At 38.5% G+C, this 144,179-nt stretch overlaps 1 protein-coding gene across 1 annotated transcript; it reads right to left on the minus strand.

Annotated features, from left to right (window-relative positions):
* Nucleotides 1–20,001: 20,001 nt before the first annotated feature.
* Nucleotides 20,002–118,853, minus strand: ATXN10 (ataxin 10). Its single transcript, XM_005147988.3, has 11 exons — nucleotides 118,739–118,853; nucleotides 113,009–113,200; nucleotides 110,890–110,972; nucleotides 91,443–91,539; nucleotides 89,869–90,033; nucleotides 78,388–78,468; nucleotides 72,397–72,562; nucleotides 67,246–67,354; nucleotides 63,833–64,002; nucleotides 37,185–37,248; nucleotides 20,002–20,733 (listed from the first exon to the last, which is right to left on the minus strand). Exons 1-11 carry the CDS (start codon nucleotides 118,843–118,845, stop codon nucleotides 20,546–20,548), a joined length of 1,422 nt encoding a protein of 473 aa, XP_005148045.3. The 5' UTR covers nucleotides 118,846–118,853; the 3' UTR covers nucleotides 20,002–20,545.
* Nucleotides 118,854–144,179: the final 25,326 nt, after the last annotated feature.

The raw sequence follows: 144,179 nt of genomic DNA on the forward strand, positions 1-144,179 counted from the left end.
TTACAATGGACCAAAAATGAAAAACTGGATCCTGTCAATAAATGCCAGACAAGTTGTAACTATAAAAGATTTTTGGGATGAAGTTTCCTAAGCAGCCATGGAAAAACCACACATTGATCATTTTAGTTCAGTGTTTTCCCTTTCCCAAAGGAAAGAACATGAAAGCATGCATTTGTTTACATCAGTTCAAAAGGAAGTGGTAGAAAGAATGACTGTAATACTGCCCTGTCCAACATTATTTCCCGGCTCTCTCAGTATCTTCTGATGTTTGAGGTGAATCTGCACAAACTGTAACTTTGTTAAACTTCTTCTCAAAGTATCTGAACAACAAAATCAAAATTAGCTAATAATGGATATGCAGAACCAATGCCACCTTCTCTCTCTCTTAGTCCACCAGCAGGACCTAGCAAATCCTATCCCCACCAGCACCAGTGGGAATGTGTTATTCGGAAATCTCAGAACAATGGATTTTATTCAACATTACCACTAATTTCTGGTCCCTGTCTCCAGTTGACCAGTTGCCATAGCAAAGTGAGGAAGCTGTGGAATGGCAATGGTAGCATGACAGCAGATAAAGAAGAGGATTATCATCAGACTTACCTTACAGTGATCATTTATCAATATTTGAGTTATGCCTTCCATTATAGCGTTTGCCACTATCACAGACTTAGAAATATCAAGGAAATATTAATTTCAAACTATTAAGTTATTCCAAGGGTGATCATTTGAAAAAAAATAGAAAACCTTACTCATTAATTTAGTTGCACAACATGGAACCCCAAGTACCAGTACAGGTTGAGGGCTGACCTACTAGAGAGCAGTTCAGCTGAGAAGGACCTGAGAGTATTGGTGGATGATGATAAATTGATGATAAGCCAGCAGTGTGCCCATGCAGCCAGGAGAGACAATAGTATTCTGGGGTGCACTGGGAGGAGTGTGGCTGCAGGTTGAGGGAGCTGGTTCTTCTCCTCTCCTCGACCCTAGTGATGCCACACCTGGAGTGCTGTGTCCAGTGCTGGGCTCCTCAGTATGTGAAAGACAAGGAGCTACTGAAGAGGGTCCAGTGGAGGACCACAAGGATGATCAGGGGTCTGGAGCATTTCTTATGAGGAGAGACTGTGGACACTGGGCCTGTTTAGTCTAGAGAAGAGCAGACTGAGAGGGGATCTCATTAGTGCAGATCAATATCTCAAAGGTGCCAGGAGGATGGTGCCAGACTCTTTTCAGTGATGCCCAGGGACAGGACAAGGAGCAATGGTCTTAAACTAAAATACAAGAAGTTTTACCTCAACATGAGGAAGAACTTTATGCTGAGGGTAGCAGAGCACTGGAATAGGTGCCCAGGGGGGCTGTGGAGTCTCCCTCTCTGGAGACATTCAAAACCTGCCTCAATGTGTTTGTGTGCAACCTGCTCTAGGTGACCCTGCCTTGGCAGGGGGTTGGACAGGATGATCTTCCAATCCTAGTGATTCTGTGAAAGCAAGACTGTGATCTTCCTAACAAGCATAAAGTGGAAACAAATAGGTCTCATGTGGATACCCATGCTGTTAATTTGACTGGTAATCCCTTGAAGACACTCCATCTGGCATATTATCCTCCTGGTCCACAACACATCTGACAAGTTATTGACACAGTATTTCTCTGACAATATGCTATTACTCCTGGGAGCACTGGGCAGCCTCCAGTGTGTAGCAGGCTCCAAAAGAGCATGCTACTAAACTTGAAGGGCCTCACAGGATTTAGTAACAATTAAAATAAGAGACAAGATGCTGAGCATTTTGTGTGAGGGTTCTCCTACTTAACAAGCCACAAAATTGGCTTTGTAATCCCATTAACTTTGTTACCTCAACAATTACAGGATTTTTCTGGGGGGTAGTGTTGGGGTTTTTTTAGGAAGTAATAGGAGATAACAGTATGGCAGTGAATGAAATAGAGGTTATCTGTTTGGCACTCAAGTGCCTGATAGCTGCTAATGTTGTGGGTTGAAACAGTTTAATCTAGAATTTGCCTTAAGAAAGAAAAAAAAGGGTGATAAATAACAGGAGATATGTGATTGTGGTGGAGGAGCCTTTGGGGTCCAGCATTTGAGAACAATCAGTGGACTGGGCACTCAACGAGAAGCAGCATTACTCTTCCCTCCATACCAGCTTCCACACAATCCTCCCCCCATCTCCAAAACATCCTTTGCAGTAGCAAGTTGCCCTTGGCATGACCCATGTTTCCAGCTAGTAAAGTCCTCCTCTGTTCCCCCCATTCCCTCAGAAGGCATCAGTTTTCTATTTTAAAAATATCAAGTCACCCTATCTCAGCTGCATTATAAACAAAGACAAACAAAACAATCCAAAACAGTTTTGTGTGTGTGGAACGAGAAAAAAACACTTCAAACCCAAAGAAGTTTCCAATAAGTCACTCATTGAAATTCAGGAAGAAAAAACCCCAAAGCGTAAAAATACCCCCATGTATCCAAGTTCTCTGAGGCCATTTCTTTCCCTCATCTGTGTTCCATCATCTTCTTCCTTATCCAAAAAAGTTGCGGTGTCCGTGGGAGTATGAAAAAACATTGGTGTGACCACCGAAAGGAACTCTCTGTCTGGCAGCAGAAAGCCACGCGTTATCCCGTCTCCAGGAACTCAGCCTTGCTTCGATGGTCATAAATATTCTCTGATGACAAAGCAAAGGGTAGTCATTCATCCAGACTGAATAATACTTTAAAACCTTGAAAAGCACACTGGGATCTGTCCTCTGTCCCCAGACAGAACATTAGGACCCATTGGAAACAACCCCTGATTTGCTTTGTGTGTAGAACACCCCAGCACTGCCCACCTTCACTGTCAGGGTGCTCCAGGCAGAAAAGAGTGTTCGACTTCTCCCTTTCACAGGTCCCAACCCATCACATTATCTGAGGACAGTATGAAGCTTTAAACCCTTCTCAATTCTCTGCCTTGCAAAAATACTTCCTGTGTTTTTTGCTTCCTAGCCTCATCCTGTCTCGAATGTGTATAGGAAGCCAGTCTTTACATTATGTAGGCATCAGTGGATGCTGCTTCACAGGGCAGCAAATTAAAATACCATATTAAAATACCATATCTCTGAGTGATCAGCCTCAACTACATCACTGAATGACACACTAACACAGAAAGGCTGAAAAAAGCATCCAAGCACAGGCTATATGAGTAATGATAGCTGGTGTATGCTATTAAAGGCTACCCAGAAATTTAGGTCACCTTTTTAGATACACTCTGCCCTTGGAAGCTTTCAAAGCTATACAAAACATTTAGATAAGTGTCATTAAAAGGAGGAAAGGGGAAGACCCATTACAATATTAATTGTACTAATGTAACTTTACATCTTGTTGCATAAATATGCTACTGGTGCAAGTAGATCCACAATCAGTAATGTACGTCATAGCCTTGCAAAAGTGATTGATGAGAAAATTATGAGTAGCTTTAATTTAGTCAGTGGAGAAAAAAAGATTGAAACGTGAGTTACTTTCCTCTTTCAGACTCCCTTTCTACCCCCAACCCAAAAAGTTATAATACATTTACAACAAATAAATAATAATTTTATGCTTACCTCTATGCCTTCTACTTTAATGTGAGTCTTTTGAGTTAAATGTAATGTTGGCATTCAAGGCTGAAACAAGTAATAAAACTAACCTGTTTATTAGTCAGTGTAGTTTTAGAATTATATTCACATTTCTTCCTTTGAGAATGTAACTGATTGTTGACACAATGGAGGCCAAGCATGCATTTATGGTGCATGATATCATTGTGTGGCTAATAGAGGGAGTTTACTTATTCCACAGATGACTGCCACAAGAGAATGTAATTGCTCAATAATGTGTCGATGTACCCATGGGAAGGATTTAAGTCATCTGAGACCCGTGTTGGGAACTTGCCAGGGACCCCAGCACTACCTCTAATTTGCACGAAATGGTGGAGCTGTGGCCATCTTCCGCAGTGAGGATAAACATAAGGAGGGAGAAAGTCAGGAAGAGCCAGAAAGGCACCCCAAATACAAAAATCTGTTAGGCCTTCAGCTGACATGAATGAATTGAAGGCTTAGTGATTTAAAAAAAATCAAGTTTTTACATTTCTAAGTTCAGAGAAAGAAAAAAACACTAGATTAAAAAAAACTTAAAAATTCTAATTTTTATTTGTTAAGAGGTCTGATGTGGAGGGTATTGCCCTGGAGCTGTAAGATCCCAACAAATGTAAATGGTAAATGTATCCTCATAAAAATTATGATATGCCAAAAAAAAAGGAAAAGTATTTCTCAAATAATTGAAAGAAACTAGAAGGGGAAAAACTGCTACCCAGAGGCAGAAAATGAAAATTGTAAGAGCAGCAAACTTCCAAGGACACAAGTCAAAGAAAGCGCAGCATACTCTCGTATAGAAGGTGACAAGGAGAAATTATCTCATCAAAAATTAAAGGCTCAAAAAAACCCACAGATACAACAGCTGGCTGAAAACTATTTACAGACAACAAAATCTTGGTACAATCTATACTTTAGCTTTAGCTTTTTAATTGTGTATCAAGTTAAAGTGGAACACCTGATTGAATACTACTAAAGCAGAGTTAAAAGTTCACTGACTACTGCAAATCAAGTAACAATACAAGATCAAGCTAATAAATCAGAATATTTCCTATGGATCTCAAGGACACAATGAGTCATAGGATGACATGCAGCTTTGTGGATGCCTATTTTTAAGTACATAATACCTTTGATTTTGAGAAGACTACCAAAATGCTTCAGTTCAGGTACATGCATTAAGAAAAGTATTGGGATGAGTGAAGGGCCAACTCCCAAGGGTTGGGAGCTCATCACTGGATGTGTTGAGCAGCTTTTCAAACCAACAGAAATTGTAACTCTCTCCATCAACACCCATAACCATGTAAAAAGACCCTGCAGATAAAGTGAGAACGACCAGACAACCCCACTGGCTACAGCAAAACTGGAATTTAAAGCCTCTCCCAGTATCCCATTGGAGAATTTTTCCTGAATTTTCAAAATGGTTTATGGGATGTTTTCTGTCCATCTTTCCTGGGGATGCAGCTCAGAACCACCTGCATACCCTTAGCACAAAAAGGTTCAATCCTGAACCCCACAGTGAGTCAAATGATCTGATTCAATGAGAAGCACTGTGTCATGATGTGATGCTCAGGGCCCATATGTAACCTACTCCCCAAAAAACCCCGTACTAGTTCTGCTTATTTCAGGTTTGTTTTTCAAACCAGTCCTTTCCCCAGCTCCCTCTCTATATCCCCCTTCCAACCCAATCTGATTTTTCCCATTTTCAAATAAGATTTAGAAATCTGCCCAATGGCAGGTGGGTGGAGGCACTCCAGATACTATGTTTGTTGGTAGCCCAGCAGTTATTTGTGGTTGACTTTTTTGGTTGCCCACAGGAATTTCCAGGGTGGTGTAAACAGACAGATGTGGGTTCTTTTCTGCTATATAGATCACACCATAGAGAGATATCAAAGGCAAAAAACAAATCCATGAATAATGCACTAGTGGCAGCGTTTGAAGATCAGAACTTTTAAAGACTGGCCTCTAAATTTATTGGTTTAATTGCTGGGTTTGGACACGTTGGCCACCAGATAGCTTTTGAAATCAAAGCATCACTGGAAGGTTTCCTGAATATTTAAAAGTTCACACAAAGTGAAAGCAGGCTCAAGTACTGGCAAACTCAAAGCTGCTCTCACCCTGTCACCACTGCCCTAACCTTAAATGCTAAAATTGCTCTTTCTTTCTTTCCATCAGTACCATGTTGGTTTGCTTTTACTTCAGTGATGCATCTCAACAACTATTCCATGGCTCTTTGCTGCTCTAGCATTGGCAAGCTAAAGGGGAGGACTTCAAGGGTCTGGGTGACAAGATAGACCTTTTGCTGGCTTAGATTAGTAAAGCTCCACTGATCTCTGGCTAACCCATATTGGCCAGGAATATTGTTCTCTTTTTTATCTGATTTTACTGATACCATTATGCAAAAATTACTTTGCCATGTGATTCTTGTGTTCCTTCTGCTCACACAAGACACATTGTGGCATTTTTCTCCTTGAGATTAACAAGCAGCACATGATTAAAATCATGTTAACTCAACAGTGCAACTTGCTAATCATTCTTACTCTGGAATTGCCAGCTAAAGCTCTTTTCACCATTTATTTTTTCAGGAGGATTTGTATATGTTTCTGTCAGTCTATTTTAGAGCATGGCAGGTTAATGAGGAGCTTTGATTCATGGCTGGACATAGATTATTTTAAGTAGAAGGAAAAAGGAGTCTTGGTTTTAACAGCATTGCACTGTCATCTTGCGGTTGCAGCGCTCAGTTCCTAACCCTTATTTGGAAATGCCTTGAACAAGAATTTTATGTGAGCAGGAAGAAACGGTGATTGCCTCACTCCTGGGGCTTGGGTTTGTTTGGAAGCCTCCTTCCTGCCACTCTTGTGACAACAAGACAGACTGACCTTGCCAACTGTTTCCACAACAGTTCTTTCCATCTCCTTCCTCCGTGAGAGGAGAGCGTGACCTCCTCCATAAAACCATCATTATTTAGAAGACTCCATCTCCTTCAGACTTCCAGTACTTCCACTATGAAGACTTATTCGAAGACACATTTTCAGGACAGTGTTGTGTACAATCCTCCTTCCTGCCTGAGCTTTACAGAGGGAATGCTCTAGCACTGTCAGCTCCTGAGTATACATCTCTTTCACTACTAAGGCAAACCTATTCAAACACCTTCTTGGCTTAATTTGCTTTTTCCAACTTGTAAACAGGAACCATTTTTGCCTCTTTTTCTGGACTGCTCAAGATACCAGCCAGCATGGGGTGCTCCTTGTAGACACCTCCAATCAGCATAAAAGAGTTTATTTCCTGAACTTGGCCAAGATGTAGGAGAAAGCCCCAAGCTAGGCTGAGCTAGGCTTCCCTTTGCCTCCAGTTGTGCCATTCCCTGACTCCTTATATCCTCCTGCTGGCTAAAAACAAACCATATATCAGAAATATATACAAAATGCACTCAGTCCCAGTGAAGTCTGAGGTAATAATCTATCAGGGCATGACTAGAAATGCTGAAATGGTAGTCAGCCTAACTAGTGTGCAGCATGAGGTGACCCAAACCACAGACTCCAAAAGCTGTAACCGTATCTTCCTCCTCTGAAAGCAACAGGTAAACCTGCTATTATAGATTCTTGCTCACCTTTTACCAATATCAGGAACCAAAACCTTAAAAATCTATGTAGCTTCTATTTGTGCTCTTGACTTCAGTAATTTTTCTTAAGTTAGAAGAAAAAAACCCCAAACTCAGAAGGTCACTATTGTTATCTTCAAGCTTTGGCTTTTGTGTTTGGGCTGCCAATACTTTGAGGGAACATTTAGTTTTGCAGAAACCATTGTTAATATTAAAAGTTGGAAGGGGGGGGATCAGAAATAAGTTTCTGTGGGGCTCAATGTAGTACTTGGGAGGAAAACCACTGTATTTTGGTTAGAATTGTTTACTATTGTTCCTCTGAATGGAATCTGGAGTATGCATACTGAATTCCCCATTTTCAGACAGAAATGCCTACAGCTTAAAATGTTGTAAACCATGTTTACTTCAACTTGTTTTATACGTGAAAATGTTCATGATCTTGCAAATGGATTATCACAGATACACTTATGCATCGATTCAAAACCTTACTACCAGCAGAGGGATCCTCTGTGGGTTTTGGAAACCATCAGCACACCATTCAGAGTACACAAGGGTTGTATTCTAAAACTTCCCAAATAAAGATATCTATTGCAAGGTTCTTCAGCTCTAAGGTATTTTAAAAGCTCAGAATTACCTATCTTATGCTCACAATTTCAAAATGACTAAATTTTGTGTTATCTTCAGAAAATAACAGCATTTCTTGCAGAGATAAAATGTAAAACACTTTGCAAAGATGACTGCCTGTAGTATGATAGGGTTACCACTGGTGTGACTGATGAAACAAATGGACTGAAAGGTGAAGAATCTTAATTGCGGTAGATTTAGCAGAAATGTTAGGGGACTAATCTGACTGATACAGGGTGTGTGGGAAAGTCCAATAGCCAGGTATCAAAATGCCCCTGAACTCAGGAATTGATAAGCTGCAGAGGGCAAAGCAAAACCGAACCAGAATGGGGACATGGCTCACAGCCTGATCCTGTGGAAGCAGGAAAAGCTGCCATCTCCCCAGAGGGAGAAAATCCGCACGCACACACAACCCAGACAGTGTTAAAACCCAGCTGCCGTTGCAAGGCTTGAAGAGCAGGGTGCTTGGCTCTGTTTCAGAGAGACCACCTCTAACAGCAGAAGACAACTTGATGGCTAATTCAGTCCTTCGCCTCACTTACCGATACTGCCAACAAGGCTGCTAATTAGTACTAACTGTGACGGTGGTTTCTGTGATGTGGACAGCTGTTTGCGAAAAGCTGGACTGAGACCACCAACTCACTTCAGACAGGCCACTAAACAGCCATCTGAGGGTAACCACTAGGTCGCTAGCAACTTGGGTTAGATTCAAACTAGTGACTTCGAGGTGAAAAGGCTCCATATTCAATTACCAGTCCCCTGAGTCATCCCATCTACCCTCTATAGTTATTTCAAAGTGCTTTGGTAAGCAATATCTGAGGACATTACATGTGTTCAAAATGCTAAAAATACATGTCTAAGAGGGCAGGGAAAAGATCAGATCACCCCCAAGTAAATTTTCCCTTCTATTTAAAAGAAAATAAAGGAAAAATATAAAAACATATGATTCTAAAACTTTAAGCTTGTTTTTTTCTTTTTAAAAATATATATAAGTCCTTCCTCCCCTTTGCCATTCCAATCAATTTCTTGCAAATATCATTAGAATACTAAAGAAAGACACTGTTTTTGGGAAAGGGGAAAATACTCTTTTTACCTTTGTATTTTCTAAATAGCCATATCAACAGTAGAAAGAAGGGGAAAGTATTAGAGGGTGGGGGTGTAAGAAGGGTTGGAGGAACAAAACAAAATGCTAAAAGATGGATTAAGAAAAGCCCCATGCTGAAAATGACAACTCCCAGGGATTCCACACAGGGCTTCTCAAACTTGCAGATTTGTTTTAAGAGTGACACTGCCCTTTGCTACCCCAGGATATGGTATTTTCAATGCAGCTCCAGAGGGTCACTAATCTATTTTTGTCACCTATCCTGAGATCTGACAACTCCCACCAGGGGCTCAGTTAAACAAGCCTTCAGTTTTTAAACAAAGTGGATTTTAATTGAGAAGCACCTGTGGTGAGAGAGTCCACTGGTATTATTAAAAAGCAAATTTATCACAGTGAATCATAGAGGCAGGGGGTAGGGAGCGAGTGGGGAGGGGGGCTCCACGCATACGTCATACCTGCAACACAGTACCATGCCTTTCATAAAACTCCCTTGAAGAAATGCGTAGGATTTGACTGCACCCCATGAAGAGTGTTTTTTCCAACAAGCTGTTCCCAGGGTGTTGAAAAGCTATCATTCATAAAAAATTATTGAGGGGGAAGGAGGTAGCAAAGGGGAGTTCAGAAGGCCAGGGATGCCAGTGGAAACCACAGAATGAGACCCTCTGTAAAGCACACACCTGTTTATGGCCACCATAATAGCTTAACTAAAAAGCTTAAAGTTCCAAATTGTGGGGAAGAGGGGGAAAGGGGAGAAAAGAGAGAAAACATAATGAGAGCTTGTTCTAATATCAAAATACACATTAACCCATGGAGTGCAGGCTCACCATGGATGGCTGTAATTTAGAATAAAGCACTAACAATGCAAAATACACAGAATTGAGGAGGACACTCTTCAGACATCTCGTGGCATCATTAAATAGATGTGGGCTTTGGCCAGAGACTGGAAATATTTATTTCAGCACTTTATAAAATACATGGCTAAAAAATCTTGTTTATTAAACAATATGTAATTATTTTAATAATTTGTTTGTTAAATAATGTTTAATATTGGCCCAGAAAGCAGTTGGGAATAGAGAGTAGGTGCCAAGGTCTGTCTAAATGCAGTAACAAACAACTCCTGTAACAAAGTGATTACAAGGCAAGGAAAAGAGAGTGAAGCCACCCTGCAAAGACTTGGATGACACACAAACGGTTAGAGTGACAAAGAATGTGCTGCAATTTCAATTACTCTATTAGTAAAATCCCTTGGTGATCTGTATCAGTGTTATGCATGCACTTTGTGCTCAGTGAGTGGTAAAAGTGACACACTCACACCTGTTGGTTCAGTTGAGAAGACTTGACATTAAGGATGAGACTCCTAACAGGTATTAAGTCAGTAAAGATGTTTTTACTTTTTCCCCTAGAAGGAGCTAGGCATTTCTATTCATTATTCCCTTACGAAGTCATTTCATTGACATTTTTGCCAAGACTTCTGAAATCATTCTGAGAAAACAAATCTTAAATTGAATTGAGGGAAACCACAGGCAGGAGGAATACAGACATTCACAAAGAAGACGGGTTTAAGTCTTTTATCTTAAGTACCCTGAGCATGGCTGGGAGGCTGCCTTTGATGCAGAGCCTCAGTCTTGTTACAAACACTTAACACTTCTGGCAGAGTCTGTCATATGGGCCTATAAGAAGCAGAACAGGAGGGCTGCCACAGGAGTTTGAAGGGGAACATGGGGTAATACAAGACAGCTCTATGTTTCTTTTAATCAATATTATTAGCACAATACTCTCCCATTCAAGTAATACTGCATATATATTTTTTTTACTTGTTCATATAATCATCCAACTGATCCTCATCTTCAATCAAATGAAGGATCTGTCTATAATGTGCAGAAGAAACACGAGGTGCACAGTAAAAAGGGGGTTAAGGAACAGAAGTATCACCTGCTCTACATGCTCTGCCTGGGACAACATGATTATTTTGAAGTTTTATCACCAAAGGGCTTTGATCTGCCTTCAAGTAATAATAACAATAAAAAAGCTAACACAACTTGACAACTTAGACTGTTTAGATCTGTATTTCTAGTCCTAGTTATGTAGCAAATGTAGGCAACTACATCCACACTCAATTAATAGGCAACCTGAAGCAATCGGATTCTTCTCCTGCCACCCACCAGAAAAATAAACCCATAACCCCACAAAAATAGAAAACATTGCAAAACCCACTTAAAGACACTGATCTTGCAACATGAGACCACAGCTCATGTAATCATGAGGTGGTTGAATTCGAGGTCCTCAGGACAGTGAGAAGAGTGTGCAGCAAGCTCACTGCCCTGGACTTCAAGAGAGCAGACTTTGACTTCTTCAGGAACCTGCTTAGTAAGGTTCCATGGGATATAGCCCTAGAGGGCAGGGGGGCCCAAGACTGTTGGTTGATATTCAAGGATCACCTACTGCAAGCTCAGGAGTGTTGCATCCCAACTATAAGTGTCCAGTTAGAATTAAACTTGGCTAAGGATACTAAAGACAACAGGAAGGGATTCTCTAGGTACATAGCAAATAAAAGACAGACTAGGGACAATGTGGGCCCTCTCCAGAAGCTATCAGGAGAACTGGCTACCCTGGATTTCAAGAAGGTTGAGGTTCTTAATAACTTCTTTGCCTCAGTTTTCTGACCACATCACCCAAGTCTTGGAAGGCAGACGTAGGGACTGTGAGAATGAAGACCTTGGGCCCAATGTAGGAGAGGATCTGGTTCAAGACCAGCCTAAGAACCTGAATGTGCAGAAGTCCATGGGCCCTGATGAAATCCATCCGCGGGTCCTGAAGGAGCTGGCGAATGAAGTTGTAAAGCCACTGGCCATCATATTTGAAAACTCATGTCAGTCAGGTGAAGTTCCTGACAACTGGAAAAAGGGAAATATAACCCCCATTTTCAAGAAGGGGAAAATGGATGACCCAGGGAATTACAGACCAGTCAGTCTCACCTCTGTGCCTGGCAAAATCTTGGAGCAGATTCTCCTGGAAGGCATGCTTGGGCACATGAAAAACAGCAAGGTGCTTGGTGACAGCCAGCATGGCTTCACTAAGGGGAAATCCTGCCTGACCAATTTGGTGGCCTTCTATGATGGGGCTACAAAAGTGATGGACAGGGGTAGAGCAGTTAACGTCATCTGTCTGCACTTGTGCAAAGCGTTCGACACTGTCCCACACGACATCTTTGTCTCTAAGTTGGAGAGACATCAGTTTGATAGGTGGACCACTCGGTGGATAAAGAACTGGCTGGATGGCAGCACACAAAGAGTTGTGGTCAACGGTTCAATGTCCGGCTGGAGACCAGTAATGACTGGTGTCCCTCAGGGATCGGTGTTAGGACCAGTCTTGTTCAACATCTTTGTTGATGACATGGACAGTGGGATTGAGTGCACCCTCAGCAAGTTTGCCGATGACACCAAGCTGTGTGGTTTGGTTGATACACTGGAGGGAAGGAATGCCATTCAGAGGGACCTTGACATGCTTGTGAGGTGGGCTGATGCCAACCTCATGAAGTTTAACCATGACAAGTGCAAGGTCCTACACCTGGGTTGGGGCAATCCCAGGCACAGCTACAGGTTGGGCACAAAGGAAATTCAGAGCAGCCCTGTGGAGAAGGACTTGGGAGTGTTGGTCAATGAGAAAATGAACATGAGCCAGCTTCAGTGTGCGCTTACAGCCCAGAAAGCCAACTGTAACCTGGGCTGAATCAAAAGGAGCGTGACCAGCAGGCCGAAGGAGGTGATCCTGCCCCTCTACTCTGCTCTCATGAGACTTCACTTGGAGTATTGTGTGCAGTTCTGGTGCCCTCAGCATAAAAAAGACACGGAACTGTTGTCCAGAGGAGGCCACGAGGATGATCAGGGGACTGGAGCACCTCCTGTATGAAGACAGGCTGAGAAAGTTGGGGCTGTTCAGCCTGGAGAAGAGAAGGCTGCATGGAGACCTCATAGCAGCCTTCCAGTATCTGAAGAGGGGGTATATGTATGCTGAGAAGGGACTATTCATTAGGGACTGTAGCGATAGGAAAAGGAGCAATGGGTTAAAACTTACACAGGGGAAGTTTAGATTGGATATAAGGAAGAAATGCTTTACTGTTAGGGTGGTGAGGCACTGGAATGGGTTGCCCAGGGAGGTTGTGAATGCTCCATCCCTGGCAATGTTCAAGGCCAGGTTGGATGAAGCCTTGGGTGGCATGGTTTAGTGTGAGGTGTCCCTGCCCATGGCAGGGGGGTTGGAACTAGATGATCTTAAGGTCCTTTCCAACCCTCACTATTCTATGATTCTAACTCCAGGCATTCCACGCAGAACATGATAGCTTCTTACCACTCTTCCCACTGTTCTTCCTAGGTATTCCTCTGCCCAAACTCAGTATCACTTCCTGGCATTCCCAGTAAGAAAATATTTTCGGAAATTACTGAGAAGAGATCATCACATAACCACTTAAATAGACAAGCTGTGGATTTTATAACTAACTAGCCACAAGAAAGTCCTTTGCATGAACACTCACTTCCTCATTATTCTCCAATTTGCCCGAAAGCAGTTTATCTTACAAAACCCCCCACACTGGTTTTATCATCTGTTCTGTATGAAATGTGTCAAACAACACATCACATGCTAATGCTTAATATCAAATCGATTTCTCATTAAAGTTGTGGGTTTTTTTGGTTTTTTTTTTTTTTTTTAATGCTGTATATACCGGATTTATCATGAGAATCCAAGAAAATGCTTTTTTAAGCATTCATTAAATAGCTCACAAAGAAGACTTTAGGAGTGATCATCCCCCTGTACTGGACACCGGTGAAGCTGCTTCTTGAATCCTGTGTTCAGTTATGGGCCCCTCACTATGAGAGATATCGAGGTGCTGGAGCAGCTCCAGAGAATGGCAGCAAAGCTGGTGAAGGGTCTGGAGCACAAATGTGTTGAGGAACAGCTGAGAGAACTGGGGCTGTTTAAGAGAAGGCTCAGGGGGGACTTTATCGCTCTCTACAACTGCCTGAAAGGAGGTTGCAGTGAAGTGGGTGTCAGTTTCTTCTCTCAAGTAACAAGTGACAATGACAAGAGGCAATGGCCTCAAGCTGTGGCAGGGGAGGTTTGGACTGGATATTAGGAAGTATTTCTTCACTGAAAGGGTAGTTAAGCATTGGAACAGGCTGCTCAGGGTAGTGGTGGAGTCGCCATCCCTGGGAACAGTTAAACATTTGTAGATGTGAGACTTAGGGATATGGTTTAGTGGGGGACTTGGCAGTGCTGGTTTAACGGTTGGACTCAATGATTTTAAAGAAAAATTCCAACCTAAACAATTCATGATTCTATGATTATAGCAACTTTCAGTAACCACAAGCTTGAACCCCAAACAGCTGAATCCTCTCTATACCCAGAGTTAAGACTTGATAAATTGTTAGGACTTGATAAATTGGGATAAAGTATTTAATCCGTATTGTTCTCTGTATTGTTTTCCTTATTGTTGTGCTGTGAATACAACATAAGTATGTATTCCTGAAAAACAGGTCAACAGCAAAATAGGTATCATTACCAACATTTACTATGCTTGATTTTAGAGTTAACAACACTGTTGAAAGGCTTGTTCAGTTCACACATTTCAGATCTACTTTTGAGACTTTTTCCTTGAGGCAATATAGCTTTTAGTGCCTGCTTTGATCATATTTTCAAAACACCAAGAGAAGAAAATCTCTTAAGAACACCAGTCCAAAAAAAAAAAAACCAAAGTAGAGATGGGGCTATTCATCTTACGACAAATACTGACTATGAACATAATCAACAGTGTTCAACAAAAAGTGCTAAGATACTCAGAACTCTTGAATTATTATAGAACACCCACTAAAACTAAAGGCATTGCATACAAACTCTACAAGTGGACAGACGGGTTGAAATACTTTTTGAATGACAAAGTGAAAATTCAAACATAAATTCCATTTTGGGTTTGTTTTTTTTTGTTTTTGTGTCTCTAAACTTATGTTTGCTTGTACTCAAAACTGATAGGAAACTTTCAAGTTTAGCATAAATGTTTTATGGAAGTCACCTGAAGTACCAAAGAGACAAAGTACAAGTTCATCTTATTTATCATAGAATCACAGAATAGTTTGGATTGGAAAGGAATGTAAGATCATCCAGTTCCAACCCCCCTGCCATAGGCAGGGACACCTCACACTATATCATGTCACCCAAAGCTCTGTCCAACCCAGCCTTGAAAACCACCAGGGACGGAGCATTTACCACTTCTTTGGAAAACCTGTTTCAGTGCCTCAGCACCCTCAAAACAAATAACTTCTCCCTTATATCTACCTGGATCTTCCCCTGCTTTAGTTTGAACCCATTATCCCTTGTCTTACTGATGATGAAGAGTCCCTCCCCAGCATCTTTGTAGGTCCCTTTCAGATACTGGAAGGCTGTTACAAGGCCTCCAAGCAGTTTCTCTTTTCCAGGCTGAACTGCCCCAACTTTCTCAGCCTGTCTTCACAGGGGAGGTGCTCCAGTGATGCCTCTACATCACTACTGGTGAGGCATTAGCTGTGCTTCTGTGTGACATCTCACTGAGATAATGCAGAAAAAAGAGGATGAGGTCAATTTTAAATGCTCTGGACTCTCTCTTTACCTACAACTGATTTTGCCTATGAGAACACTAAAAATTAGAATTCTGATTTATTTACATATTTTCTATTTTTCATTTAAATATTCTAATTATTTAGTATTTTCTGACAGAATTGGCCTTGCTATTTTTAATTGCCTTATCAAACTCAAGGATACTTTACTTTCTGGCTCTTCCTAAAGGATACCTTTTGGACAGTGAAGTTCTACAACTGCCAGAGTCCATGAGGAATGCTGCAAAATAATCATGCTCCCTCATTTGTTTTACTAACAGACTGATAATGCATTCCCTATCTTCCAGTAGTCCTCTCATGGACTTAAGCCATTCCCTCTCCCTTGCTCTGAGATCCATTTTTATTTATTGCTGTCTTCTCCAGTACATGCAGCTCCTAACTCCATGTTAGATGAACACCATTAGCAGCTAGTGAGATGTGCAGAGAATCTCTCAGTTCTTGATTTCTTTCGCCAGCACCACGTTAGTGAGGTGCAGTAGCTGCTGAAAATGCCATGTACAGGCACTGGATTCATGAGTGGAACAAACACAGTGCTAAAGCAAATTCAGCAAATTTAGCAGCTCAGCTCTCACAAGCCTCTACTTACAATATGTAAACTAAGGATTTCCAGAGCTTACAATGTGGCCAAATTTGGACTGAGTTATGACAGAGGAAAATGCATAACCCTCATTTATATTTTGAATAGTATTTAAAACAATTATTTTAGGGATAGCATATACAAAACCAATGTCAGCTTCTCATCCTCATAAATAACTGGATCTTACCAGAAATCACTGAGAGGGAAAGTTCCTGTGAAGAAACCAATTAAACCTAAAGCAGCATGGAAAACTTCTTCACTTGAATGGTTATAATTTGGCCAAGCTATAAGTAAGTGGAATCAGATCTTAACATGGAAATCATCATTTAACCCTAAACAGAGACACTGCTAACAGGTCTGGCTGCAAACAACAAAGACCTAAATATCTTCCACATGTAACACAGCAAGAAGTATTTGTCTTCAAGTACATGTCATCAGCAGCACGCATGCTAATACCCAGCTGTGGCCTCAACACACTGTAGAGAAACTCTAAAGGAAATTAGGATGGTGATAAAGCCTTGGGGCTGCTTTCCTCGGGAAGGACACAAGCAGTTTGCAGAGTCTGCAGGGCAATGGGCAGTCTGGTCAGAACCTTGGACAGCAGTGGAGGAACTCCATCGCTGCCTAGCTCAGCCCTGCACAGCCCCCTCCTTTGGACACCAAAGAGGCATGTATCTCATAAGGAAGCCCCAGAATCATAGAATCCCAGGTTGGAAGGTACCCCAAGGATCATCTAGTCCAACCTTTCTAGACTAAGCATGACCTAGACTAGATGTCCCACCACCCTGTCCAGCTCAATCTTGAAAGTGTCCAACACTAGGGACTCCACCACTTCCCTGGTAATATCATTCTCATAAAGAATTTTTCTCATTGGGAAAAATTTTCCTCTTGTGTCCAGTTGGAATCTCCCCAGAACGAACTTGCGACCATTACCCCTTGCCTTTTCCATATGACCCCTTGCAAAAAGGGAGCCTCCCTCTTCTTTTTGGTCACACAGAATCATAGAAATTGCATATAATCATAGACGTCTACTTAAAGAGAACCATAAGACAACAGTGAATTCTCTGTGAACATAATCCAATTATATATATAAGGCTAGATAGCAAAATTTCAAATAATTTTTGGTGCAGCCACACATTTATAGTGCTTTTTTATTTGCAAAAAAATTAGTGTTTTTTGGGATTCTCGCTATGTAAACAAACTAACCTCAAAATACAAAGCCAACTGCTATATAAAGGTTGCGACAAAGGCATTAACTGCCTCTGATTTTATTTTTCACTGGTTGTGCTTAAAAACATATTCTACAAGTGCTTTAGGCAAAACAAACTTAAATTATTAGAAGCAGTGAAAGTTCAGAGCTTTGCAAGCAATTAAGCTTATTTCTCACAACTTGCAAGAAAGCTCTTTAAAAATCTAACCACTTATGATGCAAAACCAACTCACTATTCCCTTTTTTTATAAAAAACAGATCTTAAAAAAAAAAAAGAAAAAAGATTTGATCACTATTGTTTGAAAGCACTCGAAAGCAATAAGATGGTCACAAGGCTTGATCTGACTGTTCTGCCCCTTTACAAACTCAATAAAGCTTGCTTTTTATGACTGATTGCTGTGCTGTATTAATCCCCCAGCATATAAAACAAGCCTATTGGAGACTGGGACTCCACTGGGGGAGGACAGGGAAGCTGTTGTGTTACGAGAATTAATCCATCTAGGAAAATCAAAAGCCAGCCACTCACAATACAGTAATCAGCATGTTCTCCACTGTGAAAGCCCTACATTTCCCATTTAGAAAACACAACTATTACTCCATTATGTAGTGAAACACACAAAACCCTTTTATTTATATGTGTTTGTTATCATTTGGCTTATATTTATGGATTTGTGTGTATTTCATTGGTGGGTATACAACCATCAAGTAAAAAAAAGCCAAACTCTGTCTTTTCCCAACTGCTTAAAAGGAAAAAAGGACTCCTACTGTTTTTTCCACAACCAAAGTTCCTTCGGGATTTGCTTTGTGACCAGGATTTTAACTCTTTATTACCCTAAATAAAAGGAAATTCTTTGCATTTTTTCCTTACACAGAAAGTTAATTTTCAGAATAATTATGGGGTTTTACTCCTCATGTTGTTAAATTGTGTAACATGAATTTGCTAAGTAGTGGTGCTAAAATAAAAAATACTGAAGTTTTGTAATTACTCACCTGAATATTACTCCACTTTATTTCCAGGTGCTATTATATTTGATGCTCCATCAGCAAAAAGTTTAATTCTTTCCTTTTAAAGTTGAATGATGAAGCACTCTGAATATTTTTTTCTAAAGAGCAAAGCTGGGTTGGTTTTTTTTGCCATCTGGGTGCTATAAGTATGATTTTTCCACTATGTTATGGAGAAAAAGATTAAATAACCCAAACAAAACCAGCTGTAACTCTAATGTGACATAGTAATTAAACTGCTAAATGAATCCTGGCTTAAACACAAAAATTAAGGCTTATGGAAATCACTGAGAAACCACAAAGTGATAGACCATGTGCTCAAGAAGAACCAAACCCATACACACTTTTCCATTCAGCTAGCAAAAAGCACTTATCTGTATGAGAAATTACTTTTTAAACCAGCACTTGAAACACAAGATTTTAACATCCACTGAAATGTCCTGTCAATTTATTTTTCAAAAAGCAAATAAAGCACTTTGTTTTAGCAAAGAATAACAAGAATATAAGCAACTAACGCTCTTCTCCCATTTGTTTTTGAAGTAAAAAGTCACTAAAAGCAACAAGTCAGTAAAAGCAACAAAAGTTAAGTTTCCGTTCCTTTTGCCAATATCCCTTTATATAAATCTTTTATTTAATAAAGGTTTAAAGACAGCAGTTTCATATCACTGCCTTTAAAAAACCATCAGGTTACTACAGTCCCACTAGGTCAATTCCATAGTCCCACCTGGTCAGCTCAGTAGACACTTATGGTTAACTTGAAAAGATCTTAGTAGTCCAGCTACACTAACTATCCATTTTAAGTATGACTATATATTTCTCATAGTTAAAAGCACCACATGTTTTTTGTTGTTTTTTTTTTGCCATTTTTAGATCAAAAAAATGAATTGGAGGAGTAAAGGCTGATGCACATGGCTGAATGTCTGTTACATCTACATGGAGTTTTAGGACATAAACTTGCCATTCCATTTAAAAATAGGGTTGAAAGATGACAACAACATGAACAATTTAGTTTTTCTGGGACCTTCCTGTCAGACACAACTGAAGACAAACAAATGGCACACTGATACACAAGTGCTAGTGATATTAAGCTGTAATTCTTGTTTTGCTTATGCATGCAGGATTACACTTCTTGGCTACCAGGGCAAAGCTATGGCACACAGAGAGTTAACTGTACCCCCCCCCCCCCCCCCTTCTTCACCCCCCTTCTCCCCCCATCTCATTCATGCCACATTCCACAGTGGCAGGGTCCTGCAACAATATAGGAGGGTACCCAAAATGAAGAGGCAGGGCCTTCCATTCTTCTGCCTCTCTTGAATTAATTAACTGGAAATGAGTTTTGTCAATGTTTTGGAAAGGCAGAGGGGTGAAAAGAAACTGCTAGAATTAATCACAGTGAGAAACTACCTCTTCAGCAGTCTGCCAGAGTTCAGAAAACCCATGAGAAATGCAAAATAAAAGGAAAGTGGGCTGACTTACCATCCAAAGGAACAAATAAAATTCAAACAAACACCCAAGTCTCCAAAACAGAGACATGCCCCAGTGCAAAGGAATGTAGCATCTGTTGCCACAACAGCTTCAGCTTTGTTTTTAATATACTTGTCATGAAGACTGAAAGGTAACAAGGTAGAAAAGACAATTTACTAATAATTTAAATACACAGAAGACAGGTTATCTTTAATTCGCTAAATATTTATGTACATCCAATGTTCCACCAAACCTTATGTAAGAAGAGATACTTAAGCACCATGACTGAAAACAAGTAACTTCCATTGTTTAGCCCTGACTCAGCACAGACCTTTTACATGGAGAAGGCAGACTGCAAAGCACTTATTTATTTCCTGAGTTTTTAATGATAGTTATCTCCAGATTCAGCAATGGAAATTTTAACAACTCACTAGTGCACACATGTGATCTTTCTACTAATGGAACAAGAAAGTAATGAAATTTCAACCATCTGAAAAGAAAGGTCTTTTTCCACACGTTAATTTATCTAGGTATTCAGAAAACGTGTAGGTGTCCTTTTGTTTACAACAGTGAGGCAGAAGTACCATTTGGCGGCTTTCCTGAGTATGAATGTAACAGTTCCAGCAGACTGGAACTAAAACTGAAGAAATCTTGATTGCCTGAGCAGGGAAAAGTATTTTTAAACAGAAATCTGCTTTTAATGATTTGACTGTTCTTAATTTTTTGTTCATGAAGGTTTCTTCCTGACAGATCTCAGAATTAACTTGTCATCTCGTTTCTCTATCTCTAAGCCCATACTCTCAAGGGCAGAATTGTCTGCCAGCCCCTTCTGCTCCATCTGCGCAATAAGCTCTTGGTTTCTCTCATTCTGTTCAGTGAGATTTCGGATAGCGTATACTGCCCATGGGTTCACAACTGTTGGACAAAGTTAAGGATCATTTACTTAAAAATGAAACAACGCTTATTTTATTACTGCATTCTCCCACCCTCCCCCATCCCTCAAACCCAGAAAACCAGCAGAAAACAAGGGTTTGAAAAAGGCATTTAGAGGCAGTGATGCTGGACCTGCAAATACTTGCATATGAGGTAATTTAAGTCTAAATGAGGTATGTCCATTAACTTCAGGCTATTTTACTAAGTTTTATCTTGAATTAAAATAGAAACAAAACACAAATGAAGGAATTAAAAGGACATATTATTTTAAGCCAAAATTACAGTTAATTGAAATGTTCCAATGATCTTCCTAGTGAGATAAAAAAAAGTCACTGTTTTTAGGATCTGAACACTTCAACACTACACTTCCAAGGACTGGCAAACAAAAATGAGCTGTAAATCAGGTACAAGAAAGACAACTATTATTTTCTCTGTAAAAGCTGGAGAAATGTAGCAAAAGAGAAACACCTCTTGCACAGAGTAACAAGTGAAAATAGCAAAAATAACGTGGGAGACAAAAATATTGAACTTCTAATGATATCAAAACTAATTTCTTTGTGCCTGGGTGCCTTTACAGATTCACCAACAGAGGAGACACTAAGAGCAGGTAGCTCCTGCTCATGTTTAAATGGGCACAAGCTGCAACTCATTCACCTTCTACGGTGGTCCCTTGAGGCCAGGATTGAAGCACATGTCAGGGCCATAGACAAAGGATTTAAATTCCCAGGATTATCAGTCAGGCATCTTCCAAGTGAACTACAGTGTTCATTTTATGAAGTGTCAGGGATGTTAGTCCCAATTCTGCAGCTGAAAAGCTATGTTACGATATAATCTTTCCCAAGTTACCCATATGGGAGGCAAGCCATTCTGAATCACACAAAAGTGATTTGCCTGCAGGGCACCAATTATTTACTACATGTAGCTTCACATCCAGTAGAAGAATATGCATAATTTACTCATCTCCTTGACGTCTTTTGGGTTGGACAGTGTCTAAGCACAGAGATAAGATTGTCTTCTTACTGGCATTTGCCAGGGGGTGACTGGAGGGGAAAAATCCTCAGTTGTGGAAGACGGGAACTTCAGCCAAAACAATAAAATACAGGAACTGGACTTTCTTAACGCAATCTATCATGACAGCGTTTGGACAATTTAGTACCACTGCATGCATATTCTTACAGTAGCAGTTTTGCCATTTTCTCTGTGCACCCTGCACTGACAGCTCTGTCTATCTTACTGCTACCTCCAACTACCCCTTAGGTTTATACACTCTAAGCAGAGACAGTCTTCCATGATGGGTTGTGGGATGCACGAGGCAATGCAGGTGAGCAACAGAAATCAGAAGAAGCAGCTTTCTTAATGTAAGACTAGATCCTGCCTTCACAAGCTTATATCTTAAGAGAGGGGAATCAGTAAACTGAGTGCACAGGAGACATAAAAAAAATTGAAAAGCATACCTAAGCACAGCACTGCTTAGGTGCTGAAAGAGAATAGAGAAGAGACTGAAACAAAAAGCACACAAGGAATCCTCAACAGAGAGTGTAGTTTAGATGAAGAGTAGCTTGGACAAACTTCACAGGAAACATACATGGTTAAGGAGCACCCCTGCGTTGGCATGAATCAGTGAAAAAGGCTTCTAACAGCAGTTTATATTTATTTTCACATTCAAGCAACCTAGAATGGAAAATAAAAAATTGGCAAAGCAGTAACAACTATAGGGCTTTTTTTTGACAGTTCTTCAGATTTTGATAGGAAATGTGCTGCACACCTCCTTCATTGAAGTTACATAAGCCAAGTATTTCCACTGAAGATTATATTTGAGTACATAAACCAGCAATAAAATACCAAAGAAATAAGACTGCTTATGAGCAGGATCTCACTCAGCACCTCCAATGGTGAGAATAGACGTCAGAATAGTGAAATACGCAAGCTGATGAATGCAGAGGAACAAAGCTGATACCTAAACAGGTCTTTCTGAGGTCTGATTTAAGGTATTTCACAAGTGCCAAAAAGTAACACGAAGTTCACCCAGTGGACTGTGAGAAACATGCTACCACCCTCCCGGATCTGCTCTTGCAATGAGGCGCGACTTCTCTTGTTCTGTTCTTGAAATACAGCTCTGTATAAAATACAGCACCTGCATAAAAGAAAACCTCCTAAAAAATAAAAGGAATTTTCAAAGAGTGACAGTTCTCAATCAGCAAAGTGCCACACAGGAAAAAAAAAAAGTACTCAAAGTATTTTTTGTGTGTATTAGCCTTGGGAATAATCCTGTTACCATCATCTTTATGTCCTTCAATACAAAACCACTGCTAAACCTCACAGCAAATGATGTTTTCTTATTATCATATCCATTCATGCTTACATAATATCTAAGAGATCCCCATTATCTTATGAACTCTATCATCATTATGGCATTTATCATTACTGACTACTGTAGCTGAAGCTGCAAAATGGTTTCAATAACATTTTCACTCATTCAAAAACTCTTTTCTGTATGTAGGTTTTCCATTGTAAATTCAGTCATGAATATGCATGATTTCCCTTGTTCGCATGCTGTGTGAGGCTAAGACCTTTGGATGGCTGTGTGCAGACCTAGACAGACTTAAGTGTCAGCAGAGATTAAAGCTAGTCCCCAGCTAATATTCACATTACCCTCTTGCTCCTCTCCAAAGACAGAGACACAGAGAGAAAATTAAAAATATTCTACAGTCTCTAATCCTACCAACACTTTAAGCACTTTATTGTATGCTCAGCTTTAGAAAGAGAGCTTCTAAAGTTTCCATAGTTACTACAAATAAGAGCATGAGCCTGTTTGTTGTGAAACTGCATAAAAGAAATGCAGCAAGCACAGTAGATCTGATTGCACAGACTTGTCTAGATGTTTCCAACAGGACGTATTACACTCTCAAATTAATTAGTATTATAGACAAGTAAAGATTACAATCTTCCTGTCACAGTGCAGAGGGCATATAAAAGAAAGAAGAAAACTCATTTTATTTTGCAGGAGCTTCATTACCAGATTACCTGTGTTTAGGGAATGAAAGCAAACACTTGCACATGTTTATAGCAACTCTTTCAAAATGCTCCAGTACTGTATGCTATGGGATTCCTATGTTATTTTGACTTATACAAACAATAACAAAACTGAATCAACTTGCCCTGTGTTCCAGACTGATGTAAGATCTACATACAGTGATTTAAAATTTATCATGTAAATTCTTGTGGGTTGTAACTTTAATTGTTGGGGGGCGGGAGGCAGGAAGAGGAATACAGGGAAAGAAGAAGAGAGGCAGAGAGAATGTGCTACCAATCTGCCCTAAAGGATGAAATATTTTACTGGCACCTACATAAGCCATGAAAATATGCCACTAAATCCTGTGGAAGTTCTGCCACTAACTGCAAAGGGAAGGTTTAACAATTCTCTCATTTTTCTTCATATGGGTTCTGCTACAGGAGGTTCCTAGAGTTAGTGCTTGCAACAGCAGAGTGACTGTTTTATATGTTTAATGGTGTGTGAACATACAACCACATACTGTCAGGAATCGCTAACCAATATCCTATGGTGATGCATTACTGGAGAGGAGGACTCACAAACTATTTCCCAAAGAGAGCATTCCAGCTTTTTACTCTCATACTGGGAGGTCCAATTTGGACTAAATGTTATTGGCCATTGACTACTGCAGCCACCAGGTCCCTTATGAATTGTTCTATAAACCAATTTTGATTCTATGGATGAAAGGTAGAAATGCAGCAACGCATAAGTAACCTGGAAAGTATTTTGCTTAAAAAAAAGGCAAGTAGTTAAGTTTCAAATGTTAAGTATTACTATTAATATAGGATACTGAAGAGTGGTGACAAGGAGAATGAAATACATCTGTTTTCTTAAGTCCCCTTAATGGTTATTAATACTAAAGAATTTCTAAATATAACATCTTTGGTGGAGAGTTTGATTCCTTACATAATGTAGATAATAATTTTCTTTTCAGTTAGACCATTTCCTGCATTACAGTTAATTTTAAATAATTAAATGATTACTTAAGAATCATTTGGACTAATGAGAAAAAGAGGATATTCCTTCCCAATTCCATTACCTCATTTAAATCAGATTTTTGACTATTTAAATATTAAGTACATTTTAAACAAATACAGGAAGAAGTACAAAATCTTATAAAGATGGACAACCCACAAGAATTAGAACCCCAGTTAAATGGGCTGTTTATGCAACAGTGAAAGCCACCAAACTTCTCCCCACGCTTTTCTGGAACAGGTCTACAGGGCTAAAAACCAGAGATGATGAAAATACTATTCTAGTTAATTATATTTCTTCCTGGTCTTCAACAAGTAACCTAATTATCACTGAAACTTCTGTAGACACGAATGAAATACTGAAGTGACACGTTAGAAGAATCACTTCCACTTACAGACCTGACTGGACCACACTGAAAAGACATAAAGCATTTCCCCATCAATTCTTTCAGTCTTTTCAAGTACTTTTGTTTCACAGCAACTTGAAGATAATTCTTCTCACCATTAAAAGAGGTCTTTAGACAGCTACCAAAACTGTTAATCACAGTTTGGGTCAATGTGCTCTGACTGACCACACGTATTAGACAGTCAGGAGCTTTGTCCCTCCGAGTCAGCCAAATTGCTAACAAAGTTACAAGTTTCTTAGTGTTGGAGCTTTTAGTAGTTTTATGAAGTCCAAGAAGCTGTATAAGATGATACAAATTCCTTACAACTTCTTTACATATTTTTAAATAACACTTACATGTGCCTAAGACATTACTCCAAAAGAGTAATCACGGAAAATGTAAAGAATTAAAGATTTTATCTTAATTGATTTACTTAAAGAATTTAATTAGTATTTTTACGATTAATACTTTGGACTCTATTTATACCTGATATTAAATTATGAGCATGAGAAAACCTCAGGAATTCAGAGTATAGAAACTTAAAAGACTCTGCCTGGAAGGTAGAATAAAAACGTCTAAAGTATTTCAGTTGCCTTTATTTATTCCATAGCAGTTAATATCACTTACTATTGGAGTCACCCTATTCTGGATTTTAAAGATAGAAACAGGCAGTGCTGTATCACCCAGAAATATCTTCACTTTTCTAGACTGACCTGGCTCTTGCAGAGTATGCAGAGCACAACTCATCTAACCTAAGAAGCCTCCCAGGTGGAGAGGCACCACTGAATGCTGGAGGAGGCATTTATTACTGATCACACTTTCTAAAGGTAAGATTTCTAACACTGGGGAACCCAAAGCAGAGGTTCATGTCTACTACAGGTCACTCTCACCTGGTCCTAGGGATCAGAAAGAGGGTTGGACCATCCACCGCCAAACAAGCTTCTATCCTTACCACTACGTGGCAGCAAAGATTCACTGGACATGCATGAAATCAGATGCCTGCAGCCAGTCCTACTCCTTATCTAGGACAGGAAGGCCAGGGTGTGCTGTTGATGCTTACTGCAAGCACTCTCCATTAATCTGCTTCAGGAAAATATTTTGGTAAAGAGAGAAAGCCTATCCCCCAAAACCTGAACAGGGGTTTGCAGCTCCAATTTCACTCTGTAGAAGAACATTGATTTGCTAGAGAAAGATCTCAAAAGATACCATCTAAGAACAGACAAATGTGCAAAACTACTCAATTTAAAATAATTAAATTAGTTTCAGTACTAAGGCAACATTCTCCTTATTCACAGCCAACACAAATTAGGAAACATTCATAGCAGAAAACTGCACATTAATGTTTTTGGGTCTTTTTTCCCCCCAAGCTTTCACCAACCTCCCATACCAGTAGCTATCTCTCCCGCTAGCAGACAGACACCATCTTTCTGACTACCTGTACTTGTATCAGTCTTAGAACATCCTACCCATCACCTGTCATGATGAATCCATTTCTTAAAGAGTACCACTTGGAATACAGGTTTTCTTAAAATGGGAGTGGTATCTTCTCTATAATCACCTGACAGGCATGTTATATTGCATGTGTGACTCAGTGAAGATTCACTCATTTAAGGATCAATGGCCCACAAATACACTTCAAAAGGTAGATGATTAAACCTTTTGTGCAACACTTCTGCACAGAACACAGTTGACACTGGTCAGTCACTCTTGAAATCAAGCCTGTCAGTTCTGTTTCCTGTACAAGATATTTCCATGCCTTTTTCAGAAAGATGTACTATGGTGACTGGGAGATTATACTGTGCTCCTAAATAAATTGTTCAACTGGGCAAATATCTCATTTATTACAGCCTGTGATCTCTTTCTGGTTTATATTTGTTTAGAATTGTTTCCAAACACTAATTTTCATTATAGAAAAAAACGCAACCCAAAACCAAACAAAACCCCAACATTCACAAATCACAATCAAGGCACTCAGAAAGCATCTTTTGCATGAACTAAAGAGAAACTGAGGCAGATACTCCAAGTTTGAATAATTCTTGTACCTATTCCCTCCATTTGTATTTTTCAGCATCCCTTTTGAAGCACAGGCATCAGAGCTATGCAACAAGTTCTGCCAAAATTTGCTCTATGGCTGATTACAGGTGTAACACAGTTGTGAGCACCTTCTGGCTATTAGGAATTCAGAAAAACATTAAGAAAATAAAAAAACCCACCTCACAATATTCAGTTGCCCTATCACCCTAGCTATATTTCCACAAGTAGAATCCAAACTCTCCATGTTATTCAGAACACATTTTCAGCACTGTCCAATTGTGACACCCAGAATTGAATTACGAGGCTCATTCATTCATGAGGCATGACTGCTTTTAACTACATACTTCAGTGCTATCCAGCTAAGTGGTACACAATGTTCATTAAAGTGCTGTATACCACTTCAGATTTTGGGTTGTAAGATGCTTCTTACCTAGAGCAAAGTGGGTTTTTTTCTCCTCAGATCACTTGTATTTCCAGGTTAACAGATCACACAAAACAACACAGAACAGTATTTAACACCCAGACTGCTATTACTCTTTAATGTCTACCAACTGAACAACATTTAAGCCATATTCTATCTGCCTCCTTTCATGGTCTGTGGGACTTAAAAGCACAACACTAAGGTGCCAACACATCTTAGTATTAAACACAACATTTTGGTCAAAGATTCTGAAGCTGCAAAAGCCATAGTACATGTTTAGTCATGCCAGGCTATTTCTAATAGGTCTCTTATGCCAAAACTTACAGAATTTAACAACAACAAAAAAATAAAACCATAAGCTCTAGTTTTACTTTTTCCTATACTCAGACTTGCAATACTCGCTTAAAACCATGAATATGACACATTTATTTTTTGCTGCTTAGGCTGCCAATTTGCTTCTTAAATTATGACTTTTTAAATAGAAACCCATAATTTATGAGTAACTATAAATCATCTGGTATTACAAAAGAAAGGATCACACTCTTGATCAATCTTAAGCTAATGCTCCACAGTTATTATATTCTGTTCTTACAGTTCCTTCTATTACACTAATTCCACTTTAACAATTCATAACAACTAAATCTGTTAGTTATCTAGTAGAGGTACCAGTGAGTTAGCAGGTTGTTACACCAAAAAAGAAAAAGCTTCAACTATCTTCTTATCCCATTTACAGAAAAAAAATGCAAAATTCCATTAAGCTGAAACTCGTGTATCAAATTACTATTAAAACCTATCACAAACATTGAGATATAATGCACTAAAGCACACGGGGATGGAAATGTGTTCACAAACTGATTAAATATCAGGCAGACAGTAGTAATTTTAAATGTACTTGGACATGTAAATAAAAAATCTCCACCTACATGCAGGAATATATTAATGTGCATTTATATGGACACATATAGAAATCAAGAGGTTTTCTAAAATGCATTAAAACAGAAATTACAGAAGTAGAAAAAAACACTTTCAAAAATTTGACACTGAACTAAAAAAACCAGCCTAGTTAATACCTGAGATGTGGTCAAGCTAATTCTAATTTATCATACTAAGGTAGATGACAAAATAAGCTTACTTACAATTTGGACAGAAGCTCTTTTACTATGTGTAATCTCTAGAGATTCGTCTATTATACAGATTCAACAAGGATCTCTATATCAGCTTATCTTTCAACATTGTTTTGAACATTTTATTGATTCATGGTCTCTGATTAACTTATGTATTACCTCCCACTCCTGCTGCTTTTGGTAATTTCAAATGTCACATTATGACAAATTATCAAAACTATGAAGGTAAACAAAACTCCAGTTCCAGTGTCATAGACACCAGATGATGTCCAGTGCATCCAAAAATAACAGGGGTTAAACAAATGAGTGTTTTGAAAGATGCCACTAAATCATAACTAATTAAAGTTTTTCTCCCATGTTTTGCAAAAAGCTATTAAGCCAAATTTCCTGCTAAAATTTCAGGAAATGGTTGCATCTCCTTGGAGAAATCTCAGAAGACCAAGAGGCAAGAACAAATAAGGAAGTTCAATGGAATGGACAGCAAATATATCCTTTGTAAGGAAGGAAAGGTTAGACTTTGTAAACAATTTCAGAAAGAGAAAGAAGGAAGTCTAAACTGGAGAAGTGAGGGAAAACGATTTAAGGATCAGGAAGGAGCTGCAGAGGACAATGCATTCACCAGCTGATGTTACAAACTGTTTTCGTAACAGTGACCAAAATATGGCTACAGAATAATGCCAGAATAAAGGTATCATGTTGGCCATATGACATCTGAATATTCTGCAAGAAACAATGTCAAGCAGACAGACAGAAATATGATAAGGCAGTCATAGAAGGCATTCCATTCGCAACAATATTTTTGAACCACTCCTAGCTTTATTTAAAAAAAAAAAAATAAAATCTTTGGGTCTCAAATTTCTGGTTCTGTCTCAGCCCAGAGGGGAATTTTTCAAAAGAAAGTCTACAGAAAAATCAGGCAAGCTGTTTGAGCCACAAAAGCAGTGAAAGATTATCTATATATTTTGTTGTTGTTGTTGTTGCTGCTCCTGGTAACTAAAGATCCACTTTCTTTCAAGAATTCAAGCCTGTCCTGGATTTAAATCCACCAAGAGGATCAGGGCAGAGGACGAATACGACAATATTTGGTTTAGAAACAGAGTTATTAACTTTAATTCCTCACTTTTACATGCATGAGTTGGTAACTACAGAGATTACTCTTCTCAAGGGATTAGAAACATTATAATGTAACATTTGAAAAAACCTTCTTGCATTCTGTATAGCTCTGCTGAACTTCCTCCAGCTCGAAGAGGAACCCTGCACATTACATATGTTTCTTAATGATGGTAGCTGTCAATTACTGGAGCTGCACAGAAGGGAGGTACTAAAGGAACAAACTTCATATTTACATCTCTGCAAATCTGCTTTAGTATTTCATATACTCTCAAGAAAATTAATACTTCCCCTTGTGCTGAACTTTGAATTTCAGAGTTTTAATCATCTTTCAGATGCAGAAAATAAATTGCATCCTGAACCTATGGAATCAGCAACCTGAAATATAACATTAGGAATTATAAACTTGTTAAATGTCCAAACACAAAATTTAATCTGTGGTCATTTCTGGAAAAAAATGGGCAGCACTTTCATTTCTCGGAGCATTGTTTCCTGTCCTACATACTACGTTCTTTCTGTGATCTTTAGTCTTTTCATATTAGGAGAATGTTGTGTTTGACAAGAGAAAATCTGACCTTGGGGAACAATGTGGATTAGTTATACAGCTAGTGACGTAGAACATCTCACAAGAAAACTTCACATTTTTGTTTTGATTCTAAAGTAAACACTTTCTTGCAGTAAACATTTCAGAAGTGCAGTCTTTGAGTCAGAATTTAGACCTACCAAATATTGTGCTTAAGGTGGTTGGGTTTTTTGCTTCGTTCTTCACCATTAACCAAGTTCTGTTCCAAAGAGTGCAATGCACAGAAAAGATAAACAATGGGTTAAGACATAGAAGTTGTATTACCCCAACTCTTTAGACATGAAGCCAGTGTCAAGAGGGATTTAAAGTAAGATTAGGTTACACAAACACCTCCTGTACCCTTTTCAACAGGTTGCATGCACCTAGATCCTCCCCCTTCAAACGACCTCATTCAGGACACTTTATTCAATACTGTTCGGAAAAATTCCACTTAGAACAGAATCCAGACCATAACACTACCGTAACAACAATACTGGTGACTTGCAGTGCTTATTTCAAGACTGTAAAAATGCCCTGATACATAGTGACAAAAATAAGCACTCACAGGCAGATGACCTTCCCAACTAAAACCGAAAGTAGGGTTTGAGAATAGGGTCTTTCCCCTTTCACCACGAAATATAATAAAAACGTTGAAGACTCTAAGTAATAACTTAGGAAACTGGTCCACTACTGCAGCCAAAAGAAAACCAAACAACCACCCTCATCATACAACACTGAGGGATTCCCCTGAGAACTACAAAGACCCCTAGATTCCATTAGTATCTAGCAAAATACAGCTATGAAGAATTCACAGTAACTTGCCACAACAGGGTAGGATTTGGTCCACTGAATAAGGTGAAAGAAATAAGCCCCTCTCAGCCTGTTCTTGCTCAATGAATGAACACTTGTACCAGTTCCAGCTTCTACTCTGACCAGTTCATCTGAGTATTGTTGTAAGACATAGAGAAGGAGCTAAGGTTTGTGCTTATTCCACAAAGCAGAACTCCTCCACTCTGTATTTAAAGAAGAATTTGCAGCACACAGGAGTTGAATTAGTCTGAACTAGAGAACAGCAGTACAGAGATTCCTTCTTGCTTGACCTTTTTTTTTTGTTTTCATCCTAGTTCCATCTATGGTAGTTGGCTTCCACTCAGCTGATATTTTGTGTTGTCTTCAGCACAATGAACCTAAAGGTTCAGGTCAAGAAATTTCTGCTCTTTATCAGGGTTAAGTCCCATTCTTTCACTTCTGACCACCACTGCAGGGTCACTAAAACCTTACCATCTACCTTTTTTTGTTAAAGTCATAGTGACACAATCAATATTGGTTACAGAAAATAAGATTCTAATAGTGCTTTGTCTAAGGATAAGGGTTGCAGCAGCAGTAACCTGCAATAATGCAAAATTGAAGCCCTCTAGCAAAGAATACACTTCAATTTAGCCCACTTCAAACTTAATTGTGCAACAGAGCAATTGTCAATGGGATGAGGAAAAGAATAATTTCTTCCAAGTGGGCAGAACTTGACTTGGCATGAGGAAGTCATGATTGTTTTCATCAGTAGACTAGGTCCTTTGCACTGACCATATCCATGGAAATAACATGATTTTATGTATGCTTATGAAAATACAGAATCAAATGGGTCACCTCCAACTGCTAAATCCATTGGCAATGTCTAAAGCAAGCTTTTCAAAGAAAGGCAACCATTACTGATGTAACATTATGCTGTATTTTCTTGCCAACATACATGAGATAACCACATTTATGTGAAAAAGCTCAATTGTATGATGGTTTACTCTCAAAAGTCATCTTACACTCCTATTTTTTGCTTTCTACTGGCTTCTATTCAGCTGTGAGGCTTTTTTACAGCATGTGGCCTGTTTTAGGTTGCACTCTGTAACTTGGAAATAGAATGTGTGTCAGCTCCCCTGAAAGTCTTCGCTGGCATCACACAAAAACAAACTGCCACTCTTGTAGACCGTAGCAACTTGATTTCTTCTAGCTTTACCCAAAAGTTTCATGAACCACAATTATACTTGCTGCTGCCATGCAGTCAAAAGTATTTTTGATCTACCTCTCAGATGACCTTCAGACTGAATATAAGAAGAAGCTTAGGGAAGGAGTATCTGAAAACGCACTTATGTTTTCTACATTTTGTATGGATATCCACAGCAACCACATGTTTTTCTTTCATAAATACTTCAAATTCTTCCTCCTAAAACATAGCCAGCTGGGTATTTACTCATGTATGTAAGAACATATATATGTGTGTGTACACACACACATAACACACCCTACAGCAGGATATTTTTTCTTCATGTATGACTGCACTTTCGGCTAACAGAAAGACGTGCCTGATTAGGGGTTAATAAAACATGGACACTTACATAAGATCATTTCAATTAAATTCAGTCATTCACAAAAATCAACTTGTCAATAGACCTACTGTAAGAATCTCAAAAGGGTAAGATTAGCAAGCATCCTGAAAAAAACAAGAATATTTCTCCTTCAAAACTACATTTTACTTATGATTTTCAAGTTTTACCACTAATTAACAGCTGTTTCCTCTCAGGACTTCAGAGACAATGTTTTTTCTTAAAAGAGGAATAAATATTTTTAAGGCCAACCATAAAATTAAAAAAAAAAAAGGCACACCTTTGTATTACCCATGAGCGTAAATGTTAACAAGTAGTGAACACCCAGACAAATTAAGGTAAACTGAAAAGTCTTCTATAATAAACAGGTTAGTTTATTTAAGGTCTTTCATAAGCACCTTTTTTAGTTTGACTGGGGTCAATAATCTTTTTATTAGAATGGGCTGGTCTTCCTTATGCTTTCCTTAGACATGTGGAATCTGTTCAAGATCACAAATGAAGCTGGAATGAGCAGTAAGAGCTCAGGATGAGGTAAAAGACAAGAACAAAAAGGGCTCTTGTCTGACGCTAGAGCCTGTAAGAGATGAAGATGACAGTGGCTTATAGAGCAAAATAGAACATATTTTAATTTAGAACACCTTTTCAGCCCAAACAACCTGAAAAGCGGATCTGGAGTAAACATTTTACTGGTGTTACCCAGATAGGCATCTCCAATCCACTCTCCTAATATGAGGCAGGTTATTTCTTTTTAAAAGCAAGTTACGTAAGTAAATCACAACATCCAGTCTTTTCAGAAGCATAAGAAACTGAATTTTCAAAACCAAAAATTTATCTTATGAAAGAACCTCTCCTTAATCTAATGGCAAACAAGTCCACTTGTGTTTTGAAATGCCCTTTTTTCTTTTGAACACAGAAGCACAGTTATGATTAGGATACAGCCAATACAAGATGGAAAGATTTAAAGGCCATAGAAAAATTTAAAGTGACATTCAAACTTCCCTGAAGTTTAACTCTTCATACCCCAAGGTCTGTAATGAACTGCATCTCCCTAGTCTCACTCTGCTTACCTCTTCCCCTGTGCTGAAAGACTAATAGCTAACAGTTAAAAATCAGGTATCTTTCAGCATTTCTCCATTGAATTTACTTGGAACTATGCAAAATTATAGTAGCTGACAATATAAAATACAAATTCAAGTAATTTCAAGAGACACAGCAAATTTGTTCTTAAGTGTCCATAATCACCTTCACATCTGTTACTAATGAGGGTGGGTCTTTTTGTTGCTTTTACTCATGAAATATCCTGAAGGAAAAAAAACTATTTGTTACCATGAATGTAAAAGATACAAGTCTGTCTGAGATGCAATTAGACAAGGTAACAGTTCTCCTAAATTGGGCACTGAAAGATGAATTCAAACTGAGAAAGTTAAAGCAATGCAAACATGGCAGTTGAACTTCAGCTAGCTATCTCATAAGCTATAAACCTTGTAATATTTCCATGCACATTACAGAACTGTTCAGGATCTCACAGGATGCAATTTTAAGGTAATGACAGGTTTACAAAGGAATTTATTTTAGGATAAGAGCATACCTATTTCCTCTTTCAGTATGCTTCCATATGCTACAAATAAAAAGATTTATCAAAGGATTTCTCCTTTCAAAGGTAATAAAGAGCTCTTTTAACATTTAACATGGCAACCCAGCTTCAGCTGACAAATTGCATACTTTAGGGAAATGGTTTGGGGTTTTTTTTTACTGTCCAGAAAAAAAAAATCCTATCATTTTTCCACATAGTTAGATATTTCTTTGGAAAATTCCGTATTTGTAATTTGGAAGCAAAAATTAATTATTAAAATGAAGAAAATAAGAATATTGTTTCTAGTAGAAAACATAATGACAGCTGTGGAGCTTGAGTGTCTCCAAAACAGATGAAGACTGAACAAAAATGTGCATCCACAAAGACTTTACTAAGAAATCTACAAAGTTCTTATATAAAAAGAATCCAGATTAACTTTTTCCAGACAGCTTTATCCAAGGAGAAATATGAGTAACACAGCCTGAAACCACAAAAACAGGCACTAGAAACACTAGAAACAGAAGTTTCTGGACATGACTTCCCTGAAGGAGCTGTGGTTGAAGAGCTACACCAAGCTTTCCCTCGCAGCTTTCTATATCACCTTGGTAAGATGCAGCACCACTTAGTGACCATGTCTGAATTTCAGCAACTCTCTCAACACCCAGCTCAAGAGCTGCCTAAATATTTCATTGAAAACAGAAAGAGATGAAATAATTTCACTCTGGATCACAAAGTTACAATGTAGGCAATTTTAGGAGGTTGCAATTTTAAGCAAGTAGGCTTTCAAATCATAGTAAGAGAACTGTTCTGGTTTACAAGCATCACAAAATGGATTTGTTGCAGACAGGACCCTGTGCATAATGGGAAGGAGAGAAACAGTTTAACCCCTTCAAAGGAATGTTATGCAATGGTGCCAGGTACCTACGTGCTATTACAGACTTGGATTGTGGTGTCTAGAAGTAGCAGAATACGCTGCAAAGCAGGTGAAAGTAGACAGATACAAACTGCAAACTCCTATTTTTCTTTTTGCATAAGACATGCTGACAGTGCAGCAGATGAGCAACATCAGAGGCAGGAGAGAAGCAGGGGAGCACTAACTTCATGTAGCACAGGAGCACCTGGAATAGCTCAAGGTCAAACCAAAAAGCATACTAGCCAGAAGCTGTGCTCCAAAAGCTGACAGCAAACTTCATCACACCAGGCTTGTCTCCCCTCTGCCCAAGTTCGACTTGACTTTTTCACATATCTGAATACTGTGTGCTACTGATCACTGGTGAAAGCTCATAGTAAGAGGTCTAATTATATCTTTAAAAACCAAATAAACAATGTCTTATGCTCTGGCAAGAAGTTTATAGCATAACCATAAAATGTCAGCCTGTATCAAAAGGTGTAAGAAGAACCCTAATGTTGCTCAAAATGCAGTGAAGTCTCCCATGGTATTTTATTTTCATTTGATTCAAGACCATAAATTACAACTCTACCCTTCGAAGGCTTCAAACTTAATCCTCTTTTACTAGCAGCTAAAATGGATGACTGATCCTAGAAAGAAATTTTAGAAGTTGTTTCACAGCCATGTTTTCCAGCAGAGTAACTTGGAACCAAAACTCCCTACAGTTTCCTCAGGGATGCTGTTCTGCTCAGGAAAACCTTCCCTCCCCTTCCCACTGTATCCAGCAGTACTCCTTACAAGAATGAGATAACAGAAGTACAACTCTGGTACTTGGTGCCCTGTCAAGACACACACTGTCAGGTCTCCAACTACAGGAATAGTGATGAATTTAAAAACCTTGCATATAAACCAGTAAAGTGAATGACTCAGAGGACATTTAACACCCACTGCTCCTCCACCCAGTTTGTAACATTTTGCTGTCATTTGTCTCTACAGTGTTTCATTTGAGATATATATTTATAATGTAGATAATGTTCTACAGCACACAATTTTGAGGATACTCTTTCACAACTTTGTTTTTTATGCTATTTGTTAAAAAGTGAGCTTTTCCTGATAAATTAATTTAAAAACATGCTCCATGTGTTTAGTACAAGAAAGTTGACATTACTCTGGACAGGAAAGGCATTTGATTTCCAGATGCACTTAACAGAAACTTACAAGAAGCTAATGATTAGATGCCAGAAAATAATGGCTTACCCCGTAGAATATTAGGATTACTATGCAGTAATCAGGATTACTATGCAGTTAATGAAGAGACGGATAAGTCTGCTTAACAACTGTTTATCTTCAATAATATTATTTCCCTTTAATAGCAATCTATCTTGGAAACTCTCTGCTTTCCCAAATATGAAGCACGATGACATTTATATTAAAATCTCCCCAACATTTCAGTCATCTGCATTACTAATTCTCTCAATTATACATGTTATCATTCCAGCTTACTAGGATTGTCTCTGTTCTAAGTTCTCCAATCAGATGTAGTAAGTGTATAGAATTGATGGGGCACTTATTTCAGCCTACTGAACAGATTTCGGTTGAAGCAAAAGCTCTAAAGTTTGTTACAATGACAAAACCATAGTCTTCATTCAGATTTCTATTACAGTTAGCTCTCTGAATTGACATCTGTAAACTAGTAATATTCATCACTTTAGGAAAAAGAATGGAACAACAGTTCAAATTACTTTAGAATCCAGTTTATGAAAGCATATTTATGAGTTTGCTCACTTCTTAACCAAGCCTTCAAATACAACAGGAACTCATGAGGCCAGTTAGACTTAGGTACCAAGTGACAGCAATGCTGGCATAAATACATTAAACCTCCACACCTTTTCTTACGAGTCATATTAAAGACTTAGAATTCTTTTGTAAAGGATACAAGGATTGTTGTCATCAATGCTGCAGTTGTCCAGGATCAAGGAGATGCCATCTAACTCATAAACCTAAATGAAAACAGAAGTATAATTTAACAGATGTCTCAACAATACTAATGATGTTTCATGCAAGAAATAGGTAAAACATAACAGATGTTTGTTTCACCCAAAATATTAAACATGTTGACATCAATTCCACTGTAAATCTGATGTTTTCAGCAGTAAGTATCACCAAATAGCAACAACAGAAGCAGACATTAATTTCACATTCTTTCTTCATTTAGCATGCGTTTGACTGATGGATTTTCAATGTCATGCTTCTCACACTGAGCCAGAAAAAGTGATGCTTATTGACAGCTCGTATTTGCTTCCAGAAGAAAAAAAAAAAGAAAAAGAGTGAATAGAAAAAAAAGTTGAAAAACACATATACACATCCATACAAGTTAGTATGGGGCCATGTGTCTTCTGTATCTATGCAGCCTTCAAAAGTGGGTTACCTCTATGTACCTAAGCACTTCAATGAAGTAAGAGCCACTGACTTTTTCCTTTGATAAGGTGATCATTATGTTGTTACTAAACCAGCAAAGCCAAATTCTGTCATTTTTCATTTTCTATGTATGCATACATATGTGAACCCAAAAATTACACTAATAAATGTGTGTGTGGATGTGATAATAATATATGATCTTAATAGACTCATACATACACACCCACACTACCAAGAACTTAGGACAAGTTGCTGTTAGTAATAAATATGTACCATAATTTTCTTAATTTAAAAAAAAATCTTATTTTTTTCCTTTTTTGTAGCATAATTTTCTTAATAATATTCCACAAGAAATTTATCCAGACTTATAAGTACACCACACATACATATATTTATAGATTTAGAAAATGTTACTTACTTAAAAGAAAACCTGTTCTAAATTATGTGCAAAATTTCAACCTTGGAAATACGTTCTTATGACATATAAGCATTTTTTTTTAATACAAAAACAGTTTTAAAAATACTTGAGAGCATGAGGATTAACTGTTTATATTCTTATACGTGTATATTATTTATAGTCTTTAAGCCACCTGGACATGGTCCTGGGCAACCTGATCTGCATGTGGGTTGGACAAGAGAGTCCCACAGAAGTCCCTTCCAATATCAAAGATTCTGTGATTCTGCAACAGACAAATCATATTTGTCCAAATACTGAATTCTTTAATTCCTTAAAATTTAATTTCAAACCAAGAACTGATTCTCTCATCCATCCTTTTTGGGTTGGTTTTTCTTTCAAAATAAGATGTGGTTTTTTTTATACCATGTTAAACAACAAATCACAAGGGTTATATTGCAGGATGGATCAGCTTTCTGAAACTCAAGTTCTATGTTAAGAGAGGAAAGTTGGGTAGGATGACATTTAGATGTGAAATCCAAAACAGTTTATTGATCATTAAAACTGAATTCAGAGACAAATCTCAGCATGTGCCTCTTACAAGTTCCTTTGACAATCTTACTGCAGAGTCTTAAGCTATAAGCTAAGAAAGTAACAGTAACAGAAGACAGATCTGCAAACAGAAAGGCTTATATGTAAGAAAAGCAAACAGTATTCCTAGCTTTTAAGACCTAACTGGCACATCAGTGCCAACACGCCTAACTATACCTACCTACAGCAATGCAAGTTTTAAAATATTCATTCTTTCCACAAACTTTTTTTGTTTTCTCCAAAGATCACACATCACCTATCATGTCTTACTTTAAAGCCTGACCAAACGTGAAAGTGACCTTTCAGTAGCACAATACTTGTGCATGCTTGGGAAATGTTGTTTCTTTGATTTTCACGCTGTAGCCAAACTTTGATACGCCTACAATGTTACCTTTCACTTTCCATCAGTGAAATGCTGAACAGTACAAATTAATCTAGATTAAGTGCTGTCAACTGAAATAAACCATGCAATCTGTCCAGTCCAATTCAAATGAGTTGTTTGGTTAACAGAATAAGTAAGTATTCTGGGAAAGCAGAATTTTAATTAAAATCCACACATGCTTCAAAAGAAGTTAATACTGGAATATAATGATATTCCTTCAAAGTTAAGTGGGAACAGAAGCAGTAAACCACAGCCTTAGTGATATCTTAACGTAAAAAACAGTTGGTAACTACTACTGCCTCACACACCTACCGAGAGTCTCTTGAACATCCTACAATTAAACTGTACATATACGTTGACTTGAGTTAGGCATAGCATTTGTCACCATGATGCCAGCTTTAACAGTCACCTGTGATTTACTACACAGTGAAGCAAAGCAAAGGAAAGAAGCTTTACAATGTACCCACCCAAGACAAATCTATATACTTCTCAGTCCAAATATGAGGCAAAGAGCTCAGATTCCTGAACAACCACTATTAGATAAGTTCCAGTCCATGCCAGCTGTTCCTGAGCCACCACTGATCCACTAAAAGAGTGTTTCATGGTAACCTAAAATTCATGCCAGTGTATTGTAATGATCTGGGCTGTAATATGAGCCAGTTTAGCAATTGCTTTGGATTTAGTGGAGCCATTTGTGCAATGAGTGTCCCAGATAGCACAAGGAATGTCCCCCCCGCACCAGGCTGTCCCACTTGCATTCTAAGAGTCTCTCAAATCTCACTCTCATCTGCCTGTAATCTCCCACACCAGCAGATTTTGTGAATATCCAGAAACCATCATCCCAGGTCCCAGTCACTTACACAGACTCATTGGAACTATGCTGTACAATACAAAGAGGCTACTGAATTTTTCCAAATAATTATTGGTGTCAAAGTTTTTCCTTTAAAGAGAAATGCCTGTAAAATGCACAGTGCAGAGTAAGGCAGTGGAACTTTTGCAGGGATCATCTGCAGGGCTTGCAAAGGGAGTCAATAGTGCACAAGCTTCAAATCTCACTTTAAATAAGGTGCAAAATTATCCCGGGAAAAAAACCATGTAGCAGCTGGTGTGAAACTGGTTTTAATCCATTTAGATTTTGAAAGAAATTATAGACAGAAATTATAGAACAGAACAGTAGTTCTGGTGTCTGTCTGGTAAACTAACTGCCCTGTGGTACAAGAGATCACTAAAACTATTCTCCATTTACATTACTGACAACACAGCTGGCCAATAATGTGGAAGTGCACTGGACTGTAACAAAACCACCAGGTTATTTTATTATGATGAACTATATTATTTTATTCTGAACTATACTGAAACAGTAAATGAAGCTGCAATCTATGTGTAGGCTGAAATCTCAACCACATTTAAGTTAGTTACAAAGGTTACTTAAGACGAAAAATTACAGCTTTGTGCTAATGTTCTTTAGTACCTTAGTCAAGTTATTACTAAAATTTTTGCCCTAATAGCAGGTTTTGCAATTGTTTTCTAAAAAGCAGAAAAATAGAACATCCAGCATTTAAAGCAGGTTATCTATCTCTGGCAGTTAAAAAAGATATCTTTCACAACACAGCTTTATATTGATGTCCCACTTGTTTTCTATACTTGCGTTTGAAACATAATGAAGATTGGTTTCATGCCAGTGAGAAATTTCAAGGCATTATGCTTAAAACAAAGTGCATTCCTCAGGGACAGAGTGACTGCTAGGTTTTTTCCTCTTTCTGTGTACATGGAATTTTATAATCTATTTCAATTACTCAAACTAGACACTGAACAGAAGCCCATGTAGGTAAAGGTACTAAATAAATATTAAATGAGAACTTATGAAAATGACCAGCCTAGCTCATGACTACTGCTCTTGTGGCCAAGGAACAATATAGTGTTTTATTCAGATAGTTTGGAACATGTCAGTCATGTGGGAAAAGCTGCACTTTTTTCTTTTAATAATCAATGAAAATATTCAGGCTAAAATTAAAGCTTTCATGATATCTTACAGAATTCACATTTATTTATCTTACATATAAATAAGGCCACAAACATAATTAAGGACATCTGCCCATACAGAAGTATTTCTGATAAGCTCCTAGTATTTTCTTTTGAAACTCATAGAAGTAATCATTAACACAATAATTCACAGCAGAGCCCAGAAAAACTATAAATTACCCATAGACTGTTTCCTGAATCTTTCCCTCTAGCAGCAATGGAGCCGAGCTCAGGGGTAAGAATGCAAATTCTCCAAGCATGACAGTGCTTGTTGATGATTCTGTGTGCATCTATCTAGTGAAATGAAAATACAGTCTCCAGGTCCAGCGACTATACGGACAGTAACAGAAAACCTCTAGCAAAAATAAGCTCTTCAAAGAATCATTAACACTTCAGGCATTAGAAACATTACCTGGTCAACTAAAAGAGTACTGTCATGCAAAAAGAACATTTATGCCTTCAGGTAACAACAGCTTGAACATAAATTATTCTTGCACCAGGACATGACCAATTCTCAGTCTTCCACTGATGCAGAAGGCAGACTGAAAAATGTGTTTGTTTCAGCCAAAGAATACTTCTATTTCTTAAAATTTTTATATGGTCTAACTATAGATAGGCAAAAGGAAATGCATTCTTACAAATAGAAGCGCACTACCAACAGTGTGAGTAACCCATGCTAGCACCCACTCTTCTTTCTACATGTTACGGATTGGTACGTTGACAAATAGATGAATTTCTAGCTTAAAAAGCAGCTGGGTGCAGGAAACACATACTCTAGAAGCAAGTCAAAAAGCAGGAACAAGCAGGAGCCATTTATATGGGGAAACTCCAGATATGGCATTCATTATAGATCACCAGTTTCCTACCAGAAAGAAAGCCTGTCTCCAACAACATTTAGCTCCGAGTATTACATTTACATTCACATTAGTGAACTTAGAAGAAAAAAGGCTTCTGGGAGCAACTTAACTGGTAAACTTCGCATTTTAATGGACTTGGCTCTTTCTTTCTTTGCAATGCTCCTAGTTCTTTCACATAGCTACAAGTGTCAAAAACACGCAAGTAGCATCACACGGTTCATAGGTACAGATGAGCTGACAGGTTGCCAAACGCCAGCCTTAGTTTGCATTGGGTCAGGGATTAAGCTGCGACTAGCCAGCTTCCCCCCTCAGCAGTATTACTTTGGGTTCCTCATTTACCTACTTTCTGATTCTCATGAGGATAAAAACAGGAGTATAACACTATTTCTGATACCCATATTTCTCTGACAAATTTTATTTAAACTGGCTAATGGATATAAATGCTGGAGGAAGTAGAGTAAGGGAGAAGGGGAGTAACAACACAGCTGGGATAGCATGACCACAGAAAACATGAAAGATGTATTAAGCTCACAGAAAACAAAGCTATTGACTGTATTTTCTGTTTTCTCTTAGTACCCGAGATCAATGAAGCGATTACATTTCAACATACTTCTGAAGAGCTGAATTATCAACATACTAACAACCGTCTGTCTTACTCCTTCTGAATGTACAGATGTGGACTATATAATAACTGTGTGATAAGAAATACATACTTAAGGCCCTGCCACCAAACAGGCTGACCAAAAAGTCAATTTTCCTGCAAGAGCTGCTCAACAAGGTAATGTGATTATTGATTAAACATCTGGGCAGAATCCAAGCATTCACAAGAGTAGGAATAGATCAACTGGTCAGGTTCACAAATAGGCTCCTCTGCAGCTACAATGATACTGAAAAACGTTAATTCATATTTTTCATTTCTGCATCTCAGTTTGGGGCTTGGTTTCGTTGAGTTTTTTCAGTTTTTCCAAGCAGCAGAAGTGATAGGAGATACACAGTAGGTTCTACTTCAAAAGACAAAAGTACACTTTAGTCCCTTCGTGCTAGTGGATTCCTAGGTCCACTGCAGACTACAGGCACTTTGGCTTAGAACAGAGGCAGCTGTGGCTTGTGGCAATCAAGTCTGTTATTGGAGTTCACCACATCCTGCAGATCTACTGAAATACTTGTGGACAGAGGCTCCTTTCCCCAGGACATCACAGCAGACTTGCTTAGCTAGTTTGAGACCTCCTTGCAACAGCGTGAACAACTTCGAGAGCTAAGAGAAATCTCTGTGTCCATTTCAGTCAAGGCAATGTCTCCAGAATACTCTTCCACCTACTACACAGCTTAGGTAAGCATGTATTTAACATTTTAATGTTTAAAATGAAGAAATCATGGCAACAAAACTAGTTGCTCTGCTACATTGATTTCAAATATATTGTCCCTCTTTCAGCATTATTTCCTGGAGAGATATGAGGTTTATTTCAACTCTCCCACAAAAGCCTCTTTCTAAGACATTAAAAAGGTAATTAAAAAAAAATTCTTAGCATCTAATAGTGGGATTCTTTTGCAATGTCCTAAAACTCTCTGAAAAGAATTGGTTTAGAAGATGTCTGTTGGTCTTACTGAGAGGGGAGGGAACAGAACAGAAGGGAATGTGAAGGTACCAAGCACACAGTTAGGACTAAGTCAAAACAAGCAGAAGCTAGAATGTCCAGCTACTGGGAGAGTGCTACAAGCCATCTCAGTTTTTGAGTAATATTTTCCATTAGTCTTTCCAAGAACAAAACACAGGAGTTTCCAGCCACTGAGATGATAAACACTTCAAAATTCAAGAGACAGTAATACAATTGGCTCATTTGTTTTTTAAACAATTCAGCTTTCATCATTCATTACTTACAGTTCTTGAAACAGAGGCTACTTTTAACAAATAGATGCTGCTATGAGGAGCAGGCTCTTAGGTCTTTTTAAGTATAGATCTGCTACTTAACATGGATAAAATACGGTCCAACACAAGATGGATTTTTCTTGAAACACATTTGCTAGTATAGTCTTTGCCTATCCTGGCAGCAGCAGTAAGAGAAAAGCACCATTCAGTATTAAACTCTTGCTTTATACAAATTTGTGTCAGAGTATGTTTGTCTACTTCTAGTCACTCTTTATCTTATCTGCTAAACCTAGTAACTGGATAGTCTTACTTGCTGATTTCAAATCATTGCTATAAAGAGGTTCTTTTAACTTTTTCTTTCATCAAAACAGGAAATAAAATTAAAGGAAACTAAGTATAAGAATTAGTTACGTGACTAGAACAGGGCCGAGGAAACAACTTATACTAGATCATCAGAATTTCAGAACTGTACTTTGTTCCAAAGCATAGTGAAAAATGAAGACTTGAAATTACTCCAAAGTTCTGAAAAAATACAGAGATATGGTTGGGTAAGTCAGACAATTAATTTCAGCTGTTTTAATCACTATGGCAATAGGAAGTTCCATGTTATTCTGGCAAGCTGCCACTGTTTTGGTGGCTACAGTATTTTTGTCATCTATGCTAAGCTTAACACAGCATTTTAAGCATCTCTCAATTAAAATAAGGGCCTTTGTTTTGTGGGTTGTGTCTATCAGGGGTTTGGTTTTTGTTTGGGTTTTTTTTGATGGGGGAGAGTGTTTTGTTGTTTTGGTTTTGTTTGGTTTGTTTTTCTTTTCAGTTTTAACATTTTATATTATGTTGGTATAGCTTTTCTTCTGGAATAAAACTCCAGGCATTCCATAAAATATACTAATTTTCAACATCATTCACATTGACAGAAAAATAATTACCACAGATTTTTCTGTTGAAGATTTCCTCATTACTGTTCTACACATGATCACACACTCTTCTAGCCACAAATCAACACAACAGCCTTGTGACCCTCTAGTAACCTTCTCATTCTACTGCTCATGCCAACTTTGGTACTTCCTTCATTTCTCTCCCTGTTTCAACAGCCTACACACCTGATTTGCTGTTACCTTCCTTCAACATTCCAATTGTTTCTTGAAACCCAGCTCAACCAAAATGTCCCTGAAAACCACCAGCAGCTTACAACAGAGTGAATGGGAATAGAAAAGGAGAAAAAGCAATATGAATTCATACCCTCTTTTGATGAATACACATGATCACCAAGGCCACATGTCATCACTCTCCCACATTACTACTGTATTTCAAAACTGTTTCCATTCCCAGCATTAAGGATTTCAAATCTTCCTTGGAAAATTCTGAATTCAGCAAGCAAGAATAAATTCTAGTGAGATGCTCTGTCCTCTAATGATGATTTTTGTCGCGTCCAGCATTACTTTGCATGCTCCTTGTACCTCACTTTGAACCAAGGGTTTAAAAAAGAACCTAATTCAATGCCAGACATGTAAATTCATCTGTGGCAAGGATATAAACACACAATACTCAAATGAAAAAATGTGTGAGAAAAGACATAGTATGATTTTGAAACAAAGTGATTTATGCTAGTGATTGCTGCACTTCATGGTAAAATTCTGCAGTTAAATACAACAGAATTAACACAGTGAACTGCAGCACTGGAGTGCACTGTCAGATCCTAGGACTAAAAACAAAGTACCACAACCACCCAAGTGGTGGCAGTTTCCCATAGTTCCCCAGAGTTTCCTACTTCAATTATGTGGCTTCAATAGTGATAATGATTTTTAAGGAACTGCAAAGAATAAGTTTATATATTATGTATATATTCATATTACTCAAAATTCACAGCCAAGGAATTGGTGGGAAGAAAGTAAAAAAGAAAGCTAGCAGGCTAGAAGATTTGAAACAGCACACTGATATTATTAATGGCATTCGCTATTTTATGTTTCCACATTCTCTTGTATGCAGAGCTTCCAAGATTTTAGTAACGGGTCAAAGAACAAACCATTAATTTTTTGTATGTGTGTAAAAGACATGCACTATATTACATGTTAAGTATAAAAATATCTTTAATGATAATTAGATTTTTCATTAGGTTAGAGCACAGTAAAATAAAGCAAGTGTTTCAGCAAAGGAATGTAAAATGCCTTCCTAGAACTCTAAAGAACTTTAAATGGCAGGCTGCAGGACCTGGCTGACTACTAAAGCCAGAAGCCAGTTTAATGCTGTTTGCTGCTTGGGTTTTAAATTAGACCAGTCAGGGGCCTTCAGAAGTCTGCACCCAGCCATACAACTCCATTGCTTAATACCACCATACATAATACTCCTCACTGAGCAATGCCAATTTCACACTCCATTATATATAAAATGCTACATTTTCCAAGAAACATATAAATAATAGACCTATGGTCCTTTTCAAACTAAAAACAAACAAACAAACAAACAAACAAACCAGATCTTGCAATTACAATAACTGATTTGTTTCAGGAGTAACAGATGTGGTCTCAGTTTACTGCAGGGCAATATGTACAGCCTACTGGGGTAGGTTTCAAAGGAGGCTAATGCAGGTGTAAATCTAGTCTTGCACTGGGAAAGAAGCTTTAGACATACAGTATTCTGCTGAGACTGATTCCTATCTCCTTCCCAATAACTTTTCTCCTTTATGATACTTTTGAGTCATGGAGTATTCTTCAACCAAAACAGAACAGCTAGCACATCATTTCAAATAGAAAGTAAAGCAAGTACATTTCTTTCATTTTTCAGAAGTAATTCATTGGCTCCCTTTTTATTTTATAATCCTGTACAAACTATTGATCCTGGTCTGAGCACTTTCTTGTACAGACCTTTCATTTCTTCCTCCAAGTCATTCTATAACCAAATTCAGTGCAATTTTTAATTACTCAGTGCTCAGTACAAAAACACATCCTGGCAACTTTCGTTAGAACAGTCAGGAAAGGCAAGAGAAAGTTGAAGTGTTCAACTCAACTTTATAGTGAGGACTAGGTCCTTTGTAAACATTGACCAAACACCAAGCTCCTTTCAATCTACTTTCACAAGCTCTATATACTTGGCTATCAGTTTCTGCCCATATTACCCGAAAGAACAGTGATTAAAACCTATCACATTTACGTCATATGCAGCAATAACAGATGGACAGGTGCTGGAGTTCACATATTTAAGTTTCTTATACTTTTTCAGTATTATGCATCTGTAGAAAGCACCTATTGTAAAGTAAAACAAATTGTAAGCAGTGTTAAAAATAAGAATATCATAGATGAACAGAGTAACTTCCGGTTCAGTTTAATCTCGTTTACAAGTCAGACTGAATTTCTTTCTTCATGACTGAACTAATGCCGCAGACAACTACAGCAACATTTCTACTGAGAATAACTAGTCACATACTTTATGAATAAAAAACTCTCATAGTTAAGAATGTTGCCTGAAGAAGGTACTCTCTTCAAGACAGAGTATCCCAGGCAGACTGAATGATTTCTCCCATGCTGAAAACAAGCATTAAAAGAAAACAGACTTTCAGTGCTGTACTTAAAAGATTTCATAGTATCAGTGCGGGAAGTTGTGGCATGAGAGAAACACTCTTCAATGGAAAGGTATTCAAATACATTAAGAGAAGTTTTATTCAAGTTAATGATCAGTAACATGATGTGTCTGTTCTTCTCACTTTATGGGATTGTGCAAAACAATGACTATTTCAACAAATGTAATTTATAAATTTGTTTGTAACTCAAATTTGATTTCTCAGTAGCTGTGTCATATAAAGTAGTAATTTAATGAAAGCTGTAGATGTACTAATGAAGGTGTTTTGAACTGCCAACCTCTTATGGAGCAGCTAATGGCACTCTATACTAATATATAACTTGGAAAATATCAGTGATAGGGAAGATTACAAACTAGCCTTTTCCAGAATTTAAAGAAAAAAAGTATTAACTTAAGGTCTGTAAACCAGCATAGTTGCATTAAAGTATTATTCTTTATCAGCTTAAGTAAATAAATGGGGAAATCCCTGTGCATGCATACTATTTAAGTATTTAATGTTCCTCACACTGTACAACAGAAAGGGGTTTACTTTGGTCTGGGGTCTTTTTTACAGCTCTTACATAAACAGAACCAAATCCTAAACAACTCTGGGATTTTGCTAGTAATGGTGTTTAATTTTTAACTGAAAAAGAAATCTGAACCTTTTAATGACTGTTCATCATTCTTGGTACTTGCAACCCTTTTGCTAATGTAACTGCAGTTAAAAATAACTGCTAGAGTGTTTTCCCACTGACAACTGTTACAAAGTCTGATTCTAGTAGCATAAAATTTTCATAACTTTTCCATTATAGTTTTGGAAAATCCCAAATTGCCAAACCACAAAAGGACAGAGAAAACAAGCCAAATTATACTTTAGATTACAGTAGTGTAATAGTTCAGTACTTGGCCCCCTCCAGCAGTTATCTACAAACATACCAATATAAAAGAACAGAATAAATCCTTGCACCTTACACTACATCCCCATGACAGCTGAGCAAATCAGTTATCAAATTACATGGTCCACTTGCTTCATAACCCAGCTCACCTACATTCTGAAATGCTACTGCCGACTCTGAACCCCTAACCCCTGGAGCACCCTTTGACAAACAGATAAATGTAATACTTAACAAATCCCTCCTGCAGGTTGAGAGCTATCTGTATTTTGAAAACTATTTTTAATGAAAACAAACTCCTGAAAAGGTTAGGAATTAGAGAATGACATAAGGTTAATAGAGGAGCAGGGCACAGCAGCTTCAAAATCACATGCTGTAACTCAAGAAGTCTGCAAATGAACTAGCAATGAGTTGTCAAAGGTTTACCTACACAAAACATCTCGAGGTGAAGGGTCTCCATGGCTAAGCCAATGGGACCCAAGGTCTGCTTCCACTTACTGTAATCAAAACAAGCACAAAAATCATTGCAAGAGATGCAGAACATAGGGAGGAAATAAGGAGAAGAATCATCCACATCATCCTACCCTATACCTGGCAGTGTTCAAGGCCAGGCTGAACGGGGCTTTCAGCAGCCTGGTCTAGTGGAAGGTGTCCCTGCCTGTGGCAGGGGGTTGGAATTCGATGAGCTTTAATGTCCCTTCCAACCCAAATCATTCTATGATTCTATATACATACATACATACATACATATGCACACATACACAGACTGATCAGTTGCCATAATATATTATTGTGGGGAGCTTTTTTTTGAAAAATACAGAATAGAGGTGTTACTTTTGGTGAAACTAACTGCATTGTACATCTTTAATTTCCTAACCTCCCCATAAGCAGTGTTCAGATTGTATTAGTCATATATAACGTGAAAGATACTTTCAAATCACCCCTTTCAAATATATCTCTTAAGAATCATAACTTTCATTCCATTCCTGGCGGAAAAAAAAAAGAAAAAAAAAGTTGTATTGTTAAATTAGAACTTTTTGTATTATTATTTGTTTTACATGCGCTGTTAGATCTTCTTCATTGATGGCAAGATGCAGCTCATTGAGAGAAGACAAAAGACAACATTAAAAAAATAAGCTATGGGGCAGTATTGATGATGTGCAAAGGAAAAAGAAAACACTGATACTTGAAAACATGACAAATTTTGTATAAACATAACTTATATGAATTTAGAGGCTGAAAAATTAACTTTGTGAGCCAGTAGTACTTTGAAAACTAGGAGTGCCAAAAATGTGAGTCTTGAAAAATGTACATAACTCACTGTGCAATGTAGATATGGTACAAACCATGAAAATTAAGTTCCCTTGATGACAGTTTCCTGAGGAACAGAAGACCCAGTGCAAGTGATCTATTTGCAATATGAATGGGTATAATCAAGGCTATTTTGCAGTATTTTAATTTGAGATTCATTCTGCTTGTGTAACTGCAGAAATATAATTTTGTTCCTTTTAAGCATTACAAAAATAATTTAGATAGTTGCCTGTAAAGTAAAAACATTCAGTGTGCTTCATTTCAGCCTAGTCATTTTTGAGGTGACATACAGTACTTCAGATTGCTTTATTTTTTTCAAGTTGTTACAATCTAACTCATATTTCAAGTAAAATATTGAAACTGGACTTAATATGAGGAATAGCTCCATCTTGAGAAATAAAACTAGATCATATAATAAACTAAATATTAGTTGCCTTCCTATTTGTGTGTGTGTGTGTGTGTTAGTCTTATGGTCTGCTTTGGTTTGACATGAATTTTACCCATGACAAAACAAAATGGATTTAGATTTTGGTCTAGACATTAGTTACTGTTCTAGAGCACAGTTAGAGAGCTCTGTGAATTCATATTGAAGTTGGCCACATTTCTGTTGAGTTTTAGTTAAGGTAAACATTAACATTTACCTCCAAATAATTTTTCCCCCATCTTTTCTAAGAATCATAGAATCACAGAATCACAGAACAGTTGGGATTGGAAAGGACCTTAAGACCATCAAGTTCCAACCCCCCTGCCAAGAGCAGGGACACTTCACACTAAACCATGTCACCCAAGGCTCTGTCCAACCTGGCCTTGAACACTGCCAGGGATGGAGCATTCACAACTTCCCTGGGCAACCCATTCCAGTACCTCACCACCCTTACAGTAAAGCACTTCCTCCTTATATCCAATGTAAACTTCCCCTGTTTAAGTTTTAACTCATTATCCCCTGTCCTATCACTACAGTCCCTAATGAATAGTCCCTTCCCAGCATCCTTAGTCCCCCTTCAGATACTAGAAGGCTGCTATGAGGTCTCCACACAGCCTTCTCTTCTCCAGGCTGAACAGCTCTAACTTTCTCTTCCTTTCCTCAGAAAGGAAGTACACTGGGGGAGAAAGAAAGCTTAAAAACACTTCCTTAATTTTAAGAGTAAAAATGACATTTTAAATGCTCCTACAATAGATCAATCTGGCGGCAGCTGACTGAGATTCTGATTCAATGCTTTTTCTCCTCTCACTTTCTGACCCACCATTACTGTCAACCTGCTCCTGCAGGCTTTTCTATAAAAGTGTCAACCTGTCCCTTTGAAAATCATCTTCAAAGAAAACAGTGTTTATTAATAAACTCCTATAGAAGTTTCCTTTGTTCTTAAAAAAAAAGAAGAAAAAAATAGTGACTTATAGGTCTTGAGAATTTAAAAAAAACCTAATTTTATGGTTGCATTTATTTTGATACAAATTTCATCTACTGAAATGTACCCTCCAGCTCTGTTCATATGAGATTTTTTTTTAATATAATGGACTTGCTAGGAAGAGTCCTTGTGCATGTGTAGGTTTCCTTTAATGAAGTTTTAATAACATGGTATATACATCTACTTTGTGAAGAGTAATGAAGCTGTACCTCTAAACAAGAACTCTCTCTAGTTTTCAGTTACAACCTGCAGGTTTGACTTCATAAGCACAGACCTGTAATCAAATCAGTGATCTGTTATAAGAAAGGCAAAAACTAATATAAGTAAAGCTAAACAGAACATGTAAAATTTTATAAACAATTGGCTTAGTGCTTGAGGATATATATGCATATCTTGTTTTGCATAATAAAATTTTAATGTAAATGGACCATATAAAAGGATACATTTATTATGGAATTTTTAAAACAATATGTATGACACTTTACGAATTTAAAAACTTAGAATTATGTTCATCATATATGGGTTCACCTAGAAGCTGGGAATTTTACTTCCATAGTACCTGCAGTTGTTATCCCCAGACTGCAAGACATTTAGAAACACAAATACTCAAAAAACCCCTCTGGTAGTTGTAATTTAGAGGTAAATTAAGAAACGAGTATGCAGCCTCCTTATGTATAGCTTCATGTATCATCTCGCTCAATAGCCCGAGGCACTAGCAAGCTTTCAGCATGAAATTTAGTGCTAGAGCATGCATACCTGAGTTATTGTATATCATGCATACTAAATATATGGCTTTTATAGACATATAAATCACAACATCAGGATTCTTGTGTTTTCTAAATGTAAAGTTGATCTTAATCTCACCAAGGTGGCTAAATTTATCTTAATAAGAGAATGTGATCCTGTGCAAAGGTTATGCTTGGTGAATCATTAAAAGAAAATACATATTCTTCAGGTAATAGGAGTTTAGGTAAATGTAGAGAATAATTGCTCAACTTTTCTTAAATATGGATCATCAGCAAAGAAACACAGTCAGTGCCACATGAGGACTGGGCCAGTCACTAGTGGGGACAGCAAGTAAAAAGCGTTAGGAACCATTTTGAGCCCTGAGGGCAGGTTGCAGAGTTTGGCATGGCTCACATCAGCATGACAGCATTCTCTTTTATAGATTTTTCTTCCTCCATCTTAATCTTACCCCACAAAATAAAATCACAGAACCACCTTCCCCATGTCTCTCTTTGCGAAGAGCCTATAGCCTACACCCTATACCCAGCCATTCCCAAAAGAGTGTGAGTTGTTATGAGCCAACAGCCCCTTGGGACCATTCAAAAAGTACAGCAAAAAACATCAACCACAAGCCCAGCATCCCTGCTCTGCATCTCTTACTAATGCAATTGAAAGTTCTCCTGAAATGATTTGGAAGGACCTAAGTTTGTTGCAGCATTCAGACCTAACTAGTGTATTGTTCACCTAAGATCATAGAATCATAGAATGGTTTGAGTTGGAAGGGACCTTAAGGCTCATCCAGTTACAAACTCCCAGCCACAGGCAGGGACACCTTCCACTAGACCAGGCTGCTCAAAGCCCCATCCAACCTGGCCTTGAACACTGCCAGGGATGGGGCAGCCACAGCTTCTCTGGGCCTCACCACCCTCATTATAAAAAACATTTTTTTATGTCCAATCTAAAGCTCCCCTCTTTCAGTTTAAAACTCATTTCTTGTCTTTTCACTGGATTACAGACAGCAAACCAGAAAATAGGTAATTTCTACTGGTTATCAACTTCCCTATCCCTACATTTACGGAAAATATTAAATTCCATAAATTACAACAATGAACAATAAGAAAAGAACACCGTCTTGACAGGAAGACTGCATCTGCAGTTTCAGTACAAGTGTGTAGGTTGGTGCTCAGAGTACATACAAAACAAAGTAGAGCTCTCTTCTGTACGTCCTCAAATCACTAAACATTTACACCTACAGGACATTTATGATAACCCACCAGAGTGATTATATATTAGTTATTACATTGAACTTACTTTATCTTGTGAAGAATAACTTTGGTCAAAACTATCCATTAGTTGTGCATCACAACTGCCAGTAGTTTTTATGCCTATTTTAGTAATTTAGAACCTGCACAAAGACATTTGTTTTCCCCCAAACCTAAATCAATGGCAAGAAGAGTGCACTTTAGAATTTTGTACTGTGAAGATGCATCCATCTGTAGCAGTATCTGGAAGGTGGATAAAAATATGTGCAGTGCTGTTGTCTATTCAGTTACTCTCTCTCATACCAAATCCATACACAGTGATTATTTGCAAGCACTTAATCTTACCCTAACACGTGATAACCTTATGAGCAAGAAGAAAAATCACACTGGAGGCACAGGTTTCTTCTTATAGAGGTGCTTAGCATCATGATATGTGATGGAAGCAATCTTGCTAGCAGTCTCTAATCAACTAAAGCTTTAACACACAATCAAGCCATCAACTTGGCTTTTGAAAATTTAGCCAATTCTGCATTTCACAACAGCAGAAGATAAATCTTCTTGGTACTCTGACTTTCAGTGCTTCAGATCGTTTGACATAGTACGTTTGATGTTGCTCCAACTGCTACAGTATCTAAATACAGGCAGTGCTCCATTCAAGGAACCTTAACTAAAACCCAGTTGTTTTCCCAGTGTCTTTACTAGATCTATGGTCAATATCCTTTCAAAATCCCTCCCATAAACCACTTCTGCCATAACAATCTGAATAAGTCTGCCTGACTGCAATTATGGTGTGTGAACTTGGGAGAGATGCAGTTTTAAACATTTAAATGCTAATGAAACTATTTGTTACCTTTGCTACTTCTTCATAGAAACACTGAGCTTTTTTGATTAAAGCATAAAACAATTTCAAAAAGCACAGTTAATGTGAATTAACAAAACAAAGGTAGACTGTAAAAGAAATATTGTCTGTTCTCCCTCAAAACACAGACAGAAGATCCTCCCTATTTATAAAGTCCTTAAACAATGCGATAACAGATATTTTTCTACAATCTCCTTGAAGAATACAAGAAGTTCTCCCCACCTGTTCTACTACTGTGTAGGTAAAAGAACGCATGAAAAGCTACGTAGGTTTCTTTCAATCACTGGCCTTTGACATTGATGAGATAATCCATATTTAATAAAGCAGTGCAAAAGTGATCACTAATTATTTTCCTATTATTGTAGCCCTCTCATAACATTTGGGCTCTTCAAAGAGCTCTGCATTTCAAGCAAAAAAGATAACTGAATGGAATCCTGCAAATAAAAGCTGAACAGGCTGAACCTTTGCCTACATGGACATGTACACCCTCATTTATTCTCTTCCCCTCATTTCTGCAGCCTTTCAAAATGAGACAATTCAAATACTTTGATCCCCTTTGGTCACTGGCATCACCAAACTTCGCTCAAGCATTGCTATGCTGAAGAGCAAGAAGCAGAGCTCTGCAGGTCTAACAGTTTAGAACAAACAGCATCACCCAATGGCAGAAATTCAAAACTGCAGATGATAGTCTGCGCTTTCTCTTTCCTAAGATACAAAGAAAAAGCAGGAGAAAGTAAAAGAAAATCCCAACAGTTCACAACTTGGGAAACCAGTGGTCTCTATCCCTATATCTGTGCTCTGATACAGCCTCATGTGCTTAAACAGGAAATTTAGCAAACATTTTTTCAGGGTTGGTGACAGAACTTACACTGGCTCGAAAGCACACAGGTGAACAGAACTGAAGGCTTTTGGTAAGGCAAAGCCAGGCTGAAGTGTGCAAGACAATTCACCTCTACTGAACCTAACGACGGGCTGCCACATGAGTGCAGGAAGTTAAGTAACTGAACTCCACTTGATGAAACAAACCAAACACCAGACTTGTGTAAGCACATTTGTAAGCTTCTATCTAGCTTGATGTTTCTCTGATTTTGGTGGGAAAATTAATACCAGGGTTCAGTTGCATGTGTTCAGCATCCTGCTTCCTGACCACTGGTAAGGTATCTTCCATCACCCCCTTCCACAAGCCTTCACATAAAGTCTCTTTTATGTCCTCCTCACCCTGAATGTAGCACAGAGTACCACTAAACCCAGGGGTTAGCACAGTAAACTCACCACAAAATGTAGAATATCACATATGTCATGCTCCATTATTTCTTCAACAAAAACCCCAAATAACTGCATGTAGGATGGCAGTTAAGGTAAGACAGGGAAACTCCAAGTTCATGCCGAGGTTAGAACAATGAAAAATGACACAGAAAGCTAATGAAATTCCTTGTAATCATAATGGAAAATATGTGTCACTTGTATCTGACACCAGTAAAAGCAGAAACAATTTGGATTAATAGCTCAGACCCAAGCTGGAGAAAAAGTATTCAGAAAGGAAGACATTTTTCTACATATGGTGGTCTTGCTTCCAACAATCAGCAACACTGACAATAAGTAGGAAACACAAATTTCCTGCCTGCAATACAGAGCACAGTATGTTTTCCAAGACCCTTTAAAAAAATATATATTAGCCACATCACAAGGTGGTTATTTTAGTAATGGTTTTCATAACAGTGAGTACCCCCAAAAAATTAGTTCTTCACCAGCTAGTAAACTAGTGAGAAACATTTTTGGTTGATACAGTCCACTTAATTGAGAACGATACATGGAATACCTCAGAATACTTTGCAAGGCACTGGAACTTTAACATCCTTTGTCTTACTGAAGCATTTAAATCCAAGCTGGAGAAAGGAAAAACAAAGCTGTCAGGACTCCCAGACTCCTTTTTCTAGATGGTAGGCCACATCATCTCCGATCGTTATAGCCCTCAAAATATATACCTGGGCTAAGAAATTACAAAACTGACTGAGACTGCTGAGGAAAGCAAAGACTTTTTCAGATTTCAGTGGACTTTAAACAAGGTATTTGCCCAAAAGATGCTGGGGCTATTCTTGAAGAGAGAAAACACCTGCAAAGGCCAGAAGAACACTCCTCTGTTTTACAAGGAAGTTAACACACCAAGAACCCACCTTTGATATTCACAGCACAGCTGTAACCCCTCATTATATGATTTACCCTGTGTTAACAGAAATTACTCCAAGGAGCGATGACTACCACACAATACACATTTCAAGCAAGTACTGTCTCAGGTCATTCTGCAAATGGGTAAGTCTAAAAAGCACAAAACACTCTCTGCTGAACACTAAGCTTATACACATGGTAGACATGAACTGGTAACTACTATTCAGTCCACTGGGCCAGGAAAAGAGTTTCAGGAATCTCTGAGAATTCTTCCATATAAAGGCCCAAACCTTACCTTTTTTCAATTTCAGTCTGGCTTAAAATGAGTATTTTTGTATGAGCTGCTCCTCCTTAGGCAACTTAATATAAATGCTATAGATGCAGTTTCAATACTTAGAATAAGTTTATTGAGAGTTTGGAAAAGGTCTGGAAATGGCTGTTTGACGACAGCGTGCTGAGCTTCGCTTTAAAAAGGGCTAGAGTCTTGTGTTGTGCTGCAATGGTAATAGGGTTCAACACCAAACAGGGTTCAAAAACCATCCAGAGTCAAGAAGAGGCCAACAAGCCTGTAAGTTGGTACTGACTATGGAAAGATATACAGAACCAGCTTGTTCTAGTTCTGAATGTTAGAAGACATCTAGTCATCTCACTCTTTTCTATCTTCCCTTTTCACTATAAATCAAAGCAATCAATTTCTAGAGCTATCCAACATCTTAATTTAAAAGACTGAACTTCACAAGATAATCTTCCTCTGACAGCCTTCCTTTTACTCAAAAATACACAAGTCCTGTTCTTGCTTTTGGCATATGTATGCTGCATAGAATCATTCTACAGACATCTTCACATTGGCAGAAGCCAATGTAGTTTACACTTATGTATATTCAAGGTTTGGTCAGAATCTCAGCCTATGATTCATGAGAACATTATAATAAACAGATGGATCTTTATACCCCTTTATCTGTTAGATGGCAATTATAGTAATCCTCCACATGAAGCAGGCCAATAACATACAAGAAACGAAGTATAGTACTGTGCATATGTCAGCCTTCACCTAATCACTGAGGGTATCCAGACAATCAATATGTGAAGATATCTCTTATGTAGTATGCAATTTAAATAGCAAATGGAAGCTGTTTAAAATAAAAGCTTTAGAAAAACAAAAAATAGCTTATGCATTACTAAAATTACCCTTAATATGAAACTTTGACTGTACCTAAGTGCATTTAAGTTCCTTGCAAGAGCAAATTTCAAGTGAAACTGGTCAAACTGGACAAGTCACAAGGAATGACTTGATCAGCATTAGCAATTGCCAAAAATTGGTAACTGGAATAGGAGCAGGACAAGAGTGAGCATTAACTTGTTGCCTATAAAGGGGTAGCACAACATAATAGTTTTGGATTATTCTCTAACAACAAATCAATCACACTGTTATAAAAATAATTCAGCACTTCATAAACAATACTGCATTGGGCATGTATCTCTGACCTAAGGTCACACAAAAAAATCCACATTAACCCTTTAATACTCATAGTGTCCCACCACTTGGAGATCTTGTGATTCTTTTCTATTTAACAGTCTGCAGCACTTTGAAGAAAATCTTAGCACTTCATTAATCGGTTGTGACAGAACTGAAAACTAAATTAAAATCCATATGAGACCAAGACTAGAGACAGTTACCTTGGATGGCAAAACAGATACTTTTAAAGACACTCTTGAAACTGAGATACTTTTCTACTTGGAGAAGTCTATACCAGTTAGGTAGAAATCTTGTTTCCCCAGCAAAACCTAGGTTTTTTAAGGCACTTCTCTGAGGAAGCCCATTTTAAGCTTTATTGCTGACTTTTACAGTGCTATACCTAGACAAAACTTACCCATTAAAGGGCTCAGTCCTGCAGCTCCCTGAATGCTTTGTCCTTATCTAGCAAAGCATTAAAACATACAGACAGGCACAATATTAGAACAGCCCCATTCAAACAGTGGAACCATGCAGAACTTTGCAGTTAGCTGCGAAGGAGCTCACAGCTTTGGATCATCCATATCCAAAAGGCCCCACCGCTTCTGCTCAACATGTGAATGAAGAATCTTTTGCAGTTTTGGCTTACGTTTAAAATTAGGAAAGTATGATAACCACAGTTATGTAGGTTTCTAATGAAGAAATCAAAGCAGTTTATTTCTCCTCCCTCTCTCAACAGCACACAGATAAATGTGAGATGCTCTTCACTGCAAGTAACTCAAATCCTGCCATGCCAGGAAGAATGTAATTACTTTAAAAAGTTAAGCTAATCCTGAAAAAACAATCAAACAAACAAAAAGGAAAACAAAAAAAACCCAATAACCCAGAAATTGGATAAGCTCAGAGTCTTTCTGAAAATCTTAGTCAAGAAAAAGCCAATTGTTGAGTAAAACAAAGTATTTGTCTTTAGTTTGAAATTTTCTATTTTATAATCACTACAGCAAGAAGACTAAGTTAAGGAGCCAAATGGTGACAATTTTAGCTATGGGTGCTGGCACCTTTTTCTAACTATATTCTAACTGATTCATTACACACCCTGCCCCAGTGAAAAAAAGAATGAAAAACCAAATTCCAAACAAGTCAAATCTTGTTTATACTTTCAGGCAGAACAGTCTTCAAATTAGGGAGCTAGTCTCATATAGAGCAATTTGGCTTAGATATATATATAAAAATATCAAAGTTACAGTAATCACATAAAAGAGTATCCAGATGTTTTATTTGCTACTTTATTCTGTAGAAGCTTCCACCCCACCACCACCTTTTCTTCCATAAAACCTTCTCAAGCCTGCAGTGACAAACCCCAACATAATTACATTAGATGAAGCATTGCTGCCACCTCAAATAAAATGTAGGCATGTAAAAAAAATCCTTCATAAATTGTTCATCTCATTAGAGTGATTCCATTTTGGTAGGAAGGTGGTAGTACCAAAGACAACCCTGCATTTCAATTGTTTCCTCTACATAAACAGAGCAACTTTATCAAAGAAACACACACTGAATTCAGAGACCAATATCCTATCCTTGGGTCCATCAGCATCTCTAGTATCTAAAATGCCCTTGGGCTAAGGGTATGGATTACTTTATTTACCTGAAGGCATTGGCTTTGCTTTAAACAGGCTGATTAAGAAATATCTCAAAGATACACTTGTGCACATTCACTATTCTGGAAAGCACAAAGGTCTCAGCATATATCAAAGTACCCCAAGCATATATCAAACTATCCCCAGCATACTGAATGTATTGCTAGAGTAAGCAAGTAGCAATAAACTATCTATCAGTAACAAGAGTCACGTAAAGACAGCAAAGCCAATGCAAACAAATTACAGCACCAAACCCAAGCTGAGTGCTTTCTTCTAAGTTAGGCTTAACTTTGCATTCATCAACATCACATTTTTCCCTTCAGGATCCCTCTCAAAAGGCAACAGTGCAGTCTGATCTCAGGAGGTACATGTTCTGCAGTTGTCTGCTCCCATGTTGCAAGTAGCACAGCTCATGTCTCACATCCAGCTTGTTCCAGACAACACTGCATCCTTCAATAATAGTTTTCACATGATAGAACCCTCAGGCAATTCAGACTCCCCCATTTGATCTCAGAGGTAATAGTGAACACTAAATTGAATAGTGAATAAGGACTGCAATTAAACTTTGTCAAACTTTTTACTTCCTTTCAATCCCCTATTTATGTACTCCAGCAAGGTTGTGTGATTGAAGTCTATCTAATTCCTCTTTACAAGACAGGAGGGGAAACAATGCAGAATAAGGTCTACATTATTTCATTCCTTACTCAAGTACTGATGACACTTGTAATTAAATCAAGTATTTTAAACAAGTCATACTGCATAAACACCTCAAAACATAAACAATACTTTTAGGGAAAGGTAATAAGTTCATGCAGATTAATGCTATTTGTTACAGCAAGGCAGAGATCAGTCATCTCACCTTCCAGTACACATTCTTGTAAATGAGCAAAGAAAGAGAGGTGCAGATTAATTGCTGTGACCTATTTTGTATTTATTTAATTTCTACAATAAAGGATTAAAACCTCTAGACTTCATCCATTAGGTTTCTTTCAGAAGTTTTATTCTTTATTAAAGCACTTCTACTATACTAAACCAGCAGAAAGAGCTGCACTGAATCCATCATTTCACAGTGGAAAAGTGAGAGCAGAAATTAGGTATAAATTCTGACCAAATGACAAATCTGAGGTGTCCAGAAGGCAAGTCAAACAAGGTGAACGAAGTATGGAGGAGTTTTCACTTTTTCTTTGATAACTTCATTCATTAACTACCAGCCAAAGCATCCTTTCCTTGCTCAGCCTCATAACTCATCTCCTTCTTTCCGGAATATTTAAGAAAACATACAATGTGTATTTGTGAAAGAGACATAACAAAATACAGGATCATACCACATGCATGACAATAACTCTTTACAGCTTTTCTTCTCTTTATGTAAAACTGTGCACATCTAAAGACATGCATGTACCAAACATTTATCAGTCCAAAATGAACATTTTATCAGACATTCTTCTTACAAATACCAACCTATTCAGCCTCGCAAAACATGCAAGTGGGCAGTAAGCCTGGCAAAACCCATTTTAATAACTGCATCTCAGTATACAACTTAAATGTCTGCTCACTCCTTTATATTTTAAGAACTTATCACAATAGTAAATATCACATAGTAAATAAAACTACGAGGAAAAAAATGCAAATAATGTATTCCTGATGCTAACAGAGTGCAAGCTAAAGAATGCTTTTTAGAAAAACAAGTAATGATATAGAACAGAAAGTGAAGAAGCAATAAAGCACTCTATTTCTCCATTTCAAAGCATTACAAGATTTTTCACCACTGCCCACAAACCAGTGCATTAATCCCTTGCAATTATTGTTCTTATTGCAGGTGGAAACCATAAACAGAGATGGTGAAGCAGCCTTTGCAGAGCAATTATCCTTCTGCTTCAGACATTCTGTTGCTTTAACTCTGTCACTAATGCCCCATGCAGTAGGATTTCAGCACTGTACTTTAGCAGACATGTGGTGCATGAAACACAGGCTGGCTCAAGATCCACCTGCAGAGAACAGGCAGGTAGTCACCCAACTCTTGAAGAAGCTCCTCAAGATAGTGATGCAACTCTGTCCACTAAGGGTGCTTAGCCCAAGTCACTACTGGGGTCCAATGGCTTTGGGGACTACTCATTTTCAGAATAGGTCAGGCAGACCAACACCAAGCACTAAGGTTGTATCATAAAATTAGGGGCTATATTTTCTATGATTTATTAGCAGTAGTACACAATGACTCAATTTACTAATGCATTATCATTGTTACTGGGAAAAGAACTCCACTAAGACTAGAAATTACAGCAAAATATTAGAGAAAACAAATATAAAAGCCTCAGGTAATTAGAGTCCGAATACTAGCAGTGCTGTTCAAAAGCCTTTGGTAAGTGCCCTCTCATGCCAAGCAACCAGCTAAACTGACTGCAGAGAAAGCCATTTTTCCAGCTTGTGCCTAGAATTCACACAAAGTCACACAAAAGCAACAGCCAACAGTAAAGCCCCAAGTTCTCTCAGGTGTGTTGGCCAGTATGCTTGTTACAAAAAAATACAATCTACCCTGTATTACATTAATTTTGACTGAATAGAGAGAGTAAACCTTGTGTAAACCCACTAATGGATATAAAGTAAGATCTATATTGTGAGATACTACTCTAGATAGAGGTTTGGGAACCCAGGAACTAGCCCCACTTTCATTCAGTTCTAGCTCCAACTCATGCGCCACTTTGAACAATTCACTCTCATCTCAAAACTTCAGGTTTTTTAGCTGTGCAATGATATGGGCTGCCTTCCCCTTCCTCACAAGCATGTGTTTATGTGTGGAAATGGCCTTAAAAATGACAAGTGCATTTACCAGAACCAATTTAAATGTATGAAACAAACTGAAGGTACAGACAGTGTATCATAGTATTGGCATTTCTAAAGTTTCAACGGCACTTAAATAATGTTCTATGATATCACACACAAGAATCTAAGTAATTTTCAAGACAGCATAAAGCAATAATATTTGCAGGCAGTTTAAGGCAAGTTAATACCCACCTTCCATTGGAAACACTAAGTCTGCTTGCCTAATTGCTCCAGGGGCCTTTGAAAATCCCAGCAAAAATGAACAATAAGCAGTAAATCAACCCTTTCAAATGAAAATAACATCCTCCCCTCCACTACCATAAGGTATTCCACAAAAATGTATTTCACTTACACAAACACATATCACACCATAAAGGGTCAGAGACTGAGGTATGCAAGAGTGATTAATAGTATTAATTTTTCAGAAATGTTAATATGTTTTATTATATTCTGTAATATGAATGGGGAAAGGGAGGATAATTACTGTATTTCCCACCTATATGTCCATATTATTAGCATTTGTCAAAGTGGGTAGCATTCCTCAGATTTTCCATTTCTCTACCCTGCAGAAAAATACCCAAGGACATAGGAGCCCTCCTCTCATACACTATGAAAATGCCTTGCTGCCATTATAAAAGTCTAACTTGGTAGATGCTGCAACAGCTGAAATCAGATTTGACAGCATCAGTACAAAAGAGTCTATTATTTTTGTAAAATGAAGTATTAATAAAAAGAAAAAAAAAAGACCCAAAATCAGGAAAAGAAGCTTCCAACAGGGACTGTTTTTTTTCAGTACTCAGTGTCTGAATAGCTCTTTGGCAACACAGAATCAGACTCTGTGTGTCTCATCATATGTAACTTCCTAAAGAGTAACCACTATTAATTATTGTATTTTTGGTACTTGCTGACATGGGCCTCACTTGACATCGTAAGAAGTGAAGATGCTACTTTACTCCTTTACATACTCCTTTACTCCTTCTTTGATACAGCCTTTCTTCTATGTTTCTCATTTTCCAGCCTAAAAATTACTTCCTTGACAGCAAGTGAAAACTTTGATTCAAATTAATAAAGGAAAACAAACCCAAATTTCCCTTCCAATTACAAACAGCAAGTAACAAAGGCTACTCAAGACCATTCATCTCCAGGACAAGGCTGCCAGAAAAAAAGACACATTAAGAGAAAGGGAAGATATGGGAATCAAGAGAAGGCTTCTCTAAAACACGAAACTCACAAGGAAGAACTAGAGAAACAGAAACCTTTCACTAAGCTGAGACTCCTGTAATACTGTATGTGGTTGCTTAAGCCAAAGAGTAAGATAACCTAATCGATTTTAGGAAGTGCTCAGATGTGCTGCAACATCATTTAGTGACTGATTTTCTTGCTAAAATTAGGTTAGTCTAGCAAGTCCTGGAGGAAAACCACACCTTTTATCACTAAGAAAAAAGGTTTTGTATTTAAAAACATGCTGTTGTTTCCTCTTTTTCCTCACTGTGGAAATAAAACTAATTTTCCATACAGAAATTCTAAAGATAAATGGTTCAAAGTGATTTGATGGAATCAGACCTATATTTTTAAAGTGGCATGAAAAAAATATAAGGGGAATGAGGGAAGAAGCATAAGATACTAATTCAAAGATTGAAATTTAAATTCATGCAACAATTCCCATCCATTTTCTCCAAAGTAAAGCTGAGCTTTAGTCTCTGATATTTTCTTTTCAAAGAAAGTATAAATGTGAAAACAACAAAGGAATTCGTCACTGGACTGCATCCTATAGGACTAAAGTAAAAGACAGGCATACATTACATTGTTATTAAAAAGTCAGAATATCTGTGATAGTAATTCCTTTACATGACCAGTTCTATCCAATCAAGATCAACAACATATTTTCATCATTAAAGTTACAGTCAGGCGTACTCTTCTGTTCACATGTCACAGTTCTGCCAGGAAAAGGTATAAACTTACCTTGTCTTGGTTTTCCTTATTTTTGTAACACAAATTTCCAATCAAACGAATGAGATGAGATTTAAAATCCACAGCTGGATGCAAAACTTCTTCCTGCCCTGTCATAGCATGTGTGGCAGTAAATACGTTTACAGTCTGTTTCCCAGCAAGATGAGTTAATCTCAGGGTATCTACAGAAAACAAGGATATTTAAATTAATTACCACATGAAAATTAGTATCTCTTTGCACAAAACTTTACTACTAATTGTTCGGTTCAAAGTCAATCAACAGAATTGGAGATATTCAGCAATTATGTCAAAAGAACTTTGAAAATGTTTGTAATTCCTTAATTTGTGCTAGCATAACCATAAAAGGCCATCTCAAGGTCAGAAGGTAGTTTTGCAGCCTTTTTACACATCTACATAGTTCAGACAGGAAGTCTGAAGGCTGGTGCTATTGGTCTCTACTTGAAGAGTCAGAATTTGCAGGCTGTTGATTCTGGCACCGTGAATACATTGCTAAACTCAAGGTGTTTTTAGAAAGCTTCATTCAGCTAAAGCCTGTCACAACAACACAGCCTAATCACAAAATTACTTTTTTCTCTCTTTTCCAACCCATCCTAGCTCTGTAGCATGAGAGGATTTTGAGTACAGACAGCACCTTGACACAACAAATCCTTCAGTGCCGCAATCTTGTCAACTAAGACATACTAATGTCCTTTTATGGCAAATGCTAGTTCATAGGAACTAGGATTTTTTCTACAATGCTCCAGGGAGAAATCAGGGAGAAAGGAAACTAAAATCTGTGAAAACAACATCCTACAAAGACACCACACCTAGAAGAAAGGTTGAAATCATGTGAACACCGGAGAGCTCATACAGCTGAGAAGCAAATTCACTAAAGGCTGTGCCGATATTTCAAAATTAAGAAGTATTTCCCCTCTAAGTGACCTGCAATACTAAAAATTGTCCTGTTATACCACTATCCCCAGGATTCTTCATGCTTAGAACAATGAAGACATAGCAAAACCAAGTTAGAGAATAGGGTGATAATTAACCCCTATACTCATTCCGTTCTAGATGTGGCGACATCCATAGCAGAATGAATACTAGATTTCCTGGATTTCAGTTAGAGGAACCATCATTCATAGTTTCACACCCAAATGTTTGATACACAGAAGAAAAAAAACCCTCTGTGCTGATAAAGAGGTAACTACATTTTGGTAGGTTTTTTTTTAAATATGAAACTATACTAGGGCCTAGAGGCCTCCTGTATGACAGCTACTACTTAACAGTTGTTCATATTCTGAAATAGGAAAAAAACAACCCAAACAACACTCTCCTGATTGTCCCTAAAAATGTCATCATAAAAATTGCTTTTAACAAACTTTTCTTTCACAGAAATTCGTCTGGTTTTGTAAATTCATGAAATTTGTCAGTCTTGCATCCTTTACATGGCATTTCACTTTGTGTGCTGCCTTGCCCTAAAGTCTTACTTATTCCCCACACAGAATGCATAAGAGGCCTTCCTAAATCTTCTGCCTGTCCTGATGAGGGATCCTTGAAGAAAACAATTTAAACCAAAAAATGAAATCAAACAAAAGCCCCATTTAAAAAATTAAATAAAGCTCTTCAAATTTTATTACAGTGCACCTACCTGGAAAGAGAAGTACAGGAAAAGGTGGAAGGAAAACAGCTACCTTCTATGCATGATGCCAACCCAGAGAGAACAGTGCTCCTCTCAAACACTGCACATCAACACAACACAGCAACTGCTCCCCGGATGTCACTGATACTCCCAACTAAAGGACACTTCAGTCTGCCATTCTCTCATTCCAAAGAGCAGTTATTCCAAAATGCCCTTCAATCCTAAAGACCATTTACCTCCCTGGTGATAATTCCCCAAACACTGTGCAATCAAGCAGTTAACAGTGCTAAAAGCATTAGGGTCTAATGTAATGCGACAATTACTGGAAATAGCAAAATATACTCCTTAGCTGATGCCTAAAAGATTATTTATGTATTTTTCAGATCTTTCTATCACGTTTTTGCTGACTTCTAACAGGAAACTTTTCATCATATAAACTGAAGAACTTATTAATCAAAAAATCTGTTTGATTAAAATCTTTAGCACTATTTATCCTTATTCTTCGGGTCTTCTGAGTTAAATATTGAAGGTGATATAACACATTAATACAGCTTTTTTCCCTTTCTGCTAATACAGAATTAAAGCAGTCTTGTAGCCAAAAGGCAGCATTAAGGAAACTATGCAAGTACATTAATTATTGTTGGCTGAGGGCATGTGAGCAATAAAAAGGATGCACATGGTAGCAATGTTCTAGCCTGCACTCGTTTCATTAGCCTGGAGACAGCTGTGCAGAAAAGTCAGGCTGTGCACAGCTAGAGACAGGACAACTTGAGTGTAAACTTCTAAACTTAAGTGAACTGCAGCTCCCTGAAATTATCATTTAAGTTTACTTATACAAGCATTCAGATGATACAACACGTACCTTTCAGTTTCCTCAAAACATACACATATGCACAAAATAGATCTTGCTGTTAGTCATCTTACTGTAAGGAACAAAAATATAAACCTGCCATCAAAAATAGGTTTGGCATTCTTTTTGGTGGTGGTTTTTCTTTTTTGTGTGTTGGTTGTTGTTGGGTTTGTTTCAGCTTTTTGGTGTATGGGCTTTCTTTCAGCAAAGCACCTCTGAAAATCTCAAAATAGTCACAATTAACAGCTGTTTCAGCCTTTTTTTTGCCAAAATATTACATATTTCTCCTTAAAATTCATAACCTTTTACAATTTTCTCAGAAAATGGTGGTAGTCTCAGAAACTGCTAAAATTTAGGAAGGCACAGGCATACATACACGTCCTCCTCCTTCCTCCCCAGGTATATAGGGTTTTTCTGGACAATCCTGGCTTAATTTTCTTTGTGTACAGCCCTTTGCTGTTCATTAGCAGAAGACAAATTGTTTCAAAATGACCTATAAAAATAACTGAATTTGGTTAAGAACAGTTAAACTGCACTTCATTTCAGTTTTCAGGAATTTGGGAAACAGAAGGGAACAGGCATGGAAAAGTCCTTTTTCTACCTCTTGAGAAAATTCTTCCCCACACATTCAGCCCATGGAAGAACACAGGAGGCAGTTGTCCTTTGCACAACTCTCACTGCATAAATAGTGCGTTGCTACAGTTGAATCAAGCCTCTGTTGGGTAATAGGAACCAACAGAGCAAGAGGAGAAGCAGAAAAATTCCAGGAACAAAACAAATATTTGAAAATGTAGATTAACTACATTTCCTATTTATTTATTTTATTAAAGGTCAGCATCATAATTACCACCACTTGTGAAAAACATGTTTTTATTCACAGAGCAACATGATTTGGAGCAAGCCAATAGCTGAAAAATCTTGTGGCTTTTCACTCACCTATGGCTGTTTCAAGCAAACCAGGCAAAGTCTGTAGATATTCTAGCTGTCCATTGCTCGATGTCATTTCACAAAGAACATCAAGAAGACGAATTGCAACCAGTGCTTCCTGTAAATTAATATGGCATTCGTGAAAATGGCTTATGAAGGATACCAAAAGAACATAAAACTGGCAATCTAAACAGAGGACGGGAACTCTCAGCACCTCAGGTTCTTTGCTGGTCTTCTAAACTGCCAAGAATACATTTCTATAAAACGAGGACATCTTTCTAGAATAACAATAATGGATTACACTGCAATAATTTCTACAGTCAACCAAGGTTATATGTGCCCTGAAAAATCACGGGGAAACCAAAACAGAGACATAAAGGATAAAATTTTAACAAAAACACAGTAGCTTCCAAAAGCAAAAATACAGAAAATTACTAGCTGAGAAAATTATTTCTGTATAAATGTTTTCTTTGAGTTTATTCAGTAGGAGCGTCCCACTTTAAAGACACAAATGCTGCCTGCAAGACACCAATTTGTTATCCGCAGGAATTTTGTAAAGTTCTGTGGTCACATGAACTTTGGCTGCGAGAATTTACATTATTCTTGGGTAAATAGGATTGGGATCAGAGATGCAGCATTTTGGTTAGGTATGAGACACAATTTTATTTGCATATTATTTATTCAGCCAGTGAGCTATTTTTTTCTCACAGACTATACTGACGTGTGCTTATAATGACAATCCAGCACTTACAGAAACTACCTGAAGAGTGTATGGCATAATTTGGAACACCACATATTGCTCAAGAACCATACTGTGACTGCAAGATGAGTCAACACAAGGTGTGGTATGTAAACTCCAAGTAGCCTTGAAAAGACTAAGACATAGGTCACTGTAACTATTCCTGTGTTGCCTGGCCCTGAACAAAGAGACGTTTGCTTACCAACAGTATAACATCTTTGAATCCACATGACAACGTAACAAAATTAAAATCATCAGCCATAGTGTTCAGTAATTAAGCACTATGATTATATCCATTCTTTGCTCCTTGGAGGCAACAAATCAATACAGGGTCCAAGTCCTAAAGCTGTACTTTCATTTTTCCCCCACTCACACAGGTGTAGGACGATGCAGATCTTCCCTATGTTATTCAACAAATTGCTTTTAATAGCACAAAATCAGCCACTACGCTGGTCATTGTCCTATTATAAAATAAGAATACCCCAACTGTATTTCAGAGACAGTAAGCTGGTATTTAACATTTTTAAAGCCATTCTGCATCATTATAACACAGTAGTTTAACCATAACACCCTTCAGCTCATACACTTAGCATTTACCTTTGCACAAGAAAATGTTATGTGCTGTACATCTGTAAAGCAAGCAAGTATCAATAGTCAATTATAAATCACACCAGTAAGGTACAATGGCCCTTGCTGTACATAATGCAAGTTCTGTAGTGGCGGACTCATCCTGGCTTTTCCTTTTTCAGCCTTATAATTTTCACCCTCTCCCCTTTTTCTATTTTTTTACTTTTTAAAAATGTATTTCCTCCCTGTCCTCTACACAGTTCTTCCCAGAACCTTATAATATCATCTCTCCCTTCTATCCCAACATCCATCTCAGTTCCTCAAGCGTTCCATCTAGATTTGAGAAGAGGAACAGATTATTTAAAAATCACAAACAAACCCCCAAATTCTTATCCACATTTGAAACCTGATACTTAAAAAAAAATTGAAACATCTCTGGTTGGGTTCCCCAACACCACCCCAACTTTCCGATTTTATATTTTTTTCACCCTCCACCTGTACGAAAGAAAGGCAATAAAGCAGAACGCTTTAAGTTCAGCAACAAGATGCTGCTCAAACTCCAAAATGTTTTGAAATCTGACAGCCATCTTGATGTGGATATAATCTGGAAAGTAAATAAGGAAATAACTGAAGTTTTAAAATAAACATATTTCAAGAGAGACTCAGATAAATGTTCCTTATAAAGAGATGAAATAAGAACTTAAAATCCAGGGAAGGGCTTTATTTTGCAAGTATGGTTGAAAGTTACTGAGAGCAAAATGATGCTGAAGTCAGGCTTATAATGGAAAAGTTATTTAAAACATTGGTTTAAGGACTGCAGAAGCATATGATTAGCTTTTCTTTGGTTTAAGATGGAAGCTGCAAGACCTGAGTTTCCTTTGGGAAAAGAAGCTATGTCTACATATAATAAATTAAATAGTAGACGGGACACCCAGAAAACATTTTGGGAGTCAGGCCAGTTCAAGGATTGTTCCCAAAAGGTGGTTTTCAAATGTGGCCTTGCAATTTTGGAGTCTAAGACAGCTTACTAATACAGACATAGCCTGACCAAGGCACTTTGCTTCAGTGTACAGAATAATCCAGGCAGAGTTTAGTTTAATATCACAGATGTTGCCTAGCCCATTTTTAATGACAGATTCTACATGCACAACTGCTTTTTTTTTTCAGTTAAGCACAACTCTTATTCAAAACCTAAACCTTCTTACAATTGAGGAGAAATTGGTGCAATTTTTTATGAGAAAATTAATAGCTTTACGAACTTAAGTTGGAAATTCTCTTTACCCATAGTAAATATACATTATGAATAAATTAAATGTATATACACAATATGCACATACGCACACTTTCTAGTTTTGTCATTGCTCTCCTCTTACTCAGCTATTGTGACTTATAGCTTGCACTTTGTGCTCATCAAATGATCCACATTTCCCACAAAATAGTGATATTCACCATGCATCATGTTTATGTGCAAGAAGAATAAAAAGTCAGTGTCAAGCAGGGCAAGTTCTACAGTAATATTCTCAATACTGCTGTCCCAGCACCTTCAAGTTGGACAGAGACCTCTTTTGGCTGAGCACAAACAAATGTTTTTTTCCAAGAACTGAAACCACAGAATACTTGGAAAGGAAACATACCGGAAAAAGAAAAAAGGGGGAGGGGGAGGGAGAGGGGTGGAAGGGAAGAAGAGAAAAAAAGAGTGTACTATAGGGTGGGACAGGGAAAGCTGGAGATGTCTCAGTATATGTCCTCCTACTGCCAAGCTCATACCTTTTCCAGAAGTAGACAATGAACTTTTCTAATATAACTTAGACAAAGCAGTTGTGGTGATGGGGTGAACCTGTGCTTCTTGGACAAATAAGACATAGTTGTGTTGTTGTTTGGTTTGGATTTCTTGGGGGAGTTTTTTATGCATCCAAATACCACCTCTTCATACAATGATTTTTAATAACTTTCCATAACAAGTCTCAACATACATTTAAAATTCTTGTGCCCATGTAAACAACGAAATTGTCAAGTACAACACTGTGTAACATTACCATATAAAACCATGTAAAGATCAGTATTTTTTCACTTTGGTAGTAAAATAGTTATGACAGCCATTCTCGAGAGTTTCTACAAATAAAACTGTTACAGGTTAATTTTGTTTTCACAGCAAAATGCTTCTGATTACATGTATATGGGGTAACACAATCTCAACATACCACTGTGGTCACTTGCCAAGACAGAAGTTAGATGTGACACTTTAAAACAATGTATTTTAAAATATATTATTAAGAAAATGTTAATTGCACTTCTGAAAGCATGGTTAATCAATGAGAATCAGTGACTAATTAATTCTATGTGTGTCTAAAACATATTAGATTTCCCAGGTTTTTTGGCTAGTTGTCTTAAAAGAAAAAAGAGCTCACACCTAACTCAGCTGAAAACATTAAAACTTATCTACATGAGAGGGATCAAGAACGGAGACCAATATGACCTGACACTGCCTGCTGATAATACGATGACCTAACACAGCACAAATAATGTCATTGCAAGTTAGGTGCAAGTTGCTTCCTGTTTTCCCAAGGACATTGTTAGATCTCCAAACAACTTATTGAAGGCAAGAGTAAAAATAACACTAGATTATTTGAACAGACCTCTAGCCTTAGATGGCCTAAACCTCCTTACTGCACTATATGGTATGGCAAGTAGCCAGCAATTCTTGGATACTTCATAAGGCGGAAATAAAACAAAGCCATCCAGGACTGAGCTCTGCACCAGAGGTTCCCAAAGTGCAACCCACAAACCATCTGTGACCCATAAAAGCCTTCTTATTTAGCTGGCAAAGGGACTTCATTGCGGCCATCCTCAACAGAACCAGTTCATTAAGTCTGAAGCAATAACAAATTTCTTCCATGTGGACTGGAGTTGGGGCAAGTGTCTGGGTGTTGACAGGAGCCATCTGCCACTAAGAGCTCAGCAAACTCTGCAACTCGATGCTATGGATGCTAGCTGGCCCCAGGACTGCTGCCTTGTCAGAGCCATGCAAGGTCTAGAGATCCCCCGATCATTGGGAAACAGGGAAGAGTCATTAACAAAAGTCCTTGCTTTCAGGGAGGATCACTACACATTTCAGAAAATGCCCCTGCACTGAGCCAATCACACACACACCACAGCTCTCCACAATCAGAACTTGATGTTCCAGGTCATAATACAGCAGGAACATCTGCCTTACAAGTAGTCAAATGCATTTTCTAGTATTTAAGACCTTAATGATGTATTAATTATCAAGCTATCATCAGTTATTTAAGTTAAAACAAAGCAGAACAAGAGCCAACCATCACATTAAAAAAAATCCCTCCCCAAACCCCCAAACCTAAGATTCACTTACTTTAGTACTCCTAGGAAAAAACAAACAAACACAAAAACAGCATCTACTCTATTTTTACACAGATTTAGGGGAGGGGAAGAGAGGAGTTAAAAAAAAAAGAGATGCTGTTTCCCACCTATAAATAAAATATTTTAAGTTTTGATTCATATTTGAATAAAATCTAATTCACAACCCAAATAAATTATACAAGGATAGAAGGGATCCTTAGTAAGAACATAATAAAACATGCAAACATGTGACAACTCGAACATCTTTAAAACATTGAGATCTTTACAATGTGGTAGATTTATTTCTATCTCAAAGTATTCTTTTCAAACCATATTCTTTGTCATCCTCAAACCATAAGAAAAATTGGGCTGCTGTCAATAGATTCTACTCTGAACTCTACCAGTATTTTCCCAATATAAACTGGAAATGTACACAAATGTCACTTTCGTAATAGTGGCATTGAAGACTCTAGTACTATGTTTCTTGTCAGATGTACCTCATCATCTGCATCTTCTGCAGAAGTTAACTTGAGCACAGCTTCATATTTCTCTTGGAAACAGCCTGCAAGGAAGTCAGCATGTCTCATGAACACATTCATTTCTTCACTGGTATGTAGGTTCTTCTCACGTACATTCACCATCATCAGCTCTAACAAAGTAACCCTAAGAATCAGAAACCAGAAACTGGTTAATCAAATTCACTAAGCCATACAGAATTATCAGTAGAATCATAGAATCATAGAATAGTTAGGGTTGGAAAGGACCTTAAGATCATCTAGTTCCAACCCCCCTGCCATGGGCAGGGACACCTCACACTAAACCGTATCACCCAAGCCTTCATCCAACCTGGCCTTGAACACTGCCAGGGATGGAGCATTCACAACCTCCCTGGGCAACCCATTCCAGTGCCTCACCACCCTCACAGTAAAGAATTTCTTCCTTAGATCCAATCTAAACCTCTGCTGTTTAAGTTTTAACCCGTTACCCCTTATCCTGTCACTACAGTCCCTAATGAGAGTCCCTCCCCAGCATCCCTGTAGGCTCCCTTCAGATACTGGAAGGCTACTATGAGGTCTCCACGCTGTTGTTAAAAAATATACAATTAGTATGCCAGTAACAGAGTTGATTTTTAAAAATCAAGAAGTCTTATAAGCACTGGCAATCAGTTCCTGATCAATGGTTTATTTCTGCACACCATTAATTTATCATTTAATTAATACAATTTGGCCAGACAGTGAAGTCAACATTTTTTTTAAGTCTATTTCAATTTGCAATTTCTTATGTCATAACAGCACTGATTGCATATTCTATACGTCTCAAATTTTCACCAAAACAACTCTTAAAGCTGTTGGTAAGTTCAGCAAAATAAACACGGACTATTTGACGGCTTCTATTGAAAATACCACTTTTCACAGCCCTTGACTTGCACGCAGTCCTTCACTCATTCTCCTCTCCGAGCTCAAACCAATTGTGAGCAGAAACAGGGAAAATAAAAGTTGATATGCCCACTCTGTTCTTTACAGTTGTTTTATAATTACCACTAGACGGACTACAGTAAATCCAAGTTACTTCCTCATATACCCAGTAAGAGCTACTCATTATATTAAACCAGCAAGTAAGTGGATGCATAACACAGCTGCTCTATAAAATACACTTCTGTCATTTATTTGAACAGCTTTAATGTAATTTTATTTACTCCTTAATGTTGTTAGGGCAAACAGGGAGTGTTTTCTGGAAGCTGGACTTTAACGTGGCAAAGGCCTTCCTATAGTTTCCCAGTTCACCTCCAGCACAGAGGAGTATATGGGTTAGTGAAGTCCCACTGTAATTCTCTCAACCTGAAAGAGCACTCTTTATTGAATGAATTCAGGAGCCAGCTCAGAGTTTTCTTTCACTAAAATATTTGCAATTCAGATGGAAGGTCTGACATTTAAACATGTGGAATAGTTCAAACCCTTTTTCTTCTTTTTTTAAATTTATCAAGCAGGTTTTCACAAGGGGAAGAGAAATGCCTTTTTCTGTGGAAAAAGCATGGTCACTGCTTTATTAACCTCCAAGAACCCACCCCTATTAATCACCTAACAGCTACTCAGTTCTTGCTAAACTCAACCCTCAATGTCATCAATACAGCTGCATTAAACAATTATCTGAATGAGGACAAAAAGCTTTTTCAACATGGTAGCACAGAAATGCACTCAATGCATTTTTGAAAGGGTGGACTTCAGACAGAAGGCTGTCAAACACTGGTAACCTCTCTCACAGGCTTTGCTTATGTACGTGACGGAGCACTGACACAAAGCAGTTGTTCCATTTGTTCTGCAGGTTACAACTGAGTACCACACTCTTGTCCACCTACAAACTAGCAGAGTCTGTTTACCCAACATCCCCAACTGAATGAAGGCTTTCAGATTTGGCCTCAGACTATGCAAAAATCAAACTAAGTGCACAGATGTGTCATCTATTCCCAAGACAGAGTTAGATTTTACATGTCAGTTTTTGTCAGCCAAGAAAGCAGGCTACTCGAAGACTTTATGATTACAGGAATTATTCCAATAAAATATTGTCTCTTTGTATAACAGAGTTCTAGTCAGCTACTGTTGTACCAATGATCCGAGTAATACGTGTTCAAAAAAATGGCAAACAATACATTTGTAAAGAAGTTGGAGGGTCACTACATATTTACACAAACTGTATTAGTGAGATGAAATTGTTGTACATAGGGAAGTTTTCTGTATTACTCTCCCTCTTGCAATATAACTGGGTGCACTTTTAGACAACCATAATCCTTCCAGAGAAATGGGAGTGACATTAAAACACCACCTACATGTAATTTCTTTTAAAGTTTTATGTTATTTTTAGCCATTCATGTCAAAATTCTTTTCCTGAGTTTTCTTCCAGGCACAGTCATTCAGGACATGCCCATCTTTCCCCTGAATTTCAAGCAAGTCTTGCCATTCAGCCAACAGTTTCCTGAGAGCAATGCTTTTTGTTCTGGTGCAAGTTCCTTTACACTCCTTTCTTCTATTGTTTCTCTCTGTTTTCTCCCAAGACTCACCCGAATCTTTCCAAGTTAGTTCTCCTACACAATGCAATTTAGTAATTTCTTTTAAACGATCTCAGAACCATTTAGCCATTCAAATGGCAGAGTTTGTTCCTACTTGTTTGCCTACATACAGCTAAATACAGATATGACAACTGTATTGACAGTTTTAGCATGTTTCATCATGAATCTTTGTAACAGTTCAATATCTAAAATATAATTTTGTGTATTCTATTTATGACTTTATTTCTATTTGGCAACGATCATGGCATGTCATCTTCCTTTTCCTTAGACACCACTTAGAAAGTCTTTGTGTCATTCTCTAGTGTTTTTTTTCCCCTAGCCAAATTTAAACCAGTCCTTCCAAAAGCTGACCAAATTGGCAGGAACTCAGAACAAGTCCTATAAAGTATTTGCAATCATCAGTAAAACACATTGCTGTCTCCTATAGTCTGCAAGTAAACCACAGCAATTAAGTGAAATTTAAATCTGGAAGGTCGTTATTATTAAAAAAATAAAGTGAAGCCTTGCTAAGCCTGTCTAAGAATAAAACTGTAAAATTGTATCTTTTATTATCACCAATTCTATCAAGCATGCCTGGTTTATAACCTCTTAGCAAGTGCTATTCTGTGTTTGTGAGCATCATGGAGAACAAAACACCCCATCTGGTAAATGGCTACATCATTCACTGCAAACTCTTAACATGAAGTAGCACAAAAGTGAAAACTAAAGATGCAAGTGTGGTTAAGCATCTTAAAAACACCTGATTCAGTTGTTATGCAGTTGCATTTTCGTTACTATTAAACCAAAACTCCTTCTTAAAAGTGACAATACAGATTAACTAATTTTGAAGGTTTTACAATGTAATTAAGACTATCAAAGCATTAACTTATGCTGTCTACACTCAAGGCTAACTTGGATTATAGCAAAACAGGCTTTTTCTAAATACTTCTGCCAAATACTTGTACACACGTGCAGGGAAATCTCAAATCTGGCAAAGAATTCAAGAATCTATTTTTTTGGCTCAATACCATAGCCATATGTTTTTGCAATAATCACTTGCAGAGAAACAGCAGGCATTGTCACATCATCATACACTTTTCAAAGCCAGAATAACATTAAAAAGCTGATCATATTGTCACAGTTTTTATTTCAGGCCATTTGCAAACTCAGACATGCAACACCAAAGTGCTTAGATTTGTTGGAAATGAAAGAGAGCTGTTCAGAAGTCAAGAATTTTATTTGAATTGAAAATTCAGATTCCAGATCCACATCTACAACAGGAACTACTTCATGGCATGCACTACGGCCAGTGTATCACAAATGCACTAGATTTCAATTACAGGAAATACTCCGAATAGTGCGAATACTGTGAATAGTGCAAATAACTGCGGTTACGCAACTGCATATACTTTGGTTATCTAAGGCGACTGCCAACTTCAAGAGTCACCACAAAGGTACGTATTCCCAAACTTTCTCAGCATAGTTAATTTCATTTCAGTAAATATATTTAAAGTAAGCATATTTAATGTGCATGATACTGAGAGTCACCATATATTCATGAGTGCAAACTGCTTTCCCCAGACACCTCAATACCACATCTGCCCTTTCTTCGTTTATATGACTTGGTCAGCCTTACTGGACACCCAGTGCGGCAACTCCTGCGGTGAAGGCTCCTTGTCTCGTTTTGAAACAATGAATTCCCTATGCTTTGCTTTATACAGTTACTTTTTCCTCCAGTTAATGACAGTCAAAATGTTTTTATCTAAATTGGATTTGTCTCCTCATGTATCTCAAAAGAATGCATTTTTAAATATGCTAACACTACATGGGAAGATGCCATGACAGGGTTTTCTTCTACAGCTCAGATGCAAAAGGACTATTTCTACACCACCTACTTCCATATGTTTGACAGTAAATTAAGCAGTATCAAATTCGCATTAAACTACTGTGATTTACGTTTTTGAAAAACTTTATGAAGTTTACTTGATTTGTAGAACTTTTGGGATTGATAACAACTTCAGTGAATATGCTGTGACTACCCATTATGCATGTGATCATCCATATGACACCTACACCAAAAGCCTTTCCGTAGAGGTAGCAAATCACCCTCTGTAGCATGGTGCAGGCAACAAATCCAGCTGAGACCTTTCTAGAAACTGATTACATCTATTGCTTCAAGTACAACTGAAAACCTAACCGAGTCCTGGCTGTCCTCAAGGGATTAAGAAAACATACAAACTGCCATCCATGACATCCCCCAAAAGAATTAAATCTAGCTCATTCATTTAAAGCATTCTTTCCCTCTAACTGGTTAAGGAGCCCCTACTTCCAGGCACAATAAGCCCACAGCTCATGCTCATTTCCATTTGGTCAGCCTGAGTAAAGGAAGAGGACAGTTATTTCCCTTCTTAGCATTCCCATTCCTTGTTTTCCATGCCTATACATCAATGCTGTTTGATCTATGGTTTTCAACCTATCATATACTCTATTTGCCTGCCACCCCTTTTGCTTCTTTCTAGTCTATGATCAGTGTTTGTATCCCCATTTGTAATAACACTGCAGCTTTAGTCACAGAAAAAAGAAATCCAAAACCAAACCAAACCAAACAACGTCCCCCCAAACCAGGAAAAAACCTCCAACATTAAGGGACTGCTTTGTCTTTCACCTGTGAGTACCATAGAGGGAACTTGGAGTTTCTCTGGGTCAGTTGGGAACAAAGAAGCTATATTGACTACATAAACAAGGTGACAAGATCTTCAAGTAGTTGGAGGAGCAGCAGAATTATAGTACAGGATTTCCAAAAATTTATCTTCCCTAACCTTTGATTAAAGAAATTGCAAATGAGCATTTTCCAAAATACGGCAAGGACCATTTCCCATTAATTCGGCATATATTTACAGAAACACTCGAAGGAAAACTAGCTAGTTTCTTTCAAGGTGAAGGATTGTTAAAGCATTTCATGTTTTTAATAGTGGAAATACTAAAAGGCTAAGTAATAATGGGCATCTGCATATCTGCATTTTTTAGGTTCTGTTAACCAGTAGGAGACACATTTCCAACTTCAGTAAAGGCTTCCTTCAATTTCGTGTAATTACAACAGGCGTATGAACAGTTGAGGATATTTCAAACACAGCTGTAAAACACTGCAGGGTGTGGTGCTCTTATGAAATCAAGACACAGGCATGAAATCTTGACTTTTTTTTTTTTTTAAGTATTTCTTTACCAAGTAATGGCGCCAACCTGGATTCTGCAACCCTACATAAATCACTGCCAGTTGTGGCTAAGCTGTAATGTTAACCAACCAATTTAAAACCATTACTGACATAGAAACATGTATTTAGAGATTTTGTGCCAACTATGAAACCACACAGTTTTTCAATCATGTGAACAGGATACTCTATATGGAATGCTAAATACTAAAAGCCACATTGGTTTTTGGGGTTACCTTTCTTGATTGCTCAGTTTGGCATAGAGGGCTTCTACCAACTCTGGACATTTCAGCAAATAGTCTGTAACAATCAAGAGCCTAAAGAGGGGACAAAAAAAAAAGGTGTTACTGGTGCTACAAAAATCAGCATCTACATTTACTCCAAATGGCATCAGTTATTTTATCCTGTTGATGAGCAGGTTACACACTTCTGGTCCTATTTGCTAATAGACAGAAATTGTCACAAAATAAATGTGTGTTGTCCTGCAACATCTTTCCTAATACAGCAATGGTTATTTCCCATCAATTCAGCACACTCAAATGCTTGAAGGAAAGCTGGTGAAGGTCTCTTGCCAGTTACATAAAAGGAACACCACAATTCAAATAATAAAACACTCATCTAATTGTTTATGTATATCAGAAAGAGTATCAAAGCTCAAGCTTGAAAATTATTATGCTACTCTTCACAACACTATTTTATGCACACCAAACAGTCAAAAAAATGCCCAAATAATTTCTTATTTAAAAAATTCTAGCAAAACATCAAACCAAATGGAAACTTCTTTGTTAGATGTAAGGCAGCAAAATCCTGTTCTCAACTTATAAAAACAGAGCCTCGCCACCTTTTGTAATAGAACCTAAGCTGATAACCAAATCTAACCCTTTGCTCTATGAGGCACGGAGTTACTGTCAGTCTAGCCTTATCCTACCACCAGTATTTACAGTGATCATTTCCCCAAGAACCATTCACAGTGATAAATAGCAAATGCTAGTAATTTATTTTCAACACGGACATGTACCTTTAGCATTATCGGAACAACAAAGTATGTAAAAACATTTTACTCTTCAAAACACACTCTTAGGAGCACTGGCAGTATTATATATGCTGCATAGGTATACGCATACTAAACAATGCATTTTTAAAGCAGCACGTCTACCTATCAAATATAAATAATTACAGGTCAAATCTCAGAGCATCCTCTGAGCTGATTAAGTAGCTCTGAGCTACTGAAAAGGTATAGCTAAAATAATACGAAAACCAAGTGATTTCAATATTCCCTTCACTTTCTCCCTACTTTTCACTTTGCTGACAGCTTTTTATTTTCTGTATTCATAACCCACTACACAGCTAACAGGAAGATCACATAGAAGACTTCCAGCTGCAGTGAAGTATTTTTTGGACAAATACTCAGTGACAACTGGGGAAACGGGAGAACAAGAGGTCCAAAAGACTAATAGCTATTACATTTCCAATGGTAACTGTGGACTTCGCCAGCATCTGGTTCAGTTACTGTAAACTAGACATTTTTAAGAGGAGGAGGGATAATAAAAGCTATTTTGTGATGTTCCTTTTGCTTTTTTCTTAACTGATATTTGTACACACTTTCAAGGAAAAAAAAAGTACAGCCATAGGGAATCATTAACATAAAATTGGCATTCTGAGCAGTGTAATATTGATTCAAGAGTTTCTCAACACAAATTTGGACTTGCAGACTTCCCCAAAGTCAAAAGCACAAATGTACTCCAACTGAGCAGCACAGACTCAGCCATAACAACTGAATCAAGCCATCAGCAGGCTAGTCAAGGTAAACACTTCTGCAGTTCCTGAACCAACAATTCATTGCATACAAGCCATCCACAGTTCAATCTTCAGAATGATAACAACTGACTTATTTTTCAAAGGTTTGAATATAAGCAAAGGCTTTTATCTGGATATGTAAAAGAAAAATGCATAATAATCAGAGTTGTGCAGAACATAATACTTAGCCTCATAAATTATAAATTTCAGCTGACAACGAAGTATGGAGAAAGTGCATTCAAGGAGATAATCTAAACCTCAGTTTTCCAATTTTGCAGGTCAGACTAAGAATTTCAACCTTAAATTTCATAACTTTATTTAGAGGAAACCTTCTTGTCCATTTGCCTAAAAAAGTGATCAGTAATTATCTCAAAAAGAACTAGCACTACTAGGTGCACATTAGCCATTTCTATTGCAAAGAAGACCACCTGTATTTTAGTTGTTCCTTGGGTCTACATTCTTGTATTTATTCACACACGTATTTCACGTTCTGTGGATTAGACCTCTACTGCTTGAGCCTGCAGTATTTCAGAATAAAATTTCTGCTTATAAACGAGCATAGACTTCTCTATGTGCTTCTTACCCTTTTATTTCATGACATGATGTTACACCACAGAAATTTCTGCTTCTGTATTTATGTTTCTCTTTCACCTTATCAACTTCTTCATTACTGTATCATGAAGAATAGAGCAGTAGCATATTGTAAAAGATCATCACCAAGAGGTAACAGAAGAATTAGTAAAGGAGTAAAGCACTTTCAGCTCTTGCTACCATGCCCAGAAATTCTGGTGGTAGCTAAGCAAGGATGCAGAAAATTAAATCTACTGTCTTTAGTCCTCAACTCTCCTGTTTTTCATTTAAAGCAGTGGAAAAGAAGAAGAAAAGTAGGCCATCCAGAATTCTGAACTAAAAGAAGACATTCAGTTTTGGGTTACTGACTGAATATGGCATGTCAGATGCACACAAAAGGGTTTGGTAGGAGATTTAAACTTTCTTTGGGGCCAGCAGCAGAACTGCTGGGATAAACTGAGGACCATGGCAATTTAGTGAAGGAAATGGTGAAAATTAAAGTTGTTATGCAAGCGTAACACAGTAACAAATGAACAGTGTTAAATATGCCAATTTTCTTAACTTTAAAAAAAAAATGTTTGGCTAAAATCCTAAAAAAATCAAGTGCTTACATATTAGGTAAAAACAGGAGGAGATGATCAGTTCAAAGACTTTACAATAGCACAAGGGCTGCATTGTACCAAACTGAACTTGAGAAGCAGCCAAGATGAAATGGTATGAGCTACATTTGTGCTCAGTTTATTCCAAGTGACCACTAAGCTTGCTACAATCAAAGCCTGGTGTAAGCAATCAGCTTTATCATCAAATGTAATACTCCATATTAGGTTGATCTGATCCTATTAGCAAGTTTAGAGAAGTGTCCTTGGTCTCAGAATATGAGGAGGAAACTCCACACAAATGTTTTAGAAGAAAGAAAAAGACATGGTGATTCTCTATTTGATCAGCAAACTTCTCTTCCAATCTCAACACCAAAAGCATTTTTCATCATCCTACAATAATGCCACTCTATCCCAAATATTTAATAAGAATAAAATAGACATTTTTGTAGTTCCAGAAACAAATGTAATAAATCGTATAAGTTTTTAAGAAAAAAACCCACCACAACCTAGATACCTAACCTTTCAAAGTCATATTGCCAGCGTTTCAAGATGCCAAAAAAGCAATATGCCTTACGCGGAATTGTTTGGGACCAGAACATACTTCAGAAACAGATATATTTTGGTACTTCCACAAGAATGCAAGCAGTTTATCAAAACTATTTAAAAAACAATTACAAGTACAAAGCTATTTAGTAAAAACTGGAATACATGTGTTGTCACAAAGACCTCTACAAACTAGGAAATACACTCTACTTGAATACCAGCACTTCTTGCTCAAAAGAATAAAAAAAACACATTTCCATATTTAAGGTTCAACTCATGTATCAAGCATCGCAATAGTTTTCTCCTGAGCTGAATCAAGCAAAACAGTGAACATCCTTCTACCTTCAAATGGCATTACCCATAATGAATGCATCTTCCTTACAGGCCCTGATACTGTCCACCAACTAAATCCTCGGGTCTAGGAAACTGAGTTCAGATTACCTGCAATATTTCACTGATTCAGAAGAAAATCCCATTCAGTTCAAAAGGCACTAGAAGAGACTTCTTTTTATATATGTGCGAAGTACAGATAATTATATTTTTTGCAGAGCTACCAAAGGGGAAAAAAAAAGAGCTAAAAAAAAGGAAAATTATTTCCTGCTTCCTCCCATCCATAATACATACAAGAAGAAAGAGGTGACAAAATAAATAAATACGTAAGGCTGGGCTTTGAAAGACTGAGGAAATCTATGCCAGTACACTGCAATTGCAAAGAGAAAGTAGAAGCTACTCAGATCTCTACAATTAAGGAAACTTTTCCAATTGTCAGTACTATTTAAAACCACAGTTGAACTTGGAACCTACAGTGTAACTCCAATTTTCCTGGAATTAAAAATAAGAATTACTTTCTGGAGGGTAGAAGAAGGGGGCAGGGGACACCCTAAATTGTCAGTGTGAAGAGACAGAGTTGCCAGCCCAAAATGAAAAAGAAAAATAAAGAAAATGGGAAAAAAAGTAACATTTTCTGTTTTCTCCACCACATGCATACCAATTAAGCAACAAGCACTCCACTGAGGAGTTCCATCTTTGCTTTTAAATCTGTGCCCATGGGCGAGACTCCTTGCCACAGCAGCACTAGTTTCTGTCCACACTTCTTTCCACTTTCCATAAGCCAGGACAAAATAACCAAAGGCAAAAAGTGGGGAGGGGGAGCCCCACAGCCTAATCTTTACAGTCATCATTGAGCTGTGGTTTCCAAAAGAGAAAGTGGATGTTCAGAAAATCTTACTTCCTATGCCAAACAGTTGACCACACTCTTAATATCGTTTTTCTGGAAGCCAAAAGGCGCATTATGCCTCTTATTTTAAAATGGAGGATTTCTGTTCCTTGCTCTTCAGGAATCAAAAATACAACCTGCTTTTCCTTTCCATAGTAGCTACACTGCCCCATGCACACACTTGGAAAAACTGATGACACAAGCTATACTCTCATCTCTAATGGAACCACCAAAGTATTTCTTAAATAAACAGCTTTTAGAATACACATTGGTCTCGGTTAGGATAAATTATAATGTAATTTTGTACTACTTTTCCTAATTATTTTACAAAACACATATGTTTGCAGGTTCAATATTCTAAAATAGATCTCATGGCATTCTGTGCCGAATTCTCTTCTAAATACAGTAGCTCCTAAACTGTGTGACACACTTTTCTGCTGTTGATTAATACAAACCCAGAAGGGAGTGGATATGTGGGAAACGCAGAGGAATTACTTTTTAAAGGCTTCACAATTTTCCAGAGCCTAAGGCATAGCTCTCTGCATGTTTTAAGGAAAAGTTTTTACTGGGGAAAAAAAAATAAACCATTAATGGCAGTGCTTGGAAAGCCTTTTCAGCATACCACACATACAACACGGGAATCAGCACTCCAGAAGAATTAAATCAGCATACCCATTACAAAGCTATATTGGAAAGATGGATGATACAGAGAATATAGTTTATTGTCTCACAAGTGCAAGAAAACCATACCCATCCTTTTGAATAGAACATAAGATGCGGCGTAGGGGTAGAGGAAGCAGAACCAAAGGATGCATAATGTGGAAAGACTGATTATAATCATGACCATAAGGAGAGCAAGATGGAAGCAACAGACCATAACCAAACCTGAAAGGGGAAGCCTATAGTAAAGGACAAGATCTCAGAACTAAAGACAGGACAGGAATGGTCACTCATGCACCATTCCTGTAGCGGCATGAAAGTTTTTCACCAAAGTTAGAGGGTTCAGAATTAATAATTCTGAAGCTAATAGCCTAGACAGTAGCTGCATAATGGAAAGACCAACACATTTTCTAGAAGACAACCGCACAGCGAAGAACCACCAAGGAGATAGGATCATTTAATTAGTGTATGCCATGAATCATATCCAAGAAAGGAAACAAACTTGTTTCTGCAGAGCCAGCGTCTTTGGAAAGACCTGCAAGAATATCCTGTAACATCATACTCCTTAAAACTTTCTCAGAGCAGCAAGCTCTGGGCACTCCTCACAAGCCCAACTATAGATCAAAACATCCAGGACAAGACAGGTAAGTTTCAACAGCTTTCAGTCCTGAAACTTCCAGTTTCTTCTTGTTCTAAGATTTTAGCCAAAAGCTACAAAACAAAGGGGTATACAGCCAGTCAAGCAATGTTTTGAAGAACCTCAGCTGGAGCTACACAATCTGCCTCCTCAGATCACTGCTCTTGGGAGTGAGACCAGCAGCAGCAGCAGCAGAATAGTTCTTATTATTCAAGATTACCAGATTGCTAGCCTGAAACAAGTTCAGGAGCTGTGTTAACGAGAAGTTTAGAAGCAGTTTAAGAATACCTTGTCTAATATATGTTAATTAATACCATCTAAAAATGCTACTCAGCATCTAGCATGAAACATAGCAAAGGTAGCAAATTAAAAAAAAATCTTGGCACAGTTTAGAGGATAAAGCTCCTACAAAGAGAAAGATGAGAAAGTATCAGTGCAAGAGAGTATTTATTGTGTGAATTACATTCTGCAATGCAACTTTACAGATTTCAAAGCCAGAAGGATTTCTGATGCTTACAAGTAACCACAAGCTTAATGAAATTAGCTTTCAGACCATCTGGTCTGGATAAACAGGTATGATCATACAAGGACTAAATATAAAATCTGACCAGGGCATTCCTTCTAGAACTGACTTCCTTCTTAAATTTGTTAACTATTTTTTAGCTCATAGCATACAATAGAGAAGACTTAATGAAAACTGTATCACTCAAAGACATGCTTAGCTGTGCATCCCAGCACTGTAACCTTCCTTTCTTCCAGGTTCTGAGGCAGTTTTTGTTATGCTGTCCATCTAGATTTTCAAAATGCATCAGTACTTACAGTCTCAGTATCTCTATGCTGATACGGAAAATAGCCCTCCTCTGTTTCACAATCTGTTAGAACGCATGTGTCTTGTCTTTCCATCACTGATTAGATTCACAAGTCACTGAACTGAGGCCTTAGCTCCCATAACCCACCCCTCTCAGGAAGCATGGCCAACATTTCAGACATTCCCTCTTCACTGCCAGGAGACCCTTGTCTTCTATCAAACATCTCATGACTTGAGAAGCAGGCAGATGTTACAGGAAAATTTCAGAAAGCTATGTCCGCCTTTAAAGATGCTTCTACTGCTCTCTTTAACTGGGAGAGGGGTTTATGGCAGACAAAAGAGATACTGCAGAAGGTCCACTACCAACAGCTGCTCCTGAAAAAGGAGCCCTGAGGAACTGCTCAGAATAACCTCAGATTTCCTCTGACAAAATCTCCCTACAGAACTGCTGAAAGATTGGAGGGAGAAGCCAAAGGCATCACACTTGTAAAGAACTTCCTCCTGAACTTTCCCTAAGGACTTTTACAACTTGGAGACTTGGACTTTAAATACAACTACAGGATTACAGAGGAGGAACTGCCAAAAAAAAGATTTTAAAGGATGTGCTTACTTTCCTGTGATGGGTGAAAAGTAGAAAACCCAACATGTGCTACCTGAATGGACTAGTGAGGACCCCATGGGAGAAACTACAGTTCAGCAAACACAAATATTTGTCCTGGATGTCCTCTCTCTGTCCTAATGGCTCATGGCAGCAACTGCATTAGCAACCCTAATTTGAGCATTCTAAGTATTTATTTGTGGAATTCATTGGATACAAACTTAGAGGCACATTAGGTCACAAATTTCAGTTCACAATAAAAGGGAATAAAGTATTGAATAAAGTTTTGCCTATAACCAAAAGTTGCCTGGTTATTCAAAGAAAGATTTTCCATACCTGAAAGCAGTGTTTGACAGCAAGAAAGCCCAGCCAAGAGGAATAAACACACGTGGCGTTTACTTTTTATTCAGTGTAATATGAAACTGGATGCTCCAGCTGAGAAACAAGAAGGTAGGCAGGAATTAAATAACTTTAAAGTAAGAACATCTTAATTCCAGTCATTTACGAGTCCAGCAGTGAGCATAACCTCCAGGAAGAATAGTGTGCATTTCAACTCAGCCATATAATACTATAACGGACACTAAAAAACGGTTGGTGTGCACTTAGCTGTGGCACAAGGGACCCAAATCTTTACAACAGAGTATTGGCTCTATTGCAAATACTAAGGCTATGTAAATTTATCTAAGCAGTCCTACTGGTATGTACTTCAGTGAGAGCTGAAATACAGCTCCAAGTTTTAATGAATTGCTGACAAAATATTTTTTCTACAGTCCAGCCAGAGAGGCAACCAAAGCTTAGCTTCAAACTCAGAAGAAAAAGGACAGAAATCTTCTTAAAACGCTTTTACCTGACTATATCTTATGCATGCTCTTCTGTATCAGAAAGTACTGTAGTTCTTCAGGGAGGGGAAATAAAAAGTGCTTTAGTAATGGACCAAGAACTTGTTCCAATGAGGAAGTTTATATGCAATGATAAAAATGGACACTAAAGCAAGAGCAGCAATACACCAGAGTTCAAATATATCCTCAAAAGCAGCAATGACCTTGTCTGTCTTTCATACACCTAATTGCAGAAGACTGCAACTGATTCAATACCAAAAATAATTAATAGAAGGCTCTAATGAAAAATATTATATTGACTATTACTGAATATAAAATTGAATATAATGAATATCATTCTATCATCAGCATAAGGCACATGCAAACCTACACAATTTCTAAAGCTGTCCTAAAGTATTACTACACATCAGGACTAAAGCTGACCCAAGAACAAAGTTTAGGTTTTCACTTCTTGTTGTCCAAAAAAAAGTTCTTACATTCAGGACAAGAACCTTCAGCTTTCACGAGCCAAAGTAAATAACATTACTTCTACCAAAGTAAGAAATCCTGTTTACTGTTCACCCTTTCTGTTCACAGCAAAGTGCGTGTTAGGGAGCCACTTCTGGACACGGCTAGATCTGATCACAGGACAGAGCAGCACGTTACACTAGTAAATCAAGAGCAGTGAAAAGTTCACAACAGTTTCCTACAGGAAACAGATGCAACATGGTTGGCATCAATAAAGTTTTCCCTTAAATTCAGCAAACCAGCAGAGAAAACTGCTCGAGTAGGCAGAACACAAGAAAGTCAGCACAAGAGCTGGCTAGCTTATTTTGTGCTGCTCAGCAAACGGAAAAAGAAAAGCAAGCAACTAATAGAAGGTACCATCATTATATTACATAACTGCATCCATCCACATTCACCTCTTAGAAAGCCGAGAAAAGAAAAAAACCTCTTAATAATTAATAAATTAAAAAGATATTGTAAGACTGATTGTTTTACTAACTTTGTAGGCTTCTCCAAACCTTAAACTTCACAAAAATACACCATGCAGTACAGGCTCACAAAATGCATGCACTGTCTATGATAAAAGCTTTACATTAGTGTAACACACTGACTTATGGCTAACTAGGAGAGGGGAGAAAATAAAACAACAACAATAAAAAAATAATAACCAAATCATAACCAAAATGAGAAAAAAAAGCTTTTTAAATCACTGCTGCATAAGGAATGGTGCACACTAGAAGATTTCCTTTGAAAATATGAAAAAGAAACCTCTTGTATTAACCTTTTTTTTAATAAGAAAGGATGTGAAAATGTTACTTTCTTACCTCCCCTTACACACCAAGTAGACCAAAGATACTACACGCATTCTAAAGTATAAATATTATAGATTTTCAGGATGCAAATATGAAAAACATATTTTGCCATTGGAATTAGCCTTGGCTATGACAAGTATTGGCTCACAATAAGAAAAACTGAACAAGAGGGCAAAACACACTCTCCAGAATGTGTTCCTTGAGATAGAAGATATAAGAAATACAGCATTAGAAGAGCAAATGAAATAAGGGCAAGAAACTGGAAGCAAACAGGTACAAGAGCTACAGAGTAACAGAAAAATCAGCCCCTTTCTAGCAAGGAATTATCTTTTCCACTTTCAAGATAATGTTGTTTGAATACCTATTCAAATACCTTTTGCAATGCACCTTTTAGCTTAGATTTTGCACTTGTGAATGTGTTTTACCTGTGCTGAATTGAAAATAGTGCCAACATTATTGAAAGATTTCTGTTTAGAATTTGGTTCAAGGTGCCAAGAAACTTACACTACAAAGTCATAGGTTTTTCTTTCAATTGGGAAAACTGATAATAAGCTTTGAGATTTAACTAGCTAATGTTATTACTATGAAAGAAAATCAAATATATTGTTTTTTAAATGCCTGGATGATAATCCAATGCTTTTTTATATACTCACTGTATGGTGAACTCAGTGTTCTGACAGGAATTAGGGGACAAACATTCTGCAACTGCCTTATAGCAGGAGTAGGATTATTCTTCTCTACCCATCTCTTTTCCTTCATCATGGTCCTATATCTTGCATAGAAGTTTGCCCCTTTTTAGTTTCAAGACTACTCTGAAGGGAGACCATTTTCCACCCACATCAAACATCCATAGTGGAGGCAAAACATCTTCATAGTAACATCAACAGAATGCACTTCAGGCTAGAAAGATCAGGGAAATTAATACCTTGGCATTTATTTTGATGCTCCATTTATTCTGCAATTACCTTCAAAATATAAATTTAACACCACAACCACCTCTTCCAACTCTCCCTGGCTTTCATCTCTCATTCAAAATACATTTCAGCATACCTTTCCTAGATAAAGAAAATTAAGGATAATCAAGATAATTATCTGAAAAGCAATCTTTCACATGTATTTATACTGACAGATGCCAAAACTGAAGACTCAGTTTGTCACTTCTGAAATAGAAGGCTGCTTGCCTGATCCTGAAACTTGGCTTTCTGAAAACTACGTTATGTCCTAAGCAAATTGACCTGGTTATAAAAAAAACCCAGCCACCAACAAATTCTGAAGTCACTTTACCGTACAAAAGCAAACTATTAAATTAAAGTTTCTTTGCATTTGATCATCTTAATTTTGTTTGGAGACTTTCCAAGTAACTAGTAAAACCTTGACAAATCTTCCTAATTCAATTTTCAATTTCAACATGACCTTCGAAAGAATGCTACAAAATAATACAAACTTCTATCCTCTTGAAATGCATCATATAAAAAAGAATAACAGAATGTGTATCCTTGCTAATGGAAGGCAGAATGTTTCTCAAATGCATAACTGACAACAGTATTTACAAGAACGGCCACTAGCAAAACACATAAAAACTCAATGGAGTAAGACCGCTGATTGGGTACTCTTAACACTATGAAAATGAAACGTGCAATATTCACAAATAAAACTACTTCTCTGCCTTGGTATAAAAATGAGTGCATGTTGCAGCAGACAACTGATCTGTTAAAAACAAAGAACTCTGTGCACGTTTTATGCAGTACTCACAAGCAGTAGTCATACAAGTTTTCCTACCATGACCCAGTAACTGAAGTCTGTAAGACTATATTGTGTATTAACTTTATTTCAAAAATCTACACAAACCAGCACACGAGTATAAATTAGTTTGCACCATTCTATGATTCCAAAAGCCTGTTTCAACAACAAAACCCACCATGATTTTAAGATTCCTGTCCATATCCTCAACAAAAATGTAGTCTTATTTTAGCAGCAATCTAAATGGTCAGTGAAAGTATCATGAAAATTACGTCTGTACCAAATTACCAACTTCTAAGTAGATTTGAATTTACTATTTAGTAGTGTCACAAATTTTGACTTTTTAACAGAGATTTACACTAGAAAAACACCTAATTCAGAGGGGGCAGGGAATAAATCTCAAGATACATACGACCACTCAGACTCCAACTGCTCTTTGTAGACTTTCAGGACATGAAGAGCCACAGTCAAGTTCCCAGGATCCAGTAGTTCTCTCACCTTCTCTGAATTAAGGCAGGTGAACAGGACCATACAACAATAGGCAACAATTTTCTTATCACTGTACGTTAGGCATGTCCTTTAAGAGAAAAATAAGGAGTTTAGAGAGTAAGTTACAAATGAACCTGGAAAAACAAACTAGTGACATTCAACTTGCCAGGTTGTTCTTCTTTGCTGTCTCTTAGAAAATTATGAGTTTGCTATTGCCTAAGAGGGACAGAAGTTATCTGCAAAGAAAAACATCCAAATTCTAGCTGAAGGTAAAACTTAACAGGCAACTTACAAAACTATTGCTAAATTGGAATTAACTGGAACTGTAGAAATTGGGTGAAATCATAATAATGATCATCTGCTTCTATTATATCATAAAGTACTTCTACATCCATTACTGACAAGTAGGCTCCAAAAACACACTCAGAGTGATTATCAAATTGAATAGAAGTGCCTTTGTTACTAGCTTACTACAAACAAATGACCAAACACATCAGCAATATTGTCATATGTCTGCATACAAACATTTATGTAATATTTCATTACACGTATGTAATCGAACCTGCAGGAAGATATTCTGCTGAGGCTGGGAGGGAGGCAGAATCATTAGAATACACAAAGATTATGTCACTTCCATAGATTCCATCTGATCCACAGATACTGACAGGTCTGCATAGCAGCAAAGTGAATAAAGAAAAACGTACGTTCTTGGAAATAACAGAATCATAGAATGGTTAGGGTTGGAAAGGACCTTAAGATCATCTACTTCCAACCCCCCTGCCATGGGCAGGGACACCTCACACTAAACCATATGACCCAAGGCTTCATCCAGCCTGGCCTTGAATGCTGCCAGGGATGGAGCATTCACAACCTCCCTGGGCAACCCATTCCAGTACCTCACCACCCTTCTCCTTATATCCAATCTAAACTTCCCCTGCTTAAATTTTAACCCATTACCCCTTGTCCTATCACTACAGTCCCTAATGAAAAGTCCCTCCCCAGCATCCTTACAGGCCCCCTTCATATACTGGAAGGCTTCTATGAGGTCTCCACACTTTCTCTTCTCCAGGCTGAACTTTCTCAGCTTGTCTTCATAAGGAGGTGCTCCAGTCCCCTTATCATCCTCATGGCCCTCCTCTGGACTTGCTTCAACAGCTCTGTATCCTTATGCTGAGGATACCAGATGAGTATAACTACTTAAAAAGACCTCTTATGTTTGAAGCTTCTAATTTGAAATAGAAGTTTTCTTCCCATTTCTGTTAAATGAAATCAATTTACTGATAGTTTAGAGCAAGTAGGTTTTTAAAGGTCCTGACCTCTGCAGTTGACTAACCAAAAAACCATCTACAGGATATGGTCTCAACCATCACATTCTCACCAAAGTTATTTTTCAGAGCTTCATGGTGCTAGTAGAGGCACAACTATTGTGTAGAAAAGATTTTAATATAACCACAGAAATTACATTAGGAGAAAAAAAAAACCCGCATCCATGCTTACAAGAAGAGATCTGGGAAAGCACACTTCCAAATGCTATTCTGGGAATCTCCATTTCCTGCTGCAATGTTTCCAAGAAACTGGAGGCTACAACGAAGAGCTGAAAAAAAACCCCAGAATATATATTAACAGGAATTCAAAGAAACACTAATAAATTTCAAATAAATGACAAACTTCAGCATCATGGTTGTACACTACAGAATCCACCTCAATTAAGCTTAGGGTGAAGTATTTCACTACGTTTTCTCAATGCATATTTGCATTTTCTCTTCCAATGCAAATAATTTTACAAAGTATTCCAGAATTATACCCAAAACAAATCCAGCTTTTACCCCAGACTAAAAAGAATATCAAACATGGTTTGATCAAACACCTAGCTACTAGTGATTACAGGAATTAACTAACTCTGTAAAGGTTTAAGACAGACTGACATCAATGAAAGCTTGGTTTTACAGTTAGCACAAACTTAAGCAGATCTATACTGAACCAGTGGCTGCCACATGGCAGTGGCCATTCTGCCTCTTCCAGATCTGAGGTGGCTTTCTTCCTCTTATTAAATTAACACAAATAGATCGTCTGTCATCGCCTGAACTCTGAAAGAGCAGCTTTGCCTGGTCTTAAGAGAGCTCCCCAGGCACCCTCCCTATGCTGGCCAGAGACAGCTTGAACATTTTGTTGCAGCAGGTACAGCCAGTGCAAGAGAACGGAATCTGTTCACTCTCTACCCACATTAAGTTCTGGTTAGCTGGATAAGTCATTATACGATATGATGATGTGCTCAGTACTTTCTGACTTCTATCCCAGAAAAACTCCAGTACTCCAAGTAACTTTACCACCGATTTTAACACTGAATTTAATATGGCAGATTTCTACTATTACTATGAAGGACTTATTCCAGGGTTCTCTCAATACAGACTTAAAATATGGGAAGATAATATTTCATCATACACATTAATAACCTAGAGCCTGTCAAAAGGCGTAAATTCATGAAAAACAAAAGCATGAACCCACAGATCTCACAAAATTAAAACACTTTTTTTGGCCCTATTGACAGCTCTCAGAAGCCTGGCCCTTATTAATAGGTTGGCTAAGAACCTTAATATTAAATGTTAGAATGCAGTTTGACAGATATTACAATGAGCAGCCCATTACAGATGGAGGTGGCTGATACTGCCATGGTCTGCAAATATAAAATTAGGACTCTTTGAAAGGTGCTGGGCCAGCTGGCAGCCAGATTTCCTACAGGGATTTGGGCATATGTCCTCTTGGGAACAAAAAGAAAGCAAGTCTAAAAGGTCACTTGGGCTTAGGGAATAGTAAGTAAATATCTTCCATATATCTTTTTTAAGCCTGCAGTATGTATATTCTCTCCATAATGCATTTTGAATCATATTCTCCTTTATGCTGTTCTGTCTCCCTGCACATCTGCTCTTTTTTATTACCTTCTGCTTGCCATTATGTTTCCGCTTCTCCCATCCATCTGGTTCCCATCCTGCTGACTCAGAATTTTGCTGAAGGACAGCAAGCATGAGCACGCTACTGTTCTAGCAGACATTTTATGGAAAAACTTCCCTGCTAGAAAAACCCAACAAAGCACTAAATCCTAGGAATAGGGTATTCTTTCTCTTGGTGAACTCCTTACCTGCTCTGCTATGAGACAGATCTCTCAAAGGACATGAGGTTGCTTGACTATATTCCAATCTTTACCTGAAACTTGCTTTATCTTTTTCAGCTATCAATCACCCTCTGGTTATTAGAGCTTACACTGTCAAAAAAAATAGTGCAGTCAGGGGTGGGGGGAGGGCCTGGGGGGGAAATGGGAGAAGTTAAAGATCTTTTAAAAGAAGTTGCTACCCTTAACATTACTAAGATCAAATGCTATGAACACATTCCCAGTACAATAATAAATATCTACAAATTCTCCATTAACACACTGGAGTCTTAGTTTTGTGAAAGCAACTAACACTGCCCTTGTTCAATTGCAATGTCCTGAACAAGCAAGAAGGATCCAGGAAATGTCAAGATTCTGTGGATGTACCACGGAAAACAAAACAGTTTCACCTGTAAGTGCTTAGTTTTAACCAGTAATGGTTAACATCTTTCTTTTAATTGGAAGATGCAAATCAATATATGGGCAAGCATTTAATCTAAAAGACAAAAGATACTGTATCTATTCACAAATAAGCAAAAAAGGATGATGCTCTGATAATGCAGCATTTTCCCATCCGATTAATCTTACTTGATGAATCTCAGCAATTCAAAAGATTTGAATCTACAAACACCTGAAGTAATTGAGCTACTCCTGGAATACAGATTACATACAACAGGACCTAGCTCACAGTCTGTCCAATCAATTCTGTCACAACCACAGTGCAACTGTTGCACTGCTTGTGCAGTGTCTTGAACTCCTTTCCCCTATGAAAAGAAAAAACAAAATAATTCATATTACACAAAATTTAATTAATTTCAAAGTACTCAGTGTAATGTCAGGTCAATGACATAGGACAAACATAGCTTGTATACCAGAGTGTGAATATTTATGCTCCAGCTTGTATGATCATGGATCTACCTTTGAGAAGCCAGGTCTGCTGCGAGCTGATGAGATTCACCTGGCCAAGTGAGACAAGAGGGTCATGACCAACAAGCTAGACCGACCTATACTTTGAAACCCCACCTGGAGTACTGTGTTCATCTCTGGGGTCCCCACTACAAGAACATGGACCTCTAAGAACGAGCCCAGAGGAGGACCATGAAGGGCAAAGGGGTGGAACACCCCTCTTATGAAGAAAGGCTGAGAGAGATAGGGCTGTTCAGTCTGGAAAAGGGGAGGTTCCCAAGAGACTGCATTGCTGCCTTTCAATATATAAAGAGGGCTTATAAAAATGATGGATGGAGACCTTTTACCAGGGCTTTTAGAGACAGGACAAGGGGCAGCACTTGTAAAATGAAAGATGATAGGCTTAGATTGGATAAAAGGAAGAAAATTTTAATGATGAGGGTGATGAAACACTGGTGCAGGTTTCCCAGAGAAGCTGTGGCTGCCCCATTCCTGGCAGTGTTCAAGGCCAGACTGGATGGGCCTTTGAGAAACCTGGTCTAGTGGAAGATGTCCCATGGCAGAGAGGTTTGAAGTAGGTGATGTTTAAGATTGCTTCTGACCCAAACAATGCTATAAATCTATGTACCATGCCCAGAAGTCACAGATGGGAAGTCAATGATGAAGAGGGGCAAACAGCATTAAAAGTCAAAGCACCACAACTAGGGTAGCTAATCATAGCATGTTCTCTGAACCTTAGCACAGTAGTACCTGTGTCCTTACACTTAAGCATCAAAACCAAACAAGCACTACCCAAAACCAAACACTTTCCCTCAACCTCAAATATACACCTGATGGGCTTGAAGTATACAAATATCTTACATGCAGTGTTTCTCTCTCACTATTTAACAGATGATTCCAGAAAAAATTGTCATAGCCTCCCGCCAAGCTACCCAAGTGACAGGAAATACTGATATGAACACTGCAAACCTACACTTCGGTATTTATGCTCTAAAAAAAGACACAACCCACCCTCCCCCCAAAAAAAGGAAAAAAATCCAGCTAGAACTATTAATTCACAGCAAGGTTTACATGTGTGAAAAAATGCAAATGCCATAATAAAAGTACTGCATTCCCAGCTATGCAAGTCTCTTCTTAGCATTCAATTTCCATGCTTCTATTTTGTTTTTGTTTTAACTCTAATGAACTTGACTGCTGCAACTTATGATTCAACTACACATAGAAATCTGTAGAATACAGATACTGCTTTTCTCCTCTCCAACAATGTAATTGTCCTTACAGCAAAAGCAAGAAAAATCCAAAGGCTGATTAAAACCAACTTCACTGCACAGTATACCAGCTGAAACCATTCTGCCATCCACTCAATAAGCATTATGCTTTGTGAAAAGGGGAAAGAAAAGTAAATGAAATAAAAGAAAGAAAATAAGAAGACAACTATTAAACTTTTCCCCTGAAAATGTATAGATATTTATGAAGCTAAAAATAACTGCCAGCCACTCTTTCCAGCTTCATTAGCTAGTATGTGGGAAATACTACTCATAAAAATATGTCTTTTCCATAGGACTGACTTATTTAGCATCTTAAGCCCACTCCCTACCTGCTGGTGTCTATAAGCACTGACTTTAACAAATAATTCTGTAGCTATCAGCACAGCTAAATCTTAATTTAAAAAAAGTTACACTGTGTGTGGTCAACAAGGCTATTTTTAACCTGATGGTCAACCACTGTGAAATTACATGTACTAAGATGTAACTTCTGATATACAGATAGGCCTTAAGAGCTGGAGAACTTTTTTCCCCCTTTGAGATATCAATGGTTACTACAAAAGCAGCATGTTCTTTAGCAAATGCAAATACTCAAGTTTCATAATGAACCTACAGTGGGTTACAGAGAATTTCCTAAGTTCTACGAAAACAACCTCTTTATACCACAGGACAACCCATACAGGGGAAACAACGACTCTTTTCCTAATGAATTCTGGTACCTAAATGTTTGCCTACATGTAAACTGATCTTTTAGAGCTGCCCAATACCACCCATGCAACAAGTGAGGCAGCTGATTCTTATAGCCCTGCACAAAGATCCTTAAATGCACTCTACCAGTTCAGTACCTTCAAAATCACAGCTCCATTTGTTCCTTTCAATCTCTTTTGATCACACACTATCTGAACCAAACTTTTCATTTATAAATTAGAAAACAAAGTTAGAAGAGCTTACTGCTGGTAAGCCTCTATCAACAAGATTAACTGCAATTTCTCACCCTCACACACACACACCTCTCCCCTACCCCAGTATTTTTCGTCATTAAATTGCTACGCACAACCAATATGCTGCGCAGTCTATTTTGGTTTATTATATTATTATGTATATTATTTAAGTGTTCATATTTATACACATTTTTATGTCTTATTTACAGAACATGAGTTTGTTTCTTTTTTCCTGAGAGATAATCAAACTTACCTGTCAAACTCTAACTACGATTTCTTTAGGGAAAAACAGGAGTCCATGAATTTGCTCACCAATCACTTTGGCTTCAGTTACAGAGGCTTACAACAGTCATAAAAAGAGATTTTCATTCTTTTTATTTGGGGTAGACAGCATAGAGACAGTGCAATCCTCTGCCTTTACTGGTGTTACATAGAAATATAAAATAAATGCAATCAAAGCATGTCTGAAGCTGTACAGCATCACTACCAGACTGCAAGCACAAGCCTAGCAAACTTGCATATCTTTTACACTTTAATGCTTTACTAACCATTAAGTACGTATGAAAGACATAGTTGGCATGCCTCCTCTATACTGGGGGCATGCACAATGGTTTACAGGTACTTACACCAAATCACAGCCTCCCAACAGCATGCACACCTTGCAAATCAGCTGTGAGTTCTGCAAATCTGAATTGCAGACTGTGAGTCATTACACAGACCACCTTTGGTTGTTTGTAAACAATGGCAGAATGTATTGTGATGTACTGCCATCCCTGGAAAAATAAAACCTTCAACTCAGCAGAAGGTGTAGACCTCTATTACTATAAAATGCTAGTTTCCACCACTATCATCCGGTCATTGACTTGTTTCCTTGTGGCTGCAAGTTAAAGCAACTTCCAGTCATAAAAAGAGTTATTTGCCTCTTCACCACCATGAATCATACCACAAATACTGATGAAAATGTATTTTCCTTGGAAAACAGTCTGTCTAGACTGCTCAAATTGAATGTACAATGCATATACGGGCTCTGTCATTTAAAGTTATTAAAATAGTGCTTAGTATTTTATTTCTGTAAATAAAATGAACGTCTAGCTACCGATTATATTTCCGCCTTGATCATACTGCACTTGCTGTAGTGCAGACTAGTAACCCATTTTTACCATCTGTGGAATACCAAGAATGTTGTGTTTAATAAGTTTCTGTTCCCACTCCTCATCTTCTCCACCTCCAAAAGAAAGTAATGCTTTTAACTTTTTTTCTTTCCCTTCAGAAATGCCAACTCTAATATTAACAGAACAGTACGTGCACTGACTGGACAACCATTCTGTTCTTGGAAGATAAACGTCTAAGCAAAACACTTTGTTCTTACTAAAAGGAGAATTTGACTGAAAGGCAAGAAAAATCCCCACCATGCCATTAGAACTGTAGAGTTACAAGTGGATTAGAAGGGAGCTGGAAGAAACCATGAGACCACTCAATAAAATTAGCCTCTCATGCAAACTTAGTTCTAATGAGATCTCAAAAAGGTAAATTGAAAAAAAATATTTTAAAACCAACCTTACTTGTGTACTCACTAGGAAAAAGGTCAGTTTTACAGCCCACTGCCCAACATGAGATTCATACTGATTCCAATTCATACAGCACTAGGAATAGTTATTAAATACAGTAACAGGGGCAGTCTCTTTATCTTCTGGTATTTTAATTGCATCATTTTTAGAAACTAAACATCTTAAGTGTGTTAATTTCTTTAATAAATTATCTATTAAAGTCTAAAGGCATAATAAATGGTACTCCTGTTATAGCCCCACAAATAGCAAAAACACATGCCTGAGATTACTCTCCTATGCAAAGTAAAACACATCTAAGTGCTTGCAGACTTGGGAACTGCATTTATAAGCTTCCTGCATGCGTTAGGATGTAAAAATCTCTTTCCTCCAGCAACCTAGAAGCTGAGCCTAAATCTAACAGACAATGTCTCTTTAAAGACCTTGCTGTAGCAAAATCAGCAAGTTTGAAGTACTGGGGAGTCTCAACCTGGACTTAAACCATGCCAGGAAACCAAGAAAAATAACAAGAAGTACTGGCCACCCACTATGCGTTATTCGTGGTATCTAACCATATGACACAACTACTACATGATACCTTGTATAGGTCAAAAAAGAAAAAAAGATTAACATGTAAAATAATAACCAAGCTCATGAGCAAATTTCTCCAATTATTTTTGATGATATAGTGTGGCTGTTGTTTCATTTAAACCAAAATTTCCACCAAAGTACTTATATTTTCCCTAGAAAAGCTAAACGATCTTTTTCTGTAAGTCTGTCAAAAGGATATTAGACTTTTCCCCCTCCCCCATTTTAGGCCATTTATAATGTGTACCTGGCCAATAAATGGATCATGGTCCTTTCAGCAACAGACAGAAATCCAAAAGTGAACTTACATTCAGTATGTTTACTTGCATTCCACCATTAACAAACAACAACAGTTTTGGGACATCCAACAGCATCCACATTTTGGGAACTACTTTTTTTTTACACCTATAAAGGCAGCTACTCATTGCCTTTTTATGGTTCCTTGGATATCACATTCAATGTATGCCCAGAGGGAAGAAGAAAGGGAAAGAACTTGATGTCTTCTGGTACAAATTTGTAACTTTTCCTTTCTGCACTGGCAATATTCCCTAAAATTCTAACTGGAAAGTGAAAGACAGGCACACGGTATTTCTCTTCAAGCCCAAAACTGCTAGCAAAAATGGATATTGCAGAATGGAAAAAAAAATGTCTTGTAGCAGGCATCCAGAAAGCTGCAGTTACAGACCGTACTCTCCTTTTCCACCAGAACAATGCTCATTAACCAGAGTCTGGAAGTTGTGTCATGACAATAATAATCAAAAGGCCGAGAGAATGCCATGGTGAACTTCTACATAACTATAACTATTTTATCCAAATGTTTTATCCTTTGTTTTTATCCAAACAGATGAGAGCTTACCAAAAGAGCAGATGCCTCCCATTATTCTCTTTGCCTGGATCTTCCTCTACCTCATTTGCATCCCCCTTCCATTTTCACTTTCCCTGGAGGAAGGAGTAACAGCACTCCCCAGCCTCTGTGGGAGATACTTCGCTAGGAGCATTTTCTCTCAGTACACATCAAAACAATTAAACTTCTTCTCCCTGCATTACCTTTAGGACACCCTGTCTTCATGAAGCTCTCTGAAATAAAAGGCTTGTTTGCCCCATGCTTCCCACCTTGATTTTATGATCCTGACATCCCTGCTGAGTAAAACAAAAACCACCTAGTCCTGCAAGAACATAATGTAGAAGATACATTTATTGTAAAGATTATGTCTTCTCCTCCACAACAGCCATAAGACAAGGTGTGGTGAAGGAGGAGCAGGGAAGAATCATGCAGCCTGCACTATGCCCATCACTGCCAATAACCACAGATCTATTAGGGATGGTATGTAACTGGCAAAACCCATCGATGTCTGTCCATTTCTGGTGAAAGCCTAGCAGCACGTTATGAGATAAAGACTGGTTCCTCTTCCTGCCTTTGATGTAGAGAGAAGCTAGAAAAAGCCACAGAGCAGCTGCTGCAAGGTAAGATGATCAGAAAGATGATGGCCCTGCTTACACCAGAGCTTCCCTGTGCAGCTGCTGATTCGATTCAGCACACAGTGTCAGAGCAAAGCAAAAACACCACAGCCTTTCCACCCAAAGGCAGGGAATACATTTTCCATCCAGTATAGAACAATAATTTCCATATACCTTTACACCTTCACAGTGAACCACTGGTGACCATCTTAAGTCTACAGATATTTGTGCAGACTTGATTCACATATATTTATGTAGATTAGAAACCTGCCTCAGTAAGAATCTTGTGGATATTATTTGCTTGTAGGGCAGGGGACAGTAAAGAGCAAGGAATGAAGGAAGGAAAGGGCTTCCAGAACACTGTATTTAAAGGTCTACGGAAATGCATTCATTACTGTTCATTTCAAGCCTCAACCAAAGTAACCAGAAACTATTCTAATTAAATAGACATCAGCAAAGTCCATTTCCTTTGTGCTCCAAGTGGGTATCAGTCCACATTATAGAACCACTATGCATGTGTCATATATCAGCAACATCTTGGCAGGCTGTACTAGAAAGCCTCCAATTGCAGAAGGAAGAACAAAACAAAACAGTTATACATACTGCCTAAAAAGCAGTACCAGCAACAAGAAAAGGGAAGCCTACAAGACAGCCCACTGACTTACTAATTGCTATGACTTCAGGATATTAGCTCAGGTTAGTCTCTCTCCTTGGAGCAAAATTATTTATACCGACTCTGAGACAGTCACCACCTGTCTCCCTGTACAGAAATCAAAAACCATTTCCATTAATACCATGAAAAGGACAGTTTTGATCATCAGTGCAACAAACATTGAACTGTTGGGAAGTATGAGCTTTTCTGTCACTATTTCAAAGTCTGCTACCAATGCCATCCATGTCACCAGTATCTGACAGGAGAACCTCATTAGGCAGAATCTGGTCTGTAGCTCAAACTGTGCCTCAACAAGCCACTGCAATAATACACTTTTATGCTCACAGTCCACAGTAAATAAAATAATTCAGCTCATTATAGCTTAAACCAGCCAATCACTGCAGAAGCAACAGGACTAAAGTAGAGAATCAAGCCCAAGGTAGGAAAAAAACCCACTATCAAGATTCAAACTTGGTAGGACACTTAGACCAAAGTTAGGAAAAGGTTTTAAAATAAGAGGGGAGTCTTCCTCAGGACTAACAAAGAATAAACACAGCAAGCTGAAGCTTACTGTATTTGGACACAAGATCCTACAACTACAGTTGCTTGTGTTATCGGGGGTCTAGTACTGATGATCTAGGTTTTGCTGAAAGCCCCACTCTCGTTCTTCCCCTCCTCCCCCTTAAGAAAATGTTGCATTTAAATAGTGCCCCTTGTCCTAAAGCTGTTCTTCAATGGATTTGAACTCGCACTCCTCAAAACTCACTCCACTCCAGATAAAATGATAAAAAATAAAAATGAAAACTTAAGGCATGTCTAAATTTCCATATTAATACCAGAAGTCATAGCCAAGCCGTGCATGTGAAACAGACACGTCAGGCTGAAAACAATGGTAACACTGGCACTTACTCAAAATGACAGTTACCGCTGAATCACATAAATACGTTTTACTGTACTAACCCTGCAGGGTACAGTTAATTGTGCCTGTACACACTGCACAAGATTCAAAGCATGGGATCTGCATTGTACAGACCATGAGTTGACCACTGCGGACACAGACAATACTACACACACCAGAGTTAAGAGAATTCAGTGTTTGCTATCTCCAGGTAACTTATCAGTTTGACACATCTTAGTCTATGCTTGGTTCTCTTCCTTCTGCAGACAGCTGAAAGAGGTGTAAGAGTTAGCTCCTTATTTTGCAGTTTCTGAAAAAAGGGCCAAAGGCCAAAGACCTGGAACAATGACCTGAACCAAGGCCCACCCAAATCAGAGTCTTTCCACAGCATTTAATGGCTTTTGGATGAAAATATGAGGATCCCTTGGAGAACCTTCTGGCCCACAGAAGGTGGCAGCAGGTTGACATGCCTAGGAAGGGTGAAGTTTGCATGGCTGTGCCCCTTGATGTAGATGTTCTGAAGACAAATTAATTCAAAAGCTGTGGCACTATTCACCAAAAGAGCACTTGTAACCTTCGAACTGCAGTACAGGGAAGAACCAGAACACTTTTGCATCTGGTAACTTACCATTGCCCAGCAGCAAGAATGCCTAGAATCCTGCGTGCATCATTAACTAGCAAAGGGGCAACTGTGTACTGTTAGAAAACATTGTACTTCCTAGAACAGATGTTTCTGGAAGACACTCACAGTCACCTTTCGAAAGCACTCAGACTCACTTTCAGATATTATTAAAAAAAACCCAAAAAATAAAAAATAAATAAATAAGAAATGAGGTAAACACAAAGGAACAAAAAAAAACCCCACAAAAAAAACCAAACCAAACAAACAAACAAAAAAACAAAACAAAAAAAACCCCTACCCCTGACCAACCCCAAGTGGTACCGAGAACAAACCAATTACTTAAAACTTTCCTGTTTGGTAAAGTAGTAAAATGCTCTGAGCTATAATAATTAGAGGATAGAAAAACTCAACAAAAACACAGGATTTTCTTAAGCTATAGAAACATGAAACCAAAATCCCAATACAAGTGCAAACAGCAGTTTACTTCCACCAGATAATGTACCAACTGACTGTTAGAGCATACACTCTGTAAATGCTACAAAGACCATGAAAATCGCAATATTATTTTTACAGATTGGAACAACACAAAGGCCAAAAACAGCACCAATAACTCAAATAAGAAACTCATGCTTATGTTTACATAAAAGTTTGATGAGTATAATATATTTGTCACACTCCCACAATTATTCCCCAAAAATACTATAAATATTATTTTGACAATGTAATTACAGTTCTTACTTTAACAGTGGCTGCAAAGTACTGGCACCAATCCCCCATACAAAAAGCCTAACAGACAAAGCAAAGATCACACATGGAAACTGGCAACTCTTATGATCAGGGCTGTCCTTTATTTATTTGGCTAAAAAAAGTCTGTTTAAATTAGTGTCTGGTTTATTTAAGCTGTAAAACAGAAGTAGTTTAATTATCCTAGCAGTAAGCAAAAGGAAACCCCAAATACAAAAATAAATGGAAGTGCAGATTTTTAAATTCTCTTTTCTGCCAAGCAACTGAGGCACGTTCAGCACCCCATGGACTGTGGGTCCATTCAGGAACCACTCTTTCCCACTTCCTCTCCCTTGAAAGAAAAGCTAATATGAACTTGAACTGACAAATGTCACCTATTAACAGTTCAGGATGTTTTGACTCTGTATGACAAGTAAAATGGTTTAAGCTTGCTCTCTCATTCCACATAAACCAGCCCATCAAATATGACTCGTGCAAAAATCTGAAGTGTAATAATTTATAGTATTTGCTCTCAAAAATCTTTCAAAACCAAACCAACAATGAAATCCCCAACAAAACAGCATGCATTCGCCTCAAGAGATAAATATAGAGGGCATTGATGTGGGATGAGAGGAAGGATTAACTTTCCTTCCTTAGTCCTGGTGGTTTAAATATAGTAGCCATTGTGTTTGAAGAGTCTGCAGGATACAATTTAAAGGTTACATCTTCTCCAACTGTAATCACATTACAATGAAATCCATACAACCAATCCTGTGTCTCCACACTTGTTGTCCAGACAGCAAAAAAAATCTCTGTTTATAGTCAATAAAACTGAGCAATAGCTTTCCCAATGCTTTCCTTCACACTTTCCAGGCATATTTTAAAATGTTTATTTTTCATATATAAACCACAAGCAGTATTTTGGAAATGAAACCACTCAGAGCAACATGATTAAAGAACTACAAAAAACTGTGAAAGATGAATGTGTCGAGTTTTTTTTTGAAGAACAAAACAGAAACATGAAAGATACCAAACAGGAGATAAATGAGAAGCACAAAGGATAAGGGCCAGGCTCATTTGGTCAATATTGGCATTCATTAAAGGCTATCTAGGTTACACAGCTGAAAGAAGAGAAAGTTATCAAAAACAGGCCATAGATAGACTCCTATGCTAGTATGTAAGCCCACTGAAGCATTTAGCCCTGATTTTCAAACTAACGAGTCCTGCAAAAATATCACTCTGAAAAACTCTGAGTATTTACTTGTAGCTCATATTCCAGTTGTGAAGATTGTGTCTTTTTAGTGGAACCAAAAGTGTAAGTGTTGCTGTTGCCGTTGCCTTCCAGGGGAAGAAAATAAATGAGCAGATAGAAAGATAAATATTGACAAAAAATCAAGAAATGGGTAAGGATGCATGGCTACCCACTTATAAAAGAATAAAGAAAAATCAATTTAGTGCTCCTTGGAAGGTTTGAGAATGTCACCTTCCCCTGCTTTTCCACACCACCAAAATTAACCAGTCTCATTTTTACAGTGAATTCCAATTTGCAAATGGTTGAGTACAGAACTAGGAAGAGGTAAAAGCAAAGAAACATTCCATGTTTCGTTTCACTGAATAACAACAGAACTGAAAGGTTTATTTCTCCTATCATCTCTTGAGGAAGTAGAAATTACTCGAATCACTTAAGAGTTATTAATTCATTTTTGTTTTGAGAAATACTTTTGCAAAGATAACTACTCAAAGCCCCTTATTTTACTCAGATTCTTCTTCAGGAAAACAAAATAATTTGATTAAACATCTCATTTTCTGTAAAGCCTGGAAAACAACTTTGTATTAACAATTTTTAGAACAGATAAACTACCCAATGCAGCTACTGTGAATTTCTCATCTCCTCATTTCTTTTCAGGGACTTCTTACCAAAATGTCAACATGATTTTCTAGCACTACATGAACTACAGCATAGAACTCTGTGGCTTTTTAAACACAGCATGCCTTCACCTTCAGGAGCTCAAGTAATCAAGTATCTTTCTTTGCTCAATTGTATGATGTCTTCCTGTGGACCCTAGGAGAAAGTTTTTGCCTTCTTATTTCAAAGATTAAATACTTCTAAGCTATCTGGCTTCTGTAAGAAACAGTATCTCTGAAAGCTATATATAGCCTAGGTTCCTTACCTCTTCTTTTTGAAGCACACACACACTCTCCCTCATGCCTTTTTTTTTTTAATCTCTACAAAGGAGTGATGATGTTTTTATTTTTAGAGTTCTGAATTCCATGGTTACTTACTGCCACTTCTGCAGAGTACAACCCTTCCACACTGGCAGATTAAAAAGTACCTTTCAATGCACTTTCATCCTAGACCACAATCGACCTATAAGGCAGCAATGGGTCAAGAGCAATTGCTTTTTCATTAACTAAAAGAAAATACACATGGTAGCTGATCAAGTCCAAATCAGTTTGATACTTGGAGAACACTGACTGAAGCTGAACCCAGGTTTCAGGTGGTCTTCACCTGAAGAGCATCACAGGCTTCCTCCTCTTCTGCTCAAAGCAAGAAGCATTTCTTTATAGCTCCCTTGTAAGTACATGGCATTTAGAGCATTTGTAAAATGTTTAAAACAAGATATTCCATATTTTCCTACACATCCTCCCTCAAGAAAGGAGCTGTGAACAGGTGTTAGGCATATGATATTCATGTTGCTGAACATCCTACCAGAAAATTATCAAGTTACTATAATAAGCCCAGTATTAAAAAATTTACATAGAGTCATCTTTCATCCCTGCTTGTAAAGGAATGCTTTAAGTTCTGTTCTGAATAGAGTATCTGTAGCAGTTTAACTATACCTGAATAGTTCTCAGAAAATTGGAAGCAAAGCCAAATTCCTGTTCAAGGATTCAAGCTTTTCATCTATGATAACGTACCCACCGTTTCTGGACTTCATAACATTAAGAGCAGTGAATGACCTAAACCTTTGTACAACAAAGCTGGCACATCTGGACCCCAAGTTTGAACAGATGCTGTTATCATCTTCCCATTAATGCATTTTTATGTGACTTACCCTGGTAGATTAAAACCCCTAAAAACTTAAAGAGGGATGGTATCAGGCCAGCATAACAATAATAACACCCACACTACTTGATTTAACGCTAGCTCAAGTATCACCAGCAGCCTGAAACTGAGGAATGCTGGCATGATGCTCAGAGCACCTCTCTCAGGCACACACAAACAGCACAGTATTGCTCTGCAGCTGATACCGTGCAGTTGCATTCAGTTCTGTTCAGAGAGGACAATCAACTCATTCAGAGAACTTGCACAACAAATTGTCCCATGAAGGGCAGCTATCAGGCATTCAATGCCTTTTTTATCCTAGAGGAGAGAAAAGTATTTTGGCAGATGAATGCTTTTTAAGCAATTATGCTGGAATTCAAAGTACATTCTTCAACATCAGCAGTATTTTGAAGCGGTGAAAGGTTTGAGAAGATCTATTTACAAACAAAAAAGATTAAAGCTCTTCTGTCCAGGATGCGGTAGGGGTTGAAATAAATGAAAGGATCAGATGGGACACAGCCTATAGAATATAAGTTTGCTTCAAAACAGTCATGCCCTTGCTTGCAATTCAGCAAGAAGAAGCAAAGTTATCCTTTTTTTTCCAGATTTCAGAGATGAATCTTAAATCCAGATCTCACACCCTGGAATCCAAAGATCCATCATCTCAACAAATCTCAATGTACCTTCCCTAAGGTCTGTTAGATTCTGCTGGAAAGCTTAAGATTTGTCATAGGAAAAAGGAAAAAAAATTACCCCACAACCAAACCAAGACACATGCTATGAAGTGAAGGAGATTTTCTGCTTGGGTTTCTGACAAGGATATTTCCTACGTCTGCTGCAATCCTTAACATACTGAACTTCTTAGCTCTTAAGAGATCTGGGTCTGCTTTAAGTTCAGTTAAAGTTCATCTGGCAGCTTCATCAGCCTGCTCCTTTGGCAAGTGTCCTTGATCTTTGTACCCACAGCAGAGAAAAAAAACAAACCAAAACAAAACCCCTTGTTATGATGAGACTTTTCTTTTTTAATTAAACTAAAACAAAAGGGATGTGCAGAGGGTGCTATGAAAATTCCATTAAATCTATATTCTGCAGACAATGATTTGTTGGAAGACTGTGGTCTCAAATCACTTAAAAAAAAGTAACAGACCTCACTGCATGCAGCATTTCTACATCAATAGCATCTTCAATCCATATTCAAATTAATTTTGAATTGGGGAGAAGTATTTGCCATCTTGTCTGCCTCCCCATCAGGAATATCCAAGCTCCACATCCACAAGCTCCACCTTCAGCATGTATAGTTACAAGAACATGAGGTAAAATCCATTTGTCAGATACTGTCCAAGAAGTGCAGCACTTGAATTTTTCTCTACTTGATAGAACTTCAAGTTCTATCTTTTGCAGAGAAGAGGGAGGACTGCTGGAGCAATTAGAAAACAGAGCATTTACAAGTATGTGTGACTTACCTGTCACAAATCAGTCTTGATGCTGTCCAGACATTTAGCAAATTGTCAAACACTTGTTTCGCATAATTGCCTATCAATCCCCTGCACTCATCTAGCTGTTGGCTTTCACTGTGCAACTCCTTAGAGCAAGCTCTCTTCTCTAAGTACTACATAATATAAATTGCTCGCTACAAACTAATAGTAGGTATTGTAAGAAATTATAAGAAGAGAAACCAGTGTATGAAATGTAACTAGTGTTGGGAGGTAAGCAGGGAGAAAGAGAGGGGCCAAACAGCTATCTAGAGTAGCAACACCATACAGGAAGAGCCTAAAAATGTTCTTTTAATGTAAGTATAAAAAGAAAAGAGAATATTACTACAGGGATGACTGGCTTGCAGGTGGAGTTGGACAACCTTTATATGCCATATGTAAGAATTAACTGGTTATTTTTAAACTTTTCTGAAGCCTTAAAAGAGATATTCCAGGACAGACATGCTAACTCACCTTCAGCTTTTCTGGCTCACTGCCTCAGTGGTGTACCATATACTCAAACAACAGCTTTTTCTACAGTTGGCAGGAACAAGTACATTGCAAGCTTTCAGGAATTCATCTAGCTTTTTACAGCATTTAAAAAGAGATATGCTGAAAACTTGTATTAAAATTCTTTCAGTAAATACACTGAAAAGGCAAATTATCCATGAATATAACACGTGGGCCTAAGATAAACTATTACAAAAGAAGATACAAAGAAGATACAAAGCAGTCTGGATTCAATTGAATAAATCTTAGCAACAGTTTATAATCACATCACTTTGCTCAGCACTTCCTTTTTTGCACTTTGATCATGTCTCCTCCCTTAGAAACATCACACTGGTTACTGTAGTGGCCTGGGAATACATAATTTATTTCATTTCTGGTTTTATCCATGACAAATTGTACTACACTGAACATTACTTCAAACACTATCACACCATTCAGAAGTACCAGTCTTAACAGTTACCAATGGATAAAGAGTGAAAACACACCACAGATGAGGTTAAACTAATTTTTCAGTTTTGCATAAAGAGTTTTCAATCTCTCTTCTTCATAAATACAATAATGTATAAACTTCAAATTTCTTCAGCCTACAATGACTTCCTCTGGGAATTTTTCACAGGGACATGAACTGAACATTTAGTGTTGTTCACTTTGTGATACAGCATTAATGCTTTATCCTTGTATTTTGCTGCTATGGAAGCAACACTAAAGTATCTAAAATACCTGAAGGATATAAACAGGCACCAAGAGGGATCATCAAATCCAAGCAGCCATTTAAGGGCAGAAATGGGACACACATCTAAATGAACAACTTGAAATATTCCACTTAACACCTAATTATCTGCTAGAACAAAACAGATTGCTACTCTAGCCCTGTGATTGATTTCCTATGTGAAATACCAGAAGGAGAATCAATCACGAAGTAGAAATACAGCTAATAAATACAGTAATATTTACTAATTTCAGGGGTTTCTTTTGTTTCAACAGTGCTATCCAATTTTGCATCTCTTTTGAAAGTATGACTAATAATCCACAGTGGAATGCAACTGTTAACTCCTGAGGTATGCCCTATGGAAGGGGTTGGTGCTCTAGGCACTAGCTAATTCTCACTCAGAACAAAGTTGAACAGATCACTCAGCAAGGAATTAGCAACGCTTGCTTGTCTAAAAAAAATGTTTGTAGTACTAACTTACATGGAATACCCAGCCACACTCATCACAGATGTTTCCCAGTCAGATCAATACTACACACATCATCAAACAAACCATCTATCCTGGGTCAAGACATACATTTCAGTTATAACTCACACTCATTTGTTGAATAGCTATATAGAATAACAGTAAAAAACACTTTTTATTGAAATATTATTAAAAATGTTCTGGTCAATCCCATTATTTTCCAATAGTGATAAAAGGAGATTTTACAACATCCTGTGGCTAGGAAAAGGAGTCTAAAGCAGTTAATCAAATTACTGTGCTCCAGCCCCTCCTTTGTTTTTTGCCAACTAACATTCACTGCTGCTTCTTCAGACCCCAACAGCAGCAGAACAGCCCACATGCATATGATAACCCATCAAAGAGGGGTCAGCTGCCACCAGATTAAAGAGGAAACATCAGGCCATGCATGTAACCAACAAGAGGTACATCCTGCTCTCTCTCCTGCAAATGCTGGGAGGCATCAATGAAAGGTGATATTCCCATGCTGCAACTGCTGAAGCTTTGAAAAAGCTGAAGGTGAGAACACCACTTCCCCATGGCAGCCTTCCGAGCCTACTGCTGTCAAGCACCCTAGTTCCTGGGGTCAACATTAGAGTGGACAAAAACAGCATTTCAGTTCCCATCACTTTTCCTTTTCTCTTACTGGCCTATTAAGAGGTTCACAACTGTAGAGCAGGACATTCTTGTCCTTCATGCCTCTTCCCAGTCCTCCCTGTCCAACTGTGTGACACAGCTTGAAAGTCGCTCCTGTGTGCTATCAGTTCCTCCTCTTAACAGTCATTGAGCAAGCGCTCTTTTTGCCACACACAGGGTTTAGTTCTGGTCCTCCCACACTGAAGGGCTGTGCATCACTGCTTCTTTGGAAGAAGGATTCCAGCAACAGATGAAGGAGTGAACATGGCTTAAGCACAATACTGTTACATGCCTGAAAGGCTTAGTTTTGAGCCAACTATAGCAGCAAAAGGGAAAAAAGAGTATCCTGGACTACAGTGCTCTTTCCCAGCTTCATAAAGGTGTTTGAGGGTAAGTTAAAGTATGACAGTAGTTTCATTTGCTTTCACAAAATGATATAAAGCAGCAACAGGAACCCAGTAAAAACCCCCTCCAAGTAATGGGAGTGAAAAGAAATAAAAGAAGCAAGAGAAACCAAATGTTCCCTACTCTCTGTAACCACAGACAGTAAAGACTGGGATCCAATACCCTATATCAAGCTCCAAATACACAGAAGAGATTATAAAGAAGAAAAGTACTGAAAATATCTTAATATCCAGTGAAATGAGTTTGCTAGAAATCAGGAGCAAGAACTGCCATTAAGGTGAAATGATACTGCAGTCAGATTTTCTCTTCACTGCATGAAGAAAAACCCTCATCCATTAGGGAAATCTAAACACCACTCAAATCAGTGCTTAGTTCTTGGCACTAACCTTGACTGGCCAGCAACCACAGTACAGAAATTAAAATTTTTAAAAAAATAAAAAAAATTAAAAAATCATAAAAGTCACAGCCAAAATTTGTTTCCTGGAATCATCTAAATTATTTCAAGTGTCATCAAAATAAAACCTTAGTATTCCTTTATTTCATTATGTTTGCAGATTAAACAAAAAGACAGTAAAACAGCAGAACGTATTTGGAATGGAGATATTACAGGAACTTTTCCCTTTTGCAATTCAAATAGGTTGGTTAATTTTAAAGAAGTTTCCACATATATTTCCTTTAACAATCTACAGGGAACAGTTGAGCAAAAAATACAACTGGACTACATCTGAGGCTGGATTTTCTTCAAGCAGTGTAAAGAAAACCACTCTCTCCTCTCCCCCCAAATTCTTAACTGCAATTCAAGAAACAAGTAAACAAATCTATGAAAAAAATGCATCAGTAAGGTGGCATCATACCGCCACAAGACTTCCCACATAAGGAAATACAGTGCAGGCTATATGTTTAACAAACTCCACAACCTTACCAGTCAATAACAATTCTTCTTTGCTTTGTATTCCATGAAGCAATTTGATCAAATGGACAGATGTAGAGATGAGACCCAGGTTCCTGTTATTAAATCAGGGGGAAAAAAAATTATATGAAATATACTTGAAGTGAAAAGGCTTTCATTGACGTTAATAGCAAGTCTTTAACATCTTCAGAAGGTCTGAACAGATGGCAGTTTCTCCTACTTAACTGTGCCTGACTATCAGTAGCCACACTACTACCACTGGAGGCAAAGCAAACAGGTTTACTACATTAGCTTGCATATTAACAACTTTGGGCACAGTACCTTCAGAACCAAGTACCCTCTCTTCTCTTTTTGCTATTCTTCTAAATCAGATGTAAAAAATTAGCAGGTGGTTCCTGTAATTTAAATAGCTTTATTTGTGTAAAAATTTTGTTTTTTGAAGTCCAAGTGTTCAGGAAAAGTGTCATTGTAAATTATTTAGTAATAAACTTTGAGGATTTTATATAACAACAAAGTGATTAGTGACCACCAGCAAACAAACAAGGCCAGTCCAAAAGCAAGTATACAAAACTCTTGGAGGGAAGCAGGGAAGTTAATTATTCATCTTTCTCCAGTGAGAAAGAAGTATAGTTAGAATGGTTTGGGTTGGAAAAAACCTTTAAAGGTCATCTAGTCAATCCCCCCTGCTATGGGCAGGGAAACCTTCCACTACCCCAGGCTGCCAAAACTCTCATCCAACCTGACCTTGAATACTACAAGATATGGAAAAACATGGTGATAGTGACAATAAATCAGTGAAGTGAAGCCATTTGGAAGCAAAGCCACCAAAATAATTCTATAGCCAAAGATCAGCAATCCTGGAGGTAGACAACATACATGCCAGGATGTGCATGCTAGAGTATAAAAAAAAAAAGGTCAAAGAATGCAGAATAAGCAGATGAAATTTTCAGCTTTAGAAAATAAACGGAACTCAGATCTCCATAAGTAGGTTGTCTCTATCATGCTAGTGAAAAGGACAATCTTACCAATGCCCAGCCCCACAACTCTGCTTCCCACATTTTGTAAACATGAGTAACTATGGAGCTACAGCAACTTACAATAAGAAACCCAGTCTGGCTGAACATCCAGCCAGCAAACATCTATAAAAAGCATATAAACTCTGTCAGAACAGTTCCTTGACCCACAATATGAGTGCTAGCACTGCCAGGACAAAAATGCATAAGCCTGAACTTAAATTTATGCTGTTCTACAACTACTGCCTTCTAAGAAAAATCCTGCAACTTTGTGGCATTAACTAAATTCTGCTCCAGAACAGAAGCTGCAACTTTGTCCCATGTCAAAATCATATTTATGTCAATAAACCACATTTGACAAGCCCTATGAATCCAAATTTTAAGACTGTGATCCACAACAATTCTTCATGATCTAACAAACTTACAACTGCATTTTTTGTTGGGATTTTCTGTTATGGTTTGTTTTTTTGGGGGTGATGGGTTTTGGGTTCTTAGGGGGATGTTTGCTTTTGGTTTAGGTTTTTTTGTTTTAAAAAAAAAAGAACTGCAGATAGACTACTATGTTTTCAGTAACTACAGCTGGTTGTATCCCAAGCATCCTCTGGATGTTGCAAAGAGAGTCTAAATAACTTAAGGAGCCAGACCAACTTCTTATCATCCATTAGTATCAGTTTACCTCTATATGTATCAGGGTTGATATGCACAATTCTACATGCCATACTTTGTCATGAGTGCCAGACAGATATACATGTACCTTAAATAATAGAGTAATCCTGTAACTGATAATTAAGACTATCTACTTATTCACTATGTTAAATAAAGAGAAAAAAAAGGATAGTTCTACAGTCAGACTTCCAAAAGGTTTATATCATTTACCTAAACAACTTGTACTTAGGACACAAACACTGTTCTATTATTCAGTAGTGCCCCAAACTCTGACCTACAAACAGGTCAGCTATTTCTGTTTCTTGCATACTTAATTTCAAGTGATTGAATCAAGCAGGAAATACCAGTTAATAAATGAGCTAATATAACAGCATAAAATAATTATGTGTATAGAAAACCACACAAATATAACATTATACTTTTGGATGTGTTAAAATGGATCATAACTATACCTCATGACATGTTGATTCTTGGCACACTCAACACAGGCATTCCGCAGACATCTGAAACACTCTGCTATAAGCAGCAGGCAGGTATCTAGATCTACCAATTCACAGGAGTCCTTGTAGGCCTGCTCAATCTCACTTGAGGTGTTCCTCAGGATTTCCAGGAGATCCTGAAATACAGTTTCTTTTGCCATTTCTCTGAAACAAATGAATTCATAGTGAATAACAACAAAAAAAAATGCACTGTTATGAAAAAGCCTGTATTATGACAATCTTCCTGTAAACACGAAGATGTTTCTGCAACAATCCCTTAAGTATCCATAGCATATAAGGTCTTTCAAGCAGAGAGAGCAAAAGACATGCACACAGTCATTCCACCAGCCTTTTCAGAAGATGAGCTGTGGGAGAACTGTGTTGCCTCACAGCTTTCCAACAGCTCTTTGGAATCTTAATCTGAAAAAGTCTCCCTAATGCAAGTAGCTAGCATGTTCATATATGACACCACATGTTTCTTTAAGAATTAGGAATTGCTTTAATTAATGAACACAGTTTAGATGTCCAGCACTAGATGTTTCAGAAGAAAAAGGTATCAGAAGCTCCATTATAAATATCCTGCCACAAATTTCACCAGAGGGAGAAAGAAAAATTGTGGAGAAAGCCAGTGGCTACACCAGCATAATTTTCAAGCATGTGAACCAAAGCCAATGGGGAAAGTCAACTGTGTCTATTTCAGCAGACAACTATGCCAATACAAAAAATACCATGTCACTTCTTAAGAGTATCAAGACCTATAGGAAAACAACACTACAAAACCATAAGCATATAAAGAGACACTTTATGAATGGATGAAAGAGCTGATGCTGCTGCACCACATAGATTGACCAGACTCCCCAGGACTGACAGGCACATCTGCAGATGCTCTGTCTAACAGATATGCACACTTCCAAACTACAGCTATTCACATGCTCTCTTCCCTGATTTTATGTTCAGAAAAGATAGAAGAGCAACACATTACAAACATAGCTAACATAGTTTTAGATATTTCATGCTGGAAAGAAACCACACCAAAGAGTGTTTATGGCATTGCTACCAGGAAGTCCAATAAATTCACTCATCTAATACTTCTAACCAGAATCAAAAAAGGGAAATCCAGATGCAGCCTCCTTGAACCTTAAGCAGGCTTGTCATGTACACAAGATCAAACAGGAAAGTTAGGATCCAAGACACAAGGTTGAGAAATACCTCCTGAATTATGAACACAATAAAGTTAGGTGAAATGGAAAGTAATATTAAACAGAAGTTTATCAAACAAAAGATGTTCACACAGAAAACTCTTCCTAAAGGAGAAGTTAAAACCTTCTTGATCAAACATTAGTGAATGATCAGTATTAGCTGTGTTCAGCTGCTTGCTCTAAGGCCTAAACATTTGCACAATTAGAAATTCTACCTGCTCTTTATCATAAGAGATCACACGCTCATAAACCAAACCAACATTCAGGTTGGAAAAGATCCTTAAGATCATTGAGGCCAACCATTAACCTAAGGCTGTCAACTCCACCACTATGTCCCTAAATGCCATGTCTACACATCCTACCTGTAACACCTTTAAACATGTCTGAAGGCTGTATTTCCCACCGCTGCTCCTGCTACATTCTCTTTCCTAAACAAAAACAATTCTCTCAAGCTTTGCTTACAGTTCATGTTTCCTAAGCCTCTTAACACTTCTGTTGTTTCAACAATGACACTTTCGTATTCATCTGCATCTTACTGACAGTACACTGCATCCAATACTTAAGTCTGTTAAGGTGTGGGGTAGACTTACAAAGAAGGGAAAGCACTTGTACTATAAGAAATGCAACAATGTTTACAAATACCATTAAGTTACTATAACAGACAGATCTCTGTTACTAACAACAGACAGTTACTACAACTATCAGATCTCCAGGAAATATATGTTTTATTCTACAGCATCACAGCTGATCAAAATCAACACACTTATACAATCTCCATCTACATTAAAATATTTTAAAAAACCCCATCAAGATACATTTTACAGGGAACTAGATGATTTTAAGGTCCTTTCCAACCCTAAACATTCTATGATTCTAATCCTAAGGAGAAATAAAGTAGCACAACAAAACCAAAAGCAGAGCTGGCTTCAGTCATAAAGAAAACAGTGGAGCTTACATAAAGAAGGTTTGGAATTTGTTTAGTTTCCAAGATATAAGAAAACCCATTCATGGGTCCTGAACCTTCAACGTACGAGAAGTGGTACACCTCCTGCCACTTCATGACAGGCATGCATGCCAAAAGAGAATCAGTGGCTGATGCGCCACAGTACACATGGTAAATGCATCCAGACACAAGTTCTTCTAAACATCAGAATAGCTACGGTCTGGTAAAGGAGCACCCAGACAGGCCCTGTCCCAAACATACAAAAGCCATGTATTCTCTATTGAGTGAAGATGCCATACAGAACCATTAGCTGTTAGTCTACTGAGTACTAACATTATTCTAAAATAGGAAAACTCTCAGTTCAAATGCAGCTTCCTTTGTATATGTCTATGACGTGTGTAGTACCTGAAACTAGTCATTTCCTAACCCAACTTAAAAATACAGAAATGTACTACTGCCCAACATTCAGTTATTTGAAGTTAGTAAAACAAATTAAAAAAAAAAAGCTGCAAGTACTTTTGTGCACATTCTCGTGACTCTACCATTAAAACGGCACCTTAAAAGTTATTCTTATCTGGAAAAGTTTCTACTCTCATTACAGAGTTATGCAGCAAAACAGAAGTTTTATGCAGACACTGGATCACACGCATACCAAGCCATTGTGGCAACTTCTTTTTTCAATTTTGGATTGAAAGTTAAAAACAGCCAGCCTTGGACTGCAGACATTTCCAGTGAAATACAATGACAAAACTCATCCTAACAAAGCAACTATGAGGTACACCAGAAAGTGCCTGTCCTCACTGTGCATGTGGAAGGAGATGTGGATTTTTATGTATCAGTGAGGAGAGACAGCACTTCAAATTTCTCTTGCGCACTGTGAAAGAAAAATTACATGTGCTCAAGCCACATCTTTCTGGGAAGAAATGAGATCCCTTCCTGCAACAGAAAAGCCTAAGTGAACATTCAAAAAGTATTCCAAATGACCATGGAATGACTTAAAGGCTGTTTGGTATAAAGCAGGATTCTATTCAGAGAAAATTTTAATCAACTCTTACTTAAGCATCAATGTAATTTGAATGTGTACTACAAATGAATTAAAATCATCCTTCTGCACAAAAACTAAATTCTCACATTAGTGGGGAGGGCAGGAAGTGTTTAGCTAACACGAAGAAATCAGCCAGCAGTGGCTCCAGGTAACTGTTCCAAGCAACACTTCGAACTATTTTTAAAAAGAACAGTGTTTTTCCAGCAGTACGACAAAGATTCACATACCTATAAAAATAGCAGCTACAAGTATTTAAAATGTATTTCTTTAAAGGATTTTCCTTTCACAAGTGTTTCCCTAATCTTTAAAGCAAAAAGCCTAGCTAAGTAGCTTTTAGATTCAAAAATACATTCTATTGTAAACAGGCCATGAAATTCGTTCAGAATTGCTCTGTGGTTATTCCACAGATTTCTCTTTCCTTTACTTTGTTGCCTAAACCAGGGTCTTCACAATGTTCTACTCCCACCTGTTCTTGATTTCAGCATCAAGTATTCTGCAGGAATACAAAAGGAAGCAGAAGCAAAGGGTACAGCGGCCCAGCTCTCAGAGAAGGAAGACATACACAATTTCTCCTTAAGTCAAAACAAAGAATCAGAATTCATGTATCCGTGCCAAAAGAAAGATTACTGTCACTCCTTGCAAGACCTACATGCTTGACTTTAAAAACAAAACTGTACAAGATAACATCCTAGTGAACAGAGTTAAAAATACTAATGCAACCCTGCTCAAAAGATGAGGTCTCCAAAACCCATGAAATTAGTCAAGAACTATGCAAAGAATCCAGAAGCTTGTAAATCTGCATTTCCATTCCATACTTACACAATTCCATACCTATAAACAGAGACCCTAAAAAGCCTTTAAAGTATTTATCTTCACAATATCCTGGTAATAGAATAAAACCATTTTCTCCCTCTTGTAGATCAGTAATGGAAGCATAAAGAAATCAAGTCCTCTGCTCAAAAGCACTGCAAGTCTTGGCTAAAGCACACAGCTGAATTCAAGTCTCTCAGGTTCCACACCATGGTCTCATAACTGAGGCAGTATTTTCTCACCTTATTTGCTTCCAAATAGCACTCGCATTTTAAAATCACTTCCACTAGCACTCACATTTTAAAATCACTTTGTTTCCACAAGCACTGAACAATCCCATAATAACAAAAGAATTGTCATTAAGTATCATAACCCCAAATACCAAACATCCAGCCATTGGATTGCATCTTCTGATTCAGCATTTTCCACAGTTGGCAAATTTATTGCCAAAGTTGTTCTCAGATCCATTCTGATCCATTCTGGATGTGGGCTAACACTACAGCTTTGTCCTTCTGGAAGGGCAATTACAGTGCCCCTCTTGTGGCCCACCTGTACCCACAAAACTCGGCTATTTGGGGGAAATATCTACTCCTCTATCAAACACTGTCAAAGATCTCAGGGAAGGCAAGAAACAGCCAGGGAAAACACCAACATGTAAGACCAGAATTTGCACAGGTCCTACTCTCTTCCAAGATAAAAAGTACATCTTCACTCTCCCCCACAAGCCTGAATTTTAAATCTGGATTTAATTAACAAAACCAGAATTGGGAATTAGCAAAAAATAGAGCTGGGGAGAGGGGAGGAGAGGGAGGAAGATGGTGGGGGAAGGGCATCCACCACCACAATTTTATGCTAAGAATGAAGAAATCAAACTTCATGGCTTAGGTGCAAAGCTGACCCTTTCAAAACTACTGTTAGGAGTGAGCATAAGCTTCTCATCAACCTATGCCTCCTCCCACCTCCCAGGCAGAGTGAAAAGCATTACCCTAAGAATCGCCACACAGCTGAACATCTGCATGCCCAACCTTTGCCAAAGCCAACAAGTGCAATACTGCAGAGGTGCCACTTACATTACAGCCACAACTACCCTCCATACTAGCCCCATGCTTTCTCTCCCTATCCTAACACTAAGAGGCATCCAACCTTTCCTTCCACTGAAGGCCCTGCAGCCCATCCTACTGTACAGCACTTGTCCTCAGTTGCCTACAACCACCACCCTCATCTCAAAACCTTGGCCTCGCAGGCACATGGAACAAGCAAGCCTCAGACACACACACACCTTGCCCATTGCTAGCCACCCTGCAGCGCTCAGCGTGGCTACCTGAGCACACCTGCCTTTAGTGCAACTGCTGTCACCTGTGACTGGGAGGCACAAAGTATTCCTCCCTGCCCTGGGTCTGCCTCAGGCAGATGACCAAACTGCCAGCTCCTCATGGGATCCCAAAGGAAAGGAGAGGAGGAACAGGTCACCCTACTGGCCCCGGGCCCCACACCAACAGCCCTTGAGGGGAGGCAGAGGTTTCACAGCAGGCAGGGCAGCACACGACAAGTCCCTCTGTGAGCACTGCGGGATCCCTTCCCTGCGGACCCCGCTGGAAGCCGCAGCGAGCCAGAGCCCTCCCAGGCCCGGCGGCACCGGCACTTCCCTCGGCCAGCCCTCCCTTTCCCGGCGCACATGGCTGCGGGCGGCCCCTCCTCCCCGCTACCTGTGCTGCGCCTCCCGGAACAGCCCCGCCAGTGCCCGCACGCTCTCCAGGCGGGCCCCCGGCGCGGCCGCCACGGCGGAAAGCGATCGCTCCGCCGCCATCGCCATCGCCTGCCCCCACGCTGCCCAGCTCCGCCTCCCGGAAATGGCGGCCGGGCCCAGCACGGGCTATGAGGCCGGCCCGGAGCCCTGCGGGGTGATTTGGGGTCCCGGCTGTGGGGACACGGGCGGGTATGGGGATTGTGTCCCGTGTGGGTCAAGGGAGTGTAAACCACTGTCCTTTCCCTTCGTAAAAAGCAGACCGTGGGGACAGGCTGCAGTTCCGCCCTCTTCCGCGGGCCCGTGGGTGCCAACCCTCGGCTCTCTGCCGAGCGGAGAGCTGTGAAGGCTGGCTACGCACCGCAGCCATCGAGTCTGGTCCTTCCCCTCGTCCAAGTGAGGTTTCCAGGTCCAAATAAGCATTTCAGTGTGTTGTAAACATAGGTATGAAACGTTAAGGTACATACAACCAGCAGGTCACAGCTGCAGTGAAGGAAGCAGTGGAGTACACTAAAATCTGACAACATAATCACATGTGGTCTGTGAAATTTACCTGCAAATTACTAGGTTTGTATTTGGTTGTATCCTACACTGTTTGGGAAGGGGTGCTGTTTATCCATCAATCCTGTTTAATTCACTGTCTTTGAGCTGACTTTTTGCCTGTCTTTTGTCAAACACAAATCTTGGGAGATTTTTTCTTTACCTGTTACAAACACAGCTGGTTCAGGATTTGAGGTGTTTTTAAAACATCTTATGTTCTAAGGAGACTGTTAACCAGCTTTTACCCCTTAGGTATGCAGATTTCTCACGTAGTGTACTGAAGTGTTACTTTGCAAAATATTTCAGATTAAATAGATGAAAATACAGAATAGGCCATAGATACGGTCCAAGACATCAGTATTAGGATGCATTAGTCCTCTAAGTCGAACTACTGCATTGTTAAGGCTTCAACCTAACCGCAGCTGATACAAAGGAAGGCAGAAATAACTCATGCTTACCCTGGGGTTAGATAGCACACAGCAGCTCCATATATAAGTATTTTCCTTTTAAGAGCACTTGGAAAGCAATGCAAAACAGAGAAGACTTATTTTTATTATTATTCTTAATCGTTAACAGAGTCCTGATCTTGGTGGTATCTTCCAATGATTTCTATAGGCCAACTTTACCCTGTTTAGACTTGCTGCATGTTTCATCAAATGCCTCTGCAATCAGTACTAATGATTATTACTCATGGGTCCTTTGAAAAATAACCTTGCCTATGCATATAATCTCTTTTGCACTTTTTTCCTCCTGCCTTAAATAGCCACAGAGATTTTGGTTTTCTTCATTTTAGTCTTTCCATGCTTTCATTCATACTCAATGATGTACTCAAAACCACCTTTATTACAAGGCTGTGCAATACTTTGAGATAAGTTTCTCACAAGGGAGTTTTGCAGGGTCTCAGGGATATCAGTTATAGAATTTAGTCATTTTTACCAGAATACTTGCAAATGCTGTGTCTTGAGCTCATCTGATTTCTTGATTCTGTGAGCACTAGCAGATCCCTTAAAGATCTGTTTTTCCCCTCAAAGAGCTTACAATCTAAATAATGTTTGTTTTCCTTAGCACAGATTTAGAGAACTACTAGAAGGGAAACAATCCACCTAGAGCCAGATAGTCCATCTGAAAACAAAATTACACAGAACCTATTTTTAGAGTTCTGCATAAAATTAAGAGGAAGACCAGTCTCTTGAGGCCCTAGTGTTTGAAGCTGAATGCAGAGGAAGATCTGTCCCAGCTGAGACTCTGGGTGGAGACAGTTCTCTCATTCCAACAAATGGTGGCTCTGCAGGAAGCAAAGCCGGTCAAAGAGTTTGAATCCCTCACGTCTCAAATGTTGAGAGATGGCTGTTCATTCTAATCACAACATGTATACTAGCCTTGCTAGTCAACTTTTTGTTGATGATAACTCCCATCAGAAGATAAAGTTTGGGCTCTGGAAAAAGTTACTTTACACTAAAGAAACAAATCCTGCAGCAACCTATATTTCCGGCATAAATATTAGTTTTCTGACTCTTATTTGGGCCTGTATTAGATTAAGAATTACTTGGGCCACAGAGCTTTGAAGCTGTAGACCAAAGCTTTTATTTTTGGTCCAGCATTTAACAGGATCCAGTGAAACTGATTGATGCACTTGGGAAAATGCTTTTGATTAGCTTTTGTTGCCTGGCAGTGAGCCCCACAGCAGATCTGCTGAGCTGTGGAGCACACCATATCCTCATGCTGGTCCTCAGCTTCCTTCTTACACCAGGCAAATTACAGTAATTGGCCAAGGAAATCTGAACACCTATGCTAAAGATGAGGAAGAACACATCTGTGAGGAGACAGCACCATCTTCTTAACCACCAGAGGTGGAACACAAAACAGCTTGTAAGTTTTCTGGAGGTATTCATGAGCAATGAAGAATCCATATGAAATGGGTACTGCACACTGTCTTAATCCTCCAAATAGCTATTGAAGTCCCAGCTCAACAACTTTAGAGTTTATTTGGCTTCAGATGAGATGTTACACATGTCTGAAGACCATAAAAGAGTAGTTGCATTTGATGTTGAGATGTGTGTGTCACTCCTTTGTTATGTAATAGCAGAAATAAATTTAATTCTTCATAAGAATGAAATCCATTCATCTGGAAAGAAAGCCTGCACGGTCCTAGAGGAGATATTCAAAGCACTTACAGTTTACCATGGAAATGAATGGCATCTTCCAAGAAGTAAGTATGGATGAAATACTGTTCACTGTACAGTTGTCAGGCTCAGAGACACTGCAAATACTTTCACCTCATTTTTAGATGCCATCTGATTTCCAGAATGAATGAGGGATTTTGTAACTGTCATCTGCCCTTCACAGAGTTTTTATGGTACACCTGTATGGAGTGGATTTTTCTCAGAATCAGCATTATCATTGTCACATTTGGCAACTGCACGAGTGTATGGAAGGATTCAGTCTTTGCCCTATTGAGCTGGATCAGATATAATACTTGGGATATCTGGTACCCAAACTATAGCTCCTTAATAACCTAGGAAACTTCATTGCACATGAATTCCACCTTACACATATACCAATTTATTTATTTTATGTAGAATTTAAAGTCCAGCTTTTGTCAGGTATGGCAGAAGATGCAGCTGAATTGTAAGAAGGCTGATGATAAGTTAAAGGAGGCTATGCATATGCCAGCTTGCATAGTCCTGCAGTTTTCTGTGTGTAAAGGGCATAAAGATTGTCCTACACATCAGTAAGAATGCATGTCAGCCCTGGGAGTACGAGGGCTACATCCAGCCCTAGCTCATTTCCTCTGCATTTCTCCAGCATTCTGATTTTAAACACTATCAACTAGGAACACCAGGAAGGGTCATTTTTATTTCTCTACTTGTCATTAGCTTTGGCCTTGGCAATAGCTATCTCAAAGAACAGAGGAAAAGTCATGCTATTTCACCACCTCCTCCCTTTCCCCATCTTGACCCATATGTGTTGTGCATGGCTCTGCCTTCGTCTTCCATGCATTTCCCAGCTGCCACCTCTCCTGTCCTCCAGCTGGGATGATTATCTTGTATATGAGCTGGCCGGGCATCCTCCAGTGATCCTAAGAAATGCCTTTCTGCTGGCTCCCTCCCTTGCCACAGCAACCTCTTCCCTTTCAGTCAGTTTTTAGTTGTGACAAGAGGCGATTCCTGTGCACAAGCAAAAACCTTGGCCAGGGAGAGGCCTCCTTATGTTTAGAAATTTATTCTCATGGACAGAGAATCTCCCTGTTACAGGGGTTTACATTAAATCCCATACTTGGGATTTAATTACCAGGACTGGGAGGAACCCAGTGGCAAAACCTGTGTTGCAGGAGCTGCGTTGCATACAGGGCTTGCCTGCTTAAAACCCCAGGGTCTGATGGGCACAGCAGGATCCCTTTTGTCTGCAGCACACAGCACCCACCACTGCAGAAGTAGATGACTGGTTCAGTTTGTGCATGTTTGCACCTGCTTACATGTATAAATACATGGCATGTGGCATATTAGAGATAGGGAGACCTGTGAAAAGCATAGGAATTTATTCTCTGATGTTTTGCAGTATATGCTAAATCAGGTCTCAGATTGGCACACGGGGAATGATGTTCTCATTTTTGAAGGAACCAGAGTAAGTCTGGATTGGGATGACCAAGGAGGTGAGTGCAGTCAAAATAAAAAATTTATGCATATAGGAGAAGGTGGGATACAGTTTGCTATCAGACCCTCTGTATGACATTTATATTTTTCCTCTATGAGGAAATGTAAATTTGGATAAAACTAAACCTTTAAAAACTCACTGATTTTTCCTCTTTTTGGATGTCAGTTGACAATCATATAGTTTAACACTATGGCAGGGGGGAAAATCCATTACTGCAGTTTAGCATCTGTCCTAGGAAAGGACAGGCATGCTCCAGGCAATACACAAAACAGTCAAAAACCTCCCTCCACAAGACAGGCTGCCATTGACACTGACCATGAGACTAAAGAAGGAAAGATGGATGTAGGGAAGGTGACAGTAAGCAGCAGGTTCAAAGAAAAGCATGACCAGAAATGTCTTGTGCTGCATAGAAACAGGATATCTGAAATAAGTTCCAAGCATTTTGTTTAAGGTTTTGTGGGAAAGGAGGGTTATTGAAGAGGACTGTGAAGGTGAGTGTGCAGTTCCTAGTGTCCTCTTGTGACCTTTTCAACTATCCAGTGTTATTTTAAGTCCTATACTCCCATGTGAAAATGCTCCCACAAGCAGTGCTAATTTTGAAAGTTTTGCCTTATAATATAGATTTCCCATGCAAATACAGTCAGATCTCATCTCTCATGTGAGAATCTTGGGTTTTCCTGTGTTTTGACAGCAGCAGCAGTTCTTCGGGATTTCAGCAGCCTGGACAACTTACCATCCAGGCAGCTGCTACTAAGTAAGCACACATAAATCGCTCCTGTGCTGTGCACCCAGCTCATCAAGCTTTTGTGCATGCATAGAGTAACTTTGTATCACAGGCCAGAGTTCAAGCAGACTCACTGCTTTTGCATGCAGTGTCTGCTCGCTCTCTGCATGCACATTAAATCTAACATGCTGGGATAGCATTGTGTTTGCAGAGCTACACTTGGGAAGCTTACCTTTTGGGGGCTGCAGAAGCCATCAGTTAGCATCTGCGAGCAAAATCCTCCAAAATCCTGGGTACAGTCCTGGAAATATTACCATGATTCTGCTGTTTGAGAGATTTAATTCATCTCCTAAACCTTCAGTCCAGCCTGGATCCTTCAGCTCTCTTATAAAGATACTATTGAAGTGGTGACAATACTTTCTGAAATGACACCTTCTTCCCAGACAATAAAAATAAGTATCCCTACTGAAAAACAGAAATACCCAAAAAGCTCCTCACCACCTGGTCACTGTCAGGGAGTAAAAAAGGCATTCACTTAAATATTTACAAGGAACTCACAAGTGAAGAAGTCCTCCTGAGTAGATGTGTCAAGCCTGGCCCCTTATGAATGGATGAGCAAAGGGAAAATGCCCGTGGGGAATACCATGTTACTCAGCTCTGCTCCCATTTATCAGCCTTGGTGGACCTTGTCAAGTTCTGGGAAATTTGCTGGAGGAAAAATACAGAGAGTAAAAGAGCAAAGAACAACAACAAAATAAACCCCCAATGTAGTGACTCAGAGTATCTCCTCTTTTGGGTTACTGCTGGTGATTGGAAGTAGAGAAATGTAGCTGTGATCCTGACCATGCTCTTTACTATGAAATAGGGATTAAACCCGGCCAGCTCTGTCAACAGACTGACATCTAGTGGAGGTAAAATAATGGGCTGCAAAACTCCACTTAGAACCATTTCTGAATAACTATACTGAGCTCATATTATTCACTACAGATGTTCAGTTCATTTAATCTGTTAATTCCATTTCTGAAATGTAAAATATTTTGATGACTGAATCTATGAATCCTTACTGTAAGCTGAAATCACAGGAAACAGTAGGCAGATTTACAGTATTTCATTTGGCTTACACAGAAATAATATTAGGATCCAACTAAATCACAAAAACTCAAACTAGAAGATTTTCCATACTTACAATACTGTGTCAGCAGGTAGGTTTTGTAAGATGAGGGCAGCAGGACTGGGATCTGTACCTTAGTTATTAGGAAACAAATACTTACGAAGTTTGGTTTCAGATCATTAGCAAAAGCCAGTCTTAGCTTAAGAAATAATGTTTGAGAAGATGCTAATGGTATCCCAGAAGTTGCCACATACATCATGTGTCTGTCTGTAAGGACAAAATATATCTAGGTACATAGAGTTGTTTGACTGACTGGCAGATATGGAGAAATAAAGGGTTTAAACTTAAGTTCTCCAGAATCTTTTTCTTCAGGACTTTCATTGTCAGTTTTTGCAGCTATAAGAAAAGTTTAATAGTCATGAGCAAAGGGCGGTCAAAACTGTGAGTATTAATTTTTATATAATATTATGAAACTCATGAAGAGCTAATTAAAAAATCTCAAATCTTATTTTCTTAGAATTGTCCTATATCAGCTTTATACTCCCTTGAAAGAAGCATGCAACCTAAATTTAAAAAAAGGGAAGAAATACTGCTATTAAAGTAGTGTCCTCAGAAGATTTCAGAAGATTTGTGGATATGAGGATACTTTATTGGCTTTTAAATTTCAAAACCATAACACACTGAAGAAATATTAAATGAAACCTCGTTGCCATACCTGTGGACCTGAAAAAAAAGAAAATTAAGTTTCTTTTAAACCAATATGTAAAAGCTGTCCAAAAAGTTAACCTAATTACATATTGGAAGGGAAACTATTTTCCATTCACGTTTTATATGTTTCTTTCCCCACGTGATCATGTCATTAGACTAAAGCTAAGTGATATATGGATTATTACGTTTTTAAACCACCATCTTAACTTCCTAAAGCCACCACAAATATAAATGAAATTAGATGATTCCCTTCTGCGTGTGCTGATTATAAGAGGCTGCCTCCACAAAAGTCATCATTTGTGTTTACATGACAGGATTCTGATTTTCTAAATATCCCACAGTCTTTAATGATTGGGAGTAATGATGCTATGGAGCTATTAGATTTCCCATAGATAAAGGCAAATTTTGAAGGAGGGGGTTGTCCATATGTTCACCTGTGTAATATCCTCCTTAAGCCCAAAACCTATACAGCTAAAACCAGCCCACTGTGCCCGCATCAGTCTGCCACACATTATCCACCTGCTAGACCTAGAATCCATGGGTTTATTAGCCTCCCCACTGTCATTCACCAGCCTCTAATGTGCCTGGTACCTCAATAAGACTGCATGAAGTTGTTAAGTACTATAAATTAATAATTAAATATTAACTATTAATACCGTGCAAACACAGGCATGTTCAAGACACTGTCAGGGATGGGCGAGCCTGCTTTTTGATCAGAGTAAGTGCTGATATTCACCTAATACAAATACCGGTTTTGCTGGAGGGGTAAATAAGGAGCAGACCCAGTGGTGAGTTGGAGGTGGAGCCTCCATTGGCAAGAACTGGGTCTGGGATTATGTTAGTCTAAAGCCCCTCCTGACTTCTCGCTTCCCCTTTCTTTCTCCTTGCCCATCATTTTTGTTACCTAGGACTCTGCAACTGCAGAAGACTCTGGGTTTTCCCATTAATCCCGAGAAAACATATTGTTTGTCTGCTTTTCTGTGTGGTCTGGTTTAGAGGCAGGATGAGAAGAGGAATAAAACATAATATGGCATTCATGTCTGCTAGACTTCATTTTTGTCTTTTACCCATGCTCGCCCCACACTGATGAAATAGGCATCCTTGCCTGCGGGGTGAATCAGCATAGCAGGCTTATCGTGTCCCTGGGGCTACGCTCAGAAATAATAGGCATTGGGATTCATGCTGTTCAGCGCCCCAGTGCCAGGGAACATGCAGAATGAGATATTTCTATATAATTAATGCAAGTAATTAATGCAAGGTAAGAGGCCTGAACACCACAGGCCACAATCTCTGCTCCTCTGCTTCTGTTTTTATGCCAATGTCATCAAAAAAACAGAGACATATCTTAGACAAAATCTGATGAGTTGTTTTCCCAGCTAGAAACCATCCAGCTTCATCGGGTATAACTCCTCCAAATAATACTACCCCTTACCTCCTGAAATGTTATTTACACCTGCACGTGTCAAGCTTCTGAATATGGGCTGTGGTTTCTCAGCACAGTCACAATCAGTTGGACAAAAGTAGAATCACTTGATAATCAGAAGTAGGTAAAAAAGTCAGTTTTTCTTAGCAGAAGACAAAGTTTTATAAGACCATCTTGTTAGGCAAAGAGTCTGAGTATGGTGTGCACCTTCATTCCTGAAGCAAGGAGTGCCTTTACCAAGGAATCTGTTATAAATCACATTTTTAGTTGGTCTGGCAAAGCTACATAACTCTGGCCTGGGGGAATCTGTCTAATTTGTCAGCTAAAATTCAGTCTCCTGATAGAAAACTAGTCCATTCATGCTTTGTGAAAGCTAATTACCCATGGAAGGAATCTGCTCAGGGAACTGTCAGCAGTGATGTGGTGTGGCACCATCATCCGGCTGGGAGCTTCACAGGGAAGGTCAATGGAGTTCCCCCTCTTCCTTGTGCTGCTTGCTCCCAGTACCAGGCTCTCCTCTGCAGCTGGAAGTGACAGGCATTTGCTGTAGTCAGGATTGTCTAAAAGAGGTGAGATTTGCAATAAAAGGTATGTTTTGTTAGATCATTAACAGTGTTGCAGAAACCAGAGCAGCTGTTATGTACCTTCTTCAATAGCAGCTGCTTACAAACTTGCTGCTGCTCATGTGTCAAGACAGAAGGGATGCAAATAACATACAGCAAATAGGAGCATCCAGAAATAATCCTGGGAAGATACACTACTTGAGTTCTTAAGAACTTATTTTTTTGTAATCATTCATATTCATTAGGAACTGTAAAAACTCCATCACTGAATAAATTGCCACAGATTTAACACTTCCCATATCAGAGAAAATATTTGTTTCTCTACTGGACGAATGAAAATAATTACAAAGACTTCTTTAACTACAGATCATAGTTTAGTTCCCTTTCATACTGTTAGGCTGGCAATATATTTTTTTTCTTCTGGGAAATAATCCTGTGTTATTGATCATAAATGTTGATGAGCTGAGTACCTCTAAGCTGTATTTATTCCATCTTAGTAGCAGTTTCAAATGATCATGTTTTAGCATGTAGCCCAGATGTTGAGAATGTCACTAGAACAGCAATGGAAATGGGAAGATAAGTTGGAACAATGGTTGGATCTTGGGGGGAAAAATGATTATTCAGTTATTAGCAAGCATTAGAGGTTCAGTACCTGAAGAGGCCACGTGTAAAATCTCTTCAATTGACACTTTAACCTACCTTAGCAGTTATTCATCATGCAGTTATGAACGGGTCTTCTGGTCTGAGTTAACTGTATTAAGCAAGGAAAATAGGATATGAAAAAGAAGATAATTGCTTGGAAAAAAAGCTGTGTCCAGCTCCAACCTATCTACAGCTGCTTTTTTATTTGTTATTAAAAAAGGACTTAGTTAAAAAATACGGTAACAAAAGGTGTTGCTGCAATTAAAAAGTTTAATGTAGATTGCCCAAGTAAGCTGGAATACATCAGGGTGCTGAAGCAAGTGCAAGTTTGCAAGAAACTGAGCAGTCCTAGGATTATTTGCAACCTTAAAATAATGCCCATGTTTAAGTTTCTTGATGTACCAAGGCCCCTCTGTTCTGTTCTGACTCCATCAAGTTTGTGTGTTTGTTCTACTAGATGGCATCAGTAACCAGTTTCTTCTCAGAGTGCTGTGTAGAAAAGGGAGCATAATTGTCTGAAGAGAGGCCTATTAAGTGTTTGCTTTTAAATCAAAGAACACTTTTGAAATATTAAATAAAGAGGGACTACAATATATAAGTCACTCCAACCCATCTCAAAAATACTGATGCACATTAATGATTTACTTTGGGCTTATACATCTGTTTGCTTTCGTATTCAAAAAGCTGCATTGTTACCTTGGTAACCCCAATATCTCAGAATTTAGCTTATTCTCCATCTGAAGTACACCCTCTTAAGGAAATTCATACAGGTTCCCTTGAGAGCACTTTTCCCTCTTTTCCCCATTGTTTGTAAAGAAAAAAATAATGACTGGTTTTGTCATGAATGGGCCATTTTTGTCTTTTCTTCCTCCCGTCTCCCATTCCATTAATTAGAGCTGAGATTTAAACATGACAGCACATTCAGCCACTGTGTTCACTGTACAACAGTGTTCCCAGTCTTAAGTGAGTTGTGCTGCTTTACTCCCATATTGATGCATATTGATATGCTGCAAAGAGCCTTTCTAAGGAATTCATCTCCTTATTTTAGGGGATAGCTTCATCTGGCCTCTCATATATTCCCTTAAACAAGAACAATTTCTCTCTCCTGTGGTATGCTGGCATTTTCCTGGGACATAATTAACTAGGGAATATTTCATCCTTTCTTACCATTCAGCGTCCTTTCAGCCCTTAGTGCAACTTCAGACATCAAGAAGAGGTTGCCTGTGAGCCTTACAGGCTGGCTTCTGCCCCATGGCAGGTAGACAAGGATGGGGGGAAGAGCAGTAAGTACTCTGTGGAAGACTGTACCACTCAGACACCAGGAATTACTTAAATAATCCTCCTTGAAATTGCCCAGCCTCTCTCCTGAACTGGTGGTGACTGCTGATGATCCAGAGCAGTCAGTTGAGGCAGGCAAATGGGATGGCTGCAGACTGAAAGCTCTCAGAAGGGAGCTGTCTGGCTTTGTACTGAGTGCCAGTTCCCACCCTCACTCTGTTATTTGAGGTCCAGCAGTCACCTGGCTGAAGAACAAGCTGATTCAGAGGCTGATCCAACAGGAAGGCTGGAAGCCAGCTCCAGGACTCTCTGCTGCCCTTCCTCCTGCCTGCTCTTCATTGCTGGTGTCCTACAACTTCTTGCCTCCCATACTGTACTGTTGCAAGTGTTTCTGTGGACACACATCCATCTGTGCTGGTGATCTGATCTGACTGTTCAAATTTTGCTACATCATGTTCATGTTATTATTTTATATCAGTTCCTGCATCGTCCACCCTGTGGTGACTCAACACTCACTTTGATGAAAAGGAAGAGATGGGGACCTGCAAGAATAAGGAACAGGGAATGTGAGAGGGCAGGATGTGATAACTGGCATTGCCACCCATCACACAAAGCATGACAGAGCAGGTTATTTTGGGGAGGCAGGTCAGAGCTGGAAAGGAAGGTAAACTTAGCAGTTTTTGCTGGGCAGACAGCCACCTCTAGTGCTATAATACAGCCCAATGCTACAGCAGACCTAGCCCAAACTAGACCCCAAGCAAGCCACAGGTAGCTCCTGAAACAGAAAATGCTATCCATGTTTCTTCTATGCCCTCCTGCATAGGGTCAGGGCACCTGACTGAGCACAGGGCAGAAAGATTCTAGTCAATGGAACACTAGAGAATTATGTCCAGGTGAGAATGTTCCTGAGAAGGGGTGGATGGATAAAACTCCACAGAGTCCATCCTCTCTGCAGGTACAGTTCAGGCACAGCCACATGCTCACCCTCAGCTCTCTGCTAATGCCAGAAACAGCAAGACTTACTGAGCAGTGTGGTTTACATGACAAAACAATGTTTGTTCCAGATGTTGATTTTTTTAATTAAGAAGATTTATACAGACCAATGTAGAAGAAACGAAAGAAGTAAATGCAAGCTTAAAGCTTCAGAAGAGTTCCAGAGCTCGTTACTCAACGTTATTTACTTGGTGCATAATCTCATCATTATTGACTTCTGGCAAACAAGACAGCAGCATCCAACTTCCTTCCTAGAGCCAAGATTCTTAAAAATACCTGCTTTTTAAAGAGGTATTTCAACCTCTCCAGACACTCTGTGCAATAATCTCCCTTAAAAGTACTGTCCTACTTGTCCTTCACATTTAAGAAACTTGCTAAGAGCATGAAGTTAGGCAGGTACATAACTTCTCTTAAGTAAAGGGGAAAATATCCCAAAAGAAATTAAGCCAACCTGCTTGTATAAAGACAAAACCTCTTCTCTTGATTTTCCCCCCTGTGGTGTATAAAAACCTCTTGTTAATCACTGCAGGCTTTCTGAGGGAAAAAATGACAAAGATCCATACACAGCAATGTAAGTTAGACACCTGAAGCAGAAAAGATTGACTAATGTAATGATCAAACAACAAAAAGATGTGTAAATGACTGAGGAATGTATCAGGGAAACTTATTGACTACAGTTTCTTGATATGTCTACCTTTGAATTGCTAAGAATTCACTTAGAGGAGATGCTGAAATATACTGTCTCTGTTAGCTCTTGCTAACCTTAAATGGAAAGAGGTTTTAATCATTTCAGTCAAAAAAAACCAACCCACCAGACTATATCCACTTGTGCCAGTTTATAAATCTATCTGGCTCAGAGCTGATGAAAGCTTTTCAAATTTTGGATGATGTTATCTTCACAAATGTTAACATTTGAATGAAATAAAGGGGTTAACAGGGCTTTTTTGTTGTTGGTGGTGGTGGTGTTTGTTTTTCAAAAACAATAACTTTTTTCTCAGGTAGGTAATTCTCTGAAAACATCCAGGTTTTGAAGTGGAGATGGAAAAAATGTTTATGAATATTTTAATGTGAAAGAAGAGCAAAATTTTCATTAAAAGCTTTGCAGCATTCAAATAAAACCAGAGAAAAATGAGTGCATCCTAATCTAGATAGAAATGACACACACAATTACTTGTATCACCACAAGTTTAAGTATGGAGCTGCAAATACTAAGTGCCAGCAACACAGTCTCAAGGAATATTGTAGAAATAAAGTAGACTGAATTTGCTGGTTAAGAAAAAAATTACTTAGTTTCACTAAATTAATTGGTCAAATGACCTTAATGAGCTCAAGTGACGGTGTTTTTTCCAGTCAAATTGCAAATGTGACTCCTTCATTTTGTAGGAGTTACCTCCAGATGTACAACCTTCTGCTGAGCATGGATGGAAAGTAAATGGCTTTGGAAATGGAAGTTACTCAAGCATCTTGAAGCTCCCATTAACATCAAACAAGGATGAGCATCTCTGTGACCCTTGTGCACAGGAGCCATTCCCACCTTACAACCTGAACTCTTCCTGCAGCTCCAGGCATCACTAAATGCACAGGGACTCAACTTGAGCTAGTTCGCTCTGTAGTGGCTGGTCCTTGGAAAGCCATTACATGCTAAATCAGGTTTGATTCACATATACTAACAAAAATGTCATCTCCTCCTTTCATCAGTCATCAGTTGGTAAATATATTGGAAAAGAACGTCCAGGTTTGCCCTTAGAATGAGTACAGCACAAATATCATCAGGGCAGTGTCCTAGGAGCTTTTTCCATACTGGTGGACAGTAACAGCCTGGGCCTCACCTGGCAATCGGTTTCTAGCACTTCCATTGACGTCTTTCAGCATAGCTAGAACCATAAGATGGCACCTGTTCAAATATGATCAATTATCAGCTCTGTTGGCACTGGACCAGTCTATCTCAGTCAAGCTACCAGGCAGGGAGGTGTTATTTGTATTGGATGTTTGGGTAGCAGTCAGAAAGCCACGATTCCCTGTGAAAAATGCCCAGGAACAGGAGAGTCTCTGTCTGAGGGAGTCTGGCTGCTACCAGCTTGGATGAGGTCTGATGACTATCAAGTCAAAGAGTTCTGCAGTTCATTAGTTCCTTCACATGCCAAACCACTTTATCGCACCATTTCGGATTAATCTTCCTACAGAACACGTCTTTGTATAGCACAGTGGAGTTTTGCTCACTACAGTGTGTGAGTTACTGCTAGCTGGAGCTAGGGGCAGAGCTCCTCAAGGGATTGAGATATAGAGTTATAATTGCCTTCTTGGAATATTCTCCTTGATCCAGTTGGGAACATGCTCAATTATTGCTCATTATTAGGGACATATTATCTTGTACTGCATGAAAACTTTGCTGTGTTGCATTGCAATTTATTGGAAAAAAAGCCAAAGCACCATCTATTTATGACCACTTCCATGGTCCTCCCCTTTTGCCCCTGCACATCATAGAATAGTTTGGGTTGAAAAGGACCTTCAAAGGTCATCTACGCCAACCTCCCTGCAATGAGCAGGGACATCTTCAACTACATCAGGTTGCCCAGAACTACATCTAGCCTGGCCTTGAATGTCTCCAGGAATGGCGCATCCACCACCTCCCTCAGCCACCTATGCCAGTGTTTTATCACCCTCATTGAAAAGAGTTAATCTCTCAAAGGTTGCTCACGCAGCCCTGACCATCCCTAGCACTGTGAGTGGTCTCAGTGTGCGCCTGTTGAGAGTGGTGAGATGTAACACAGGAAGCCATGGCTACAGGTTACAGAGGGGAAGTCTGAAGTGAGCTTTCCTCCTTGCCTTAATGGTTTGGAAATGGAGGGATGGGGGGAGAAGACAGCTCCTGATTATAGCACACCTTTTCCTAGCTTGGCTTAGCTGGAGTACATGTTTGTGGTTCATCCTCACAAATGCCATGTCAGGCTCTGGGCCAATACAAACACCAAACCTGTCTTCAATATATATAGTGAATAAAAGTAGTTCAAGCTCACTCTAAATCAGAGTGTGTTTGCAGAGAGAGGGAGGAAACAAGGAGGGCCATATTCCCGTGTTGTAAAAGTTTGCAAAACCACCTCCCTCAAACTCCAGTGTTAATAAAAACATTCAAACCTGACATTTAAACAGGCTGAGCTCTTGAAACCTTTTTTAGCTTTCTTGTGCCTGGAGATCCAGTCATCCATGAAGTAGAAATAGCGTAAGATACAAAAATAAAATTAACAAAGATAAAAATAATAGAGATAAAATACTTTGCAAGAAAGACAGAAACTGAAATGGATTCTGACGAGTGCTTGATCACAGCTGAAGACAGGAAGAAAAAAGGGACAAAAGTTATCTTTGTTTGCAGGTGGTCAGTCACAAAAAATTAAGTTGAAAACAAAATAAAGCATATAAATTAATAAATTATTCCTGGTAAATAGTTTTCCAGGCATAAATCCATGCAGTTTTCATTGAGAATAAAGATCATAGTCTGGTTTCCTGGCCTTATTCCAGAGAAGGTAATTATATTGTGCCTACTTAAATTTCCCCTTCAGTTCAATATGATGTATGTGTCTTCCTTTCTGAAAACTGTTGTCTAACAAATCTAAAGCCTGCCACTTGCCATTTGATGTTGTATAGCTTTCAGTTTTGCTGCAGGACTCTTTATACCTTAGTAGGCTTCGTATTTCTTAGGCTGGTAGCACTAACGAAAAGAGCTCAAGGATAACATTGCTAAATCCTAATATTTCTCAGATTTTCATACAATTAGGTACTTTAATACCCTGGAGTGAAAAGTTTCAGCAGTGCCAAACCCACACAATTCAGCCCAGAAAGGGAACTGACTTCGCTCAGCCTCCAAAAGCTATTGTGTGTTTTTATCATCAGTTAGGAACCAAATTTCACTCGGGCTACCCTCTACAGATACCAACCTTGCATCTGAATGCTTCCCTGTGGGCTGCGGATTATCCATGTGACTTGCAGTGCAAGCTGAAGGCTGTTCCTGCAGCTCCACCTTTTGGGAACCAGAGATCAACCAGATTGCTTCAGTTGGTTATTTTGTTCCTAGGGAAGATTTAACCTTGTTGCATTTGTGGCTGACATTAATGTCTAAAATACAAAGATTAAAGGACTTTGGAGGTTTTAAATATGCATTGATTCCTCACAGAAAGCCCTAAATGCATTAGGCTGGAGATGTTTCTGAGTATTTTCTGAAGGCTGCTTAGTATCAGTGAGGACCCTGATTAATATATATATTTATCATAATAAAAATAGTTTCATCCACCCTTTCTGCTTAAGATCCACTTGAAATCATTGTTCCAGTTTGAGATGTGCTGTAAGTAGACCACATCAAATATAATAACATCTGATCCATGTTAAATTCAGTACTATTCTGGTACCTTTGAGATGGGTTTGGTTTCTGATCTTCCACTTGCAACCTCACAAGTGATTGCAACCTAGAGACTTCATGTTCTAATTATCTGGTCCCTTTTAAAGAGAATCCAAAACACAGCAGAAGAAGATGTTACCCTGTATTGGTGGGCTGAAGATACTGGAAATGTGCAGAAAACAGCCTGGATGTCATGAACTTCCAAAACACCTGGACCTGGACTACAGCACAAGTCTACCTCTGCTGGAAAAAAACAGGGATATGTTGGAGATTGAGGAAGGGGCTGATCCAGAGTTTTAAGATGAAGAGGTATTGTGGCAGCGAAGAGTGACCTATAAGAGAAGAGAACCCCCAGAATAAACATCCTCACTTGCTGGTTCCAGAAATTGAAGGGATGAGGGGAAAAAAATAATAATCCACAGATGAACAACATAAAATCCCTTTTACCTCTTTGCACTACTCAGACATAGATTAAATTGCTTTGATGGATATCAGCCATGTATTTGCCTTTCATCACTTTTCACATTCTAAACCTTGCTCTCAGACTTGGCATCTCTGTTTCAGACTACTAAATATTATGTGTGCACAGGAGCAATTTAGTGTATATAACGACATGCATGATTGTTAAATTGGTTTCCAGTGTCTTTCAGGCTATGTCCCTGCAGAATTGCAATTAAACACTTGACAAACCACAAGGTTATGCTAATCCTGCTTCAAAAACCTCTGATGGCAAGGATGGCAGCCTGCCTTCCTTCTCCACTGAAAGACAGAGAGACCCAGCATTGCTCTGGCTCTTCTTAAAAATACACTTTTCCCCCTTTGGCTCAGTGGTTCATGTTTCAGCTGTAACATTCTGCCCGAGTTCGCTATTGCCATGTAACAATCTCCTCTTTGTTTAGCCCTGCTACCTCATTTCTCTCTATTAGCCTTTAATCCCTGTCAGGGTTTCACCTTTGCAACGATGAGGTCACAGCTCACGTTGATTGGGAAAGGAAATCCTGATGATTGTTGCTGACAGAAAGCTGATAATGCTGGTTTGGGCAGCAATAAATTCTCAGTCTCTAAATGAAGACTAATCTTTGAGCCAGAAACCACCTCTTTCAGTAGTTTTTCGGGGCCTCATTCACAAATATTTTCCCATGCTCAAGCTGCTTGACCTTTGGAGCATTCAATGCACCTATGTTATTGTGCAGAACTGTTTTCCAGGGATCAAAATAAGCAGCCATCTATCAGTGGGAGGCAGGTGAAATTATGAAATAAATCAATGATCTTATCCTCATTGGGAATGTAGCACTTGGAGCTCTCTGTAGCCTCTGCAACCCTAAGTGCAAAGCTGGTATCTGCTGCTGAGCAATTCCGTGCTGTCAGCATTTATATATCTTCAAATGACTGCTGTTGTCAGGACCAGTTACTTCTGTTTTTTCTCAGGATAAACGTACATCATCCAGAGAGATAAAATAGGGGAGCAAGAGAGTTGTGCTGTTAAAATCATGTTGCCAACCTGATGAGTGATTCAATAAAAGTAGTTCTTAAATAATCCTGAGCAATGCAGATGCTGCCTTTACAACATCATAAATGCTGTCCTTGGTGCAGTTCACCACTTTAAATCAAGTATGGCCATTGAACTGGCCCTTCTCCACTGCAGCATTCATGATATGTGAGCTCTTTGCACCTTCTGCAATGACCCAGCTCCTTGACAGCAGGAATACTCCTGAGCAGCAGGAAAGTTCTCCAGTGGTTGAACAAGGAGAACTTTTTTGGAAATCCAAGAATTCAGATAATTGACAATACTGTCAAAAACTTAGCTTCTACACATTATATTGTCCTTTTCTTTCTGCCTCTCCTGCTGTTCCCCAAAACACATGTTCCTTCGGCACACTGCAATCTAATCTACTCCTAGTGTCTTATCTACCTAACAGAGCCTCAGTGATCCCAATGCAGCTTCTTTGTGCACTAAGTCACTCCTGGACAACTGCATCCAGGCTAAATGCTTCAAGAAATGAGAAGCTAGTTGTTGAAAGCTTCAGCTCACTCTCAGCCAGTCCAGTCTGGCTATTGTTTTTATCTCCACAGCAGGCAATACCCACTTCTTTGAACAAAATAGCCCTGGACTTTGGTCTGAATGCAGATTTGAACTTTACAAATTGGGTCTCCCCCAACTAACAAAGTGGGCATTTTACTCCCTTTCCTGCTAGCAGTAACAAAACTCCCTGCTCCCATGCACAGCTGGGAGCGTTTTAGTCAGGCAATCCCTCTGTAATCTATTATAACTTTTTTCTTCCTTCCACAGTGTGTTGGTCTTCCCAATGGTGAAAATCCGCTATTGCCTGGCCATAATTCTCTCTGAATACAGGCTCCAGCAGGGCTCCTGAGGGGAGCAATTCAGGTTCCTGAATACAGATGTGCAGTGCCATAATAAACTATTTAGGCTAGCCGAGATACCCACACCAGGCTGACGGATGTGTATTGGAGCTGTGGAAGATACACACCTTTCCAGAGGGGCAGCCAGAGCCCGGGCAGGCTGTAATACAGTCCTGACAAGATCTCAGACACCTGCAGACTGTCCAGGCACCACCATACTGTCAGAGGGGAAGATTGCTTCTGTGCTCATCAGCTGAATGGATAAGTAAGTTTGGCCCATACATTATCAAGTTTCAAAAAATGGATCATTACATGATGTTATAGAAACCAGCACTTCAGTGTTTATACTAACATTCCCACCTTTGCAAGGACAAACATCAGTATGTTTGTATTATAATCCTTATGCCTACAGGTAACTACTTATGTATCTTATACATGCCTGCATCTGCCCGCATGTGTCAGACTTTCCAATCCTTTTGTCAACTAAATCTATTGGCCTGTGGGTTAAACTCTTCAGAGGAGAAAGGGAAGCTTTGTCCCTTGAATTGTTTTAGCTTTAGGATTATTTGTTAGCTTGGTTTAGTGAAAACTCTATCATTAGCTACACTCTGTGTGCAAGAGCAGTTTCTCATTAGAAAAATTTGACTGGACCAAGACTCCTAAATCTGCCTCACATTCCCAGCCAAGATTGCCTCTTCATAAATCCGCATCCCATTTTGTCAGGGACAACTAAGGAGCTCAAGGACAGCAACACACACAATGGCTGCAGGTCAGACCAAAGGTTTAGCTCAGTCTCAGACCATGGAGTGTAAGCACCTTCCTGGGAAATGCTTAGGTAAACTCAGCCCGTGACACAGGGAACTACCATTCTTGGAAAGCAGAGGCTGAGGAGCCAGCGCACAGAAAGCAGAGACCTGACATCTTTGGGCTGGGGGAGCAGTAAGGAAGCAGGAAGGGTAAAAGCAGGAAAGCAGCTGTGATACAGAGAGGGCAAGGAGAGATGGTGGCCTGCTTAACCTGGTTTCCATTACCTCTTTTGACTGAATAAGAGTGAATTTCCTTAATTGCAAGAACATTATCTCTGCAAGGGGTTGGGCTAGATAGTTTGGCTCTTGTTTCTGCCCTTCATTTGTATGCCCTGGGATGCTGGCGAGACAAAATGCTGCATAAATGCATGGATAAATACCCTGCAGTGTAACACTCAAATTCAATGGGACCACAGCATCATCCTTCCCCTGCTCCCAGGACTCTACTTCAGTTTACAGATCTCACTGTTTTGTGCTGGCTCCTTTGAGCATCTGGCCATTTTCTGCCCATACTGCACAGCTCCATTTCACAAAATCTAAACCTCAAACTGAAAATGGGTATAGTAATACATCCTGGAAGGGAGATGTGTGTGGAGATATGCTAATTGCTAACGGATAAAGTCCCAATAGATGGCACTTATTTCTCCCAGACCAGATCAAACTTCCTTCCATGCATTGCAAACAGCTTTTCACGTGCATCCCTTTACAATAAGCTCTTAACAACAAACAAGCTACCCTGCTTTTTGTACAGATCTGTTGCTAAAAAGAACAGGTATTATGGTTTGAAAGTCACTTTTTTTGAGCATCTAATGTTTTATTTATTAATATAACATAAAAGCTAAAGAAAACAAAAGTAATCCTGACACTGATGGAACATATACCTAACCTATCCAAACTAGAATCTCAAATCTTATCACAAGGAAAAGATATGGAAAACCTTTTAAAGAAGTAAAATCGGGATGTCAGATACAGTGCTACTATTCTACAATGCCATTTTAATCCAGTTACACAACTAGAATTTAGAAAAGTCACTACAAATCTTTCCCCAGCTCTGAACTGAATTCATTATTCCCATTTAAAAATGTAATCACTTTAGCTAAAGTAACCACGGTATTATTGTCACAGCTCTGTGTCACTGCAGCTAAATAAGATACCTTAAATCTGTGTCAAGAAATATAGCTGAAAGCAAACTTTTGGAGCAGAACAGGTTGAATGCCATATCACAACTACATGACATCCTTTAGGACGGAGAATTGCCTTGAGTTTAGGACATTTTCTATAAACAAACACTCTTCCTTGGAAAACACACAGTTAATTTCATCACTTTTTTAACCTCATTGGCTGTAAGCATGTTTCCTTCAAACCCCATTTTCTGTTCAAAAATTTCTTCTTTTTAGCATTCTTTTTGTTCAAATGTTGTATAACAGTTACAAACCAGTCCCCTTCAGAATATTGGGCCTATTCGAGAGGTAGCAGATAGTCTAGTCTAGTGCCTAAGAAGACAAGGGCCTGGCACACCTGACAAACTGGCTGCAGGGATGTCTGTCCCATGAATCACAAAGTGGTGATTTCATGTTCTAATACAGACCATGTAAAAGACCTGGTTTATAACACATGTTCTTAAAGAGCCGCATCAGCCATAGCCATGGGACAGCAAAGCACTGTGCAAGGTTTGAAAGGACTGGTGAGGAGCAGGAGATTCTCAAACTGGCTGTGAAAGTGAAACCTGTCACAGGGCATACAGCCTCTGAATATTATGGAACTGCTCTCTCAGACCTGGTTTGAGCCACCAGAGCATCTGGTCCACTGATGAATATTGAAAAGTCTGAGCATGGCCAGCAGCAACACTAGCTCCTTGTGTCCCATATAAACTGTAGATTTATACTGCGTCGTGTGTGTGCACTGAGGCTTTCCACAGTAGCAAATTAAAAGCTTCAGAGTGAGCCAGTAAGGAAGTTTTTTCATTTTTTGGAGTGTTGTTTGGTGGGATGCTGAGGTTTGGACTGAACAGATTCGTTTTCATTAAAAGCTTTTGGGGAGATCACAGTTCTGTGTGAAAACATGAATGCCCAGTCCCCAGCTACTTGAGGCTGAAGCAGAGATGCTGTTTTCAGTGCTCTACCACAGCATCAAGACAGAGTTTGTTTCTTTTCCCATTGTGAAGCCCTGCCCAACTTTGGAGGAAGACTTGTGGCATTATAGTGGGACTGAGTCAGTAGGAGGACCTCAGCTATTCTGTCAGATGAAATATCCAGTTTCCTTCTCCCTGGGAACCACACTATAATTTCCCAAGAGATGTATTTAAAATAAAAATAATTCAAAACCTGAATCATTGAAATTAATTACTTGAATGATTAAATTTGAAAAAATATAAAGCTTTTTAAAGAAGGACATGATCAATTCAAGAACTGTTATAACATGTTAGATCAGAGGTTTGCCTTGCTCCATTACCCTGTCTCTGGCAGCAGCCAATACTGTGTGCTTGGGGAAGCACATAGTGATTGTTCCCAGGGAAACTCCAATCCTCCAGCAATTTGCAGCCCAGGCTTCCCAAGACACAGGAAAAGTCTTTGGAAAATAAAACCCTCCATGAATTTTACTTCTAGGAATCTGTGCAGCCACTTTTGTAATGTTGTGAATTTTTACTGTCTACAATATCCTGTAGCAAGGAACCACACAGTTTAATTCCCCACCATGTGAAAAACCACCTCCTTTTTCATTTTTAGTCTGATCTTTGCTAATTGTGCACCTACTAAACATCATTTAATCTTTGCTTACGTATTGTCAAGTGAATGCTGAAATAAAATATGGTGTCATCACATCTACAGTCATTATCATAGTAGCCAAACAGGTCATACAAAAATTACTCTAGCATAGCAATATCCCTATGAGGCAGCAGGAGTAAAAGGGTTATCTGCATTGGCATTTCAGTTTGCACCATTAGTGCACTTCTGAAATTAATCTCCTGGTTGTCTCTACCTAAAATGCTTTTGTTTATACTGTAGAGAGGTCACAGTAACAGCTGGATTCACCGTAGATGAAACTAAAGTAAGATGCATACTAAGACAGCTCCTAAGTCTCGTGGATGTTCAGCACTATGGATCAGACTATCAGACTATGAGGTTGGTGTGTGTGTGGAGGGTGAACATCGGCTCCTTACCTTCAACTTTTAGTCTCCAAACCCAATCCTTTCACACTTCACTGCTCGGTAGTGTAGACAAAGCCTACACAACTTGCTCAAGGCTGTAGAGAACATGAAAATAAAGCTCAGCCCTCCTGAGCTGCTTCTTACCTCTTTGAGATACGCAGCACAATTAAGTGTGCAGTTGCAGCTTACTGCATCCAAACATTTCAGGCCTCATATCAGCGTGCACATTTGATCTATCACCAGCTGCAGTCAGATAAGATTCCCTCCATTGCCTCTCCTTCCCCCTCATCACTTGGACCTGTCCCTCTCATCTTTCTTTTCTGCAGAAAAAAAATGCTTTTATTTCCATCAATGAGTTTCACAGTGACCTGGGACAATTCCACCCACTGGCTTCTAACAAACCAACTTAGTCATGGATGATGATATAATTTGACTAATAATAGGTCAGCAGTGCAAATGCTGTGAGGTCAGAAATAATATAGGGTGGTGATGACAGTCTCTTCGTGCTGAAAGGATAAGTGGGCAGTATTACTTTCCAAATTAGATTTATTGACCGTAAGCTGAAGGTGAAGAGGATGCAAGTCATCCCATCAATAGAGTTTCTTCCACTGTTTAACAAGTGATTGTTTGCTCTGCTGTGTAGGTGGTTTACAGTTGAATCATATCATCTGAGTATCTTGCAGAATACCAGCATTTCAATTCCTTAGTGCCAGTTGGAGGGCTTATAGCACTTTCAGTTGGCTTCAGGGTTTACATACATAGCCTCTGGTTTCAGTTTAAGGGGGGCAGTGGGAAAGTACATTACTTTCTGGCAAGTTCAGTGTATTTTATTTTCATGTTTCATCAAGAAAGAATTGTATTTTTAAAAATGCCTTTCTGTAAATACCTTAGTACAGACTTTCCTATTTGTTATACAGCCAAATTTTGAGGAGATTAAGGACTAGATAAAAAAAACCCACATTGACATACCTAAATATCACAGCTAGCTAATCTGTCTTGACTCTTATGACAATCTCACTAGGCATTTGCAGGTCTTCAGAAACCTGGCCATGTGGAAAATGGTTTGCAGATCCACAGATCTGTCAAATATTTGATGGTTTACCCATTTTATCCCCCCACTCCTCGCGCCATGAGTTTATTTTTTTGAAATAAAAAAATAAGGTTGTTATGTTATAGAGGGTCTAATGCATTTAGCATTGTAGAAGAATTACAGAAAACAGGGAGTGGGAAGAGAGACAAAGAGATTTAGCCATTAATGAAATTCTCTGGTCAAAACTAATGGCAATGCTCCATTGAGACTTCAGGAAAGCAAGTTCAGGCAGTGAACTGCAACTACCACAACTAGGAGAGAATAAAAGCACATTGTCTGGACAAGACATGTGCAATGTAAATTCAGAGATGGATGCTACTTGGTTATTTTAGCATGTTGCGTTTATGAGGCAGACCCAGGGCTGCAGTTACCTGAGTGCTCCTTATTTGAGCATTAATTAGGTTTCATGTAACATTTACTAACTGCAGAACAGATCAGTGCTTGTTTATAGCGACACAATAACTTACACAATGTTCCAAAGAGTGTGGCAGGTCCTGAAGAGCTGTAGAGAGCAGAGAGGAAGGAGACTTGTGTATGCAATTAGAATTGCAAAGGAAATTAAATAAGCAGAACATCATTGCCAGGTTGGTATTTAGCCTATAAACAGGCTATAATATACCTGCTTTTACAAACTCCACCTTCAAGAAATCTGATGTAAACTCCTTAATATACTGCAAATAATTATGTTCTTGGATTTCCTTTAATCTCACATGTGGGACTTAATCTTGAGTGAGGCACCTGTGGTTTGAAGCTGATTTGTTGAGCTCCTCTGTATCTGATAGTCCCTGACACAGCATTGTAAATTAGACATGGCTAATTTGGTTATAGCTATGTTATCTCTTTTGTTATGACATCCTCTGTCTCAGAATGAGCACAATCCCCACTGCATTTAACTCATCTATGTTTTCTTTTCCAAATGATCAGGAGCAGAAGTGAGGGAAAACAAACGTTTGTAACTCCCTCTTTTCCTGCCAAACCAAGACTGCAATCTCCCTTCCCAGCCTGGGGATCTGTCCATAAAATAAGATTACTTTTGTAGACTCCACTTTTTGACTTAAGTCCTCAAATTCCAGTCAAATGGAGCAGAACAGGGTGATCTAGATTTTTGCATTTAAAGCTCGCACCAGTTTCCATAAACACCCTGATATCAGAGTGAATTCAGTTCCACAGCCTTTTCAGTTACAGATCCTTGCTGGCCCTCCGCTCATATTCACTGGCAACAGATATTACAGACTTCGAATTCCCTTTCTTCAGTGACGGTTTTTTCTGTCAACACACTAATGGTCTTTATTTATTTCTGGCATGCAGTTTATTTCCTGTATTGTTCTATTTATTAATTTAATTTTTATAAAAAGTGTCTGTGTATTTTATATTTTTAAAAATATTCTAATGAAAAGATGAATGCTGAGACTAATAGAATGACTTAAAAGGTGAGATTCATTTCATTCATTCTGAACCATAATCTTGCTGTGCTTTCTTTGAATGGGGTGAAAAGAAATATTAATTTCACTCTGCTTTTTCATACATACCAGAATAACAATAGGATTTAAGCTTCCAAGCCTACTGTTAGTAGTTTCCACTGATAGATCTGCAAAGGTCGATCTGACAAGACCTTCTGAAGTACTTCATACAGAGGTCTTCCTGGACACAGCTGTGGCAGACTGGGAGGTCCTGTTGGTTTTCTTCTGACGAGAACCAGCCAAGTGATAGCACCTCTCATTCATATCCTGGAGTCTGTGGTCTATAAATAACTCATCTGGTTTATGTACAGGTAGCTATCAAATGCTCCTATCATCCGAGCAGTTGCACTGATATTACCTGGCAGCCACTCAACCACTCAGATATAAACCCACTGGGCTGATATTTCTTTAATCAGATGAAAAAAGGAAAAGCAAACCCAGAAGCTGCCAACTCTCCCCAGCTCCTTGTTCAATCTTTCTACCTGCATTACTCTTCTGTCTTGGTCAGTTCT

Source organism: Melopsittacus undulatus, chromosome 5, assembly GCF_012275295.1.
Source record: "Melopsittacus undulatus isolate bMelUnd1 chromosome 5, bMelUnd1.mat.Z, whole genome shotgun sequence".
NCBI classification, from domain to species: domain Eukaryota; kingdom Metazoa; phylum Chordata; class Aves; order Psittaciformes; family Psittaculidae; genus Melopsittacus; species Melopsittacus undulatus.

Coding starts and splice junctions, on each gene's coding strand:
- ATXN10 (XM_005147988.3), bottom strand. CDS start 118,845: ATGGCGATGGCGGCGGAGCGATCGCTTTCCGCCGTGGCGGCCGCGCCG. Junction 78,469..89,868: donor CAGTTGGAGTCTGAGTGGTC/GTATGTATCTTG, acceptor TCCCCTCTTTAG/GCTCTTGATTGTTACAGACT. Junction 72,563..78,387: donor AAACTGAGCAATCAAGAAAG/GTAACCCCAAAA, acceptor TCTGATTCTTAG/GGTTACTTTGTTAGAGCTGA.